The 144,179-nt window shown below is 37.1% G+C and overlaps 3 protein-coding genes and 2 long non-coding RNA genes across 8 annotated transcripts in view; 3 read left to right on the top strand and 2 right to left on the bottom strand.

Moving 5' to 3' along the window:
- Positions 1-6,095, bottom strand: part of LOC116449521 (protein-glutamine gamma-glutamyltransferase 5-like) — a 15,026-nt gene extending 8,931 nt beyond the window's left edge. Inside the window, exons 1-6 of the mRNA XM_032121142.1 lie at positions 5,928-6,095; positions 3,390-3,569; positions 2,826-3,068; positions 1,781-1,899; positions 1,149-1,277; positions 737-914 (exon numbers count right to left, since the gene is read on the bottom strand). Coding sequence (XP_031977033.1) covers positions 737-914; positions 1,149-1,277; positions 1,781-1,899; positions 2,826-3,068; positions 3,390-3,569; positions 5,928-5,934 — 856 coding nt within the window. The 5' untranslated portion in view covers positions 5,935-6,095. The remainder of the gene's footprint in view (positions 1-736; positions 915-1,148; positions 1,278-1,780; positions 1,900-2,825; positions 3,069-3,389; positions 3,570-5,927) is intronic.
- Positions 6,096-27,396: 21,301 nt separating this feature from the next.
- Positions 27,397-61,030, bottom strand: TMX3 (thioredoxin related transmembrane protein 3). 4 transcript variants are annotated; one of them, XM_032121156.1, is made up of 15 exons: positions 60,947-61,030; positions 60,662-60,716; positions 55,889-55,928; positions 54,790-54,913; positions 51,660-51,705; positions 50,618-50,698; positions 49,641-49,740; positions 49,312-49,389; positions 42,804-42,870; positions 40,710-40,808; positions 38,635-38,692; positions 37,861-37,914; positions 34,039-34,168; positions 31,811-31,879; positions 27,397-30,432 (listed from the first exon to the last, which is right to left on the bottom strand). In XM_032121156.1, the coding sequence occupies exons 1-15, from the start codon at positions 60,993-60,995 to the stop codon at positions 30,166-30,168; spliced, it is 1,317 nt and encodes a 438-aa protein (XP_031977047.1). In that variant the 5' UTR covers positions 60,996-61,030; the 3' UTR covers positions 27,397-30,165. The 4 variants fall into 4 exon arrangements, with proteins under 4 accessions (XP_031977047.1, XP_031977055.1, XP_031977063.1 ...); XM_032121164.1 differs by lacking the exons at positions 27,397-30,432; positions 31,811-31,879 and adding exons at positions 31,886-31,971; positions 37,488-37,544; XM_032121172.1 differs by lacking the exons at positions 27,397-30,432; positions 31,811-31,879; positions 34,039-34,168 and adding exons at positions 34,175-36,695; positions 37,488-37,544.
- A 3,388-nt stretch (positions 61,031-64,418) lies between these two features.
- LOC116449546 lies at positions 64,419-69,905 on the top strand. The gene is made up of 3 exons (XR_004242427.1): positions 64,419-64,722; positions 66,806-66,934; positions 67,246-69,905. It is a non-coding gene; the product is annotated as an uncharacterized LOC116449546 (long non-coding RNA).
- A 5,500-nt stretch (positions 69,906-75,405) lies between these two features.
- Positions 75,406-78,159, top strand: LOC116449516. The gene is made up of 2 exons (XR_004242409.1): positions 75,406-75,445; positions 76,739-78,159. It is a non-coding gene; the product is annotated as an uncharacterized LOC116449516 (long non-coding RNA).
- An 11,609-nt stretch (positions 78,160-89,768) lies between these two features.
- CCDC102B (coiled-coil domain containing 102B) lies at positions 89,769-138,596 on the top strand. The gene is given in 8 exon segments (XM_032121124.1): positions 89,769-90,831; positions 91,440-91,610; positions 92,909-93,104; positions 110,266-110,886; positions 112,681-112,889; positions 118,093-118,201; positions 138,461-138,568; positions 138,570-138,596. Coding segments are annotated over 5 exon segments (1,062 nt in total). The 5' UTR covers positions 89,769-90,831; positions 91,440-91,610; positions 92,909-93,104; positions 110,266-110,277.
- Positions 138,597-144,179: the final 5,583 nt, after the last annotated feature.

Genomic DNA, 144,179 nt, shown 5'->3' with positions numbered 1-144,179 from the left:
CTTCCAACTTAAAAACCCCACAAAACCAGATGTTTTAAGTTCAGAAATCATTAACCTGATTCTGCTTTAATAAAACTTCTTTTTTTTTTTTTAAGTAAATAGTGTGATACATATAGATTCATCTACAGGACTTCAATGTAACTTTTGTCAATGTAGAAGCAGGTTCAGTAAATAAATGGTATAAAGTTGGAACTCAAATCTTCTGTCTGTAGAGTTTAGTGCACTATTATCTCATCTTTTGCATTAAAAAGGAGAATATAGCCTGATGCTTCTGTGGTTTGGAGGAGACATTACTAGAGATCTTCCTGTTCATAACTTAGTGTTTTTTCTCATCCTTCAAACATCACCCAAAGCATAAATTTTTGCTCCACAATGGGGTTAGACGACTAGACTAGGTGACCTTTAAAGGTCCCTTCCAACCCCAACTATTCCATGATTCGGTGATGCTGCACTTGCTCTGTGTTTTAATAAAAGTTCCGGTATTGATAACTGCATAATATAAAGGTCACAGAGAAACCAGAACTGCTTTTCTTGCTCTTCAGCCTGTCCTGTATAGGAAAGCAAAAGGTTGATAATAAACGCTATATCAGGAGCATGAGAAAAATATTCAATTTCTTTTCTAGTAAAATGCTTATAAGTAAAATTCTTCAAGTAGTTTTTGGGGTCAGAGGTTTTTGATCCTTGTTTTCTCTTCTTTTTTCTATAAACTAGGTAAGGACAAACTGAAATATCATACCTGTGCACATTACTGAAGCAAGCGATCCACAGTACCCATATCTGACTGGCCTGCATCTGCCACTGTACCACTGCTGTAGAATAGGGACACTTCCGTTCCAGGAAAATGGCTTTGTTCCTTTCAGGTAATCATTGTTTTCTGGAATCTTCATGATACTGCTAGTGGTATGGCTACTTATCTAGAAAGAGAAAAGAAAAGCAACCTTTCCAAATAGCCAACCATGCCTTCACATTCTAAGCTTGTCTCAAAATCGTCAGAAATTAGTGTTCCAAGTTTATTTTTCCTGTGAATCTGAGCACAGAAAGGATCTTCCCTGCTTCCCTACTGTGTTTGATTACAATGCAGTTTGTCCTATAATATAATGAAGTGTGACCTGATCTATTCAGAGGTCTCACATCCCTACAGGTCTTACCATGTGATTCACCACCATGCTGACATGCACAGGATCATTGCGCCAACAGTGGTCACGATCAGAGCCCTGATGGTAACTCGCACCCATATCTAAGATCTTCAAGCAGATATCCAGAATCCCATCTTCAAACTGAGGAAAAAGAGGACAACACAGGCATCATGGTATGCTGACGTTGATTAAGTACCTTTCTTGTCAATAATCCAGTCTTTTTCACTTATATGAGCTGCCCTCTCTCCTCTCCTGCCCTTTTGTTTTCTTTTTTTAAATCAAGCACAGCTCCTAATGATCTGCATGGTGTTGCCTGTCTGCCTGAAGGAAAACCAAAGGCAAAAACATATCATTTTTACTTATGTTTGGCCAATGGAATAATTTTCCTTCAGAAGCACAATATTTGTTTCACTCGTTTCCAGAACATTCTGCAATTTCCCTGATTTTACTAGACAAAACTTTGTTCCAGTTATTTGAGCTACAGTGAAATTCTCAGACATTTTGGTTTGTGTATGCATAATCCAAGCTGCTCCTAAAAACCTTTGCACTTCAAATAGAGCATGCATTTCTGGAAAAATACAGATAACACTTCATTTGTCAGTGTATGGATGACATCTATTTCTGAACACGTCTTCAAAAAGTACCTGTCCAAAGTGCCATGGTCGAGAGGTAATGTGCTTGTGAACTCCTTCATACAGTATTCCATGCTCATTCAGAACATATTCTTCTCTATGGGCCTGATTGTCCATATATACAGGGTCATCTGGAAAAGATGAAGAGCTTTCATTCAGACAAAATATACTTTTCTACTTGCTTCGTTATCTTCTGCTTCACTGGATCCCTCTTTCCTTTCCTAAGAATTTTTGATTTATACTTTTAATCATGCTGAAGATTGTGGCCTCTTTAAGCGCTCATAGACAATTCATTCTTACTTACAGCTAGATAATATCTTTATTAAGTCTCTCCCTGCTGTAGAACACATGAATGGAAGAGCTTGCAATTTATCTTCACACTAAGCTGTTCTACGAGTCAAACGCTCAGCACATAGAGTTGTGTATCTGATTTAGATCAAATCAGCACAGACAATGTGAATATTTGTCATGTAATGATTTTGGCAATGTCCTACAGGCTCCAGAATTGCTTGCTACCAGAGCCAGATCTACAGAATTTAATTTGTATTTGTACTATATTATTTTATGGTGATAACACAGTATTCACAGAATTACAAAATAGTTGAGGTTGGAAGGGACCCCTGGAAGTGATCTGGTCCAACCTCCAGCCAGTTTCCCAGGCCATATCTAGAAGGCTTTTGAATATCCCCAAGGATGGAGACTCCACAACCTCACCTGACTGAGCCAGTGCTCAGTCACTCTCGCTGTAAAAATGTGTTTCCTGGTGAACAGAGCAAACTTCCCAATACTTTCTATCCTGTCAAGACACTGTAAAAGTTGTGGGAAAAAATTATACCTCACTCCTACTACCACTAATAAAACAAATCAAAACATTTGCTTGAGACAGTCTTGAACTTGGAGGAAAAAATAAAAAATAACAACGTTAAATCCCTCCTTGCTTTTCATTATTTCTGTGACTACATCCTTTACTTACCATCTAAATAATAAATATCTTCAACATTTTTACTCATCCCTAGCTATTTTTCTTAAAACCATCTGATAACACTAAAGTTCTTACCTGCACACCAAGGGTTAAAAAGGACATAAAAATCTCCAAGACACCGCTGATATGTGTGACCACAAGATGTGATCTGCATATTGAGAATATAACGGCCAATGCAGACACTGGAGGGAGGAAACACGCTGATACTGATGCATTTTGGCTGATGAACTTTGTAGGAAGCACTCCAGCAGGTTTGGTCCAGACATCTGCCCATTGGGAAGGTGCATTTTGTCTCATTTGATTCACAGGGTCTGAGGCCTTTTCAGGAGAATAAAAACCACTTCCATCAGACTAAACAAAGCACATGTAAAAGGCTAGTAATTTTCTTAGGCATCATTTGCAAGGCGAAGCTCCCAAGGGTGGATTTCTTTTTCGCTTGTCACTTCTCTAGCAGAGTGAGAAAACTTTACATATTAGAAGAACTGCCTGAGTTAGGGGAAGGTAGTCTCTTCACAAGGAACATGATTGAGTAGATTATGGGAATATGAAGACTATGAAAGAAGTCTTCTGAAGATTGTGGGAAATATTTCTATACAGCAAAGGACTAGGAAAGACTACAGAGTGTTTGGGAGTGACTACCTGTCTCCACGGTGAAAGCAGCCTGGTCCACGGAGTCATCCCATTCCCGATTTTGGAAACGAGCATAAAAGCTGAAGGCTTGCCCTCTCCTTATTATCTGTCTGTCAGTTCCGAAGAAATGGGTATTATGTATTTGACAGTTGGAAGGACAGTTCAAGTCGACTTCTCCCAGCTCAATGACTGCAGGACAGAGAAAGGAGCACAATGGAAAAAACCCATATAATTAAGTTCCCATCTTTGACTGTGGTTAAGATTAGGTGAAAGAGGAGACAGTAATGAAAGAGAGAAAATTCTTTCTAAATTCATTCAAAACTTTGTTCCAAATTCAGCAAGACTGAAATTGAGACATACATCCATAAAAATCCCTTTACAAGTTCACCACTTTCCTAGCTTGCAGATGGAAACTTGTCTGAGTCTTTGATTTTTAAAGCTGTGCTACAAGTTTCACTTCTTTTAAAAAGTGTCTGCTTTTTAATACCTGACGCTGAGGGACAATATTAGGATCTCTACTTGAAAAGTTGACTTTGCACTGTAATATTATCTCCACGCACTACAACATGCTGTCTACAGACTGTTACTTTTCAACCACAGCTAGACAGTAAATGTGCACATGCTATTGTTTGAGACATTTGGGTTTGTTTTGTAAAAGAAATAAAATAATAAAGTAAATAGAATAAATAAAATCTTGATAAAAATGTATGTATTTAAAAGCTTAAGTGGCACTCTAAGTGACTTACGAAAAGAAAATAGATGTATATAAATATGAAACTTTTAACTGCTGTTAAATACACATGCAAATGTCTCAGTCTGCATTCCCAAAGTCATAAAAAGTTTGCAGATATCTTTGAGGAACTTAGTGGAAAAGGAAGTATTCAGAAATTGTGACATTTCAAAATGCTGACAATCTATCCCAGGTGCTGTGATTAGCTTGACAAAAATCTTGGCTGATTCCCCCTTGGGCATCCTGCCTGCATATCAGTCATTTCATAGGAGTAATTATGACACTGGTGCCAGAAGGATGGGTGGCAACATTCATCTTTACTTATTTGCATGCAACTTTTTATTTTCAAAAGTTCTTCACCCTAATTGAAGATGATGGGAGCCACAGATTCTCAGCAGTTTTGGAAATTGGGTTTACTGATGTACAAAGTCTTGTATATTATTATAATTCTAAAGGGTTAAGGTTGGTCCTGCTAAGCCTACAAAAAAATCTAACAATGCAACTTCTCTAATTTCATGGGTACTGCATTGAATACAGAATTAAAATTTAAGGAAAAATAATTTTTCCCATCCAGAACCAAGGGTGTATCCACATAAGGTGAGACTCATAGCTAAGCCCTTGGGACCAGGAGATTTTTAACATAAGCAAGTGGAGTTTCCCAGGATCACATCCTGAATTAAATAATAATTTAAGTTAATGGGGGGGGGGAGGGGAGGAGGTGGTGGAATAGGTAGGGAAGGGGCAAAAAAAAAAAGGCATATTTTTCTGATTTGTTTTCCTTGAATAAAAATAATATTTTTTTTTATCTAACTATTTGAATTTGATGATGAATTGGTCATTCAGATCTTCAACAGAGATCAGCAAAACACGCAGAGCTGGGCGCTACCCATGATAAAAATATGCACACTATCACAACAACAACCAAAAAATACAGGAGTGCATTACATCATTATTGCTCATGAGTGCAACATACCTGCTGACAAGAAAGAGCAACAGAATTGAACTGAAAATCTCATATCTCAGTGACAGTTGTCAACCATAACACAAAGTATTCTGGTCAAACCGAAAGTGCTTATAGCACATGGCAAATTCCTGCGGCCAAGAGCACTGAAAGAACCTGATCCTTGCCTGGTCTCTGGAGGTGTTTATAAACCAAGACAGCTACTCTTCATCCACTCAGTAATCCAGCTGAACTGGAACATCAGGGAGCTGAGATACTGTGTTTCCCAGGGAAGTTCTCTACAGTCAGCCCACATGTTGCTTATCAGATTTAAGTATAGCAACTGGATCACAAAGGAGGATTGCTGTCTTAAGCAAAGGCAGCTCAGAAAAAATACTAAAGGCAATTCAGTTTCACATTTCTTACTGGTTTTCTGCTTCTGGTAGAAACCTGACCATCAGTACCAGTCACAGGTTTTTCTCTATCAATTCATATTTTGCCTTCATTCAAGGCAGACTACTTCAGGTATTCATTGGGAAATTGATCCTCACAGAAAAATGCTGAAACCTAGCACTTTGTACTTTATGCTTGAAATAAAATGTATTCTTTTCCATGCTATTTCCTCTTCTCAGAATTGGCTGTTGTTTCACCAAATCTTCCCCATACCTCTCTTTTTCCTTCATAATTGTTTTTTTCAAAAGTTGTTTTTTCCCCTTTCTCACTAGTTCCACAAAGAACACCCAAACATACAAGTCATCCCTGGACTTGATGCCATACACAAAAACATGTGCAATTTTTTAGGTCTGTACACATGATCATCTAATTATTACTGCTTTCAGTCCTGATTTAAGGGATATTAAAGTTTCAAGACACTTACCTTCCATTTTTCTTCCACATGTACTAGTATCTGAAGCACAGTACTGGTGGCGATTCCAGCTCCTCAGCAAGACACACTGCAAGGTCTGCCTGATCTCCTCTGCGAACCAACCTAATTTCCTCTCTGTAACACTTATATTCAGAACTAAGAGGCCGTCACATGTGTTGCATCAACAAAAATACCAGTTTTAAAAGAGGCCCCACCCATGTGTCTACTGATGCTCATAAATGATTCATTTTTACTTCCAGCATTATTAGGGAGAGTCCTGCGGCTGAAGGGAGGGAAGAGATCTTGGTACCTTACCTATAGCACAGTACTCTCAGTCTCCCACAGCTTGCCCTCTCTCAAAATGATTTTAAAGCCAGAATGAATCTAAACACATTTCAGGGTAAGCCATTATTTGTAGCCACCCACAGCTGCCTTAAATCCCAGCACCTACTGTTCCCTTCTGGCTAGACTTCTTCAGACAGCTATGGAAAACAATAAGGAACAGTAGACTAAAGTTGAATTTACACCCTCAGAATATGATAAGCAGTGGACATTTTTATCATAATATAAGCAGAAAGCCCATCTTTCAGAAAGTCTGCACAGCACTCCCTCCAAGGGGAGGTCAAAACAAAATTATCAGTTACAAACTTTTCCAACTAAATTGTAAAACATGCAGAGAGCATGCACTAAATTGAAGTTGACAATAAAATTTAGCCTAAAAAATTACATAAGTTGTTTATATAAGTTACATAAGTATTTATTTCCTAGCACACGGTTTTGCAGCTTCTTAGCTTACTCCCCCTCCCTTCCCCTGAAAGTATGAAAACCATTTCCAACAATATTTGTGAACAAAAGCCATGTTAATACTTTAACACAAATTTTGTGTTATTTTATCTAGGTTCCAGGCATATTTTATAAAATAAAACAAAACAACCACAACAGTGTTCTCTTTGCACTCTCAGTGATGAGACTTTAGCCTGCAAATAGGAGACATGGAGTTGAAATTTCTTCTGGCAAAACCAGAATGAACATGTGCTACAGTTTCTTCCTATCCTTCTTATGCCTCTATGCCAAGCTTTACTCCATAAGATATATTTTGAATCCCTCAAATTTATTCTGCTTTGGATTAAAAAAACCCCTAACTTTAAAAGAAAACAAAAAACAACCCCAGACAAACAAAAAAAACTAAACCCCAAAAATAATTAATTGATATGGAAAGATTCAGACACAGTGACTGATGTTCAGTGATTTGCATAACTGCCTGGATTCTAGATGGCGCTTTAAGAAACCATGAAATGAAAAAGCTTAACTAACAGTGAAATAACTTAGTAAGCATAACCTAACAGCTCAGGTATTGTGAAACAACTTCAGAGAAATTCAAGCAAAGAAAAAAATCAGCACATCAACAGTGGGTTTGGAGGAGAGCGGTTAAAAATTTTGTATGACTGATGCATATAGAAGTGAATGTAATATTCAAAGTGTTTGTATTTTGAAAATTATAGATGTTTGGCTAGTCAGTAGACAGACATGAAAAAGTCTGAATCCTAAGTATTTCATTCACCTCTCATATATCTGAAAGATTTCTTTTTCTTAGTATTTGCCATTTGATTATTAAAATTCATATCACTGAAAAATGAAAAATTCAAAACGACACTCTTTCATAAGAAATAATTTAGCAGCCATACACACATAATCACCTTTCAATCAGCCTGCAAAATGGGAATGGTAGTGGTCGAGTCAGCTGCCAGAGACCTGCCTACAAGCAAATGCACATACTAGCATGCAGAGAACAGAACAGAAAAGTACCAGAGTTGATCACAGTTTCCAAGAATATATTAAAATCCCCTCAAATACATCTAGTTCAATCTTCTGACTAAAATATCTTGGTAAATGAAAGCTTGTGACAAATAAAAGAAAACAAATAAGCATCAGTAAGTGACTGCACCTGTGGGTTCAAAGAGACTTAATTAAGCATTTAAAATAATAAAGAACTGAATCAGGAGCAGAACACTTTCTGTATGTATATGAGTCACTGGCTTTAGTAAGTATGCTTGCTTAGATCCTCGAAGCTGCTTTGGTGCCTATCTGTCTCTGCAGGATCATTATATAGATGCCCAGCCCCAAAGCAAAGCCTCCCAGATACCTGAGTTCCTGCCTATCAGTGTCTGCAGAGCCATCCAATTGCTGCTGCCAGCTCACAGCTATCAGACTGGTTGGTCCTCTCACTCAAGCCCAAGTCTCATGCACCTAAAATAAGAACCTTTAACAAGGCAGAAAATCATAGCATTCTGGCTCTCTTGGTGCACTCAGTCTATTCTTACTCCTTTTGCCTTCTAAGCCCTGCATTGTATCACTTGGATTTGGGTCATCCATGAAACAGGGCCACAACCCGAAAAAAAAAGAGCCATGGGAGACTGGGCACAAACAGGAGACACAGATATAGTTCAAAGAAAGGTTTTGCCTCTCAGTTTATGGCCTCTCTAAGTGACTGATGTGTCCCAGTTGCTGACTTCCAAGGCAGGTTGCTGACATCTGTGTGAAGTGTCTCCTCCTGGATAGAAACAGTTCCCCTCCCTGCCTGGCAGAGAGGTGTGCCAAGCTGAGGTTGACGATTCCTTGGTCCCAGCTGAGGGTGCTTTCCCCTCCACCTCCATCTTTTTCCCTCACACTTTACTCATCATTCAAGCTGTCCTCCACATTACTACGGTATCTTACACATCCAGCATTCTCTGACATGTACAAAGCAGATGATATGCAAGCCTGAAAATTCTGCAAGATAGCATAACTATGAAGATTTAGGCACTTTCAGAATTTAAGCCATTTAGGTTATTAAGTTTCTTTAATGACCTCAATGTTGGACTTACAACAGTAAGACTACATTTGCCTTTTACAGTAGGCTTGGTGTTCTTTTTAAATATTACTTATGTTGCAATAGACTGACATGTGACGAGAATTTACAAAGTCAGGTGGTGTGCCTGATAAGGGTCAAAAATCTCCCTAGCTTTCAATTGCCTACTAAGCCACCAGGAAAGGGTGAGGATTGAACAACAGGTCATCGCAATCACAGAAAGAACACCTGTGAATGGCACTAATGCAGTTCCACTGCATCACTAATAAATTTGGGAACAATGGAGAGGTTGCAGTAATCAAGAATCCAAGCAAAGAATCCTTTCAAGAAAAGGGTACACAAAATGACAGCTCAACAGGAGAAAAAAGAAGGAATCAGAAATTATATGAACTGAGGTTAAAGGGTTTTAGTGAAAGTGTCATCTGCTGGAAAGCTGGGTTAACTGCAGTTGTTAAGAAACATTTTTCAACTTACGTATGTGTCAACAAGCAGCCCTAAAGTTCATTTTTTGAACTTGGTCATATAACTTTATTCTTTTGATCACTGGAACTGGAGTTGATCTTATAGCAATGCCTGACACTGTAAAAAGATACCTGTCAAGATAGTATATTTGAAATCATTAAGTGGCATCACTCTCTGCTCCTGAGAGTTCAGGAATATTCATGTCTAGCAAGGAAAGGGGATAGAGAAGAAAAAAATCAGATGCCACAGGTTAACTCTAAAATAAGCACATTTGTTAGGGATCCACATCTGACATTTAGAAGCTTCATATTACAAGGGCTACAAGCTGGCATACTAACATGAACTCTGTCACACAACACACCCAGAGTTTCTTAAAATTCATAAATTAATTTGCAATGAAGTTACCTTTCATTAAAGAGCCTGAAAGCACTGGCAGGTACTCTCTTAAGTGTAAGCAAGCATTACACCACCATATTTACAGATGAATTAGGACAAAGAAATGCTTCTAATGAAATCTTAAACAAGAAGCCTATTTGTTTTAAGAAGTACATGGCAGCCTTGCCTTTCTAGAAGCTGAAGGAAATTAGTAGTATTAAATAATTATAGGTGGCTTCTGACACAACGAAACCACCAGTCTTCTTACAAAGAAACCCAAAACTCCTTCAAGGAAGCTCCTATCCCATCCTAGCTGGACCATCATTTTGAGTTCTGATGGAGCTACTTGCTCTCTTGTCTCAGCGTTTTTACTGGGTTTCCATTAACTGTGTAAGCCACTATTTTGCTCCATGTAGTAGGATGTTTGTTCAATATCTCCAGTGCAGATGAGGAACACACACACCTATAATGTTGCAGTATATGCAGAATGCAGAAAGGTCAATTACAGAACGTTCCTCATGACAGCAGGCAACATCATTTGTGCTTAAGGCATATTGTCAACATATTTAGAATAGAACCTAGGTAAAATGCTAACCCATGTGTGTTAATAACAGTAGCAACAGTGACCGGGTTAACTGAATAGAATAAAACCATAAACATTGCATAAGTATCAATTACTAGGTTTTAATAAAAATAAAAATTTCATTTGTTTAACAAAAAAAAAAAAAAAAAAAAAAACCAAAAAAAAAAACAACCAAAAAAACCACCAAAAAACCAAGGCCCCAACCCCTTTTCACAAACTGAAGCTAGAATTTATAGCTGAGTAATTTGGCAGGTAACCTACTCTAAGTACTGTAAGTTCACTTTCAAATGAGCTTGTTCCCAACTGTATTTAAAAACGGAACTGGACTAAGCTAGCACTACTGTAAATTCAAACCTCAGCTCACTGAGCAGTAACTTTCCCACACAGAGAAACCTATAAATCACCCAGCCTGTGATTATAACCCACCAGTCTAACTTCCCCAACAATCCAGTAGATACCATGGATCTGTTACTTGTAAAGGGAAGGCTAATTGGAAGAGACTCTGTCTGAGCAGTGGGAGTTGAAAGAATAAAACGAGGTGAGACAGTTACCAGGTTGGATCATAGGAGATTTGAGGCTCTCTGGAAGAATGAAAATTGGCTCCAATTCTGTTCTTTAATTTAAAGCTTCAACTTTTAATGAAGATTGTTTGTTGTTTAAAAATATCCATTTTCTCGTCTAATGCTTTTTTGGTAGATGTTCATTAAAAATTTTGTTATGTAGGAGTAAGTTCAACATCTTGGGGCACAGGTCTAAAATATAGATCTCCATCCCAGCAAAAAAGTCTCAAGTACTCTTACAATATAAAGAGCTCTTGATTTCACCTGGGAACTATTTAATGTTAAAAATAGAGATGAGGAACTACTTTTATTCTGAAAAACTGAGTTCAATTTCTGAATGATGTAACCTGCTCAAGTTTTCTAAAATTTCCCACACATTGCTTATTTTGAACTTAAAAAATACGTAGTTATCATCAGGTTTTATTTTAAGCAGTTGGGAGTAGAAGATACAAAAGTTAAAATTAACAGTGACAGACTCTTTAAATTCTTGTCCCTTTCAGGACTTTACAGTAGATATCTTACACATATACAAAATGTGGTTTATAAAGAAGACAGTAATGTGTATGAAGAGTAAAGAAGATGCCTTGTATCAGAAACACAAACCCCAATTTTTATTGTTTTTTTAAACGTATACAGGCACACTTTCTACAATGAGAAATAGCATATTAACTCACTTGTAGGCTCTGGTGGCAATTGGTGTTGTTTTCTCTGCTCGTTCAGGTATAATTAGACAACAGTTATGGGCAGACAAACTAACACGTTTGCTGGAATACCAATCAATGGCATTGCTCTAATGGTATTTGCCTCAGCTTTCAGTCTTCCCAATAGTAGGGGATTAGTGATTGATTTCAGTGAAACATAGAGCTCTGCTCTCAGCAGTATAAATACAGCACAAGACACAGAACAAAAAGTGTCAGAGGGGTAAGGAGCTGGAAGTGCTGGTTTAGGTGGAGACAGGCAGCAGCACAAGCCAAAGCAATAGCCATCGTTCCCTCTCGATGGAAGAATTTTTATGTATTGCTTTAGCTGTGTTATAGGCTGCACTCCACTTCTGATTGCTCATCCAACTCAAACTCTGCTCCTGCAACATATTTTTATTTCTAGTTCACTACTTTGTCATAAGGGACAGACAGGTCACCTCAACCACTAATGGCAATGTATGAAAGAAGGTCACAACATAAGTCAGGGCTGGCACGAACACAGCTGATGTCTCTCAGTATAAAGCAGCAAATACCTCCAGCTCCTGTACAAGCATGGCATACAAACATAATCTTAGAATGATGCAGCAAATACTTCCAACTCTTTTACAAATCCAGCTGTACAGACACAGGTATAAACACCAACACCTTTCTTTGAAGGCCCTTGTCTCCCTTTACTAGAAGTTCCTGAGTCAGTACGCTTTCTTTTACTGCAATAAACATTCTTGGCTTGCTTTGAGGTGTCTGCCTTTTGGCAAGTAGATCCTTGATGTCATATGTGGTGACATATGAGGTGTCATAAAGCACCGTAACATATTGTGGCTACAATCAAATTTTTAACATGACCATTTCATGGTATTTTATTTTTTCTACAATACAATAGTTTCAAACAATAGTTTCTGATACACACTTAATTTTATATTAAATAAGTTTTACTAAGCAAAACACCCATTAATATGTTCTATTAAACTATAAAGGTGCTAACATCTTCAAAATGGAAAGATATAAGAAATCTTATAAGATTATTTTAAGAAAGGTTTTAAGATATAAGAAACTACCTTATCTTAATTTAGATTCAATATATGGCTGTTATTCAGTAAGCTGTCATACATACAGTGCAAGTGTTTTGGCAAAACATTGTGTAGTTATTCTTGACTCAGCATTTATTTATACTATCAAAAGACATTCCAGAATTCACAGGAAGACAGCTGTTTTGGTTGTTCGGTTAGGGTTTTTTAGCAGGATGCAGTACATAATTTTATTACGCTCACTGGACTGAATTTTAAGTTAATGAACTAGGTTAAGACAAGTGTAAGGTGTTAGTTACATGTTGCCATGCTTTGTTTTGTCCTGAAAATTGGCATGGACAACTTCTTTTCGTAACTTTTAATGAAATTCCTTCACACGTTGAAAAACATAGCATAGGACTGAATATGCATTCTTTTATACCAAGATGACCAATAATTCAGAAATTATTGGCTACGTACTGCTCCCCTCTGTACACAGGCAACTTCTCCTAATGCATCTGAGGAAAATTTCTTGATGATGAAAGTAGTGGAACGACAACTTAATTGCATCATAAAATAAGTAAGGAGACACCTACACACCCAGATATCACATACTTCAAGCAGCACCTTCCAGTTTTTCTAGTCAGCTTTTAAATACGATGGCATTTTAAGGACGTACTAAAATGCTTTGGGCAAGTTTGCTACCTACAAGCATGGATTCTCTTCATGCTGAAGTTACGGTAGCCATAACCTTGGTTTGCTGCATTTTAAACTAATCCAGCTGCCTTCAGCAATCTGATCTAATCCTGAGCTCAATTGTGTTTGAAAGCTTTTCTTTAACATTGAGCTTTTCCGTTTCTGTGCAAGGAAACTGAATACCCACAAGTTCCGTGGCAAATAATTTTGCTACACTAAGGAATCAATAAGAATATCAAGTCTATTTTTTGCTGGTTTCAAACACCACGCATTAGAGAGTGCCATCCTAACATCCCATACAATAATCTGAAATGAGTTCTTTTTCATAAGCACAGATCCAGCTGAGCAGTAATTACAGTGAAATGTGCTGTCATCTCTCCAAAGAATAGTAATTAGGGATATGAGCCTGGATGTCTTGTATGCTTATGGAAACATTTTTTCTTCCCAGCTAATGATCAGGCAAATAGTAAATCATTAAAAGGAAAATGACAAAGGGTGTGGGTAGTGACTGTCATCAGCCTCGTTCACCAGCTCCAAACTTTGTCATCTTCCTTTAGAAGACAAACCCTGATGATGCCAAAGTTTAAATTTTTTGTGCTTCTTCGGAGAAGAAAACAAATGTAGTTAATTAACCTTGTTATTTTTTATTGGTAGCAAGTCTCTTCCTCTTTACTGATCTGGGAAAACATCTCTGTATTAGACAGACTACCCCTATTATGGGGGGCAAAGGGAGTCAAAACTGTCTCACAGAAAAAGTAGCAGTTTATCTATTACTAGTACAATAATTTAAAACACCACCTAAGAGCACAGGCATATGCCTCTCTGAAACTAACTTAGAGTAACCACCAGCTTCTGTTTTCTAGGCAGGCCAATTTTTACTGCTCACATACTGATTGCCGGGGGGAATGAAAAAGACCTCCCAGGCTGCCTCACTGCTCCAGTTTTTTGAGACCAAGAATAATTTCTGTTACATTTACGGGTAACAAGGTACCTAATGGACATGAATCTGGAGCTGGTTGTGGTTTAATGTCGCAGTGTCAAGTATTTAACAAAGTAATTATTACCAACTCCTGGTATTTGTTTGTTTTTTTTTTTTTAAAAAACTACCAATGGCAACTGGTACCTTCGTTGCAGTTTTTTGTGATACACACCACTGTGTTATTTGACCAATGCACCAGTAACCATAGTATTTTCTTGGGACTTAGGAGAACCAGCCTCCAGATATACAGGAAAAGCTGCTTCAAACTTAACAGTGTAGGTGTGACTTTAGCTCTTATCTTCCAAATCTTACGCGATGTAATCCTAAAGCCCTTACGGCAAAGTTTTATCCTCTCCACAATTTCAGTGAAAAATCATATTGTTAATTAAATAAGCACTTCTTTTTACTGTTTGTTTGGTTTTTTTTCTCCCTCTAATCTCAATTATGGCAAAATTAGGTGAATTTCCCCTCAGTAAGTAAACACATTCCAATGAAAATAAATTTTTTCATCTACTGCTAATTTTGAAGTTGTTCAGAAAAATAATTTTTAGAGCATAAGACACATCAGCACAGAAAAACTTAACAAAAATTGTGAAGATGATGACAGCAAAGCAGGATTGAGAGATTATTGTTTAATTAAAAAACGCTTCCCTCTTTTCCAAATACTCTGACCAATCTTTTTTTTTTTTCCAGAAAAGTAAATGTCATCAAATCTATTCAAAATTATTCCACTTCCAAGTATTTGGTTTTCTTCCTCCAAGCAATAATACATTTCAGGTTTTGCATTTCTTAAGCCAATATACTGCATACAAACCACAGGCATGTCAAGACACAAAGCAACACATTGCATTTCATCAACCTCACCGTGATGAAGCCGGTTTGTACATATTCCTTGTTATTGCCCACATTGAAGAAATTCCCAAAGTGCAATGGCTGCTATTCATACTCATGGTATAAAAAAAATTTAAAACTGATAAGCCTCCACAGCAATATAATTTAAACACAACCCCTGTAAAATATGATGAAAGATAGGACACAGGACAAGAGCAGTAATGGTTTAGGATATTATGCAAGATTTACAAACAATGTAGTTACAATCTGCAATAAGCACTACGAGCAAGCTAATAACACACAGCCCGTGGTTTAATCCCAACACATAACCAGAGACATATGTTTTTTCAGATGTTTGATGTTGGACACACAAAACTGTAATTATAGGGGTATTCCCATTTAGCTGTGTGTAAGTAATGGCAAACACATTATAAAAGCCTCGTGTGCAGAAGGAACAGGCCTGGCAGCACCTCAAGAGCATGTCTATCTAACATTTGTCATTTACCATGGTCAACAAATCACTCCTGCAGAACAGGTTACACATTCGTACTGAAATTCCACTGCTTTCATTATGACATCAAAGAGCTTCCAATCTAGGAAAACATCAGGGCTGATCTGGATCTCAGGGCTGGTTTGCCATCATGGCAGTATTTTTCCTTAACCTTTTTTTTTTAATGGACGTATATGTATTATGAATTGCATATTACATTGGGACACACATACACTGCCAGTCTTTCCTAATGCTTGCTGTTGCCCGATTTTCTGCCTTTTGTGTTAAAAATCCCAGCAAATTTTCCATACTGAGAAACAGATTTATGAGATCTTTTTAATAAGTAAATCCAATACATCCTTCAAAGTCTGCCTATACTCCTCACCAAAATATATTCTTCTCATGATTTTTCCCATACATATTCAATTACTATTTATGATTTGGTGGAAATCATGACAAAGTTATGAACCATACTCATTTGTTTATAAGTCATTTATATTTTATTTTTAAAGTCATCTAAAATCTGCTGAAAATTAGATAATCCTTTCCTGCACTTCAGTGTTTATTGATACAAATTTATCTTGTTTATATAACAATCCTTGTTTATAGCATGAAAAATCTGTATTTAAATCTGTATTCTGCTACTGTAGTGACCTTTCAAAAGTATCTTTTCTGACAATCCATCAGTATGATATAAAATTTACAAAAGTCTGGCTATATATGGCAAGTTAACTTTCTGAAACACTCAGCTGACAGTCTTTCAAGTTCATTTAAAAAATATATACAGAAATTCTTAGAGCAAAAAGAGGAGGTAAAAATGACAGAACATAACAGAAAAATAACATTATTTCTTACTAGACATATTATTAACGTGAATGACTTTTCCTTAAGAGAAATTTAAATAGATTAAGCAGTTCATATAAAAAAAAAAGCTCTTCCATTAAACAGAAAACAATGTGTTATTATTTAAAAAAAATGAGTGTTTACTATACTCTAAGTTAGAACCTAACTTCTCATTTTTATTAAGAATCACTATAAAACACAGCTTAAAAAGTAATCTAACCACAACTGGAGTAAAATGCCTTTTTTTTTTTTTTAATGTCATGATACAAAACAAACTATTTGTTATAATCAGAAGTGCAAATATGTAGCCAAGTAAGGCATATGGCACATTTTTGAATCTTTTGTTGACTTATTTGTCCACCATTAATTAATTAAATATTAATTTCAAAAGAAATAGGCAAAGTGTAATTATATCAGCAACTGCATTGATCAGTCCCCTGGGGTTCTTTTCCTTTTTTCCTATTAGTGAAACCGGCAGAGAAAACAAGCATTAAAATAGAAAATATTGGGGGACACACACAGAGTAAAAATTTTTATTGCCTTTCCAGGGGTTCCTACACAAAAATCATACAGAGGTTATGGTCAGATTGCCAAAGTAGCTAATATTTATGTATTATAAACATGATGCAGACCTAAGACATGTTTATGAAAGCATTCAAGCACTTAAGTGGATGAGGCTGTTGGCTTCCTTTAAACTGGCATTCCAGTTTTTGGTGAAGAGCTGCCTAAGTATCTTACATATTGAGCTATTGAGTACTCAGGAAAAGAACTCACACTCTACTGTTTTGAAGTATATTTGAAAAAAAGAAGTTGGTAGACAGCCCTAAAAGTTGCATTTTAGAAGAAAATATCATGTAAGGGTCCCAGAAGTTCAGTTCTGTGACAATTCCATAGTGCACCACAGGACTATCATCCTACTAGAAATGCCTACATTCACAAACTACAAAGCTGAGTAGATTTTGTGTGAGGAGAAAGATACTAAAATTAATAAACATTTAAATACAACCCACTTTATTTTGCTGCCTCTGTCCTAAAGAAAGCCCACTGAAGAGTATCCCAGCATGGAGAAAAACAGCATATTCATGGATGAGTCACAACAGTAAAACCAAATGCATGGAGTTACAGTAGTCATGCTTCAGCAAAAAAAAAAAAAAAGGTTGATTTCTTTTTTTTTTTCTTTGGTTTGGAAATAGCATCATCCTTGACATTTTGTAAGCCCACTTGGAACAGCACAACAAAGCAATTTTCAAGTATTTTAGCTGCATAACCTTTCTACAGAAAGGTATTATTTTGGATTACTCAAAAGAAAGCTCAAGTGGGTAATCAAAGCATTTCTGAAAACTTGTTTATAAAAACCATGCAAACGGTTTGCAGCAGATAATTTAGCTCTACAACTAATATTACAACTTTTACTCAATCCTAACTTAAACACATGGAACTATTTTAGACCTGAATCAAACCAGTGATTCATCGTAGCAATGCAGTCCCTCTTTTGAGCAGTAGGAATTTTCAACTGATAGTTATCTTACTCTCAAATATATATGTTAGAATTTTAAACTGTTGACCTGTTGACCAATTATATAAATTATTTAAACTGTTGACCAATTACTTTCAAACAGAAAGCATTAAAAGCCACTTCTGGGTTTTATTGGTTGACTTTAACTAAAGAGTCACAAAGCACATTCTGAGCGGGGGGCATCATGAATAAACATTAGAACATTGCAAAGAGAAAACATTAAAGGAAAATGCTTTAAAACATTATTATTTGAATTTTCTTTTTTTTTTTTTTTTAATTTTGCTATGCTTTTCTTTTTTTTCCAATTGAATTACTTGTAAATATTCAATTATATTTCAGTTGCCTTGAACTAGGAAGACTCGTTTTGGCGGTTGATTATTAAGATCCCACATTAACACATAGATTCAGAAACTTGGCATTTACTGATATTACCATATTAACAGAGAGGAATGGCTGGAAGATTAGGACTTGAAATCTCAATTAAATTCCATGGTCCGTTCTCACAAGCAATTCTTCAGAACTGTCTAAATTTTTGTTGAAAAACGCAAAGTGTTAACTAAAGAGATGTTCTTTTTATTTTCTGTGGAAGAGACCAATCATGGCATTCTAAATGTATTTTTCAGGGGGAAAAAACCCCTTATATTTTCTCTATTAATCTCCCTAGTAACGGAATCATGTGCTGTTAAAAAATTGAATTATACAAATGACTGACAGTTATAATATTTTTCTCTTGTTATTCATTATTGTGATTTTTTTCCTGAATCTCAGAAGACTTAAAGAATGGATAATTAAACAATCTTTTAATATTGCACTCATATGAATATATAAGCTGGAAAGACATAGATATTAATTTAAATTAGCATTTTATCATTGTTACCTGTGTGACAGTAACACCTGTGATCTAGGTATAAAATTTTATTAATGATTAATTTATTTTGAAGTTTTAAATTTTGTCTCTCATTGGGATTTTCAGTTTCAAAGGCAGTTCAATTGTTTCTATGCTTCCACTGTTCACATATAAAGACATTTCATAGCGACTGTGCAGCTATATGGAGTCTATAAAATCATAAATTTATTTACCATTATGCAGCAACTTAGTCTAGAACAGCATTAAGGTGCTGATTGTTAAATGGAATGCAAAAGCAATGAGGGTGAAGTAAAATAGTTTAGAATTCTGCTTCTACCAGTTGTGTTTTAAAAAGTTGAAAGGGAGAGCTTGTTTTGCTTTGAAGAATCTGTAGATCAACTTGTGTTTAAGTTACATATTACCTTCATCTTTTATCTCCCAGGATCATGGTTCAAATATTTCCAGGAACCACAGTTTACCAGACCTCAACTACAGTGCTGCAGAACCAAGTTAATACAATTTTTTTCTGAGAAACTTGAGGTGTGGCATAGCCTAAACAGCACCATAAAAAACTTGAACATTTCAGTTCATTGCAGCAGATACAGATACTAGAAATTACACTGACAAGCAGTCTTAATCCTAAGATTTAGTTAATACAGGCAAATTAACTTTTCTGATGTTTGGGGGTTGCATTGTACAAGAGAGCATTTGCTGAATCATCATTTTTCCTGTTTCATTTCTGCAGGCTGCACAGAAATTTAGGGCTTGCACAACTAGAAGTTTGCTAACAAAATATCACTGTCAAAAAATCAATTCACAAAAAAAAAATTACCTTGCAAAAAGGTAATAAACTACAGTGGTAGAAACATTTGAAAAATCCACAGAGATCTTATAGTTCTATTCAAGCATAAATTATTTGGACTAATTGGGAATTATTTTTGTAAATACTACATAAGCACTGGTCATGTCTCAAACAAGGAAAATGAGATATTTTCATTCTGAGAACTACCCTCGTGGCTTATCAGTTGCATGGGACACAGTAGTTTGTTTCTAAAGTAGTTTGTTTATGTTAACAAAGAAGGGGAAGGAGAAAGAGGCCTCCATGAATACACCTTGGCTAGATGAGAATCAGAGTACCATTACAACAGTCTGGAAAAACAAAGAACATTAATTCTGCTCATTTAAAATCGTTCTGCCAAGAGAACATCAACTCTTGGACAGTAACCATTGTGTTTTCCACAGACACTGTGCTATTGCATTAAAATTACTCCCTTCTAGATCACATCATCTTCTTTCTTTAGACTTCACTCAAAACTATAAAAGCAGGAGACAAGGAAGAAAGAAAAGGACTCTGAGAAAAAAAAAAAAACCCAAACCAAACCACATTGCTTTTTCAATCTGAAAAATATATTCTCTGCATCCATATTCTAATTAACTGGACATCAATTGCTGATCCAAAGATTAACTATATAAGCAAGAGTAGCAGATATGTTTGTTTCTACAGTAATTGTGGAATTTAATAAATGCCTAGGGAGAAAGTAGATTACAAAACCATGTTTATCATCTGAGGACAAGACGAAACTAATCAGCAAACGCTTATCTATATGTTCATCACTGAAGGGAAGCTTTAAATCCTTCACTAACTGTAGCAAAAATTCAAAAGGGGCAAATCTAAATTCTACAGTTTTCTAACTATAGGAGCGAAATGTGGCAACTCCTAAGGAAAAAGCTTAAAGACAAGATGTTGTCTATATTGCATACAAATCTGTTCAATCTCAAATCTGTAAGTTACCTGGAACAAGTTTTCATCTTATTTTAATAATAAAATAGCCCATTATTTTCAATTCAGCCAGTCAAAATTAATGAGCAAACCTATGTAAAATACTGAGCATTTTGGGCCACCAAGGAAAAAACATCCTTGTGAAACAACGTGAGAGGTCACCCAGTAGTCTGAATGAAGATTCCTAACTATTTATTGTTACAGTGTTATCTGGTTTTTATGTATAATTATCACTGCTATTATACAAGCAGGGAAAGAACAGGGGATTAAAAAAAATAAGGCTTGGGAAAGGGCAGAGATGGTAAAAGAACTACAGGGGAAAATACAAAAGGAGACTGAAAATTAGAGGAATGGGAAAAAGAAGTGAAAGAAACCAGAATAAATTGCTAGATATAACAGGCAAGTGATCACCTGGTTGAAGAAAGTGGTCTTTTCAGTCATAAGGAGGGGTCAGTGCTGTCGCTAGTGGTCAGCACACATCTCTGGCCACTGCTAGTTAATGGTGCCTTTTGCTTTTCTGTCAAGTTACTAGGGACATAAAATATATAACATTTGGTACTGTCTCCTCTGCTTCTCCAAGGTTACAACCACATTGTTCTCATCTAACTTGGGAAGAGTGTTTCCAAAATAAAGCATTTCAGACATTTGAGATTTTCATTTGACCTACTCTTGCAAGAGTCCTTGACCCTTCCACCTCATAGAGCTCTTACATTCTCATACAGAAAATTATACCAAAAAATTTTGCAATTGCTACCTGCCAGATGGATTGGTCTAAAAATCCTTTAGTTGTTTTCTCTCTCTCTATATATAACAAATTATTCTTTTAAAATGCAAGTCTGAAAATCCTGTTCCTTCCTGTAATGTAGCTCCCATGTCTCTTAGTTGCTTGCATAAGTTAGTCATGCACAAATGAAAAGGATTGCTAAGTCTGGACTCAGACTTCAGGTGTTCTAAGGTTTGAAATGCACATGCAGAACTGTAAAGCAGAATTCATCTACAAATGTGTAACCTAGTGAGTCATCTTAACCCTGTGACAGTGACTCCCCACAGTTATACTCTGTGCATCCTTCCCACTCCTACCCAGTTATATTCCGTGCAAGATGCATTTTGCCTAACATGACAAGGCTTCGGATTTTTCTTCTTCCATTCTAGCTCTCCTAGAAAGGAGGTGTTAAGAGAGATTACAAACAATACTACTTCACTACTTGATGCCTTGATGTGTGGCTACTTGAAAACAGAGGTTACACAAGATTAAGAGAATAAAAGCAGGTATTTATTTGAAGGGTCTTCAAAGGTACAGTCAAGAGGCTACTCTTTAGGCAGTCAAGAGGCTACACTCAAGATGAATCCTGGGCCATGGGTTTTTCACACTTTCATAAGTTTGGTCTATTTGCATATCAGGGTTAATTCCCCAACTAAAATCTCAGGCAATGAAGAAATTACCCCAAGTTTGCCGCCCCGTTCAAAGGCTTTAGTTTACATATTTTGGGGTCTGGGATGACAAGGTGTCCTTGAAGGGCAAACCTAGAGATGGTTTTTTATGTCTAACCAGTATGAGGGAACAGTAGCTAACAGGCTATATGAAGTTTCAGGGTTACATACTTAGCAGAACAGGATCTGAAAAATATAAAAGTTAAAACCTTAAGCATCAACTGAAAGAGGGATCTTGGGACAGCAACCCACAGTTTCTTCACTGTATGGACTCGGCCAAATCACCTTTGTTTTCTGGAGGGAGCAAGCAAAGGGCAAAATAAATATTTAAGTCAGCATAGGCAGCTGGTCATGAAATGCAATTAAAATGTTTTCCACTCTGCTACTTCCTCCAAACTCTTGCTCTCGTATGCTGGCACAATATTCTGTATACGAGGAGCTGCATTCACCCGGATCAGATCATTGCTCCAGTCACAGCACTGCTTTTCCAATAGTCTGCCTGGCCATAATTTGAAGGACAGCCTACAAAGGTATGAGGATAGAAACTCCTTAAGCCAGCACTGTCATTAAAGTTGCACTATAATGAAACTATGGCCTACGTAACTCACTTAAAACTGCACTTCACGTCAAAGGAAGATGGCCAGAAACTGAACTTAATGCTCCATGGCATGTCTACACTCTAATTTAAACATGACAGGGCAAGATCACTGCCCAAGGACCAGCAGGCACAGACCAGCCTCCTTCTATGATCATGAACTTGCTGTCCCCAAAAGAGTGGCCTTGTCCACTCTTCAAACAAGCTTGCATGGGCCTGAGCAGAGGAAATACCCCACAGGCTTTTCTGTCTGCTCACCTCTGCACCTCATGTATTCTTCCTTACCTTGTGATACATCATCACAGCAATGCAACAATGACTTTCTGAAGTGTGTAGAGCGTCCTTTCCCCTGTGCCTTCAGATGGTCATTAAAGCTGTTCACAGCAGCACACATCCTGGGTGTCAAAGCTGGGGCTCCTAAACTCTCTACTACCACCACTTTTCTAGCTCCTGTTCACTGCAGCCAACTTCTAACTCTTTCTGAAAACCACCACGGGGTGACCCACACGTGTGTGACACAGGCTACCACAGCTGCTGCTCGCCAGATGTGCTGCTCTGTGCATTCAAGCTCCTGCTCCTAGGAAATGGCATGGGAAAAGCAACTGGCTTGGAGCTCAGCAGCGCTAGTTCACACCAAGGGTCAGCACTGAGGCATTCCTTCTTCTAAAGGGAAGTGAGAAGAACTGCCAGTGCTGTGGAAACTTCCCTTTTTCTTACCAACAAGGTGCATCATATCCTGACACAACCACAGGTTTATTAACACTCTTTTAAGATGACTGGCATGGTAGAGTAGTATATCATTTGAACGTGGATATTACAAGCTTCATTATTTTATTATGCATTTACTTGACAACTCTTTCCTAGCCTCCATAGCAGTTTAACATGAGGAATAGTCTTACTTTAAGATCACCATACCTTTAGCCATCATTGCAAACTTCATTCCCTTACGAGCCTTGCTGCACATTTCTAGCCAAGATCACACCTTTTAGATGCAACAGTTAAGGATGTCAGTATGAAAAATTCCTCCTGCCTCATGGACACCATTTGCGAAACCAAAAGAAGGCTTGCAACTTCTCTTCTTGAGATTAAGTCACAGATAATCATTCTCCATTAGTTAACACACAATGCCTGAGTTGGATTAATTTTCCATACATGGCTTGAGCCTCTGCAAAGGTAAGTGAGCAACTCAAAGTGTTATTTTTAGTGTATCTTAGCATTTAGATTTCTGACACCTGAAGCTGACGCAGCTACAGCCCACAGAAAGAACCCCATGCTTCTGAATTATGCTTGAATTCCAGGTGGTCTCTGGAAACTAAAACTCAACACAGATTTACATGAATGCACTGACAGCTTTCTTCTCTAAGACAGACCACTTAAACTATAACAACACATGATGCAATGTATAAAAACAGTAATATACTATGTTCCAGATTCATATCTTCATTTAAATCCTGTTCTAGAAATCAAGTATTCCTTACCCTCCCTCCCTCTGCTAGAAATCCTATTTTAAGTCATGACAGTGTGATACAAGAGCTCCCAGCTGCTTAAAGATCCAAACAGAATTTCTCATATTCTTGTATTTCTGTCTCTTGATGGAACTCAACAGAGAACAGTATTTCTATTTACCTCTTAGAAAATACTACCTTTTCAACCCACTCCAAAACACTTGATACTTCTTACCTCACAGTAACATCACATAAATCTTAAGAAGTTAACACCACAATATATCGTGCCATCTCTTGCAACCTGCGGCATTTTTGGATGGAATTGAAGCATTTTGGGATTTCATAAATGAGCGATGAAGACTAACACTATGCAATCCTTCTGCATTTGCTTTAAAAAAAGGTATTTTTAAAAGATGGGAAAGCAAAGGTGGAAGATAATGCACCACAGTAATGCCATCTCAAGGTTTAGCTCAATTCTCAAGTGTTTATTTGCATAAAGCACAATTTTGCATAAAGGCACAGCATAATTTATAATTATTTTGTCCACTGGGAGCCAGACACAGCTTTTACATGTTAAATCTGCTGAAGGCAATGTAGCTCTTCTTCCATCTTAGAAGCAACAAATGCATTGTCAACGACTTGTCTGGGCCAACAAGTATTTCTCCTATCTTCTGCAGGAAATACCCTTACATTTAATTTTCATAGTGGATGAAAAGAAGGAAGCCTTAGCTCTCTCCCACTTTATATAAAGAAGATCTCTTTCCACAGTGGAATTATATTCCTAGAAACTTTGTATTTCTGTACAGACCATTTAGACCCTTTGAGATGCAGTCTACCATAGGACCACCCTTTTGCTGAAATACCTCCTGTTCTACCAAATGTTCTGTTCAGGGACAGGAAAGTTACTCTGATACTTAAAGATTTAACAGTTTGTTGACAAAATAATCTCCAAAAATGTCTTACAAAAACACACTGATATTTTGATAGTGCTATCTATTTGGGGATTTTATTTTTATTTTAGTCTGCTTTCAGAAAATGTTATCTAGTAGACTATAATATAGACCTGAGGACAACAGGATATGTTTACTGAATTGTCTGATCCTGCAAGAAGTGCTAAGGAGAAGCGGCTGAACTGGCCCAATATGTAAAGTTAAGATCAAAAAAAGATGTATTTTCCAAAAGGAAACAGGAAATAAACAAAATTACCCAGTGGCCATCCAAATCACCAGTCTGCATTTCAATTTTTCAAGACCAGTATGCTGTGACAATATTCAAACAAATGCTTTTATAAAAGCATGCTAAGAAAAAAAAAAAGAAGATTAACAGAAAGTTACAGTCAGTAACTTCACAGTCAGTTCCAAATCAAAATGACTCAATGATAAAAGAAAAAAATAATTACTTTGTGAGGAGATTAAAAACTTACATACTGAAGTTCCAAAGTCTTTTTGTTTTCTTTTAGTATTGAGACACTTAAAGCTTTAACAGTCTATGAACTAGCACATTGTCTATTTTGGATTAAGAATTAATGTTTACTCTTCAAGTAAAAAGAATAAAATTGCAGCCACTATTGCAATATATGTGTTTTTTTAAAATTTATAAAAACCCAAAGCACTTCTTTAAGATGAAAATAGATATCCTACATTATTGATTAGATCTTTAATTCCTGAAAGCATTAAGACTACAAGTTGCCACCTTAGCAAAAGTTTAAGTATGCTACAAAGTGTCATTCCTTTAAATTAGCAGTGTAGCAACCTAAGACAAACCAGAGCTGGGGTTTGGCTCTTGATTTGAACAAAGGATGACCATTGAAGTATCTTATTTTGAATGACTTGGGGTGTACATTGCTGTGGAGAAACAGCAAAAACTTTCACAAATAATCTTGATTTGGTAGTAATGCTACTTGCTGTATGGCAGGCAAATTTACCAGCCAAAGGCTCTCTGTACAGGAAGCAGAGAATAGAAAATTTCTTTTGGAAGGACTTCCATGCATACCAGTTGGAGTTTGTGTTAAACATAGCTCATCCACCCAAAGCACGAGACAGTGGTATGGTAATACATGGCCCTGCTCCATTCTTTTCTCCCATTCCCATTCCTTCTGTCTACTCATTTTCATCCCCTTCATGTGTCAGCTGTAGAGCTTAGCAAAGCTTCCATCTCTTAAATCAAGACAGCCTAAACCACCCACTGTTTTGGTCAGGACAGTCATCAACCCAGATGAAGACTACGCCAACCGTGCAACTGAGCTACAAAGCAATTCTATTCCTCTTATTAGTATCACCTTAGAGGTTTCCTTGCTTCTCTTCAAAGGCTTTATTGTTAAAAGCCACAATTCTCCATTCAAAAATGCTTTATGTAAAATACTTGCAATCTGTGTATCCTTGCTAGGCAACTGCATTTTTCAATTCCTTAGTGTATAAGCAGAAGGAAGTTTGCTAGCAACAGGAGAATTCACATCAGCTGCTAAATGGTGCTTTATGTCAGTAAACTGTATACAAGATAGTCACAGCAATCTTTTAAAATGGTTAAAATTTCAGAAATCAGAGAATTGTTTCAGGAACATGTACACTGCCTAGGCAGCTTAGGAAAACCTCCCAGGAGCCCAACAAAGCATTCAGCACAATACTGTCAAAATTGTCTATGTTGGTTCTAGCAATATGAGGTGCCACAGCTCTGTGTGATTCGATCTGTTAGAGATGTGCTCAGTGACAAGAACAAAACTGCAGAAAGCGGCTTTGCTCCCCGAGAAGATTTGAGAGCCAGTATCAGTCTGCCACAGGATAATACAGCCTGAAACATCCGTAGTCTCAGTAGATTTCAACAGCTTAAGGGAAATACATTCTGGTTTCGCAGCCTTTTCACTGACTTGAGCTTTTGGCTGTCAACAGAACAATTCTCTACCCTCGCACTCCTCCAAATACAATCGCTTCTCCAAACATGCTGACAGAGGAGGAACAGGGTAAGTTAGTTCTGGACCAAAATAGAGCAAGCTAAACCTTTTGCTTAAGTACTTCATGAGAATTAACCACTTTTGTGCCATCTTCATCACATCAGATGTCTGAGAGTGCCATCCTCCCATCCTTTAAGCAGCAAGCACCACAGTGTGGACAAGGGCTGTTAAAACAGCCCAGCTAAACAATGAAGCAGCATGAGACTGTGCACGTCCAAGTGCCAAGACTACTCAAGTGCTTCCAGAAGGAAATGTAAGCTAGGACAGGCTGACTCAGCTTCCCTTTACTACAGAAACTCCTGTAGGTCTGGTACTTTAAAATCTCTTTTTTGGAAATTCATTTGTGTTACACTGCCAGAGTGCTCACTAAATCACAGACAAGCAAATATTAACTCTTACCTCTAGAAACTATTTTCAAACTACTGCAAAGTACCAGCCGCATTTCTGCACTGCATGACTCGGGGCCTAAAGTATACTTACAACAAACATCCTCCTACACGACATGTAACATCTAAGCTTGACACTGTAAATTAAGCAAAGGAAACAAGCTCTTTTAAATCCTTTTTATTACAGAAAAACAAAAGGCTTACACGTGACTTAAAAAAAAGCAGCATTATTTTATGAATCCAAAGTTATTACAGTGAAGTTGCTTTAAGAAACCTCTAGAGACTGAAGAAAAGAAATAAAATGCCCCTCCTCAGACAGCATTCTAGATTACTTATGTGACTACAGCAAACACCTTAATTTCACATCACTTCTGACACCCAGTATATGACTTGTCCACCTTTCTTCTCCCCATAACTTGTTCAGTGTAGCTGGGGGAAGGATTTGATGAAAACGGCAGTACATTTCAAGTCTAATCTTCAACAGTTCAGTACACATCTGATGGACATTAGAGTTCAGAAGTGACCAGCATACAGGCTGCATACAGGCCTTCCTCTTACTAACTCCAGCTATTAAGTGCTACAGTTTGAACAGATCCCAGTGTGATCCGTTTCTTCTACAGTATTTATCCTTATTCAGGTCCACATCTCAGAAGATTTCCCAGCAAGTTAACTGGCTACTACTGATTATAAACACAAAAATAACCACAAAAAAAGAATGTTCCATGTTGAAACAGTTCTTAGGAGTGCAGCAGAACTCAGGTATTTTTTCCTTTTCATTGCATTCCAAAGAAGGAACAGCACCGTTCCAGTGACCACTTCAGGTTTTTTTATTAAGTCAAAAGCTGCAGGTTTCCAGCCTGAGCCAACATTAAATACACAACTGATCTGTACTGAAATCTTAAAAAAAGAGACAAAAAAAAATATTACTGCCTTAATAGTCCTAGATTTTGACTATCAGCACTGAGTTGTGCAGAAGTCCAAAGAAATTTACAGGTTTTTCGTTAAGTGATTTTTAAAATTTTTTTCAAAAAACAACTTGGCAGCTCAATACCATTTAAAAAAAGAAAACCCCTTTCTAAACACCTATTCCTCATGTATATGCTAAACCTACACCTCTCAAAGGTTCTACCAAAAAAATAAAACATCAACAAAAAGCAAGAAAACTCCAGCCACTATGTACAACTGGCTATAGTGAAAAAAATGAAAAAAAGGCAATCATAAGACAGAAAACAGAGGAAAAAAAAAAAAGGGAAAAAATATATCAGATACCTGCTACTCAGTGTTCTATGACCTCATTTTTTCTCTCTCCTCTCAAATGGAAAAAGTTTGGATTCATAATCAGACATGGAATCTTTCCCCAAAAACTTCCTGATCTCTCTACATGTTGTTTATACTGTTTGATAACCAAAATCTTTCAAGTCAGAGATCTATTTAAGGTACTGTCCGTGCCAACATGAAGCCAGTTGTTACCAAGCTACTTAAACAGAAGAAACAAGTTTCTTTCCCACACGGAAAAAGGATGCAATACATTTTCCCTGGCTACAATTCTACAGCATCACCAAATTTATGCAAACATAGAACTTGTCTATTTAAGCTTACTCATGGTTTTTATTTAAAATTCCTTAATTTAGTGGTATAGCATAGCAATTTCTTACGTGATCAAGCTGCCTCATAAGGAGGACATCATATTTTGTATTATACAGTAATACAGCCTTAAAAAAAAAAAAAAAAAAAAAAAGAGAGAAAAAAAAGGAAAAACACCAGCATGAATAGTTTGAGGAGGAGCAATAAAAGTTTTGTTTTTGTGGTACTTTCCATGATATCAATGCCAAAGGCTGCTTTATAGCTTATCCTTGAGGAGCTTTAGCCCTGGACACAAATTAGTCCTTTTTGCAGTCACGGGTTTGCAATAAAAGTGGCTTTTATGATGAAACAGGTAACAAAAATGCTTTACACTGATCAATCTCTGTCAATATTAATATTAAGCTCCATTAACTCCCTCCTTCAGAGTAGGTAACAGCCTCAAATGAAACTACCTACCTCAAAGATGTATAACAATCTCAAGTAAACACTGTAAAATAAATTTACACCATTCAAAAAGCTTGTCATTAGAGAGTTATACAAATAGTCATATTTATGTCTTCCTTTATCGAGCTGTGCTGCAGATTCAGAAAACTTACAGATCTTTTGCACTCTAAGTGTGCAAGCACTCACAGAAAATAATTAACAGGCAATCACATTCTAAAATGTTTTTAACATAATTTTCCAATATTTCTAGCTGCTAAAGCACTAATAAACACTTAACTTAGCATTTAATTCCCACATCCTGTATCTAGTAAACATTCTTGACTGCCAATAATTATATTATTACATGGTAGAACGGTCCTCCAATTCCCAACAATTTACATTTAATTTGAGGAAATAGGAAAGTTTGTTGGTTTTGGTTTTTCCCCCCATAATAATGTGCAACAGGTAGAACATGTGACTTCTTAGAAAACTTATAAGTTGTCTTTAGCTATCAGGCTCTGAAACACTTTACAGCTCTCTTAACCTCTTCTCGTTATCAGCTTTAACTTTATATGAATGAGTGCATAGCTGTGCTGTATTAGTAGCAGTTCATCACATATAGTAAGGTCAAGTAACATCATCTCACTGTTCTGAACTGGAAATGAACAATCCAAAACTCTTACAAAAATGGTGTAGAACTGTACCTGAAAATTTCTTCAGTTTAAATTGCTCTTTGTTAATCTACTAAGGACAATTAAGAGAACATCCATTTTTTTTTTCTGTCAATTTCTGAGAAAATTTGAATACATGCAAGTCAAAACTACCATAATGCAGATAAAACTGTCCTCTTTCATGAAGATAATCAATAAACTGCCAATAAATAAGTCTGTTTGGAAATTCTAGAGAATTCTCTTCCTAAACAAGTCAGTCTTTTTTCTTTTCCATTATGTCTTTCTGTTTAAGCTCTCCATCTGAAAGTTCTGTGTATTTTCCATTCTTTTCCTCCTCTTGTTCTTCCTCACTGCCTTCATCTGTGAGCTCCCGATCATCACTTTCCTTTTTAGCTCCCTCATGCTCAAATACCTCTCCCTCTGTATCAGCTGTGCAGATTCCATAACACATGATGCTGATGACCCCCAAGGGCAACCCAAAGAGAAAGCATCCCAGCAGTGGTGAACTCTTGAACACAGACTGTTGAAATAGAAAGTAAAAACCACTTTCAGTGAATATACACAGTTACTGCATTACTTCTCTTATCACTCTGTGTATTTATTCAAAAAACATCCAAAATAAGAATCAGTGTCTTTTAGAGGAATCATGGAATCAGCTAGGTTGGAAAAGACCTTTGAGATCATCAAGTCCAACCTATGGCATAAAACCACCAACAAGACCACAGCACTAAGTGCCACATCCAGTCTTTTATTAAACACCTCCAGGGATGGTGAACCCTACCACCTCCCTGAGCAGCCCATTCTGATACACAGTCACCCTTTCTGTCAAGAACTTCTTCCTAATGTCCAGCCTAAACCTTCCCTGACAGAGACTGTGTCCTCTTGTCCTAATGGATGGGTTATTTTGGTTTTTCTGCTTGTTTGGTTTGGGTTTTGGGTTTTATTATGGTTGTTGCTTTGTGGGGTTCTTTTTATTAGGTTTGTTTGGTTGGTTTCTTCCACAAAAATGGCAAGGAGCCCCCAACTTTAACAATTTCTATTATGAGTTCATAAAAAATGACACTGAAGTTCAAATATTACAATATTGCATTGGGATAGTTAATGTTTACACACCAACTGCATATCCTACGCATTCTTTGAAGCTTTAAAAACAGTTGTTCCAAGGGTGTTAAAAAACACTTTAAAAAAAAAAAGTCGTCTCTTACTTGTCTCATTCTCAAAAATTAGTCTGCAAAGGAAGTTGAGAGAACTTCCTGTTGAGGAGTAGCTTAATGGCACAGGAAGAAGGACGTATGGTTTCAGAAACTGGTGGCTAAACATTTCACTTTCACAGAAATTTGGAAGCCACTCATTTAGAAACAAGTGAGTTTCAATTTAAATTCACACTACAGGTTTATTTGCTGGTGCAGGACGAGTGCAGAAATGGATTTGTGTACATCTTCCCAACAAAATTTTGTTAAGCATAATTAACCTATGAGAAAGACGACAAAAATGTTTGCTTTAAAACTACATAAAGAGTAGTATTTAATCCCCTTATGCTCTAACTAATTAGACCAAAAATGTAACATTCCTCAGAACAGTGAAGTGGTACCAGTTTCAGGAAAGGATGTCAAAAGGGTCAAGGAAAATATCTTGAATTCTCTCTGTTCTGTCCCTTAAAATACATGTCAGGTATACAGAAAAGCAGTGAAAAATGAAGCAACTAAGTTATGTTGTATATTTATCACACATATTATTAAAAAATTTAATCAAGAAGTTCATTTGTCTTAAACCTATACATATACCTACAATATATACAATATAAAACAACTCATACAATATATTTTTAAAACCCTCTAAAAGTATTTGTATCCCGATTGGCAAGGGCACCATCTAATTCAATGAAAAATAAAACTTACCACTATAGTAGACTTGGCATCATAGATTATTCTCTTGATTCGTTGCAGAAGTCCATCACCACCCTGTGCCTGAAATTTCAAATGGAACCATGTCAAAACTGCTGACATTTTTCAGTTATGATTCCAAAAGTTCATTCTTCTGACCTTGCAATCTTAAGTCCCTTTAGAAGGAAATGAAAAGTAATTATTCTTACATCTCATGATGCCCAGACGCTCCAACTTGCCAAGCTTGGACAAAGATTATTCAGTAGTCTTATAAAAAAGTCTCTCACAATTGTTTTGAACAATCAGTGCCAACTTGGACAGTGGGCTGACACTTACTCTCTCACCATAAAGGAACACTAACAAAAACTAGCAACTGTCCTGATGTAGCAATGATAAAACTACATAGCAGCAAAACTACTGCAGCTGTTGAACATCCACTTATGGATTATGACAGCACAGCTAGAAAAATCTAAGAACTAAGCAAAGAGAAGATATGAAGGTGTAATAAATAAAACCTGTGTCAAGCAATGACAGACTATACCTACACTAACCCCTAATTGAGCAGTGTTCAAAATAACTACATGAATCAGAAGTCCTGTCTGATGAAAAGGGCCAGTTTTCACCTTTCTTGAGTAGCCAGAGAAACAAATACATATTTGGAAGTCAACTGATCAGCACCTGATCTGACCAAATCCCCTCAAACAGCAAAAGAAGTCCACAGAGACAGACTCACAAAAGGTTATCTGTAGGATCATACAGAATAACAATAAAGTCCAGGTGAATAATCCAACACTTCCCAAGGAAGAGAAAGGGGAATGCCAGATTTCTCAGAAATTTCTCTGTGGTTCAGAAAGTCTGCATCCTATTAGCTGTTTACCAGCATACTTTGAAGACTCTCATTCCTCAACAGCTGCACAATTTCTTGGGCAGAGAATGTAGCCAAAGTAGCCATTTTATGTCTACAGACACCTTAAATGCAGACAGCTTAAATGAAGCCACATCCTGTATTTTTGTATTGTACAGAGATGTGAATTTAGACCAACCTTTAATCACTCTAGCTGAGATACTGCAAACGAAAGATAGAAAGACCTAAGTGACACTACAGCAACAAACAAGAGGCATCACAAATGATTTTCCTCCAAGTAAAAAAAAAAGAGAAACCAATTACACTTCTTGTTTCAACCAGAAAGATACATACAAATAGAGTCTAACAGATAACATAATTCAGTGCACTCAAAAACCATTAAAAAAGTGAGAACTCAAAACCAAAGAACCACCAAGTAAGTTACAGCAATACTCCTCACACTGCAACTGGAAGCATAGCCAGTAAAGTCTGGAACAGCACATAAATCCGCCAATATCATGTTCTACATCAACCTGTCCGATTAAATAAACCAAAGTACCCCATATGACAAATATCTTCTGCATTATTTGCTATTACGATCCAATGACCTAAAACTGCTGGTGTAATATAAAGTGGGATTCAGCACTCAATATACAGTGAAATTGGGGCTAAAACCAGAAATAGGTTTCTCCCAGGAGGCAGCCAAATTATTTGCTAGCAGCTCGCCTTCGTGGCAAAGCATTCTCTCCCCAGAAGCACAAATGACAGTTCTGCTCCATGACCTCTTTCCTCATCCACACAACATAGCCTTCTGTCCAACTTACAGTACACTGAGGGAATAAATACTCAAAAATTATCCAAGTCATCAATTCCAATTGATTTATTAACTTTCTTGTTTTAACAAAAGACAGCTCTTTTTCAGTTTTAGAGCAGAGAAGAGTAAGCTTGTGTCCACTTCTAACATCCAAAGCAAATATAACACTGTTTTTTGGATCTGAACTTTTAATTCATCCAGCTACTGCATTTATTAGTTTACCACCCAAAAGAAAGGGCGCAGTAGAATTATGCACTATAATTCAAAATTTTAAACAAATGCATTTAATGCAAACCAGGAGATGAATAAAAATCTCTCCATTTACAACTGCACCAGTAAAAGGAATATCAAAAGAAGCCAGTTAACATTATGCTATAAACAAAAGATAGCTTACTTTGCACAACACGCAACAGCATGACTGCAGAATTTACAATCACATATTCAATGACAGCACCCAAGACAGTAAGACAGGACAGGGATATGAAACACATGCATAACTATCAGAGTAACCAATTTTTTTCCTTACTTTAGCATCTAAGGAAATAAACACCAACCAATATATTCCAAGCCACAATGAAGACTTACTTCAGCTGTACCATCCAGGATATTGTTAATAAACTGAACCATGTCTTCTGTGCTCTCAATGTGCCTATCTGGTAGAAAATACTGCTGATTGGAGGTATTCAATACAACAATAGTAGGGATTGTCAAGTCACTGCAAACATAAAACAGACAGTTTATATATTTAAAGAACTACCATACAAAATATTCCAATTCAAGTAATCCCTACATAATTTCAAAAGGGAATCCATTAATCTTCTCTTCATGTGTGTTCTTTATAATAATTCTTTAAAAGCAAGAGAGAAGGGGGAAGATAATCATCTGGATGGTATAGACATGTTTCTCATTAATATTTTTTTCCTTCACATCCGTGTCAATGACAGTATTGAAGCTTACAGCATTTTACGTACCAGAGCAACTGCAAATCAGGTACCTTATGACTTTCCAAATAGTAAGAGATCCCAGATAGTAGCCTTGTATACAAAATGCTTTAAGTGTTTTAGTTCACAAAGGCAGCAGTGTAACTCAAAGATGTAATCCCACACAACCATTGTCTAACTGATCACCTTTATCAATCAGTCTCTGCCAGTCAAGTCAAAAGTATGAGCCGTATCAAGCAAAGTTTTTCTACAGCTCTTTTAGAGATGGCATATGAGCAGCAGAGTTTTTGAAGAATTTTATTACTCAGCAGTTAACATTCATGTGCATGTGCAATATATCATAATTGGAAAGAAAAAAAATGCTAGAAATTATCTCTGGACACAAACCAGTTTAATCTTCCATTCATTGTAGCATTAAATTCAAAATTAGATCAGGTTTAGGAAATTTTAATGCTGCAAAAAACCACTGTTTGACAAGTAAGATTTAAATACATTAAACAAGGTTAAAAATCACTGGTAGTCTTTGTCAATTTTCTACAGATCTGTCAGTAATGAATTCAGATACTTCCTTCACATGAGAAGCAATGCACACCTTCTTTTTCTACATTTTTACCCTTGTCCAGTAGTGCCCCATCCATGTACATTTGTAATCCATGTAACATTGATGATGATTTCAGTCTTATCTGTGGCTACCAATTCATACTAAATTATTTAATGAAAATACTGGTTATTTACTCAAGATGCCCATTTTTCTTTGAAGTCACTGAAATCATCCTAAATTTTCTCCCACAGTTTAGGTGAGGTTTTCAGTTTTGATTTTAATTCAAATGCAAACCTAGAAGTGAAAAAGTTTAATACTTGTAGATGACGATTTTATGAACTTCTAGAAAGCTGAATACTTTAAGGTGCAGACTCTACTCCCAGTACTGAAGCTGAAAGCATGGTGCCACCTCAAAAAACATAAGGGTAATTACAGGGATAACAAAATAATGCCATCCTTTACATGGAACTCTAGATAAACAACCAAACAAAACTTTGTACACAGAGAGAATCTGCCACATAAGTGTCTCTAAATATAATGTTTTTCCATGAAACTTTTATTCTTTTCTTATTAGAAACAAACAAGAAACCTAAGTAGAAGGCATTCAAACCAAGTCAGGTGTTTCTGCAAGCACCTCGGAACAAGTTATCAATTTCTACCAAAATATGTCATCCCAGCCAAAACAGAACAAGTTTTATTAATCAGATGCAGTGTCTCTGTTGCATTTAACAGCCTGGCAACTGATGTTCTTAGAGTTGGTTGTAGAGCAGCTGAAAGATAACCTCTATACATGGATTCTGTATGCTATACAGACATTCATAAAAGCACATTTAATGTGTTAGTTCCAAGAGCAGAGAGCTCTACATAAACCTACAGCTGACATTCTCTGTGATACACCTTAGCTTACAAAAAGCTGTATCTTTGCTTTCACTAAAACACTGAAAAGCATTTTTAAGTACAGTTATGTATTTTAATTAAAATACATGATATTCTGATTTCTTCTTTTGTGCATGGTTTTAAACGTGCCATTTCTAGTCCAACAAAAGCATTTTAATACACTGCTGAAGAGACAGAAGAATTGCAATGTCTACTAATGGAGTTACAGCCAAGTTCATAAATGTCAGGGTCTACTAAGTTCTATCCCCAGAAATCATAGAATATTTTGTCCTTTGTGAAGAAAACAGAATTTATTCCTATATGCATCTGGTACAGTAAACAACCTGTTCTGTGATATGTTTCTCACTATTCAGATTTTTTATTTCCACTTGCTGCCATCTGGTGACAAACCAAAGCAGTTGCAATACATTTTTTTTTAAACCCAAATTACTCACGTAGCCACATGAAGAGCTTTGAACATAATTTGCTGCATTCTTTTGCAGCTTCCTACTTATGCTTGAAATGCATACAGTAGTTTAGAAAATAATTAAAAGCTGGTGAGTACTTAACAACCACTTTCCATATATTCAAAATTATAAAATCAGGCATTTTGCAGATTCAGTTAAACCCAGCTGAACAGATCTTGCCACTAGATCACTACCATCCCAAATGGCAGTTCTGTCTTCTTTCCCTTCATTTCCTTCCTCCCAGGCATCTCATCTCCCTTCCCTACTTCTTTGCACATCAGTGCTGGTGCTCAACAGAGTAGAAGGGAATTCATTGTTGAATCAGCAAAATAAATTTCCTACTCGCCCAGACAAAAAAACAAACTCTTCTCTGCCAGATAAACAGGATGAAACAGCTCAGCAGACAGACATAAGAGCCTGCACAGGAGAAGCAATCAAGGAAGTGAGGGAGGTCTTACTTTTGGCAATTATAAAGCACTAGCTCAATCAAATCACACAATTTTAATTGAGAGACAGTTGTTTTTAAATTAATTGCATTCAGGTGCTAATCTGCAGACATTCTACAAAAATACAGACCTTGTGCTTCTGGGTCCACATGAAGCTCCTAGGATCTTTAGGGGCATGAACACATGCTTAATTAATGGTTTGATCCCTGAGAAAGGGATTTGGAAAACTTACAGAATTAGCATACTGACTTCTGATTTTCCTTTCTTTCAGAACTCCAAAGGCCAGAGGAGAATACGTAGTTAACTACAAATGCCAAGCAACTCAACTCTCTAATTATGCATTTTTTAGAAAAGGATCAAAGTAAGGGCAACTGTCAAGCATCTTGTTAAACCACCTATAAATTTCAAAATGAACCATGTATATATCAAGTGTAGACAGCATCTTCCATGTATTCTATGCTTCTCTAGGTCTTAAAAATACATTAAGAATGAAAGCTCACAATTCTAACAGTTATTAATTTAACAAAGTAGACCTAAAAGATACGCTTTGTCCATCAGCATTATCAGTAAACCAAACGTCTACCATTAAATTATACATTTATACAGTTTAACAAAAAACTGATACTATGTTACAGGCTGAATTCTGACAACAGAGATTTTTTTTTAAGCTGTGAAAGCCAAGAACTTTTTGTAAGATTATCTTCAAGTAACTACACTTGGCAACAAATAGAAGAAAAGAATATTCAAAAAATAATTTACTTACTCCATTAGTAAACTATTAATGTAATCATTTCCGTCCATATGGCCAAACTGAAAATCCCTGTATGAGAAGCAGTTAAAAATGAAATAATGAAAAAGAAAACACAATAGTGGGTTTCAGCAAGAATTCTCCCTTAAATATTTTTCCTATAACTGAAAATGAGAGCACACACTCAGCAATGTAATTCAAAAAAAAGTGATGATCTAGAACACAGCATGATGAAACACAGCTCATGAAATGGTCCTATTAAGTATCAGTATACAAATATAAAAGCAGGCACTGTAACATTTTTCACATAGAGAAAAAAAGTGACTGGTATCTTAGAAAGATTCATGCAGAAGTTGAATTAAGACATCAGAGTACCATGTATGCCTACCTGTGAAAGTGATCCCGATAATCTCTGGCGACTTCCTGAATAATAGACTTTAGTCTAGAAGGAAAAAAATTGGCAATGATAATCCAGGATAAACTCTTTCTAAATACAAACAATAAACCTTGAGATTTCACCAGTAAGCAGCAATTTGTACCTCATCAGCAAAAAGGACTAACAAAAACCACCTTGCACATCTTGCTTAGTTCCTAAAGGTTGAAAATAGCATCCACAGTACTTGAACAGTATTTTTTTTAGTCTGTGTATGCAATCAGAAAGGGACAAGGGAAGGTCTTGTTCCTCTCAGTCTCATCAGCAAACTCCAACCCCAGCGAAAATATCCCTTCTTTAAAGTTCCACAGACAACTAATACATAAGCACTGCTAACCTAATTTTCAATGTGAGTGAACTGAAGTACAGTCATTTGTTTAAACTCACTGAGTTCATCTCGAAGTCATCTGAACTCCAGCACTTTTGTCTATGTTTAAAAGGTGACACAATAGGTTTTAAAAGCTATGAGATCACCATTTGCTCATGTAATCTCATTAGCAAGTGGCAGAAGAGTGATACAGGAACTCCCACCATCTCAGTGAAGTCATGTGTGCTTCAACCAAGCCATAAATTAAGTAAAGTTAGTACATTAAGTCAGAAATTAAAGAACCTTTGCAAGTTAAACCCACTGATTTAACCTATATTTCTTAATATTTAAGAAACTTCCAAACTTCCCTATGTCATATCAGCACATTTCTCCCATAGTGCCACCAATACTCAATTCTGTACCTGGTATGTTCCACTGAAGAGTTTTTATCATCAATGACTGCAATAGCCACAAGTTTTCCTAAAATAAGGAATAAAATTCTTGAAACCATTTAAAAAGAAACACACATTGTCCGATGGGAAATATGTCAACTTAGAAGATCAGGTACTCTCCAGCGAGAGGAATTAGTTCTTATGTATAAACCAGCCTCAGAGCCAAAGAGCCTCTTCGAGCTGACCATGCTGTGGTTTTCTCAAAGCTATTGAAAATAAATTAAGATGGGGCTTAATGCCACACCACTAGCATCCTATGAAAAGCCTATCTATAGAAAGACGTTAAAAGGGAGAAAATGCACATAAAAATTAATTTCCTACTCAAGCTGCATATTTGCATATACCTATATATAAGGCTATGGAGACCTTTATTATATAGCAGCAAATTACTGACTCTAAGTGATTAAATCACTATTGTACCGATTTAGTAACGACTATTTTTCACACAGTTGTGAGCATTATGGAAAAAAAAATTGGAAAATTTACTGGTAGAGCCCAGAATTCATGACATCAGAAACACAATTTAGTTCATAGCCCTCTGTCAGAGGAGCTTAAAGGTCAACACCATAATATACTGATCTTTTCAGGATTTACTTTGTGAAGTTTTTCTGATTAAAGGAAAAAAAAAAACAAAGAAAAACCAAACCCAAGGAGTCCTATGGTCAATCAGATAACAGTATGTTTAAAAAGCTGGCCAAAGTTTCTCCAGATCAAGCACCTGAAGTTAGGAAAGCAGATCTGTTAACAGTGCAGTCGTCAGACAGATTAACCCAAGGCTCCAGATGGCCGATTTGTCACTTCTCTCCAGGTGCCACAATTTACTCAAAACCCTCCCCACCAAGCCAACCAATTGCTCAGTTCCTACCTATCACCATGCTACAGGAATCTTTCCCTTCAAAAATAGGAAGTCACTCTTCTTCGAGTAATACTGAAGAGTTTTAAGGGCAAGAACTATGACTTGTTCCCAGGCTTCCTTGTGAAATAGCAGTGGTTTCTCCCCATCCCACTTCTTCCATACCTCGATTCCACTTTTCCCCCATTTCTTTCCAACCTAAGACACTATCTAATAAATACACCAGGAGACAACTAATTACCTTTTAGACTGCAAAAGATGATGTAAATAAATTCCAGGTACTATGTATTAATACATAAAGTTCTCTAAAGTAAATGATGGCTTCTCCAATGTATTAATAAAGTCAAAATATTTTTTTTTGTAATTTGAGGAATTGTTAAGTCAAAAATGTAACAGGAAGAAATATGCAACATTTGAACAACTTGCAATAGCATTTCTGTAAATAACCATTTAAAATGTAGGTGTAACAATAGTAGCTTTACAAACATGTAAGAACACAGATGTTTCATATTCTTTAAAACCTGAAAAAACACAATATTGACTGAATGTAAGTATTTTGAAATGGAATATAGATGATAAGATGCCCTGGCCTGGAAAAATCAACACTTACAGTATTTTTTCTGATACCTCCAAGTGTGTATACCTTAAGAGCAGTACAAGTCATTTGTCTTTTCCAGAGGTCGCCTGGCTGCAAAATTTTCATTTGGCCTGCAGAACTTTTGCTAAAGAAAAGCTGAAGTTTTCTGGGAAAAGTCCACTTCAGTACATGCTCCTCTCCCTTCCTTGTCACATCTATTTCAAAGATATCTAAATCCACTAGATGTAGGATATCTGAAAAATCTATATTTAATATTTCTAAATCTAGTTTTAAAATTCCCTGCATGTATTCCAAGAGCTAATATGCAACTTATGCAAAACCTAAGGTGCTCTTAAATTAAAAGTCCTACTATTCTTTGTGACTACTACAGGATTAGACACACAAACTTTTATGTTGTGAGAAAAGGACTAGTGTAGGCTGTGGATGAAACCTCTAGTCACAGGACTGTCCAACATCAGCAAAAGACTGCCACTATCAGCTCTAACCTAATAGTGATTAATTTCTAAAGTTTAAAAACATGGTCTTAGTACTCTTTTGATTTATCTTACTCTTTAGTACACAATGTCAAAGAGTTTAGTAGTAGCATCATCTCACCTGTATCTCCAAGTTCATACAGTGTAAAGCCATCTACATGAAGGTAACCTTGAAATCTTTCTCTATTTATCCAGGATGACAAATCACCATCTTCATATTCTGGGGTGGGGTGGGAGGAAAGAAAGATTAATTTTTTTTTAGAGGTGAGCCATCAGATTTACTATTTCAGTACTACTGAGGCAACCACTATTTTCCCTCCTTTTTTCCTTTTATTCTTTAGAAAAATTATCACACATTTCTGGGCATTTCTCTCAAGTTTTAAAACTTCTAAAGCTATTTTCAACTATTGAACAAAAAGTGTATGATAGAAAAGCATGAAAAGTTGATTTAATAATCTTTCTTTTCTCAAATCATGCTATATATACTATACTAGAAGCTAACTGTGACCCAGTGCAGAAAGGAACAGTTTCAAAGACTGTTTTAAAAGGTGTGTGTGCGCTTAAGTCGTCATGTTTCAAACAAAGTAGAGATATATTAATACAGAAAGCAATATTTGTGAGAGTCCTTAAGTGAAAAAGAAAGATCAAGAAAACGCAGATGGATTAAACAGGATTGTGAATGTAAAAGAACAAGTAACGATGCGTGACTGACAGTTATACTGAAGGCTAGTTTCAGATGCTAGATGTTTTAACCAATTAAGAATTAAATTCTAATACATACCATCAGTTAGATCTAAATCACAAGTAAAAAAGAAAAATGTATAGAGATATATGTTGCATTTTATGGAAATAAATGCAAAATAAATAATTTATCTTAAATCCTATTGTATAGACAGAAGTATCAATAATTTCAGGCTAACAATTATCTGCCACAAGATAGTAGCAAGCACTTCCAAGCGTAATGCATCCCCTTAGATCTGCATCCATTTCCCCTACTATGGAGAAGAAAAAAACCCAAACCAAAACGCCAGACAAGGTCAGACCACTGAAGTGCATTTTGCTAGAAGGTTTTCCTCAGAGTGAGCTCTTCAAATTTCTGCCCAGTCATAACAGTTGCACATAAAACCTTATGCAGACTCTTAAACTGCGTTTTCCTTTATTTGTTTGACTTACATTAATGGTTTTGGTACATTACGAAAAAGTAGAACTTTTACAAAGTAAATTAAAAGCCTGACTATGGCTTTTGCATTTGTTTTAAAAGGTGCTTGAAAAGCAAGCAGGCCACACAGCAAAGTAAGTGTTTCTCTGACAACCTTTCCTTCTCCAGAATTGCTAAAAGAGATCAAAAAAATTAAATGCAAATCAAGGAGGCTGTAGAGTGAAGTTTTATCTGGAGGCAACAAACTGAAGAGGAAGACAAGTACATCCATTCTACGAGGTCACAAAGAATATCCTTGGTGGCCATCCTGGAGTATTTTGCTGTGGTACTACTTATACTCAGAAATTAAACCTTCAGAATAATTTTCTGAGTGATATGTTTTCAACTTAAAGTGAAAACTTGCATTTAAAACGATCTAAATCAAGAGCAGTTGTTTTTGCAAGTAAGTGGTGTGCTTATAAAGCCCAGGCTGCACAATGTAACTGTGTGTGTCCGTAGCTGCTTCTAACATGCAGGAGCCTTATGGTACAGTCTGAGTACAATGTAATACTTATATCTGGATATGCACAAATGCAGAGATATACCTTTTACAGAAATGGCAGGTCTACTGGCATTATGTACTGCATATATACTCTGCAGAAACAGCAGTGATAAAAAACACTACTAGCTTCAGGCGGCCATTCTACAGCCTACACCCTGAACAAGCCAGATGAAGCAGTCTAGGTATATAATGCATTTGTACAGTGAGGGAAGAAGGAACTTTTCTAAGTACATTAATGGTAGCAAAACAGTAATATTGGAGGCTACATCTTACTGAAAACACAAAGTGAACATCATCATTTCTACTTCTGTACTGCTGAACCAAATTCCTTGCATTTTGTTGTGCAAGAACTAGTAATTTTTTTCTCTTTTCCCTCATGAAGAAGCCGCTATTTATTGTAAAACTGGGGAATTTCCCAGCTCCCCAACATACCCTTCAAAAAACCTCAACTCCTCCAGTTTTTCCATATATGCTTTAAATATCTTGCTCTTAAGATAACATCCACTTTTACTTACCATCATAAACAAAGTAAGTTCCATCTTTGAAGACCATAACAGCAGGCAATTCAGGCAATGTCACATACTGAAAGAGTCAGGTTTCAATTAATCCATGGAAGATTAAAATATTTTTAAACAAACAAAAACATCTGAAAACATGTAAATGTAGTTCATGGGGAAAATCTCTTAAGGACACCTAAATACTTTCTGCCTACATTTACTAAGATAAATTTACCAGCTTCTGTATATTAAAAGTAACACAACATAAATACAGTTTTGAGAGGTAAATCTTGCAAAATGTAAAAGAAACAGGATTTGTACCGCTATCTGCAGTAGCATGTTGGGGTCCCTCCCCTGCCGTGTAGCCCTGGGAGAGGGGCCCTGAGGGCACAGACACGGGCTTCCCTGTCCCTGCTCAGCCTCGTTCCCATTGGTTGGTTTGTGTTCCCTGCGCGGGCAGAAGGACCCTTGGTCCCGTGACTGGAACAGTTCCTGGGCAGAGCTCCGGCCATGCGGCTGGAGAAATAAACATCTCTGAAACATCTAGCAAGAATCTGTCTGTCCGTATATATTTCCTTTCCACGGGACTCCTGGTTTGATATATGCGTGTTGCAGGATCCCCACTGCAACAAATGGTGGAGAATTGAGAGCAGAACGATCCCCGATCCCTAAGCGACTGATTTGTGTGAGTAAACCCTGGAAACTTTGGATTCCTCTTCTTGGTTTTGCTTTGCTATTCCATATCTAAACTATGGAGGAACCGTGGGAAGACTCTTGGCTCTCAGAGCCGCATATGGACATTTATCTTAAACTTAAAATGATTCTTGAACAACGATTTGTAAATTTTAGCTTGATTCAAGCTCAAAAAGAACTGAAACACTTCCTGGCATGGTTGTTTAAGAACTTTTACTATGTTTCTTGGGATTTAATTCTTACCAAGGGCTTTTGGAAAACCGTTTGGACACAGTTAATACTGAAGTCAAAATATACGCCGATGGAAGAATATTTTCGTGAATATTATTTAGTTACCGAGACTGTTGAGCAATGTCAGCTGTGTCCTGGCGAAGGGAAGCCTGGCGCAGGGACCGTGCAGCCCAGGCCACGTGCACCGAGCGCTCTGCGAGCAGCAGCGAGGCAGTTCCCGCGTGCGGGCGGAGCCACGCGAGCCGCAGTGTCGGTGGCGGAGCGAGGAGCAGCGGGACCCGGCGGTGCCCGCCCGGCCCCGCGCAGCGCGTGGTGGGGCGAGCCCCGTGAACGCCCGGCCGAGAGAGGCGGCGCGCGGGCAGCGGCTGGCGGCAGCGGCGGTAGAACAGAGCCGCGCCCAGCCGAGACGCGCGCTGGAGCAGGGCGCGGGGGGGTCGTCGCTCGGGGGCCCAGCCGAGACGTGGGTGCAGCGCCTGGCAGCGGCAGCGAAGCTGCGACCAGAGGAGGCGACACGCGAAGAACTGAGCGGCGCGGCCCGGCCCGGCCCGCGCAGCCCCGAACGCGACCCCGGGAAGAGCGCGCAGGCACCAGCAGCCCCGACAATTCCAACACGGGAGCGACCAAAAAAGAGAGCAAAGACGCAGCGAGACAGAAAACAGCAGCCACTCGGAAAAAGGAAAAGATCATAGTAACTAAGACCTTAGGGATAGTAAAATGGTATAATGTTAAGCAAAATTATGGTTTTATAACAAGGTGTGACAAACAGCAAGACATATTCGTGCATAGAACTGCTATTAAAAAGAATAACCCTGAAAAATGGATCCCAAGCTTGGGAGATGGAGAGGTGGTGGAATTTAATATTGTACTAGGGAGAAAAGGGTTACAAGCATCGCAGGTCACTGGGCCTGATGGTGTTCCTGTAAAAGGCAGTATATATGCAAAAAATCGTAGTCATGTTAGACAATATCTCCATTGTAAGCCCCCCCTACAGTCTCCCTTTCCTAATCCCACCTTTCCCTTTTACCCTATGTCCTATTACCCCCAGTGTATTCCCAATCCGTTTTTTCATCCATGGTTTCCCTCACAAAACCATGCTTTTGCCAATTGTTTCCCCAGAAATCCCTTTCCAATGCCGAGTGGGGGATGAAAAGGGGGAGGGAAGAAGTTAAACCCTCTCCTGCCTCAGTTTCCCCACAAAGCACACTCAGAGAGTCCTGTCTCCCTTCTGTCAGCCCTAAGATGTTCCACAGAATCTGATTGGACATTTAAAGACTCAGGAGGGTGGCTTGTTTTGTCTTGAAACTGTTCTTGTAATGTTCATCCAGTTGTTTTCATTCTCCTTTTATTAAAATAAAACGGGTGAGGTGTTGGGGTCCCTCCCCGGCCGTGTAGCCCTGGGAGAGGGGCCCTGAGGGCACAGACACGGGGCTTCCCTGCCCCTGCTCAGCCTCGTTCCCATTGGTTGGTTTGTGTTCCCTGCGCGGGCAGAAGGACCCTTGGTCCCGTGACTGGAACAGTTCCTGGGCAGAGCTCCGGCCATGCGGCTGGAGAAATAAACATCTCTGAAACATCTAGCAAGAATCTGTCTGTCCGTATATATTTCCTTTCCACGGGACTCCTGGTTTGATATATGCGTGTTGCAGGATCCCCACTGCAACAAATGGTGGAGAATTGAGAGCAGAACGATCCCCGATCCCTAAGCGACTGATTTGTGTGAGTAAACCCTGGAAACTTTGGATTCCTCTTCTTGGTTTTGCTTTGCTATTCCATATCTAAACTATGGAGGAACCGTGGGAAGACTCTTGGCTCTCAGAGCCGCATATGGACATTTATCTTAAACTTAAAATGATTCTTGAACAACGATTTGTAAATTTTAGCTTGATTCAAGCTCAAAAAGAACTGAAACACTTCCTGGCATGGTTGTTTAAGAACTTTTTCTATGTTTCTTGGGATTTAATTCTTACCAAGGGCTTTTGGAAAACCGTTTGGACACAGTTAATACTGAAGTCAAAATATATGCTGATGGAAGAATATTTTCGTGAATATTATTTAGTTACCGAGACTGTTGAGCAATGTCAGCTGTGTCCTGGTGAAGGGAAGCCTGGCGCAGGGACCGTGCGGCCCAGGCCACATGCACCGAGCGCTCTGCAAGCAGCAGCGAGGCAGTTCCCGTGCGCGGGCGGAGCCACGCGAGCCGCAGTGTCGGTGGCGGAGCGAGGCGCGGCGGGACCCGGCGGTGCCCGCCCGGCCCCGCGCAGCGCGTGGTGGGGCGAGCCCCGTGAACGCCCGACCGAGAGGGGCGGCGCGCGGGCGGCGGCGGGCGGCGATGGCGGTGGAACGGAGCCGCGCCCAGCCGAGACGCGCGCTGGAGCAGGGCGCGGCGGGGTCGTCGCTCGGGGGCCCAACCGAGACGTGGGTGCAGCGCCCGGCAGCGGCAGCGAAGCTGCGACCAGAGGTGGCGACGCGCGGAGAACTGAGCGGCGCGGCCCGGCCCGGCCCGCGCAGCCCCGAACGCGACCCCGGGAAGAGCGCGCAGGCACCAGCAGCCCCGACAATTCCAACACGGGAGCGACCAAAAGAGAGAGCAAAGACGCAGCGAGACAGAAAACAGCAGCCACTCGGAAAAAGGAAAAGATCATAGTAACTAAGACCTTAGGGATAGTAAAATGGTATAATGTTAAGCAAAATTATGGTTTTATAACAAGGTGTGACAAACAGCAAGACATATTCGTGCATAGAACTGCTATTAAAAAGAATAACCCTGAAAAATGGATCCCAAGCTTGGGAGATGGAGAGGTGGTGGAATTTAATATTGTACTAGGGAGAAAAGGGTTACAAGCATCGCAGGTCACTGGGCCTGATGGTGTTCCTGTAAAAGGCAGTATATATGCAAAAAATCGTAGTCATGTTAGACAATATCTCCATTGTAAGCCCCCCCTACAGTCTCCCTTTCCTAATCCCACCTTTCCCTTTTACCCTATGTCCTATTACCCCCAGTGTATTCCCAATCCGTTTTTTCATCCATGGTTTCCCTCACAAAACCATGCTTTTGCCAATTGTTTCCCCAGAAATCCCTTTCCAATGCCGAGTGGGGGATGAAAAGGGGGAGGGAAGAAGTTAAACCCTCTCCTGCCTCAGTTTCCCCACAAAGCATGCTCAGAGAGTCCTGTCTCCCTTCTGTCAGCCCTAAGATGTTCCACAGAATCTGATTGGACATTTAAAGACTCAGGAGGGTGGCTTGTTTTGTCTTGAAACTGTTCTTGTAATGTTCATCCAGTTGTTTTCATTCTCCTTTTATTAAAATAAAACGGGTGAGGTGTTGGGGTCCCTCCCCTGCCGTGTAGCCCTGGGAGAGGGGCCCTGAGGGCACAGACACGGGGCTTCCCTGCCCCTGCTCAGCCTCGTTCCCATTGGTTGGTTTGTGTTCCCTGCGCGGGCAGAAGGACCCTTGGTCCCGTGACTGGAACAGTTCCTCGGCAGAGCTCCGGCCATGCGGCTGGAGAAATAAACATCTCTGAAACATCTAGCAAGAATCTGTCTGTCCATATATATTTCCTTTCCACGGGACTCCTGGTTTGATATATGCGTGTTGCAGGATCCCCACTGCAACAGTAGCATGAAGAATAGTTTATGGATTGGACATGAACGTTAGGTAGGAAATTTTAACCTGAGGGTTTTATCAATCATGCTCTCAGTTCCCAATTTGTGCTGTTGTCAGCATACCTGTCATACTGCTACTTCTACTAGATGGACAGTCAATTTTGCAGAGTAAAATAGTACCACTGGTACCATGTCCCACTAAATCTGGGTTATTTCTGTGCTTCAGACTGATGGGAATATAAAGAAACAGCTTCAGCCCACCAGGCTGAAAACAGACCTAATTTAGACAAACAACAAAAGCCTGTATTACAACGCTAAACATGATATTTGAGATGGTCAGCAACATACTAAAAAAAGAGCTGTAGAAACTTTCTCCTTGGAACTCAAAATAATTTTAGTCAGCTCATATTTTTAGTGAACTGCCATAGAAAAAATCCTGCATCTACTTCTTACTGCTTGCCAGCATTCCAAGTTAAAATTTTAACAGCATTTGTGATTAAGAAAGAACTGCATCTTAACCTTAGTTTTGATCACATCATCTGAATTGTCTGATTTACTGATATGTTTTGGAAAGGTAAGAACAGCATCATTTCCAAATGACATGCCTTCTGTCATCATTCTGCATTAACTCTCTTGGAAATTAATGTAAAAGCAGAAATTTATAGTATAATAGCTGATATGAATAAGCAAGAGGGTAGTCCCAGATGATGCTTTGTTCTCTTACTTGCCCAAAACATAATTTAACATCTTTGAAGGACAAATCAATCCGTGTACAGCTTAAAGTCTGCAACAGATCCCTAAAGCTCGGAACAACACCTAAGGCAATGAAACAAAGCCTAACCATGAACACTGCAATGCAAAACCTCATTACAACTAGTAACCAGAAATTTCTTAACATTTTTTCTTCTCTCCATAGAATACTGCATACCATCACTACTTCAGCTTAAACGACGCTAGTGGGAAATTACCTTCTGTGGGAAAAAAAAGCTCACTGCTTACATCAGTGTCATCACAGAACCTCAAAGACTTCCAGGTTTTTTTACACTCTTTCCACGGCACAACTGAACAGTACTTTTCTTGCTCAGCTGGAGCTGAAGTGCAAATAGCAATATTTAAATTAAGGTGGCTTTTGATACAAGGCTTCTGGAGAACTAACAATACACTATTTATAATGAGGCCAGTTCTACTTATGGTGGTGTAAAATGCAGCTGCCTAAAAAAAAAAAAAAACCAAAACCCAAAACAATAGACCAAATTATGGTAGTTCTCACCCCATTAATCACCAACTAGTTTTAAAGTCACATGTTAGTAGGCATGGGGCAGACTTAGGTCCCACTTGGAGATAACTATAAATGAAAGCCTCTTAATTTTGCTACGAGTAAGCAGCAATGGTTAGACTAACTAGAGTAGTATCAATTTTTTCCTACCCTTGTGACGAACTGTAAATAATTTCCTTGTTACAGAATCCTCCAAAGAGCCACATGAGAATTCTGCAGCCAGTGGACTGGGTTGGCTGATCCTCAGACAGACTAATGTTTTCACCAGCTGTATTGTACAAGATGAAAATAACTTACCTCTTCAGTTACTTCTGATTACTAGGGTAGTAATCCATGCTACAGACCCCCTAATTAGCTCTAAAAGTATTTGGTGAAAGGACTGCTGGGAGCAACAAGAGTTCTTCTGCATTGGCTAAAAATCCAAGTATCTACTTTCTTGAGCAGGTTGTGTGGCTCATGTTGAGTTCTGCACATCTTCTGATTAATTTTATTAATATGACTGAAGAAGTAATTTGGCCAAAACAAAGCAATGACAGACTGAATTTTGGGTTGTATTCTTTCCCCATATAGACTCAAAAATGACACGTTTCAATGTAATCACTTAGAAACCTATCAAAGCCAAACATACTGTAAGAAGACATCTCTGTGCCATCAAAACAGCAAAATCACATAGATGAGGAGAAAAATGCCATTTCTGGGGAAACAGTAGGAATGGTAACAGCTTACCTCAGGCAGCACATCTTCTGAGGCAGAAAAAAAGTATGTATAAACTATTAGTTCTGAAGCAACCTCAATGTATTTTTCCTGAAAAAATACAAACAATGTTTTTTTAATTTCCGAATTTTAGTAGGTGTCAAACAAAAGCTTTGTGACATACCTGATCTTCAAAGAGCAGTTAGAAAATATGGTTATGGAATAAAATTGTAAAAGCACTTTGATAAACATAAAAAACCCTAAGAACTTGTTACACGCATGCACTTCAGTCTTTGAAAAGATTTTTACAATTACTCCCTAAATAGCCAAAAGAAGTAACTTTATTTAATCAAGCTTCAAACCTTTAAAGGAGATTCACCACCAACATACACAAAAAGTACACGATGTCTCTTTTGCACGTGCTCAAACATTTGCTGGCTAGGAAGTGGCCTGATAAGAGGTCTGGAAAGGAAAAAAAAGACCAAGAAAAATCTCAGTTTGTGCAACCTGTAAAACCCAAACAAATAAAAATTCACAAGAAAATGTCATAAAGTTTTTTGTGTTTTTCAGAAAATTATATTTCAAAATGCAAATTATTTTAATGTTTCAAGTTATTATTCTATTTTACATGAAAAGGTAAAAGAAAAAAGAACGTTCTCCTCTCCCCCCCAATAACATGTAATGTTCCTCAAATAGCACACTTAAATTTGAAATTCAAATCTTACTACAAAATGCTGCTATGATTTAAACATGGATGCCTTCTACTGGACACAGAATCACAGACTGGGCTAGACTGGAAGGGACCTTAAAGATCATCTGGTCTAACCCTGCCACCGTGAGCAGGGATATCTTTCACCAGACCAGGCTCCTCAAAGCCCCACCCAAACTGGCCTTGAACACTTCCAGAAATGGAGCATCCATAATTTCTCTGAACAACCTGTTCCAGTGTCTTACCACCCTCACAGTAAAGAATTTATTCCTAATATTTATTCTAAATCCATGCTCTTTCTGTTTAAAACCATTGCCCCTTATCCTGTCAGCATAGACCTTGATAAAAAGTCTCTGTCTTTCTTACAAGATGTCTTTATATAGTGGAAGGCCACAGTAAGGTTGCAATCATCTGAGAGAGAAAATTCTGAATGTAAGCACAGCAGTTAGGAAATGTGGTCTTAGAAATAAACAATCTTAACTCAGCACCAGTCTCCAATGCAGCAACACACATAGTACATATAGTTTTTAACTTCGGCATCTTGCTCTTTTTAAATAACTCTTGGCCCACCTCAAAATCCTACCTAAGTTTTAAGTCACCAGAACAAGTCTCAGAAAAGAGTATACTTACCCTGCCACTCTATTAGCAAATTCAATTATATCATCTTTGGTTCTAGGTCCTCTGTAGTTGTATGCCAAGTCACCTTTCAAGCTAGATAAATAGGAAAGACAAAAAAAAGAACAGAATAGCAATCATCTAAACTACATTTGCACATGTAAAATTTCTCAACCTTCACATGTTTACTACAGTCACCTTTTAGCAAGTGATAAGCAAAAGAAATGGTCAGCAAAATATAAAACTCAATAATACAATACAATGCAATTATGGAATAGAAGCTTATTTACACAGTATCTGATTTACGGACTTGTTGAAATACATTTTTTTTGAAATTATTTTTTTCTAGTGCACAGCAGTCAATTACTTCATAAACACACAGATCATTTAGAACACTTGTTTATGACATATTAAAAAGCCCCCCAAAACAGTAAAACACCCCACACTCAAACCAAACCTGAGACACTCAACATTTAAACTACTCAGGGATTACTCCTGGTAAAAGGAAAGCATATAAACTTCTTTAATGCTTTTTTATAATTGAAATGTATCAAATAATCTGCAAAACCTTCCAAATTTATGTATGAAGCTTCAGTGAAGTGCTGGTCAGCTTATGGTACTCTGCTGACAAGAGGACGTAGCAGGCATTATCAAAATATTCAAGTAAGTTTCACTAATTCTAATAGCTTTCTTTGAATCCACATAGGTTTAAGAAATTCAGAGGAAAGAAAGTAAACCAAATTTTCAATGCCTCTATTTGCCAATAAAATTTTTCATCCTTAAATATTTCAAGCTGAACATCTCTGCTGCTTTGAGAAAACTAACTTGACGAGATTTATTATCATCTATTATGAATACTGTTTGCTTAAACAATAACCTGCTAAAAACCCCAGTATGTCCACAGTAAAAAGCACTCAAAATTATTGAGTCTTTATTTAACTTGACATTGTACTGGACTATACATTACAGAGGTTTGAGATTTTTAAATGGACAGGGCTACTTTTAATTTTTTGTCATGAAATCATTGATAGAAATTCCATAGGAAGAATTAACTTACAGCTTAATTGTTGGATAGCCTCGCACTCCAAATTCGGATGCAATACCTGAAAGAAATGCATTAATGCCAAAGTGAACTAAGACTCTTTTTCTCTCCTATCTTAATCTTTAAACATGGTTTACTATTCAAGCCACATAAACAAATGAAAAAAATACCACTTAGCTCAATATGAATTATTCTACTTGCTTTCAAGGAAAAGCTTGCTGTTATTAAGCTACACCACTAAATTTTGGACTTCTTTCAGAGGTGCTGCAGGGTCCCAGGATAGGCACCCAATTCATGTGCTACAACTCAAATGTCATGAGAATCCTCTGGACAGACACGCTTGGTCTGCTTCCACTAAAATGTAGCATGCATTGAATATGCACATACAATTGACTGAAAATATAAGATGCAAGAATTAAGCATCAAGGATGTAGAGCTGTAAATACTATGCTTGAAAGAAACATAGAAGACAATTATCTACTCGTGCTACAGTAATGGCTAACAAGAAGCGCAGTATCATACTGCAGTTGTTACAAAAAAGTTTTTAAATCATATTCCACACAAGTAAATGTCTACTGTCATGAACCTTACCAGAAGGAGGCACTTCTAAGTAAGTACTTGCCTGCTGCTTACTAAAGTGGTGAAAAGTAGGACAACTGCAGAACTTTTTCCCCCACCTCAGATTTGTTTAAAACCTTCTATCTTGCTCCCATCAATGGGAGGAGTACAACTTGCAACCACCCTTCCACTTGTGAACATAGTAACTGCCACCTGAAACTACAATTTCCAGCAAATTCAGTGTTTCCCCTAAGTTAAACTACATAGTCTCAAAAAAGGATTAAGTCTAAAATTCTGGCAATACTTGTGCAAATCCCTGTTGAATAACAATCCCTGCTCTCAAAAAGCACCTAGAGTCAACACTTTTTACAAAGCCATTCGGAAGCTACCGGCCACATGCCACAGCAAGCAGATGTTGCAGGTCTTGAGTGCAAAGCTCTCAGTAAGAGTTCAGAAATTGTGACCCTAAGGTTGTTCACCTGGATCAGTACCTTATTGCACAGCACTACAAATAAAACTAGCAGCTCACCTACAGGCATCTAATCAAAGACGACTGCTCTAAGAAACACATACGAGGATTAATTTGATTCTGATCCTTTTCTCTCACAGCTCTACTACATGGAACTACGATGCATTAAAATGTGTACTAGAACATTCAATCACAAGAGCTGTCAAACAGATGGTTAATCCCCTCAACTTCATGGAAGTGACGTATTTACATCACCACCTCCACGTCTTGATATGAAGAAAACAGCAGCAATTGTTCCAGCCCCAGGTGTGATGTATTTCTACTTTGCTCACACACAGTGGACTCCTGAGGCTAAACCCCCTGAAAATTCAACTAATACCACAGCAGGTGACTGCTCTGTTGATGTAAGTGCTGTATCCTCATTCCACAGAGCTACCACAGGCAACATCTTCTGGATGATTTGTACGTTCACCTGTGATCTCAGCTCTCTGACAACAAGCTTCCCCTAAGTTCAGATCTTTCACACTACTTCATATTCCTATTATATTTTAGTATATTACAAATAGTATTATATTGTAGTATATTACAAACTACGAGGAGCAAACCACTCATGTTCCTTCCTAGTGGCAAGTATATGCTACAGATGCATTTCCTTCTGATATTTTCAAGACTAAATTACTTTAGATTTCAGAGATCATTAGATTGCAAAGATATTAAGCACAGTTGACTTGAGCTTTTCATATCCAGATGTGAAATTTCCACTTTCAAAATGAAAGCATAAAACTATTTCAAAAGATTTATCAGCCACTATAAAGCTGGTTGCAAATCTGAGAAGAAAAACTTTTCCAAGACACAAAGGAACCCTTGCAGCTTTTAGTAATTTTTATGAAAGTAAAAATCAATTATATAACAAAACCTTAGCACCAATTCTGTTCTAGGTATAAAATACAAGATTTTAGTAACAGGATGACAGATGCAAATATTTCAGGGTAAAAGTTGATACAATTTATATGATTTAGAATTTTATATACATGACTGGAAAGTTAGAGAACCATGAAACCTATTCCCAGTTTTGAAGTTACCTGGTTGCATGACCTTGAGACTTCTAATTCTCCAGACTTATTTTTCTATAGAAAATAAGTATCTTTAAGATGAAACATGAAGTCAGACTGATTTGGTTTTATAGATAAAGATACATACAATAAATTGGTCTTTGAGACAAAATCACTTTAATCTCAAAAGACCAAACTCTCCTATATCTAAGCACAGGAAAAACTAGAATACCACTGAAAAAAATATTCTGCATAACATTTTAGGCAAATACAACAAACTTGAATAATCAGATTTAATGGATATTAGCTAAAAACACTACATGTATTTACAAAATTTTATTCCATATAGATCTCACTTGGGCCCACTCCTCCCTATACCTTCCCTTTTAAATATCCTCTTAGTTCAACACAGATTTAAGTGAATTGACAATAAACAAGCACACAAACACAAAGAAAGTAGTTAAGCATTCAACAATCCTCTCACATCTACCCAAACTACTTCTCTAAACACCAAGGCTTTAGGGTTTTCTCCGAAAAGGTTGATATATGAAAGGCCCCAGCAAAAACCAAAAAGCATTGAAAGAGCTGAATTTGGTTCTTTGAGAAGACATTTACAGAGAAACATGGGAAGAAATCGGCTGAACAGTGATTACTGATGTAATGAATTCAGTGATTTCAGCAGGCTTTGTGTAACAGCTTCAGGACCAATTACCTGAAATGAGTAAGAGCCAAGAACACAGGCACTCCTGCAGCAGTAATACAAGGAACCTAAAACTGGATGCTCTCAAGAGACACACCACATAAAAATACTTATATAACAGTACTCTAAGAGGCATATCAAAAGCACATCTTTGAAAAGCTTTTACCTTCCCTACTCAAGCAGAAACAAATGTGATAAAAAAACACATACTACATCATGTTGTCACCTTTAGAAAGAAAAATAGTCAGGAAATTTTTCTACAATGACTACATATTTGTGCTATGACACAGAAGAACAATTTCAAGGAAAAAAAAAGTTTCAAAACAGAGGTTGTGATGAAATTACCCCAAAATAAACCATACTTACTAGAAAAGGAAGTTGCATCCATCTTCCCAACTTTTACTGGAGAACCCATGTTTCTCATTTCTATGCCCACTTCATTCCACACAGGCTCTAGTTTCTTGCAGTGGCCACACCAAGGTGCATAAAACTGAGAAGCAATTACATTTCATTAAAAAAAAAATTAGTAGAAATTGATTCTACAATTAACCCTCAAATCATTAGCAAGACTTATTTTCTAGTCACGGTACCCCTTATGTCTTAAATAAATTTCAAGTTAGTTACAAGGTTGGCATGACAAGCAATTTACGATTTAGTCCTACTTTTAATATGAAAGCACAAGTTTGAAAATAATACATTAAATTGCTATTATATAATTTCTTACTTAGGAATAGACTGTGTGGGTTTTTTTTGAAAGTTAAAGGATCATATAAGCAATCTATCCAGGAATATGAATTTGCCAACAGGCCGAAAATATCAATGTTTTGGTATAACAAGGTTACAATTTGATAAAGCTGAATTTTGTTTTGCTATACACTGCTGATAACGCCGAATTAGCACATATACTTGCTCCCACTCAAAAATCACAAATCTGGGTAATACAATTTTAGAATTACAGTAAATATTTGGGTGAGGAAAGGAATGTTACCTCATCCACAAACAAGCTCAATCTTTTTAGTAACTCTTTGTCCCTGAAATAACAGGCACTGAATCTTTCTAAACAATTTAGAAAAGTAAAAGAGGGCTCTCATATATTTGATCTTTCAGTGCTAATAGAAGTCGAGAACACAAATCACCTGTTATAATTAGTGAAAGGAATAATAAAAATTCTGAACAGACTTTATCACCTCCTAAGTGTGTTTGGTAATCTGCTTTCCTCTTTTAAGGTCTGCAAAATATAGATTGAAGCCTATTCAGCAGTCTATTCAGCCTATTCCTCATTTACCCTGAACAGATGGATTGCTTTTCTATCACGGCAGTCAGAATTACTGCCATGAAGTTTTTCTCCATCCTGTACAAACAACTTTCCAAACAATGAAGCACAGCCTGACTACAGGGTTTAGCACTGTGCATTCTGTCTTTTGATTTCCACCAGCAGATCTTCCCTTTTTTCTTATATACTCACATCTACAAGCCAAATATCATCTTTATGGTTTTCTTTAAACCTAGAAAGGAGAAAAAATGAAATCAACAAATTATATATCTGAAAATAAAACAGTGAAGTGCATGTGTGAAACAGGCAAAGTCTACAAGAAGGTTAACATAAAACTACAGATACAAGATTTCTGTTTTCTTTCTTTCTTTGAGGGTGGGGAAATGGAGGAGATGGTTATTTTTGAGTACTAAGATTGCCCCCGTACATGATACTACACACACAGCTGTGCCAATTATGCTTCAATAACTACTTCCTGAGACAAAAAAACCCCAACAAAACAGAAAAACAACAAGAAATAAGAATACACACCAAAACACACAGAAGATATTTGATTAGCATGTGGAACCCAAGGGGAAGAAGTATTTTGCAGTTGTCTTAGTTATATTAAATAAATTTGTTGTTGTATTTTTATATACCAACTAATACAAACTCTTAGAGCATTGGTTTAAACTGTTAATCTTAGTTTTACTAAATGCAAACTAAATAAACTATCTTTAATATTAACATGTGAAGCAATCTTAGTTCAATATCCTTTAACATTCTACTATAGGTGCATCAGTTTATAGTTTAATTGAAGTTGCACACAACCAAGAAACCAACTTCATGGAATAAAAATGATCAAGTTATTGATAAAAGCCAGAGATACACAGGTACTACTGAATTTTCTTAATGCTAGACAAATGGCATTTAAATTAACTGACTGGTTTTGTTAACTGTAAATCTGTCACTAAATTCTAAAACCTCTAACACAAAACTAAGCTTGATAAATCAAAGTTCTTTGCTACCTCCCAAAATGCTGCTTACACTTTTCACTGTTGTCACTACAAGATCATATGAATTACTGCATTAGTTAACTAGTCCTATGTAGAGAATGAAATTAGCTAGAATTTTAACCTAAAGTTTATTTTTGCAAAAGACAGGCTTCATAAAAGTGACTAGGACTGGCACTAAAGTCACACACAATAACATACATGATAAAACACTCTTTATTCCACCATTCTTATTGCAAAAGGAGATGAATATTTACATATAATTATGCAGTAAGTGTAGATCTACACTCTAAGATCCAATTAATAGAAGTTATAGCCCAACTCATCATTATGGCTGCATAAATGGCTCATAAGCAGTAGGCAGAATTTATTATATTTCACTTAAAGTTGAATCTGTAATAGTCCATAATGGTCTTGAAGAAATACTATTGCTGACACTGGCTTACTGTTTGAAAGAAATAATTCAGAAACCATGAATACAATCTAATTACAGTGTTGAGTATTTGAAACTTAGAATTGCAGCATTTCACTGGTAAATTCCAGCCTACTTTATTGATGGCATACCAAGGCTGCAATGCCTGTACAGCAGCAGGAAAGGTATTTGCAGAGACTAATATGGAACTGCTAAAGGAAAGCATCATTTTTAAGTCACAAAATTTCTTAGTTGACAACCTCACTAAAAACTTACTTTACCACCCTAAGCACTGCAGAGCTAATGAAAGAACCAGTGAGAGTCCAGCATCTCTTGAGAATTCTAACAGAGCTATAGCTAACTTCCAATTACAATGCCAAATAATTGGTTATGATGCAAGAGGTAGAAAGCAGTTACTGAATCATAAGCTCCTGGGCTGTGCTTCAATTTAGAATATCACTTTTCCTTTGTATAAGAAGAATCTACAATTAAATGTTATCCTTCCTCTGCCACAGCAAAATTGTTACAGCAAATTGCAAAGAGCATTAAAGTACTGAGAAAGGTAGACTGCAACCTTGCCAACAGACAGAAAGAAAAAAGGGAAAGAATAAAACACCTGGAGGCTGAGCTTTCCAACAGAGTTTAATAACTTTGACCTAAGATTGTATAAAAAAATACCATAGTTTTTATAATATAAATTTCACCGTACTTCTCATTTACAAGCACCTATTTAATGAACTTCCACAGAAAGTAAAATCTGAACTGAAACAAAACCCCAACTATCGAAACTCACTCTAGTTTTGCTAACGTCAGTGATTAAATTACTAGACAATATATATTAAGAAAGTTCAACACACTGCTGAAGAAAAAGAGAAATCTCTCTACAAATGAGCAGTCAAGCATTTTCTGAAGGTTCTGTTTTTAGGCCCTATAAATATGTTTTCCAAGCACTAAATTTCAGTGTCTCTTTTTAAATTGTCCTGTGCAATCCTCTGTCAGCTGTCAGAGACACAATCACACTCGTGGAAAGATGATGTAAGTGTTGCACATCCTTGAATCAAAATTATTTGTCTCAAACCCATACATCTTCCCAACTATATGATCAAATGTTCTCTCAGCCTCCACTTAAACCAAGCACCCCACTTAATCATGAACAGTTAAAAGAAACCACCATAAAGCAAAACTGAACACCAAGGCCACAATTCCAAGGGCCTTAAAACAACCCAGCTGCTGCATCTATTCCTTGCTGTTTCCCTTCTCCCTCCCCTTGCACCGACGCTTCTAATCATGGTTTGAGCCACCAGTGCATGCCCACAGATAGAAAAATACTTCCTTTTTCAGTCAGGTTACTTATCTGCTTCATTATCACACTAGAACAAGTCCACACCCATCACAAGTTGAGTGCTGACCTGAGGCAGCAGATCTGCTATCAGAGCAGCACAAGCCAAGAGGAACCACAGCTCATTTTGTGCATCCCTCCCACAGCCCAGCTGGGCACCTCTGTTAGCTCTGCTTGTTTTCCCATATCCTGTAAGCTTTGGAAACGGACCTGAGCCTTGCACTAGTCCGCACGGTTTACAACTACTAAAATTCAAATAGAACACAAAGCTTACAGCAACAGCAGAACACCCATAATGTTTAGGCATCTATAAAATGGAAAGCTTGAAACTTCAGCAGTCACTGCTCCCCAGTTTGGAGCAAAATTAAATTAAAATTTAAGTTGTTTAAATTAAATTTTAATTTCAATTAAATTTAAATTGTTTTTGTGTCTTTTCTCACCATTTGCCAATTAGCAAAAAAAAAAAAAAAAACCAAAAACAAAAAAAAAAAAAAAACAAAAAAAAAAAAAAAAAAAAAAAAAAAAAAACACAAAACCTGCCCTGAACAATTAATCAATTCTTACTCTTCACTGGAAATACAAGCATCTGGACAGTTTTGTAATTGAAAAATTCAAATGTTCTAAAATGAGATTTTCTTTTATCAGTTATTTCAAAAAGTTATGTCACAACAGAACCACGACTCTTCACTCCAAAGCAGCAAATACATTTACACACACGTGTGGAAACATTATATGAGAACGTGATGCAGGAGCACAGATAGGCTAAGTGAATGCATCTTCAGTCCTTGAAAATATGAGCATGTTTTAAAAACAAGCTTTGAAAATCAAGTCCAAACAGTTCCCATGCTTCAGTTGTTTTTTCACAACACCAGAGGCGCTGCTGTGTCTCTCCTGAGAACTCCTTCCGTATGTTCCCATCCCCTCACCCATAAATCCACTACACCTCATCTGATCTTATGATTAACAAGCAATATTCTAAAAATGTGAGTGGTTTCCTGAGAGTTTAGCTCTTTGATGTAATTTATCATGGATTGAACCCTCATGAAAACATCACCTTTAACTGGCTGAAATTTATCCTAAAGCAGTCATCTAATGCTACCTTCTCCTTCCCTACCAGCTAATATGCTCCATATCTTCTCTTTCAATTCCAATAATCATGCTGCTTTGTAGCACTTGGTATCTCTGACAAAAAAAAAAACAAATACCCAACCATTTGGGGTCATTTTCTTGGGAAACTATAGCAACTACGTAGCTATCAAACTGCTACAGCAAAGCAGTACTCCAACAGGGACACTACACAACCAAGTTCATGGCAGGACTACCCATTTCAATTTCTGCACAGTCTCAGGACTAATTCTGTTGTAAATGCCCTTTTTTACACTGGAGTATTACTGGCACTTCAGGCAACCATGAACTAGTCCTGCAGCCCTCTTCCTCTCTTCTGTTTCTGGCCATGCCTGAACGCACTTAGACTCGTACTCCCGACCCCTCATGCAGCCATGCCACAAACTCTAATGAAGAAAGAACTTGGATAAACGCAAGCAGCTTTTATTTGGGGCAGGCACCAATACACCAATATATTTACCCCACCAAAAAGAAAGACAAGCAAGGAAGCTCAAGAACATTTCTGGCAACACCACCACAGTAACAGCTTTAAAAAAAGCTGAAAAATAAATTGTTCCTTCATTAACTGAACCTCCTCAATAGGTGAGACTGAGGACAGACCTCATGGGAGTCTACAGCTTCCTCAAGAGAGGAAGCAGAGGGGCAGACACTGATCTCTCCTCTCTAGTGGCCAGTGACGTGACCCAAGGGAACAGCATGAAGCCGTGTTGGTGATGTTTACGTTGGATATCAGGAAAATGTTTTTCACCCAGAGGGTGGTTGGGTGCTGGAAGAGGCTCCTCAGGGAAGTGGTCACAGCACCAAGCCTGACAGAGCTCAAGAAGTGTTTGGACAACACTCTCAGGGACATGGCGTGACTCCTGGGGAGTCCTGTGCAGGGACAGGAGTTGGACTTCAACGATCCTTGTGGGTTCCTTCCAACAGAGGATACCCTGTGATAATTCAGGACACAATCTTTCTGTCCTTCCTGATATAAAAAAGCCACAATCTTTTCCAGTGTAGCTTTCTTGACAAGCACACTACGCACAAAGTCTGGGGTCACGTTCCCCACAAGAAGACAATATCTTGGCAATTAGGCAAGACACGCCGGTACTTACGACTCATCTAGATCTTCCACAAAACCCGCACCTGACGCCACCACATGCGCAACCACTGCGAGGCAAAGGAAAAGCGTTCCGTGAGTGATGCCCGAACCAACCCGGGGTGCTCACCCACACCAGCTGACAGACTCCCTTCCCTCCTGGCCCCTCACGTCGCCAGCGCTTCCCCACAGCCCTACCCGCTCCAGCGCTGCCCGCGTCCCAATCCCTCCGCTTTCCCCCACGCTGCCCTGCAGCCCGGCCCGGCCCGGCCCGGCGGAGCCGGCGCCGCCCGCCCGTCACCTGCCGCCCAGAGGAGGCAGCGCGGCCGCCCGCCCGGCGCCGCTGCCATGTTGACAGAGCCGCGGCACGGCCGGAAGGGGAAGCGCCGACCTCTCGGCACGGCGCAGGCGCGGAGCCGCGCGCGGGGGGCCGGCCGGGCGCGGGGGTGTTGGCGCCGCCGAAGGGCGCGCGGGGCGGCGGGCGGGGGCCGGTGTGGCAGCGCGGCGCGGTGGATAGATAGACTCTGTCATCTCCCCTGCCGGGAGACTCTCGTTCAGTCGAATCAATGTTCTGCTTCTTTGGAAGAGTAAGCCTCGTCCTCCCTCCGGCAGGAACACGTGTGCCTCCTGTCGTGTTGCCAGCTGCCTGCCGTGGGTAGAGCTCATCTTCTGCCTTGCTGCTGTGTCAGCACCCCTCCTTCAGCATGGGCGCGAAACTTGTTCACTTTAATGTCCGTGTCATTCTCTTTAGAGCCCCTCATTCGCTCAAACCTGTCATATTCTTTCCTATCTTCAGCTACGGTGTTTTTTCTGTTAGTGCAGATCTGCAGATCCTAGTCGGGCAAGTAAATCCTGCTTGTTTAAAAACTTGAGTTAAAGCAGGTCTGGGATGGTTCAGCCTGGAAAAGACGAGGCTCAGGGGAACCTTACTAATGTGTGTAAATACCTGAAAGGGGTTGCAGATAGACGAAAGCTGGACTCTTGCCGGTGGTGCCCAGTGACAGGACAAAAGGAAACAGGCATAAGTGAAACACAGGAGGTTCTATTGGAACGTGAGGAAACACTTCTTCACTGCAAGGGTGACGGAGCACTGCCCACCAGTGCTCCCACCTCAGAGATACTCGTAAGCCACCTCGACATGGTTCTGAACAGCCATCTCTAAATGGTCCTGCCTGAGCAGAGGGTTTGGACCAAATGATCTCCAGAGGTCCCTCCCAACCTCAACCACTGTGATTCTGTGATCTATTCGTTTTCAATTTTGACTCCCATAGTGCAGTTTCTTACCCTTTCTCTTTATACCAGAATTACTTTTCGCAGCTGTACATGCAAATGTTTGAGATCTTTGTCAGAAAAGGATAGATTCTTTCCAGGGATCATGCAGCTCCTCTGAATTAAGTGTTGAAGCCTTTTCTTCTAATGATAGGGTCTATTATCTTTTCTAATAGTGTCTACAAGCAGCAAACATTGAGGTTGCCTCATTTTGGGGCTGCTCTGTGTGTGTGTGTGTGTGTGCACACATGTGCTTGTATTTTCATGGATGTAGATACATGTTCTCTTGGTTACTCCTTAGCTTCCGCACTAGGCCATACCTGGTCTGGTGAAGATGTACTGTTCACTTAATGCTTTGTGGGTATAGCCTGTTTGATTCATCAAATAATCCCCAGAGCTGTCCAGCCCTTTGGAAAAGCTTGCTTCCATATCACAGGTTCACTGGCTGAGAAGTGTGTCAAGGCCTGAGAGTATATGCGATAACTCACCTTAGAATTCTAAAATATCTGACCCTGGCCTATGGTAGATGTATTTTTTCTTCCTCACATTTTACTGAAGGATTATGCAATATTAAGACAATTTCACTTTTTTTTCCCCCCCTCACCCCTCAACCTCCAGTGATGGGAGAACTAACAAGTTCCTGACATCTGTATTGGATGAATGGTGACATTTATTCACTGATGCAGAGAATTTCTGTTCCACAGCATTTCACCTTCTGTACACCACAGTTAGCTAAGTGGTGTCTGCATGCCTGACCAAATGAGAGATGGCATCTTTTTGATCCTAATCTAACTGCTGTCTAGACTGAGACAATGGAAACAATTTAGTCCATCAATCCGTTAGTAGAAAATCCATATGGGAGAAAATGGGCATAGCCAAGTAACTGTTAAATTAGTATAATCCTGTTCTCTTACTCTGACAGTTCATGACTGGCTTTAAATAACTTTTAAAGGGAAATAAACATTTTATATAGCTGTGTATAGATTTGAATGAAGCTCTTTTTATACCTTCTAGGTCCTATTTGGCAGCTTAGAATTTTATTCTCTTTGCAGCTAATGGAATATGATTGTTCTAACTTTTGCGCTTAGTGAGCCAAAGCTGTCTCCTCCAAAAACATCCTGTATACTATTCTTGATCTATTTTATCTTGGAATTGAAGGAGTTGCTGTATATTTACTTCTTTGTAACTAAGTTTATGTACACTCACACAGACAATTCTATGCTATATTTATTTATACAGTTTTTGCTGAAGCTTTACTGCATAAAATCCATATAAAAGATAGTTCTTGCACTGCAGCCTGGTAAAAGTATAATGGGAAAAACATGTAACATGCAAACCAAATAAGCTGGATAATGATAGATGACATCCAGAGAAATGTCAAGGGGTTTTTGTGTTTTTATTATTCCTACTATGGGCATTTTGTTTGAAAAAAATACAGGATTAATGTATTATTATTAATAGTAATTCAGTGGAGAATTTAGTCTAGAAAAGGGATGATTTGGTATATGAACTGAACAGAAGATATGAAAAGAAAAAAAACACAGTAAAGGGTAAGAAGCAAAAAGCACAGCAAATACTATTGAAATCCTGGGGGGTACTGCAGGAAAAAGTGTGAATTATAAGGAAATTAGCAATCAATGAAACATTGGAAATTGAACATACAAGGGTTCCAAGACTCCTTCCAATCCGTATTGTGTAGGATGATTTAATGGTCCTGCTGTCCCATTTTTTTTGAACCTGATAGATGGGGAAGTTCAACAAAGACAAGAGCCAGGCTTTGCCTTGTAGGGGGATTTGCAGAGCAGTGTTGCTGTTGCAGGATTTTCAGTCTGTTTGTGCAGGTTGTGCACTCTTCTTGCCCTGTATGAAGGGCAGGGAAAAGGATTTATATGTAACTCTGTCTAAATTATACAACGTGGACTTAGTTTTATTGGAATGTGTGAACTTTTGCTTTAAGAGAAATAATCTCTTTCAAATAATTTCCTAAGTTTCATTAGCATTGTAACTGCAATATCAAGGTTTATTTCAATACACATTTCCATAAATAAAATACTTAGGAAACTAAAATTCTTTGTACACATTTTTGTTTTTATACAGTGGATAACATGTCCATGACGCCATGTTAAGGTGACTTTCCTGGGGCAAGGGCCCAGGAAAACCAAAGAGAATGCAATAAAAAGGATGCTTAAAATAAGACATGAGGGAAGTATATTTTGACACTACCTCTGTCCCTGTACTGACAGTGCTAAACTTGTGGCTTGTGAGCCTGGTATGACTCACCAGAATAATTACAGAATCACAGAATGGTTTGGGTTGGAAGGGATGTTCAACATCATCGAATTTCAACTCCCCTGCTCTGGGCAGGGACAGCTTTCACTAGACTGGGTTGCTCACAGGCCCCATCCAACCTGGCCTTGAACACTGCCGGGGATGGGGCATCTACAGATTTCTCTGGACAACCTGTTCCAGTGTTTCACTGCCACAGTAAAAAATTTCTTCCCTACATCTAATCTAAACCTGCCCTCTTTCAGTTTAGAGCCACTCCACCTTGTGCTGTCACTACACGCCTTTGTAAAAAGTCTCTCTCTAGCTCTCTTGTAGGTCCCCTTCAGCTACTGGAAGGTGCTACAAAGTCCCACTGGAGCCTGTTCCAGGCTGAACAATCCCAACTCTCTGTCTGTCTCCACAGTAGAAGTGCTCCAGCTCTTTAACCATCTTTGTGGTCCCAAGGTTATTTTGGCTTATAACCTGCTCCTGATGCCTTCCTTCATTCCTGAGAACCATGAAAGCAGCCAGTGTCTAAGTCTGGTAAGTTATTTGTTAGTGTCAGTACGCTCCCAGCCACCATTTTCCTAGGGCAAGTCAGGAGCACTTCAGGACGTGTACTTTTTGCAGTGAATTAAGCCTGTTAGTCCTGAGACACTGATCCAAGCATGTCTGCACACACCCATTTTTCGGTCATCTTGGACTCGTTAATCTCTTCCTTTGCCCTGGAAAAAACATTCAGAAAATTTTTGCATCCCTTTTCTATGCTGTCCCTCAAAATTAAAAGATCAAAAGCTGAGGTGCTTGACTGTAGAGAACCTAAAATAACACAACTCTAACAATCCCACACATTACTGAGGACTAGTGAAAGTATTGCATAAATTAATAATGTCTTCAGTCCTAACTCTGTCATGCACAACAACCAGTAGACTGAGCTTTTTTACTAGCACTGAAAGAACCAAAGAGTCTCAATTCTAGCATTTTTTGATGGTAACTAGCAGCAAGTCACACTGATGATAAAGAGATGAAGACAGCAAAGAATGTTAAGAGAACTCACAAAAATTACTAAAATTCATATTTGAAGTTTCCTTATTTTTGATCTTTCAGTAACTAAACTAGTTTTTTTGATCAGTTCAGTGAAAGAGTGAACTCAATGATCCTTCCACATCCCTTCCAACTGAGATGATTGTGTGACCTGTACCATGGCACCAATCCTCATGTCCCTCTATGTCTCTGTCCCTTTGGCCTCTGCATGGCTGCCGTGTATGGGATCCTAGCGGCCAGGGATGGAAGCTCTCCCTGTGGCTCACCGGTCTCACACCCTGCCTTTCCCATGGGAGCCCTGGAGGCTCTGACCGAGCCCTCCCCACTGCACAGCCACAGTTCCCCCAAGGCCAGGTCACCTCACTGCCCCTTCCGACATCCTCATCCTCTAGCCAGGGCCTCAGCGTTCCTGGAAGGGAAGGCATTAGCAGGCCCAAGCCTCCCTCCTGGCCCAGTGCTGTTTCCCTTGTGTTGCCAGGCAGTGTTCAGGAGGTTTTACAGTGTTCAGGAGTGAGGGCAAAAACAGGCCCTGTGGCAGAGGTGAGTAATGAAGCCTCTACCCTGGGCACACCTGTGCTGGCCCTGCCCATCCCATTGCTCCTTGTGGCTGGCCTATCCCAGGTCTCCAGGAGCCTGGGATGGAACAGCCACAGCTCATCCTCTCCAATCTGCTGGCAAAGCAAGGCAAGGCAAGGCAAGGCCTGGCATTTTTTCCCCTGTTCCTGCTGACTGACAGGGTTTTGCTGAAATGATATCCTGTTGTGACACAGGCAGAGGGGAGGGAGGAGCGTAAGGCACATATGGGCTATAGCACATATAACTGCTGTATTGTTGGCAACCCCAGGAGTGACCCTGACCATCAGCCTTGTCTCTGAGTGTGACAGGACATTCACCATTAACCACTCAAGAGCCTATCAACAGATGGGAGCGAGAAACAAAAGATGGGAAGGAAGGCATGGGCAGAAAGATAAGGTGAAGAACAAAGTGAATTGCTGACAATTTTGCTCTTCCCTCTCATTCTTCTTTGCCATCAGATTTTTTGTGCAAGCTGAGAGATTGTGAAAGTAAAGGAAGAGAAATACTCTGGCTGTGATCTCCCAGCCTACAGTATTTTAGGGAGGATGAGAGCTGTATTGAAGCCCAATGCAGGAGAGAAGGATGCACAGATGTTAACCCTAGCTAGTGACATCTAACTGGGGACCAAAAGGGCTGTGGGTGTTCAGATTATGTACAAGTGTGTGTGTATGTGGGAGGGAGGAATGTAATGTGGGGCAAAATTATCTGTACATAATTCCTTCTCAAAGAAACTGTAGCTTGTCCCTTCACTGTATCAGAACTTCTGTTATTTCTCAGCTCCTTCATATCCTTTAATTTAAGTAGGAGCCTAATACCCTTCTTCTAGCATTGCCACTTCTTACATCCTGAAACATTGAATTTTGTCTTTTGGTGCAACTCAAAGCTCAGTCCAATCTGTCACATATCAGACAAGGAGACACATCAGGCTTGTATGAGGATTTTTAAAAGTCATTTTGTTACAAGCATTGGAAACTTAATGCAGTGGACCCTCTCTCCTCGCTCACAGTGCTTGGTTCCTGTGCCGTTGTAATCACTCATGACCCTACTCCTTTGCCAAAACACTACTTTAAGAAGAAGGGAGAAGAAAGAAATATCAGGGTTTTCTCTAGTGAATTCCTGTGACTCCGTCCTTCAGGTAAGGCGACTGCAAACGAGAAGGTTGTTTTCTTTACCTGCTTACAGCTTGGAGAGGGGAGAGAAGGTTTCAATATCTGTCTTTTTCACATTGATTTGGGAAGTTGCTAATCAGTTAGGAAGTAGTTCAGTGACACAGCATGTCGCAGACACTGAGTAGTTGTTAGATTTCATCTTATTTGGGTTTTTTTTTGCCTGCAAAACTATTTTCTTTAAATGCCTGGAGAAAAATTGCAATTTCAGTAGGTTCTGGACCACGTCCTATCATATCAAGAACTTGCTAATAATACAGTTTTTATTTATCTGTTTCAGATGCTGATATATGAATACAATATACTGCGCAGATTTTGAAAAGAGATGGCCTTCAGCTTGTGATAAATCTGTTTGGAAACAATGCATAGATAGCTTCAAAGGGAAAATGAAGAATGGGAAAAGGCAAGCACTTCTCCATAACCTGTACAGCCCAAGAGAGGAAGTTATGACCACCTGCAGCACCAGAACAAAAATACCATGCAGACATGATTGTAGGCCTGCAAGGGATCAGCCAAAGTATGCACAGGCCTCAGAAAAATACGGTTTTGTAGTGTTTCATATGAGCAACTACGCCCTGGCAGCATGCTGCAGAGCACAGCACAGAGACTGGAATGCATCAGCTGCATCAGATACGAGCTCTGTGGATGCAAGGTGCCCTGCACAGCTCATCAATGTGTCAGCACATGCTCCTGTGCCTCTGCTGTCACGATTTTTCCATCACCCTGAGCACCTGAGCCTCACATTTCAGCTACAAGCTGACAGTGTCCCTGTTCTTGCAATTTATGTCTCTTGCCAGCACGTGGCACAAGAGGCTGAGTGGACTGCCTGCACTGCCCAAACTGGAATGGACTGGCTTCCTAAAATGTCTGTACAGCTGCCACCAAGTCTGTACTTCAACACCATGAGGGTTGTATTCCATAAGGAGGGAAGGTTCTCCAGATTTCTTACGGCACAGTAGTGGTGTTTCTTTTACATACACACACAAATTATTGCATGTGGATCAGACTGTGTCTGGGTAATAGACGGTGCAAGGAAAAGGATACTGAAATGCCACTTCTCCAAGCAACAGAGTGATAGAGTAACTTGTGCTCGTGTCAAAACGAGTAATTATCAAAAATCAAAATCTCATGCACAGAAATGGCACCTTTCCTGCAATTAAACAGGAACAGTTGGTGAAGTATTGAATAAGGACTCCGAAATGTATAAATGCATTAATACAGCTGGGCATGCAACTGTGAGAGACTGGAGGAGATTGCTGACTTGAAACATTTTGTTTGCGTGTGTGTGAGGGGAAGGGGCAGGTCGGGCCTTGTTTTGGTGAGGCAATGCCCTGCCCCACACACCCCACATCCCTGGGCCTGTATCCCAGCCTGGCAGTGGCCATCAATCCCTAGCACACCGGAGGCAATGCTCCACATCTGACTCTGGGGCCCCATCTAGGTCCACAGGGGCCAAGATAAGGGAAAAAGAGGAAAGAAAGCAAAATGAGAGCTTGAACAAGAGACATAAAGGAAGATGCAAAAGTGTTCTGATATGGACAAAGTTTTCGAGCTAGATTTGGTGGTTAGTGATAACACAGCTCACATCAAGAACTTACAATAGAGAGGGAGGAAGAGAAGTCATGAAAAGCCAAGAAGCTGAGATTCTGTCTAATGAAGAAGGCAAATCAAGGAAGTTACACACCTTCTAATACTGCCTCCAGTAGTATCCCTCAATGATGCTAGTATTTTTGGTTATTTTTTGTATATACATTTTATTGTATATTTTTACTTCCTTGTGTATCATTTACTAAATATATTAACTTCTATATGTAATGGGTAAGCATCAAAATTAAGTTTACAAAATGCTATTTCTGAACATTTACACAAAGATTTCAAATGAAAAGTTTTCCAGCTATGCATGGGTTTTTTGCTGTTATGTGAAATCTGAGAAAGTACAGAAAAATATATATTTCAATTTTATTAATAATCCAAGAATTAATTTACTAATTTCTAAATTAAAAGATATTTTGAAAATATAGAAAAACATATTTTTTCTCTTTAATTTCATACAGGTGTTCTGTACTTTGAGGATATTCACCTCCTTTGTATTTACCTTTTATCAAACAGTTAAGATTATAATGCTCACAATTAAGAACTGCTATCAAAGATGTGTTAAGCAGAACAATAATCTAAATAAATATTGCTCAAGTAGCTTTTCACATGTATCAGACTGCAGCAACGAAGGGGAAGGATATATATTTTAATTTGTAAGTGGTAAGTGAGCATTTGTGAACAAATAGTTCTTGTTCTGTTATATTTTTATGCACTTGTATAACTACATGCCAGCTACAGAAATATTAATGTGTAATACCAGTACTATCACAAACAAGGTTATCAGTAATTGCATCAATTGGTATTGAATATTTTAATAGGTAATGTGCACTTTTATGCTACTGGAAGTGTTTACATCAGGGCTGTTTATTTCTCTTTCACTACAAGAATAAGCTGTATTGATATGTATTATCTTCTCATAGTGACTTTATCTATGATGGTGGGTTTGTACCCCTTTAACTGTGTCAGTACCTAAGTCTGTGCCATAAAACAAACTAACCAGTAACATGTTTGTCATGAATCATAATTAAATTCAAAGTACTGATAAACTTGTAGTGAGATAAATTCATGTCTAATTAGAAGAACAGATAATTGCACATGATCTGGTGCACTTTGGGGATTTTCTCTGTGCTTTGTGTAAGATTCCTTTCAGTTCAGGCACAACATAAAGTGCAATCTGAATTAAAAGCATAATTTTGAAGACATTATTACTGCTGACACTGGCAGGAGGATTTGCCTGGTCTTGCATTAACACTTTACCTTTCCATATAACCCTAGTTTTTAAAACTCTTTGAACTGATCAGTAGAGGTTTTTTTAGTTTGGGGGTTTTTTTGTGGTTTGTTTTTTTTTTTTACTTGGTTTTGTGTGTATGTAGATGTTGAAGATTGATTTTTTTTTTTTAACTTTTTTTTAAAAAACTTTTTTTTCCATGTATGCTTGTATACATTTCTTTTATTACAGAGACACCTGGTGGTCTTCGGGTGTATTTACAAAAGTACTGTTTTCCTTTTTTATGGCTGGATTTGTTTTAAAGTTAGTTTTATCATTTATAATGTATCACTTATTTAGAATCGCTTATATTATGGGACTATATAATTTGAAAATCAGTCTGAGAACACTTACACGTTATCCAGTAAGCACTAGGTACTGATTCTCATGGCTGATAATGGGTTATTTTTCTTGGCTCTTTCCTGTTGGAGCTGTATGGAAGAGAGATTTGAGCATATTATAGACTAAGTGGTGTAAAAATATATTTCTTCCAAAATTTAATTTCCAAAATAATAGGTATTTGGGTTTCATGTTTTCAGCATTGTTTATGTGGTTTGTTTCTGATTTGTCTGTTAAAAAAGATTGAAAAAAAAAAGGTTTTGTCAGAACGAGTTTAATGTCCAGATCAGCATGTTAGTACATAAAGGAAATGCTTTCTACACTAGAAACGCTGGCAAGAACAGGACTATGCTACTATAGAAAAGCTTTAATAATATTTCATGCATACAGCATTTTTTAAACAATAGGCAATTACAGGTAATTACACAGTATAATAGGTAATTACACGGGATGCTGATGTTAGATCTCTTCTCACACCACTCCCAGACTGTCAGGCAGACAGCATTGATAGGTCCCGGAGCAATGCCTCTGGTGTTGCAGCAGCTTCTCCCGGTTTCCATGGCTGTAGCTGCCCTGCCACGGCAGCCCTGACACCCACCCACAGCAGGGCCTTGCGTGCACAGCTCCAGCAGATTCATGACCTCCTTGAAATGCAGCGGGGCACGGCCACAAGCAGCTTCACTTAGGTGGACATGTGCTGTTGTCCAGCCGTGGCATTCTTAACCAGCAGCTAGGTTTGGATTTTAGGTTCAAAAACCCCCTCCCATCCACTCTTTCCTCATAGGGATGTTCTGCAAAGTAAGTTTCAAATGCTTGGTTGTCTATATTTTAGTCATGATGGTGGTGGTGGGAGTCAAACTGATTTTTCACTGCTAAAACAAACACTATTCACTTCAAGAAATACAAGTAACATAGGAACATTCTCATCCAAATTTAGAATGTGCTTTTACAGCTTTTACTTTAATGAAACAAAATTGCTGTTGTATTTTTGTTGGTAGTTATCCTTGTGGTTTTCTTTTCCCATTCAACAGTTTTCAGACCTGTGCCCATGATGTCATGTTTTTCTGTTTAAGAAACGTTTTACAGACACTTTGAAGTCATTTTTTGCAATGCTTACATTTACACATTGGTTGAGCAGTGGTTCTCATGTCTGAAGTTCTGTTACGCTTAGTGCAGTGATTTTCTGTATGTTGCCACATTGATTTGTTATAATTTGAAACTCCGAGAGAATAATTAATGCAAAAGCAATGTATGAAACTCTAGGGAGCTCTACTCTGCAAGATTTGTATTTAGCTTTATTATACTTTAATTTTTGCTCTTCTGCTGGCTGCCAGAGTGCTTACCCATCACTAAAAGAACCAGAACACATTCATAGCATTTTTGGGAGATATAGAGGAAATGTAAGGATTTATTCAACAGTATTTTCTTCCTAATTTAGCCACATTTTTTAATAGCAAAAATATTCAGCATATAGGAGGCAAGAACAAGAAAAAAAAGAAAATATGTTTTAAATTAATGTTAGTTAATGTAGCTGCTGGTGTAATTTAAGTCAAAGCACATTAGTAATAGTGTGGTCAGATAAATTTAGAAGTATTCTTGGTGTTCAGCAAATGTTACCTGGCAAATAAAAACCTTGCAGCTTGAGTCAGTACACAGACAAAAAGTTTAAATTACACATGGACAAAATAATTAGTGAATTCTTGAGGAGCTGATTCAGAGTGATTTAAACAAAGATTATTTGTACATCTTGATGATTTTTAGACCTGGCCTAGAAAAATGAATGCATGTATTTGCAGGTATTATTTTTCATTGACAGATAAAGATGATTGCAGACAAGGAAATTATGCTTTTGGAATTTACGTCAAATTGTTTGGCAAATTCTTCTTTAACTGATGGAACTGTGCAGAATCCAGGATCTGAGCAAGCTTCCATTATTGTCACTCACTTAATAAGGGAATATCTCCCCATGGTAAGAAGTGAATGATTTACGTGTCTCATGTAAGTCATTACTCTGAACCCACACTGAATGTAAAGTTAAATTAGAATACTATTTCTCATTAGGTTTTTTCAGTTAAAAAAAAAGTTTCATTGTTTCTTAGCAGTAGTAATCTTTCCCCTTTCAGGCTTTTCAGTTATGTCTGTATTTGACATGATAGTGTTACTAGAGCAAAGGTTCCCTGCTGATAACAATGCTACACAGCTTTTCTGTGTCATCCTGATGACTGTCTGGTTGGGTGGTGTCATGTAAATGATGACAGTTTATTAAAAAAAATGCCCTAAGGTATATCACCGTGTCCCGCAGCTGTAGGGAGGAGGAGAGAAAATCCAGCAGGCAGGAATTGTGCAGCAAGATTCATTTATTTAATTATTTTACAAACTCTTTTATAGACTTTTTTCTTCATAGTCTAATTGGACAAAGGATCAGCCACCCCTTGGGGTGATAGGCTAAAATCCTAAAACATCCATTGTCAAAATATTTTTCTACTGTACTATAAACAAGACTTTTCAAGGCTGCAGGTGTTTGGTTGTTTACATAACTCTGCTACCTCTTCTGTGAGAGCGAAAAGTCTCTCACGGGCTTAGAAAATAGTGAGAAAATCCTTGCTAGCAGCATTTTTGTATCCACAACACTTGCATGTCAGAAAGGAAATCTAAAAGTGGAGCAGGAGCCATCCTCTGAGTGCCAGAAGTAGCCAGCTTCCAGCCTTCACCTTCATGGGAGGCTCCATTTTCACACCTGATAAGCACAGAGTTTACATGCACCCCTTTCATTACTGTTAGGTTCTTGAAGCTGCAGGTCTTGGAGATGATCCAGGTGTTATGGAATGTTATAGGTGACCATCACGTCCATCAGCTCCCAGCACAGGGGTTCCTCCTGCCTGGCTACTGAGGAAGATCCCAGTGTGCCAAGACAGACAAGGTTCTCTGTCCCAGTCTGGTCCTTGGCACGGTCTCTATTGACCCTTTTTGTGACCAGGTTTGTGTCTCTGTGAGCTCTTGTTTATGGTTTCCCCTTTTACTCATTGAGTAAAGAATAGTCAATGTATTGAAAATGTTTTTGATCAGATGATGATCTTAGTGAAGAAGACGCTCTCCCCTTCCATGTGACCTTACGCCAAACTGTTTCTCATTATCTCTGATGCTGCACAGTCTGGTGACTTCCTCCTGCAGACACTTTGCTTGGTCACAAGAGCAGGCAGGCAAGGAGCCCAGCTCCTTTTGTCCCAGCCTCAGCCAGAAGCCTCAGGCATCCCTGAAGCCAAATTTGTGCAGAACTGGAGCTCCTTTGGCAGCTCACTCTGGGTCAAGGCCTCTGCTCTGCAGGATCAGTTCTTCCAGTGGAGTTTGGGGACTATGCCACGTGGGATGTCACCATCACTGCTGAGCACAGAAGGCTCTTCTCAGCAGAGCCTCTGTCCCCTCATTTCAGTGCACCCTTCTATGCCAACTGGTGCCTCTCTGGGCAGTGCCCAGTGTCTGATGGCGCTGCTCACCTGTCACACCAGAGCAGATCTGTACCAGCTGTTCATGAGGCCAAGAAGCAAATACACTGGTTATGGTGCACTGCAGGTTACATAAAGATTCCAGTCATGGCCTAGGGATAAATGAGGCTGGTGGAGAAGGGCTAGTGCCATTAAAGGGACTAAGATAGACATCAAAGGACTTCTGGGATAAATCATGTTTTAGTCAGCTGACATATGGTAATGCAGTCAGAAGCAGGTTCTCTTGAGGTACGGCCTTTACAGAAGAGGAATTCTCTCTGCATGAGTGGTCTGGGCATGCTTAAGACCATCTTTCTTTGTTTTAGGTCTTTCATATAACATTTTCATTAATTAAAACAGAGCTGCTCTCTGATGATAAAGTTTACGTGTTTACCCAATTCTTTAGTTGCGGGGAATATTTCAGATTTTCAAGTCTCTTGCTTTCCTCCTTGTTCCCATAGAGATAACAATATGTAGATTCCACAAAGAAAAATTCTTAGAAAATCTTAAAACCTTTTTCTGATTTAGAGGTGGGAAGTCTGAGGCACGTAAGAAAAACAAAGTGAGGTGTCTATGCACTGCAGCTTTAAGAGATGACCCAGAGCTCTGTAACAAAACCATGTTAAAAGCCAGAACTAGAACCTGGGGTGAAAATCACTCATTGTGAGAAGTAGCCATTTGGCTAAATGTTTGGGAAATTCACTGCATTGGTAGTAGGAGCCCAGGGTGTCTTACAGGAAAGACATAAATCTACAAAAATTATACCAAAGGCTTTTTGTTCTGTGATGACTGCACTGCCTTGAAAATGGTTACAGCGTATGTTTAGAGTATCTCAAAATTAGTGACAAACTCATTTGAAGTATGAAAACTGTATTTTCTAGTTTGAAGTACTGCTTTTTGCTATATGTGACTTCATTCTTATTGCACCTGTGCTGGAACACGGACATTTTACTTGTGTAGAGTCCGGCTAATAATAATAATGTTATTTTATGTAATTGTCATTTGAAAAGATTACTTATGCCTGTTCAATCAAGCAGACAGCTTTAGTACCTAAGGCACTTGTAGATTCTGATTATTTATTTCTTGAATATTGCATTCAGTTTAAGGTGAATAATGAGATATCCTAATAGTTTTCAGTTTTAATCATTTTACTTAAAATATATTTTTAACAATTTTGAAGTATTTTATGTGCTCAATTTAATTTTCATAATTAGTCTTCAGTAAGCAAATCTACATAAATGTCTGAGCTATTGACATAAAATGTAATGAGCAAGCACTTGTATTAGAACCTGGGTTTTAATTTTATTAGATCCTACGAGCCGTAGCAGTCAGTTACTATTCACAATTGTCTTGGGGTGACCTTATGATGTGTATCCCATATCGCTGCCTATACCCAGAAATTCATTCCTGTGCCTTTCTATGCCTCTAAACTGAGCCTGAGAGGGGGAAGGAAAAAACCTGAGCAAAACTTTCTCAAAGCAGTTTGCGGCTTGTTCAAGGTCACATAAAGATAGCAGGGGTTTTTTTTCCCCAGCTGGGGCAGGGGAGCGAGGAAGCACCCGGCTTGCTGCTTTCCAGTCAGCTTTTGGCCAGTTTTTCCAGTTTCTTGTTCTCCGGAGAGAGGCTGAGAGTTGAACTTTTCCTTCTCTGGAATTCCAGATTTTCTCCCTTTCCTACTGGACTGCTTTCAACCTCAGAGCACATCGAGAGGACTTTCCACCGGGCACAGAGGGCCTGGCCCTGGGCCAAGCCCCAGCTCCGAGGAGACCAAAGGGAGGACTCGAACGCTTTCCCAGGTTTTTCCTCTACAGCAAAAGATTTTACCATTTAACATTATTTTCCTTTCCCGTGTGTTTGTTAAATAAATAGTTTTATCTTCTTCACTTTCCTTCGAGGAAAATTTATTTTTTCCCAAACCTGGTGGGGGAGGGGTGGTTGTGCCTTCTCTCAGAAGATATATTTCTAAATTTGGCCAAACCGGAACAACAATTAACTGTATGTTCAGAATGCAAACTAAAAAATGCATAGATATAATTTTTTCATTTATGTAAAGGATAAATAGACTGAATATTTTTAAGGAAAAAACTGTAAATAAAAGCAATGAAAATAGGTCAAATTTCTTTTATTTAAATAATTTGCTATTTTTTGTTATCCTGATACTGTGAAAAATCTGATTTTGCCTTTCACATATGCAGAAAACATTGTCAACAAGACACTATGCAACATCTGCAGGAAGAATTGGGGCAAAATGTAATTACAGTCGTTCAGTAGCTTCCTTAGTCTTTTTCTGGCAACTCAGAAATTCTGGCAATTTTCTACAGTTAAAATGGAAAATGATTTTGCAGTTTCAGGGTAGGGTGTCATATCAGATTAAATGTGAGTAAAAATAACTTTGTAATACTGACCACTGTTATTTTAGTACCTATAGATCTCATCATACAAGAATAAACCCACTTAGTTCATGCAAGTTTATGTGTCTCTAAGCATATGATGACCACCACCCTTCTTGAATTGAATAAGTTAATTTGTTACTCTTGGTCTGCACCAAATACCTATGTGCTTGCTTTCTCCTTCAGATGGAGAGGGTTTATATAAATACTGTAGCATGGGTTGTAATATGCTTGCATGGTAAAAAAAAACCTGAAAGAAAAATAAATTTTTGTTTTAATAAAAACAATATTGTATTGTTTTAGATGGACATCCAAACACATTTTTTGTTTCTTTGCAATGGTTCTGACATTTTTGCTTCTTCAAGGGCCCTTTGACAAAGAGGGTGATTAATTCCCAGGGTTCTTTTTGTCTTTGGTGAAATAGTTTCTAAATTGTGGATAATAGCAAACATCTGCAGAGCTCTATTTGTGGAGCCAACAGGATGCAAGTAGATTGTGGGGTGCTAATGTAATTGCTGTGATAAAAAACAGACACTGTATTAAAGAAAACCAACCTCTTGGGCTGGTAACTATTATGATTTTCTGTATTATGTCTCTCTGTATACTTTCCACTTGAGAAGCGTTGTCCTCTTTTAGAAGAGTCGCTGCATTATGTTATGCAGAGTTTAATCCATGTCCCATTCACCATCTCACCTGCAGGACGTTTTCCCTGGTTGCAGACAGGCCAGAGAGCTGAAGAATGTTCTGCCAGGGTATCCAGCGACAGCCTGAGCCTCTGAGACTGTGAAACACCAAGGGAGAGACCCTCAGGCCACTGCGAGGGCTGGTGGCCCCGGGGAGCTGGCAGGGCAGGGGGGGCTCTCTGTGGGGGTCTGTCAGGGCAGGGCACGTCAGCCAATGCCCGTCCCACTGCCCCAACACTGGGCACCTTCTTGGACCCACGGGTGGGCTGAGCAGGGCTGTGGGATGGGAGGTGGAGAGCAGCCCTGCTACGGCAAGTGGGATTGTTCTGTGTGAATAGAAGGATACAGCAGAACTCACAGAGATTATTCTATTTGAAACACCCAAGCAAACATAACAGTACCATGGATTTTCTGTCATTAAACATCCAGTGCTGCACTGTGATGGCCTTTGCTTTGTCCTAGCTTTGTGATTTTCTGCTGTCCTGAGGTTGGAGGCTTAGAATTAGGGTTAATGTTTTCCCATGGTTCAAAAAGTAAGATTTGTTTTTCTTGAGTGTAATCTGAGGGTATGAACATATTATCTACCCCTTTTGGGGTTTGAGACACAATTAAACACGCAAAAATTCAGCATTTTCTAGACAAGAGTTTCAACAGCAATCTAGAGAGATTTTTTAGGTTTCCAACCTCATGTAGTTGACAAAAAACCAATAACAGAAGAATTTTCTAAATGCTGTCTCAAACTAGCAACGTTTCAAAAGTACAGACTCATCAGCAAAACACCTGCACAAGGTACAGAATTAGATAGACCATGGACATGAATAAAATATTACTGTTTTACATAACTAGTAGTGCACAAAAATGGCACACAGCTGGACACCAGGCTGTGGCCCCTAAGAAAAGCTTTCTCAGCCTATTTTTTTACAGCCTGTGTAGAACACAGCCCTGTTGCCAGATGTTTTGTTGAGGTTAGATCTGTGATATCCCCTCCGGAATGATGGCCAGCATCTTTGTAACGAACAGCGTAGCTTATGCCTTAGCTTTCCAGCATCCCACTGATTTTCACAGAACTCTATGTCCTCCTTCCAGGCTTTGAAGCTGCAAAAGAAAGTAATGTTTTGTTGGCTGGTGAGCCAGTCTGTCAACATCTTGGGACTGTAAATTACAGTATGCTTTCTATGGTTTGCTTGGATTGGCAGAAACTAGTTGTACACATGTCGGCATCCTGTGATTATTAGCAGCAGCAGAAACTGGAAGAGCTCACATAATATGGGAGTAAATGAGATAGCTGGTAAAAATATTTTTGAGGGTTGCTGTTATCCTGTTCTGATTCTTCCGTTCATGTGAGAAATTATTCTGCTTTTATTGACCTGAAAACATTATGTTCTGGCAGGCAATCAGTCTTGATTGAATTTCAAGAATAAAAAGACCCTCCCAGCATTTTTACTTACAGTCTTTCAAATTTATTTGCTTGTTTTGGCACTCTCTTTTTCTTCTATATCTGAGATTTGGGTTTCTACACATTTTTTAAAGATTCTAATCTGACAGCGTCTATGAGTCTGAATTCCATATCATCTGTCATTTACTTCCTGTGTGACATAGATTATATGCATTTACTTCATCTGCAAAGGCACAGAAAATATTATTATCATAAGGTTGTTGTGGAATATAATATTTATAAAGGCTGCTCTAATCCCTTCCAGTGAGAAATCTCATGAGAGAAAATTTATGCTGTTCAGAACATTAGCTCTGAAGAATATGAACATATAAACCAAACATCTAATTAAAAATCACACTAGGAGAAGATTTACATTGGCTTTGAGTTAAATAAGTCAGTATTTTATATGATCTGTAGATACTCCATGCATTAGATCAATATCAATATAAAAAAAAGTACTAAGGAGTTTAAGTACTTACATAGTTAAAGGGGAATGTAGAAAAATTTGACACATTATATGAAAAAAAATTTTTGTAATTTCTGTCGTTCTTTTATCCCACATATTACATTTTCCCTGATACCATTGTTTATACAGTTTAATTTTTTTTTTTTTGCATTTGTAGTAACATCTGTCTTTATAAGTACAGTTTTATCATTAAACCTCATAATTCGTTATGGATGAATTTGAAATATTCATGAACATCAAGGAAAATATGAGAGTAGGTGCCCCACATAAAATCTGGAGTAGGATTTAAACGACAGACTTTAATAACCTGCTATGCCAGAGACTTTCCTTGTGAGAAGTCACAGTCACTGTGTTTTATGGTCTTAGTTTTAAGAAAGGGAAACAGTGTGCTAACATTAATTTGCAACAATTTAGATACTCTGAGAATCTTATTTTTCCACCTGCCTGCTGGAATTTCTTAACAGGATTTAAGAATTCATACCATCAGAATGGTTTGAATTACTTCATGCTGATTTAGATGTACTTTTATTAGCTGCTTACATTGAGAACATAGGTGCCAGTAAATGAAAATTAGTTTTTATGTGGATTCTTCCATAGTGTTGTTAGGTGGCTTTTAAAAACTTCAGTGTTCTATGGATAGCATGCCTTAGTCTTCTTTATTTTAATGGAACACCCACACCAAAGCCAAGTAGATAGAAATGTGTTTCAGAAAAATGTTTTTTCACTGAAAATGCATGTCAGCAACAAAACGTTTTTTTCACTAAGAATGCACGTCAGCAAAAAAACTGTGGATGCAAAAGTTTTGTATTCAATTAGTGTGTCATGGATGCAGAGAAAAGTGGGCTTAAATTCTAAAAATTATATTACCTTGAATATTAATAAAATATCTTTACTTTTTCAGTCACCAACTCAGAATTTTGAGACAGATACATAAGGACATTGAGTGCTTTCATTTTATCCTTTCTAAATTTCTGCTCTATATTTTTACATTTGATTATTAGAAATTTCCAGATAATAATTGCTTTTTAATTAAATTTCTCATAGGACAGGAAAAAGTTTTGCTAACTGTACAATAGCCACAGCATCCTTTCTTAGAAACTGTAAAACCCTCTTTCATCATTTGCGCAGCTTTCACCATGAGACTCCAGCAAGATACAGCTGAGGAGTATGAAGGGATTTTTTGTTGGAGAGTACATGTGATGGCAGGCTAGAAGTAGTAAGCTCCTAGGTTAGGTGTTTGCAACCCCTTTGCAAACAGCTGAGTCCTCTTGGACCAGACAAACTGTTTATTGGGGAAGGGCCAGGCTTCTCCAAATGGGCTGACCTGTCCTGCTGCTGCTTCTGTTGTTGCTGCTGGGTTATTTTCTTCCAGTTCCCTGGAGCTGGCAGGAGGGGAAGGTCTTACAGTTTTACTCAGTACTTTTGAGTCCTGGAGCTGTTAGCTATTGCTGCTCCAACAGTTGCACTTCCATCTGTTTTTACTTTCCATATCTTGCTTATTTTAGCTCGCCTGCTTTCTCACACCTCAACAAGAATTTTCTCAGTGAACCAGAGCCAAGGTCAGGCAGAGGGGCTCTACAAACCAGGGACAGCTGAATCCTGCAGCAGAGAGTCACACAGCTACTAATGAGAAAAGTTACTGTGAGAAAAGTACTGGTATAGAAGCCAAGAAGGCAGTGAAACAAAAAATCAGAGTCAGAGAGGGGGAAAATAGAGGGCAAAAGAACATAGTATAAATTTTTAAGACACTGGATTCATCATACGAGTATAATCTATTCAAAGTCTAGCTGGGAATTTCATGTCCCTGAATGGAGGTATGAAGTCATGACCAAATATCAAGGTACGATAACGAAAGGGAACTCTCAAAGGTAACAAAGGCCAAGAATATATTTTTAAATACCTGCATGCAAGTAAGTTGATTTCTGTAATATAGTTTGGTTCATATTAATTTGATTTAAAATATCCAATATAGACTGAATTGGAAAAAAAAATACAGTATTGTCCCAGTTTCATGGCAGGTTCAGGCTGGGTGTAATTCCATGAGCAATTTTGTTCATCTTCACACTTTGTCTGTGTCTGCTCACAGTATTTGTTTCTGGAAATGAACTAGGCAACCTTTCTGGCTTATTCATTATATGATATCTGATTTTTAAGCCTATTTTGACAGCACAAATGTTTCATGTGATCATACAGTAATGGTGAGTTTGGATACCATAGTCTGACTCACAGTGCATAAAGTGCACTGTGTTCCACAGAACAGAAAAACATTGTTTGTTACTAATTTTTAAGTCTGGTAAACATAATTATGGATAAGTAATTTATCAAATTACTTAACTGTTTATCAAAATTTCCTTGGTATCCTTCATTTTAAAAAGGTTCTTAAGCCCAAGTGCTGGTACCACTATCTCAGCTTCACTGGTCAGCTCCAATCAGGACTCTCTTAACTAAACCATAAAAATTGTTAATATAACTGATACAGGAGCTGATTTAATCTTTTCCCATGCAGGACCCACATAGAGTCAATTTGAAACACAATTTATTTCTAACTACCTGGAAATACCCAGGAACATCCCTCCCAGAATCTAGCCATGTAACTGAGCAACAAACATCTGAAAACACGAATATGTTCAAGTCCAGCCTTCAAAAGGTGACAGAACAGATGTTTTTCACATGGCTAGAAAGAAATGATAGCACATGTCCTGATTTGTCCCAGAACATTTTTCTGCTGAGTCAGTTTTATTGAGAAGTAAAATATTTTCCATTTACAACATTTTCTCTTTGTATTTTGCCATTGTGACAAAAACCATAATTTTAGTGTAACTACAGCTGAGACTTCTTTGTCAGAATCCGAAACTTTAGTTTCATACCTGACTGGATTTGTAAAAAGTTATTTCAGCAGCACAATTATTGTTCCAGAAGCAAGTATTTCCTCAAGAATGTTTGGTCACATCAGAACAAACAAATAAAGATAAATGGATAGGAAAATAGTTATTTAAATATTTAACAAACAACAATATAAATACGAAATTATTCTCAAAAACTGTAGTGTTTCCATAACTCAATGCAGTTCAGTCTCTCAAGCTTGCAAATTATTTCTATCAGAGTATATATGGAACATTTTATTGAAACAAAGACTGTCTTGAGTTCAGCAAAATTTTACATAGATAATGTAAATACCTGTTAAACTGCTTTATTAGCTATGTCTATTAAAGTTCTCCATTACTCCTATTTTAGAATATTAATATTATTAGGAGAAAAAAAAATTTATTATGTGCTCACAGAAAACAAAAAAGAGATAATAGAATAGCTTTTAACTTTAGTTGTAGTATACTTCAGGAAACATAGAGAAAGCTTGATTGTAATCTTACCCTGTTTGATATTAAGATAACCTATTCTCTTTCTTTATTGTATTCTCTTGACTTTTATGAACCTTAATTTGTTTACTATGTTAGTATGGCAACTGACACATCATATATATATGTTGAGAGATTTATAAAATACATAAATGCCTAACTTGTGAGTAAGAAAGTATTTGCACAGGTAGTTAATATTTTGTATAGACATTTTTATATTCTTGGGAAGTAGAAATCTTTTTGGGCAAGGTTTTTGAAGATATGTTGCTTCTCCCAAAGATCTTGCTTCTCTCGTATTTAGATGATAATTCATTTAACAAGGCTTTGATGAGCACTTGAACAGGACATCTAATCAGAATATCTATTCAAACTACAAAATTGTTCAGGGACTTCAAACATTAAAAATGCTAGACACAGGTAAAGTAGGAACAAGCTATCCACTTCTTTCTAGTTCAAGTTGTTGGCACGGGTTGATAGTAATTCCTTTGTAGCATAAAACATTAGCTTAATCATAATACTTCCTGCTTTTTAGCCTCAGTTAGGAGTTAAAAGGTTTCTGTCTATATTCTTTGTGATTCATTTAAATCTAGTCTTCCTCTGGCCCAGAAAATATTTTATTTTAGTCAAATATAACTCTGATGAAATGTTACATTCTAGTAAACTACACTAGCACAAATTAACTGTGTGCTCAGCCCTTTATAAAAAAAGCATGGATCGAACCTTAGGAGAGGAAATTTTGTGATGTCCTTGGTTTCATCTAAACATTGCACAAGTCAGAGAGAACAAAGGGAACGTATTAAGTGACTGAGAGAGGATTGGAAGGAAGTGATTTTCCATCCTTGTAGAGAAATCTAGAGCTCTAGTGCAAGGCACTCAAGCCAGGGACCTTTGGCATTTTTACCCTGACAGAAATGATCTTCAATTGGCTGAGTGTCCTCACAGCTGCCCAGAAAGACCCACAGCAGGAAATGCAGTAAAAGCATTTAATACGAATGCAGGTGTCCTCACTCAACATGAGAATCAGACCTCCACAGCATTACAATCTGCTGAAAGCAGTTTTTCCAGTTTCTCTATCCTGCTTCCTAATTAAACCTGTATTTTCATGTATTGCTCAAAATTTCAAACTGTGGAAGATAATAATCTTTCAGATCAGATAAAATTAGAATTTATCAAGTTGGAAAAGACCTCTAAGATCATCAGGTCCAACCAATTACCTGGCACCACTGTGTTCACCACTAAACCATATCCCCAAGTGCAACATAGAATGACAGCATATCCTGAGTTGGAAGGAATCCACAAGGATTATTGATACATTGACACATCCATACACCTTTTGAACACATCCAGGGATGGTGATTACACCACTTTCCTGGGAGCCTTTTCCAATGCCTGACCACCCTTTCAGTGAGGAAATTTTTCTTAATACCTAATCTAAACCTCCCCTGGTGCAACTTGAGGCCATTTCCTCTGGTCTTGTCTCTGGATTATTGGGAGATAAGATCAACCCCCACCTGGATACACCCTCCTTTCAGGCAGTTGTAGAGAGTGATAAGGTCTCCCCTGAGCTTCCTTTTCTCCAACAACCTCAGCTCCCTTAGCCACACCTCATAGGACTTACTTACCCTTCACCATCTTCATTGCCCTTCCTTGTTCTAATTATATGTGATATTGAAAAAGGAAAAAACAGTAATTAAAGACAATAATAATTAATAACAAATTAATTTCAATTTATAAAGAAGATTTCATTATTTATTATCCAGATCTCAGTTTACATAAAGAAGAGTTTAAAGCCAAAAACATTTAAGGGATTTTAAATAACCTGATGTCACGTGGCTCCTCGTGGAATCTAGCACTTGCTAAAGCCAATAAGGAAGAAAAAAATCATGTCAAAGATGAGGTGATTTTGTTATTTCCTGAGTGTTTTCTTGACTATGAAATCCTATTAGTTTCAGATATATGAATCTTTTTTATTTATTTGTGTTATCTCTGCTTTGTAGTCTCGTATATTCTCCTTTTATTTATACACACAACTTTCAGGAATGGTAATCAGCAGGCAGTAGGTGCCATCTCCTTTTTCAGTGAATATCACCTTGCAATCTAATTTATATTTTCATATAAATTAAAATACTTTGTAGCTGGATGATAACATTAATTTTAACTAACATATGCCCACAGTCATATACGTGAGTGTGGGGTTTTTTTCCTACAGTGAAGAGATAATTTTGTCTCAAAATATATAGCATAACACTGCACTTAATTGTGAATAAAGACCAAGTCAAAACCACACGTAAGTTAAACTAGCAAGTTTAACTTCTTCAGGCTGACCTCAGTTGTTCAAATCAGCCACAGATACAAAAAAACCCCATAATCATAGAAAACATGTGCATATGGGAAAAAAAATGGAAAAAGAAATGGTCTATCTCTTAAATCTGTTCTTTTAGTCATGGGACTGTTGACAACTAGATCACTCACGTTCAGGGATGCCAATAGATACACTTAGCCGAAGGCAAACTTTTACCACTTACATTCATCAGCAGTAACTGCCAGATGAATAAAAGCAAATACTGACAAACTTAACAGAAAGCAGCATTGGTTTTTTTCTTAAGAAAAATGTTATTGTATCCAGTGCTCCAAAAGCAGAATTATAATTGCTTTTCTAAACACCACATACACTAGATAAAATTATCACTTACTTGGAAAGTTTCTTGTTTTGCTTATTTGAAAAGTCAAAAGACAATTTCCATCTCACTTGGTCCTGTCATTCCTTCACAATTCTGTCTACATCTCAATTTGTCTGCTTTAGCATAAAAAGATAAATAAGATAAATTGTCACTAGATCATTTCATTGTAGTAAAATAAATTGTTACAATACAATAATATATCAAAATACTGGAAAAGTATAATGTTGGGGTTTTTTGGTTTAAAAACTGCTTGTGTTTTCCTTTCTTATCACCTTTCTGTCTTTATTAGCTCTCTCGGAAGGTGAGCAGAGAGAAGAAAAACAATTGAACAGGAAAGTGCAATATAGAAGCTGTATATTGAATACTTCATAGTCTTCAGAGACATATCACAAGCAACCATTTTATACAGATCCTTTGATCTTTCTAGATAAAATCTCTAGTTGTACAGATATGATTACAAATCTCCTTAAGCATTTCTGTGAGACTTTTTGTAATTAATTTTAATTACTAACATTTTTCAAGACTGTATTACCTGGAAAACTTCACCTATAACTTAAACTTCTAACACAAGACCAAGGGATATTTGGTTAAGACAATCTCTCACGATGATGTTGGCCTTAGCCCAACTCTGACAGGTGAAAAGCTGATCCCTGTTCCGGTATAAGCAGGCCTTTGCTTTCAGTCCCTGTTTGTAGAACAGTAGAACTCAAGGCACTAAGAGATTCAAGTCTTATCACTGTGATAGGCTGATGGTAGGCAGTATGCTTGAGTTAGTATATTAGTTTATAGATAGTTTCTGTTTCTAATTTGATATCTAAATCTGCCTGCATATTTCTTCTCTTTGCAAATTCATATTTTTAAAGCGTGTTTTTCATTAACAACAACACAGTTTTTAGCGATTATTAAAGCTGAGTCCTCATAGCTAAATTCAGAGGGGTGGAGAACAGAACTTCTTTTGTGTTAGAAAATTATGTCTTTCAAATCTAGGCAAGGAAGGGAGTGGAGGTTTAACAGAACAAGGAATGGAAAAATCTCACCAAAGAACAATTTCTGACTGGATGCTTGCACTGTAAGACAAAACTATTTTTCTCAAATTACATGTAAGATGCTGCAGTAAGGGTGAAGAGATCCTTACTTACAGATATTTTCATACATAAATGTGGTTGTCTTGCTTTAGTTTCCCCTCCTGCACACAAAATTTTCATATATTATTCCCATCTTCATTTAATTGTCACAAATATTAGGGTGAGGGATTAAGTTACTAATATTTTATGTTCTTTAAATGAATCTTGTAGCTGCTCACATTATCTGTCTGAATTGCTTTAATGATTGAATTTTCCACAGAATTTTTTTTATTCTGTGGTTTTTTTGACCATTTTTTCTTGTTCAAAAGAAATTCTAGCTATCAACTTAGGTCAAGTTAAACAGTACAGAATGTATTTCTTTGGCTGATCTGTGACAGGATCTTGGACATTGGGAAAGTTCATCCTTTCATTTCTGCTGGGCATTCCTGTGCTTAAGCATGATGGAAAGTCACTAAGAATAGAAAGAGAGAATTAGATTAAGCAGAATATATTATAGAGAGGATAATCTGAAGCAGTACAAAATTGTGCTGAGCAGTTTGCTAAATTGTTGAAGGATGTGGAGAAGTTAAACTTTAAAAGAAGGTGTTAAGAGAGAGAGTAAATATTTTTTAATGTATAGACATTAGCCTTAGTATTTCTTTAGAAATGGTGAAGATACTTAAGTCCCTGACAAAACCAGAGCACAGGTAATAAGCAGTGTCCTATTCCATTTCAGTAAAAAAGTTGTACAACAACATGTCCAAAGCTTTAGTCACAGTATGGGAAACAAAGTTTAAACTGGACTCAGGTTTCTCATTGATATGTTCCCACTGAACATAACCATTCAAAATTAAATTCAGTCAATTCAGTTGTAATCTTTCCTGTGAAATGGATATACTTTTCAGGCTAACCCATAGGAGTCCCTTACATATGTGTTAACTTTAGAGCTCTCAAGGGCACAGTTAGAATGGCTTCATTTACCAAGGGGCTCCTCATTACTGAGGGATTATGGGGAAGAATTTTTTTAGAATAGATGTACTGCAAGAAGGGTGGGTTATTTTAGGGGCATGACATTTGTGACAATCTTGACCCTCAGATGTGTCCTGTTGTCTTCATGGGCCTTCACCTGTTGCTCAGACCATTGCTGACAGGTAAACTTTGAAATGTTAATAAGTATGGCTGTGAGACTGTACGGAAAGAACCAGAAAAATTGTGTTGTACTTTTAATGAGGGTATTTTAAATCATAAAAAGAATAAACTGGGGTCTTTAGATGAATGTCAGCTCTCTTTTACAACCTCTTTGAGTTCATGCAGCCTATTTGTGACATATGAGTACATCCACAAATACTGTTCCTGCTGTCATAACTGAAAGTGATTTGCACCACAACTTTAATTCAAGACATCTGCCTGACACTCTGCCCAGACCAATGCTTTTTTTTTTTTTTCCCCTCAATGCTCTTCTGCTCCTCAGTAATACTGTCGGAAGTAGATGTGTATCTCTTTTTGGTACTCCCTTATGTTGTATATAATAGTCTTAGGTGATTAATAGTGTTTGTTTTGAATCTGTGATTAATTTTTCTTACAATAAAACATAGGATAACAAAAAATAGAGTAAAAGTTTGCAAGAAGAGATTCTTGCAAACCAAACCAACCAAAATTACACTGATCCTATCCAAAACAAAAAAACAGGCACATGCTTGCCTTTCTACATATAAATGTGTTCTGGATTCCAATTTCCATTTAATCCTAGGTAAGGACAACTGTCCTAATCAAAATAGTCACAGGAGTGTAGAGAAAGATCTTAAATACATTCTTGCTTTTTATGGCCTCTTTAACTGCTGTTGACCTATAAGTAGTACTAAGACACTAATTTTCAACATCTGTATGCTGCTGATGTTCTTCTTCGTTTTGGACTACAGGAAAAAAATCAGGAGCACATCTTTCTTCGGATGTTATTTATAATCTGATGATTCAAAGACCTAATTATTATAGCTTCTTTTCTGAAATAGATACAGATGAAGTCCAGATATTTAAACTTAAATAAAAACATTCTTTTTATTAATAACATAGAAGCTTCCATCTTGCTAAATTTTGCCACTCAAAGTGCTGAGGATACATAATATTTTTGTTATTGAGAATGGCAGCCTTAAAGACAGAGAGATAGTGTTTTCTGTAGAAGTGAGTAAACCATTGCATTTCAGCTCTGTAACTGTTTGTAGACTGATTAAGGTCTATGTGGCAGTCACTGTTGCTGTTTGCATACTGAGTACCAGCAGAAATGCTATCCTAGTAAGAAAAATAACTACTTTTAGATCAGAAAGGAAAATTATGGATGTTCATTTGCTGTGAAAAATTGCAAATAATTGTTTTTTTCAGAATGGGATAGGCAGTGTTTGTAGTACTAATTTAGACTTTCATGCTTAAGGTATGGCCAGATGACACACTAGTTACATCACACTGCTGTTACAATCCCTTCTGTAGAGCACGGGTATCCTTGTGGAAGGCACTGTTATTCTTAGGATATAGAAGAGGGGGGGGAAAGAAAAGGTTGTTTCTAATGCTGTACTTTTTAATAGCACTCACATTCTAAGGATATAAAGTAGCATCTCATCCTGCAGCCTTCCCAACATGATGCTGGAAGATACACATGCTTCTTGTACACTTCATTGCAGTATTTGTCAACTTTTTCCAAAAAAAAACCCCTCCATTTGTTTTATAATTGATATCTGAGGAGGAAAAACTGCAAAACCTAAGCATATGAAAGACTCATCAAGAAATATATTTTCCCTAAAATTCTGAGGCTTCATAATTTTTATTTTAGTATGGGACCTTTTGCATTTTTCATTAGAAATATATGTAGAAATTACTTAATTTCTTTTATAAGAATGTGTTGATTAGTATGATTTATTCAAAGCCATATTTTGGGGTTTGAAGGTGATGAACTGGGAAATCATACTACGTCTGTGCCTTCCTTGCACCCACCTATGCAACTCTTTATAATCAGTGCATTTGCGAACAAATCTGACACCACAGCAGCATCACACCTGTGTGCAGTTAATAAAAGATTTGGCAGGGTGACCTTTCCTTATGCTCAGGTTACAGTGAAGGGCAAGAATAACCATATCTTTTTGATTTAATTCCTTTTAGTTTTTCATATTGAAATATCAGACTAGAAGCAATTTTTTTTCTTTCACTAAAAAAAGGAAAAATGCTTAATTTATTCTTAATTTCTTTTTAAATTCTTCAAAATTATGTTGTTGCTATTTTAACATTACATTACTTCAACATTAAACTGTAGCCATAAATATAAATTGTGAACTTTTTCCATCAGATATACCAGAAATTTGTAATGATATTTTTATTGAGACTTTACTTAGAAACTCTTTTGCTAGTTATTTATAAAGCATAGAAAGGGAAAACATTTATGTAGGCATTCAGTATAAAATAATATGTATATCACAAAAGGAGATCTATTGTTCTTGCCTTTTTTCTTCTATTTCTCATCCTGAAACTGCTGGAGTGTCATACTCTTGCAAGTTCCATAACTTCTTTTAAAAGTCATAGAATAGTTTGGGTTGGAAGATGCATCAATTGGTCAGGAGGCACCTGGAATAAAATCAGGAACAGCCAAAATAACTGAAGTGGCTAGTCTTGAATTTTTTTTTTTTTTTCCTAACTAGAAAACATTGAAATTCTGGTACCATGTGGAAATAACTTCCAGTGCAGAGGAATCTTCAAATTTAGGGCTTATTTTTATAACCTGCTCTACTAATATTTCTTGTTGTTGAGAATCAGTAATAGTTCTGCCAGGCTGAGGCTTATTGTATACTTATCTATAATAAGCAATCCGTTTTCAGGTGTTACATGTTAATTTTCACTAAAGAGTGTAATGACCAACAGAAACTGAAGCTTATATTTACAGAGAATCTTTAAGCATGTAAGTAATTCTACCACAACTTTGCTTACCACATATTTGCTACCACAAAATGTGCTGAAAAGTATTAATAGCCCAACACGTCTAATGTAATACATAGTTATTTCCTGTTTCACTTGTAAGAAGCAAAGAAGTTTAATCAGCAGCATAGATCTGTACAAGATAAATTGTCTACATTTATCTGCTATCACTGTTTGCACTTGTGAGTCAAAATTAACTTGCACAGGCAAAGTCAGAACTGAAAACTAACAGGCTGAGCAAAGTATTAGCCCAAGATAAACTTATTCCTGTTGTGCTTTATCACTATTCTAGAATAAAACCAAGATTTTTTTTTTTAAGTCATTGCTGTTTGATGCTGCTTTTAAGTTTTATGATCTGTTTTAAAGTTACTTAGCTAGGAGTGAGGAGTTACATGCAAAAATAGTTCTATTCATGAAATCCTGCATGCATGTAGTGTATTTAGGTGGATTGACCCTGGCAGGACACTAGGTGCCAACCAAGTCCATGTATCACTTTCCTTTTCAGCTGGACAGGGGACAGAAGATACAAAGAAAGGCTCATGATTTAAGGACAGGGAGAATCACTCAGCAATTGCCATCAGGGTAAAAGAGTTCTTACCAACCAAATCAGAACAGGGTAATAAGAAGTGAAACTAAATTTTAAAAACACTTTCCTCCCACCCCTCCCTTCTTCTCAGGAGACTTTATTTTTGAATTCTTCCCCAAGCAGCTCAGGGCAATCTGAAATGGGGGCTGTGGTCAGTTCATCATGTGTTATCTCTGCTGCTCCTTCCTTCTCAGGAGGAGGACTCTGCACACTCTTCTCAAGCCCCAATATGGGGTCACTCCCATGGGAGACTGACCTCCATGAAGTTCTCCAAGATGAGTCCTTCCCATAGGCTGCAGTTCTTGACAAATTGCTCCAGTGTCAGTCCTTTCTACAGTGTGCAGTTCTTCAGATCAGGCTGCTCCAGAGTGGACCCCCTTGTGGGTCACAAGCCCTGCCAGCAAACCTGCTCCAGCATGGGCTTCTCTCTCCACAGGGCCACAGGTCGTGCCAGAAGCCTGCTTCAGTCTAGGCTTTCCACAGTGTCACAGCCTCCCCCAGGCATCCACCTACTCCAGTGCTGGGTCCTCCACAGTCTAGAGATGGATCTGTGGTCCACCATGGACCTTGGTGAGCTGCTGAGGCACAGCTTGCTCACCATGGTCTGCACCACGGGCTGCAGGGCAGACTCTGATTTAGTGATTGGAGCACCTCCTGTCCCTCTGTCTACTGACCTTGTTGTCTTCAGGGCTGTTTCTCCCACATATTTTCACTGCTCTCTTCGGGTGCAATTGCTCTTGTGCAGGGTGGGGTTTTTTCCTCTTAACCACATTATCCCAGAAGCACTACCACCATCACAGATGGGCTCAGCCTTAGCCAGCATTGGATCCACCTTGGCTCTGAAGTTTCTGGCAGAAGCCATCCCTATAGCCATCCCCTCCATATATACGCTATTTAAATCTTGTGAAAGCAAAGCTTTGCTAAGATCACTTGTTTAGTATGTGCTAGAACTTAAAAGAAAATGGGAGTAGAATGTTATCCCTTTCTTGCATTTCTAATCTTAGAGAGAGATTCTAGAAAATAATTGCCCTGTGCCTTTTTCCTACACTGTCTATCAAACTGAACTGCACTACGCTTTCCCACACTGAGCAGTCTGTGCATGAGGTTTGGTGTAGTCTCAGTTTTGGTCATTTTGCTTAATTGATTTATGTCTTCTGTAACTATTTATATCTTCACAGGTTTGCTTTTTTTGTTATATGTTTGAGCTTCGCTAATGCTGCTGTAGAGATGGGATTCAAAATCGCATGACTTTTTTGCTATTTTCTCCTTCTTCATGCCTTGAAGGTACCTTCTACATCAAATTGTCTTCTATGTGTCTTCATCACCTAAAGGAGCATATCTGGGTTGAGGTACAGTAAAGGATGACCTCCTATTCTTATATATTCTAATGAAATGTGATGTCTGTTGTTTCACTTGTATGAAATTGTGTGGAATAGTATGAAATAGTAAGATTAAAAATTATTTCCATCAACAAATAAGAACTGGCATATGTATGTGTTTTTTTAGAATACTTGAGGAAGCCCAAATTCAAAAGGCTACAATTTTAGTGCTTCATACCCTTCTCTATTTTCCAATTTCAATAGGAGGAATGTTCTGTTTTATTGCCATTTGTATTTGAAGTGCTTTATTGTTTTTGGCTTGAATGATAATTTCTTATATCTGCTAAGGAAATTGCATCAACACAGTAAATATTGTAAACTTCCATGTTTTGAGAAAGACTTGCTCTAACTTTCCTCTGAGACAAATTATTTAATCTTCTTCACTGGCTCAGTGATCCTGAAAGGATCAGGTCTCTTCCTTTGAGACCCCAAAGGGATGAGTTTTGACATATAAAAATTCAAAATTTGGCTTTCATGTTCTCTTAATGTTTCTCTGTGGATCTTGGAAAAAGCGGGTCAGGCATGCTGCCAAAATTCAAATGTACTCAAAGTGAAGGGAGTCTATCCCACCCTAATGAGGAGTGCAACAGCACAATTGACAACTAAAGCCATACAAGAAAACATATGTTCTAGGTTATTGATGCTGTCTGTAGTCTTTATCATATTTTCTCAGTACAATTTTCTTACAAAAATAATGACCAGAGTTGCTTATCATTCTCTTGGTGAGCATATATGAATGTTCTTTGCGTGAACTAAGAATTGTTTGCATACATGGAGACTTCTAGGAAGACAATTCAGCTCCGTATGTGAAGGTCATGCGTTAGCAAACTTGCATGTTGACAACATCTGTTCTGCAGTTGTTGCAGTGACACAACATCAAGGTAAATCTTCAAATGAGACTAAAAACCAAGAATATATTTGCAAATAAAGATACAATAACAGCATGATAACTTCCCAAATTTACAGTAATTTTTTTAGTTAAATTTGGATGTGTTTTTAACAATGGTATAACATCCAGATTACTCCAAGAATTGCTGATTACAACAGAATGCGACAGAATAGAAGCTGAGTTTTGTTTATAGCTTTACTATTTACTTTTTGTCTATTATACATAATTCTTTTTTGTGCCTTTTTTCTTGAAGAGTACAGTTTTCCTTCCCAAAAGGTACTTAAATGAAACTTCCAGGAGTACTAGTTCCTTCACATGCTGTACTGACACTTTTTTCTTTGTGTTTATTTATTTTTGAAAGATAAATTCTCTATTACAGATCTTCACTTGGGAAGACATTTTCAATTGTGATCAAAGTTACTTCCCTTCCTTTCACAAAAAAGAAATGTGCATCAATTTCTTTAGAAACTGTGAATTAGTTCGAATGTGGGCAATGGAACAGCCTTCTTAGATGCATTCAGGGATTGTAGCAAGTGAAGAATGGTGGAAAATGAATCTCATGAATGGGTTGAAATGTGAGTAGCTAGAAGTCTAAGTTATGATGTGTATATAACTTGATTTTTAAAATGTGAAGAGATTTTCCTTCAGTATGGGTAATGGAATGTAGCCAGAGAGTATCCTAGTGGGAGATGGGATATATGTAGTTGCTAAAGAAGCCATGCAAGATTCATAAAGTAGCTGTTTCCTTATTTTATTATTTGGATTTGGGTTTTGTTGGGCTGGGGGTTTGTGTGTGTGTGTGTTTCTTTTTAATTTGATACAGACTTGTGGTTTCATTTTGTGTGGTGTTAGGTTTGGTTTGGGTTTTTTTGCTTCAGTTTGAGGTTGTTTTGTGTGGAGTTATTTTTTTTGCTTTGGGTTTTGGAGTTTTTTTGCTCTGGTTTAGAGCTTTTGTTTGGTTGGTTTGGTTTTTTAACAGAAATATACAGAGGGGTTTTTCGACCTATTTTACTTTTGTCTTTTTGAAGACAATATCTTTTGTCTCTTGGCAGTGAAATAGATTTTTTGAGTCAAGAAAGAGTGAGTGGATTTACTTGTTCATTTCCCTAAAATATTTTTTTTTAAAAAATTTAAGACTCCTAGTGTCAGACAAGAGAAGAATCATGCAGCTATAGCTACTATTCATGATTAAAAGACTACCTGCTGTAGTGCTGCTAAAAGTTTTGGGATGTTAAGTAGGGAAGTAGAGATATTACCCTTAAAGCTAAAGGAAATCTGGCTTCTCAGTCTGAGATTGTGGCACAGGCATTTTCAGTATTCTGTACATTATGAGGCATTTTTTAAAATGAGAAATATTTAGCTTTTCACAGCTATGGCACATTGTTCCATCTGTGTCTAACTGTATCAGTTTTATGTCTTGAGGACCTGCCAGTTAGGTAGCCTGTGTTATCAGGCTTGGGAAAGTGGTGTCATGCTTTGTCATGTTGGTAACAAAAATGTTGGGGCTTTTATTCCAGAAAGAAATATTTCTTATTTTCTATTTTAGTAGGTAACTGTAAATTATAATGTAAAATGAACTTTTCAAAGGTTTGGTTTTTTTTGTTTTTTTTTGTTTTTAACTGTTCTTGCCATGGTCTTTTCATATCTCTGATTATCTAGAATACTACAGTTTTTCATAATAACTTCCAAGAGCCCCTGGCTAATTACTGAGTTAATTATGAAAAGACGTGTTTGCAAGGCGATATCATCTAGCTGAATGAAAAAATAGTCTTATTATAGGCTATTTAAAACTCTGGAGGTATACTAGGAGCAAGTAGTTGTGTAAGGATCCACCCAATTTGGTTGAGTACTAGGACCTGTACTTAAGTACTGTGATTCAGTTAACTAATTTCATCCTGTTCATAATATTTGGGGGACTGGGGCCACAGTCTTAAGTTTAGGAAGGGAGGGAGAAATAAATACTGAACAAATAATGCTTAGTGAAGAACAGTATGAAAAAAGTTTTATTTTGTATAAATGACTTGTACTTAAGAGAAAAATGTGGTTTTAGTTTTGATAATGCCTGACCAATGAGAATCATTTTCAAGTTACTGTGGAGTGGCCTTAATGCTGTAAATAATCCAATTGGCCAAGTCCCAGTACAATGTAGATGAGAAAAGGATGCAGGAAATTCTGTTGTTTACACATGTGTCTGTTACACTGAGAAGCAAGAGGAGCCCAGCAAACTGACAGGGTAAGGGGTCTTAAGATTGTGGGTTTAATGTTTAATTTCTATAAATCTCTTCAAGGATAAAGTATGAGTTACTATCATGCTGGTGGTAAGGAGGAAAACAGTCTGAAATGCCCAGAAAAAGTACTGAAGATCAGAAAACAGTATCTGAAGTATGTAGCTAAGTTATATCTAGCTAGATTTTTTTCTTCTATGTTTTTTGCTACTATCATGTAGTATTACTTCTAACATCCCATTAAACATGTTTTTCAAGTGTAGTAGAATCCTTACTTGCCATAACCAGGTAAGTTTTTAAAATCTTCTAAGTAACAGTTTGTTAAAAAGTTATTTATTAGTTTTGATTAGAAATTAGTATAAATGCAGAAATTTCACAGGTTATACTGGTTTTCTACTGTTTTAAATTTTTTTAAAATTACTTTTTGAAATGCATATTTAATGACATAAATTGGTAAAACTGGTACATTTTAATGGGTGTGGTATTATGGACATAAGTGTCATGAAAATATTGTTAAGAGTTTGCAGAAGTTCATACTGCATTTTTTTGTTGGAAAGCAGTGTTTTCACAGTGGTTCTATTTTCATAAGTTATGCAATTCAGTAATGAGTTGTATAATCCTAACTTCCTTCAGAAAAAATGTCTGAAGCCGGGATAAGAAAAATGTGTTCTTAGCTGTGTGGTATTATTCTAATGCAATGAAATACACTTTTTGATACTATGATTTGTTGATGCTGGACAAAAATATTCAGTCTGTCATTATTTTAAGGTCAAGTGACAGAGATGGTGTGAGACACTGTGGATGATCCTTCAGCAATGAGAACCAAGGGTCAAATTTCAAAAGCAGTGTTCATGACTTTAATAAGCATATATAGCAATTAGTACTAATGAGCTTCCAACTGACTATCCAGATAGCTGCATTTTGTTTGTATTAGTTGTCACTGATTCTTACAAACATTTTATGAAGCAGACTCTGCTATAAATAATTGTATAGCTAGACTGCTAGTTTTTGGTTCAAATTTCCTGTGCTGTTAGGAAAATTGTGTTTCTGAAAGCAGTTCTTTTAATAATAAAATGAAGATAAATGAATTTCCAAAATATATTAGGCATCATTAATAGAACTAGTCATATCACTTCCAGAGACATCTACAAAAAATTAGTCAAAAATGTGAAATTAGATGTCTGGGGGTGGGGTTTTTTGTGTGTTTTCATGTAGCCAGCTTTGAATTTTGGCCACTCTTTCACCTTAAGTATAAAATACTAATGTAACCTTGATTAAATCTGAAAAATAAATCACTTGAAAATGAATATGCTAAAGGAGCTGTTAATGAACAGGCTTAAGTCACTGTCATTTCCTTCACCACAAGAGGGGTAGATATTGAAACCATTTTGATATTCATGGAATCATAGATTCATAGAATGGTTTGGATTGGAAGGGACCTTAAAGATCATCTAGTCCCAATCCAACCACCACGGACAGGGAAGTACAGAAGGTTGCTTAAGGCCCCATTCAACCTGCCCTTGAACACTTCTGGGGATGGGACATCCACAGCTTCTTGGGGCAGCCTGCTCCAATGTCTCACCTAATCTATTCACTCCCTTTTCTAGTCCATACAATGATCTTTAATTGACTGGTTTGTTATGAAAATGATCCTTCCTGAACACCTTGATTCTTTGTTCATGCTGATTAAGTAATCTAGGTCTGATTTACACTGGGTTAAATGAGACTGGGATTTTTACCAAGCCCATTTGTATTTAATGTCAATCACATCACTGGAGGAATACCAGGAGGAATTGTCATGAAAACTCATATTGTTTTAATTAATTTATTTTAATGTCTTTTCAGTTGACTGGAATGTTTCTCCATAACTTTTGTAGGTATGCATTTTTGCAAAAGGATGCCAACTTCGCTTCTGCCACGCTGAATAGTCACCACTTATACAAATAATTTCTTCTCTTTTAGTGGGACTACATATTGGCCCACAGTGAGCGGGCACTGAGAGAATAAACAGAGATGCTTTATGCATTTACATGACATCTGGTATACAACATATGATATTTTGTGATTTATATTATGTGACCACTCTAGTAACTGTGGATTTCTGGTTAAAGTCACAATATGGATTATTCCTTCGTTCATTTCCCTCAAGGATGATTTAGTGGAGTTGGAGTCATCACAGGATAATATCTTACATCACTAAATCTCACAAAGCAGTCCTTGAGCCATTGAAGGACATGAGATGGTGTTAAAACACTAGACTGGTTAGAGAAAAATAAGAATAATTACATAAAAATGTCCAAGTAGCAATCTTTTTGTAAGGAATATTCTTAAAAGAATTAATTATAGAAGATATGGCTTCTAAAACTGTTCTGATAAAACTCAAAACATCTCCACACAACAGAATTGTTAATTCTGATACAACTATGTCAGAGTAGTTGAACAAGCTATAGGGATATGCTCTGACCCGGAGAAAACAAAATATTCATGAGTGTTCTTATTTGTCTACTTATGTGGGTGGGAAAATCACTTGTTTCTAGACTCTGAGTAGTGTTTTGAAGAAAAATTGGTTTGTGTCCTAATAAGCATTGGAGTGTTTTATGTCTTGGTCTGAAACAAATCATCAGATATTTATGATTAATTTTCTCTACTCCCAAAGTTATGAAATTTCTTTTAAAAGTAGGTCACGTTTTGAATAGGAAAAGATCATAAATGATTTCAACTCTAACAAGACAATTCTTGATCTCTCATATCATAAAGCATGTGGTTTTAAGATACTGTCAAGAACTTTAAAAATCTGAAGAATTTCTCAGAGTATAAGCAGTGATTAGAAACTTAACTTTTTCAGAGATATGCCGTTACATCTTCACGCTTCATTGAAAATAAAATAAAATAAAATAAAATAAAACCCACACCAAAAAAAACCCAAAACAAAATGCAACCACCTCGAACTCAGTGGGAGTTTCTTTAGTAAGAAAAAAAAGCCTGTAAATGAAAGTGAAGCTATCCAGTTCACTTTCCAAATGAGTAACATAGAAGAAGTTAGAAATGAAGTACAAACTCTAGAAAATAGACTTGGCATGATTTTGTCTAAATAATGAAGCTTCTCTATACATTTAAGTGACCTTTACTGTTTGGATGAACATGTTTTAGCATTGCATCTGACCTAATTCTATTTCAGTAAAGTGCTCTTCAGAATGGTTAGTCTGTCTTCAGTTTCCTTTTTTTAACTTCCTTTTGAAGCTGAAAAATACCCAGCTGAATTGACCCGTAGCCCAATCTGAAAAATGTGGTAAAAATCCCACAGATCCGTGAAGTCCTCTGTTGTGTTTGGGAATAGTTGAGCCTCCTCAACTATATTCAATAAGAAGTTGCAGTGGCTCTCACAAAGAGGTCAGTTTGACTTTTGAACCTAAGTAAATGAAACATTAAATAGTAGAACCCTAATACTATCAACAGCTGGGAAAGGAATTTAACCACTGAGAACTCAACATGATACAATGATCTTTAGTCTGAATAGTGTGCTATAAGCTTATTTGTAGCTTATTTGCAAATATTTATGTTTCATCTATCTTAAATTGTTTAACTAATACCCTGGATGAAAATCACCAGCTGAATGAGATGGTTTTTTTCTTGTCTTCTTTGACTTTTAACTTACAGCCAGCTTTAATGCTTGTAAATATTAAAGACTTCTAAAACCAATTACGAATTACATACTCAAAGGCAGATCTAGCCTTGTGGATGATATATATCTTGAGTATTATTTCCCTACATTTCTGTAATCTTCCCTCTTTCTGAAAAGTTCAGAGGAAATCCATGCAAGATACTCTTCTGTGTCCTGTTAAAGGGCTGCCTGGCAGTACGAGCAAGGCAGTGCATGTGTGCACTGGCTGAGCTCGTATCCTGTAATAACACACTGACAGCTCGGATCGAGCTGAGTCTTGTGAGGTTCTCTGTTGTGACTGACAATTCATTCTCCTGTAACTGAGCTGAGTGGTGTAAGAAGCTACCTGCTTATCCTCTTTATTCTCAGTAAAGGGGGTTATGACCCTGTTAGTGCTCCAGCTCATTTCAGTGTGGGTTAAAAAATGTTCGTCACACTAAACACTCACTGAAACTAACTTAGTCTGCTTTCTGTGGAAACAGAGGAGGAAGAGTCATGCACTTTGGTGTTCTTAGTCTTTGCTGTAGAACTGCTGAAAAACAAACCAAACAAAAAAAACAGATACCATTTTAATGTGATTAAGAGCAAATTTCCTTGTGCCTGAAGAACAAGATGCCTATAGGTGTTTCTGTAAATCAGGGGAAGAGTTCACTGCTATCTTAAGCCATAAACATTAAGAAAAGGTAGTGTTTCAGTATACCAAACTAGTATTAACTAATGTGAACCCTCTTCTTCTGAAGCAATTACCTTTTTCAAGTTTGAACAACAGATTACTATTGTTTTAAAGAAATCTCTCTATGCTATTCAGAAGATACCTATTAGACCAGACGTTTAACTGATATGAATTAGTCTGAATTAACCATTGCCTTATTTTAAATACACTCTGAATCTGTTCTCAGTTGAAGTTATTATTAATATTCTGATTCATAACCTATCTTTCCTAATAATAATTCAGACAATATATTCCATGGAGATTACCAATCTTCGCATAGAATCAATGAGATTAGATTAGAATTTAGGGGAGTTGGCAATGTAATTAACTCAGATGTTTACAGTAGGTTTTGTAAACCTGTTTGTAAGTCATTTATTATGAAAGGATCTAAAACTTTGACAGTTCATACTTATCCTAACTACCTAGGAAGCTTATTTTGCCTCTTTTTTTCATTGATCATATCCTAATAAAAAGTCATAATCAAATCTCAAAGGGGAGCTAGCCAAGCGAACTGTCTCAAAAGCTACTGAATTTAGTTGGATTATGCTTGGTTTAGCTTCTTCTTAATACTTCTTTTTGAGCCTGTCTGAGAAAGTTGTTGGTTTCACACACACTCCCCTCACTGCATAATCTGATTATACAATATATTATATCAAGTGTAGTGGCTGAGGAATGAGTATCAATATACAGAATTGAATGTATAAAAATTATGGGTGAAATATTATAAAGGTTTGTAATCAAACAAAACATTCTTGGGGAAATGAAGTTACTGTAAATTATATTTAAAGCAGTACTTCAGAACTTCTTTTGGCCTTATGGGTAGTAAATGACAACATCTCTATGTACAAATATTTATGTTACCCATATTTAACCCTAAGGATTTGAACACGAAGATATGAAGAAACATCATCTTGTTGCTGTAAAAGACTTTGAAAGATATTGCAATGATATATAATCAGTTGTATTAACCAGTAGACTTAAATCAAAGTAAGTATATAATTCTGGTTCTCATTTGAAGAAATAGTATCCAAACTGTTTCGAGTTTATTAAAATTGGCGGCCAAAAAAAAAAAAGGGAAAGAAAGAGTAACATTTGTTTAGTCTTTATATTTGTTGTAATCTGTGACTACCTTCCAAGTTGGTTTTTTTATGAATGTATATGTTTACAGTATGTATATATAGTACGTACAGTATGTATATAGTCTGTATAATATTAAAAAAGATATATTACATGCACGTGTTTTAAAAAACAATTGAAACACTGAAGAGGATTTTACTTTAAAATGGGTATTTAGACATGGAGAGAAAATGGTAAAAGGAAAAGAGGGAAAACAGTTCCTAGGACCACAGCAAAGTGGACCGGGTCCTTTTTTTTTGGTGCATCCTTTTTCAGAGAAAATTACAGCATTCCATTCTGAGCAAGAAGCTTTAAGACCACTCCCCCACACCCCTCTGCCATCAAAAATAATGTAAAATATGGTGTGAAAGAATTCTTGTCCTATATTACTGCTTTTAATTATTGGCACTTTTTTTCTTAGTGTAACTTAATAGAACAAATTCACTTTACCAAGGGGTGTTTTTATTCCGTGGAAAGAAATAGCCACTCAGCTCTTAAAAGCTGTTTGCTCTGTCAGCTTTACCAGTCTTGTGGTCAAATTCTCCTATTGGCATAGAAAGTTTCACCATATTTTACAGAAGCAATTCACACATTGAGAGAAATATATAATACCTCATTGTTAGATGAATCATGGTATAAGTAATCATTTAAAAAAAAACATGAGTCCAAATATTAAATGTTGTGAAACTTCATTAAGAAATAAATGTTTCCTGCAAGACACTAATTATTGCTGTCATAGGCATATTTTTTCTGGATTGTTTCCACCTGTGCTTAGAACTGCCCTTCAGCCTGGGAAGTATCTGGGAATGCTTGATTATCTTGTTCACTCCTTTCCTTTGTACACAGTGTTCTCATATTTGCAGTTCATGTTGGCAGAATAGATTTGGGGGATAGAAAGCCTTCTTTCTTCTTTTTACATGTTCCTTACAGCTGGTTCCTGACAACAGTGCAGGACTGCTGCTTTTAAAGCAGTTCAGTGTTGTCAGAAAATGGGCTTATTTCTTGTGACTCTTCCCTACTTACATGGTGTTTTGTGACCCATTTGGCTAAAAGTTGCATATTCTGAGATTCACAATTTGTGATCTTAATTTTGTCTCATTTCCTGGATGTCATGGCAACATTGTTAAAACTGGGAGAAACAGGCTTGTAGAGCTCCTCAGAAATCACACTACTCAGAGAATCATGTTCGCGGGGACGAGGTCATCTAATCCATCCCCCTTGTTCAGAGCATCGTATTTAGGACTTCTACATAGCATGCCTTTGTTTCACAAGAATTCCTGTCACACTAGAGGTTTTATTTTCTCTACAATGAGTGGGATGACTTACACGTGGAGTTGTAAATCTTATTTCAAAGGATTGAAATACGTTGTGGAAAAGGATACCGAATGAGGACAAACTGGCAATGTGACTGGCATGGCCAGCCTGAGGGCCACTTAGGGCTACTTCATGTTTCTTTTTTGAAGATATAAATTATACATATCTGCAATTTTACCCTACATGTCTTCATGTGAATTATTAAAACTTTCAGAAGAAGCAAACTACTATTACTATTAGAAAGGATTCCTCCTCTGGAGTCACAGAATTTTGGTTTTTACAATGAATACGGGAATATCAAGAATCCTGTTGCAGTTTAAAATGCTTATTTCAGCATTATTGTGATGCTTTATTTTCTTTTGGTTTCTGGATAGTCTGACTAATCTAGAAAAAAGATCCAGCCATTTCTGAGTTCTCCTTTCATGTACTTCTCTCCCTGTGGTTTATTGCCTTTCAGTCACTATCTTTACTGTGCTCATCCTTTATCTCTTCTGGGAATTTAGCTATAAATGGACAACTAATATAATAATGCACTTTCTGGGTGTACTTCAGAAATGCTTTGTCTGTCACAATACTTTGTATGGTGGTAAAATGCATTTTTCTCAGCAGAACTACCATTTTCCTTAAGTTATTTTCTAGTTTTTAACTTTTTAAGGCCTGATAGGTAGGTAGCAAACTTTGTTTATGGATTTTTTAATAGAAGGCCAAGTTGAAACTTGGGTCTCTACTTTTGCCTTCCCTCTCTGTCATATTATTCCATCTCATCATCTAGAGTTGATCAACTCAGAAGCGGGATCTGACTCCAGTTTTGCATAGATTCTACTATCAAGGGCTTAATTTCATTTGGTCCTACTTATTTTCTGCCTCTGGAGTTTTTTAGTGTCTTCTGAGATTAAATTTATTAATTTGTTTTCAAGGCAAAGGTGTTTATACCATAAAGAAATAATGAGGAAAATAGTAATATTCTGTGTTCCCAAGATTATAAATTTGGTTAGATCTATAAGAAATGTAGAAGACTACTCAGTACTTCTCTCTTTACTCTTTCCTCTTAAACAGGCTAAGCATTTTGGGTTTATTTTCCTTCAGTTCTATCCTTTTTTTGGTAAAGCATTTGAGTTTTTATCGTGTCCTTTAGGAACTTTAAAAATTATAGAACTTGGAAATTAAGATTTAGGCCTGACATTGTCTCTTGCACTTAAAAATTTCAGGCAGATGATATGTTAGAGAAGGAAGATGAGGTTGCATAATTTTAGTCTTATGTATCAGGACATTAATGAATTGCCACCGTGATTTCATTTTATCTCAAAGAGACACTTAGGACATCATACTGTCCAAATTGATGTGTTGAGGAAACCATTCTTTTTCAGGCACTTCTAAGATTTCCTAATTGGGCAAAAAAGCTCAAAACAACACAACACCACCACCTCACTAAAACAAAACCTGACAAACATGTATACACTTCTCTTTGTGAAGTTTAAAACATAACTTTATATTTTATAGTTTTCACAGCATAACTGTTTTTAGTTACTGGACATGAGAAGGAAATAAAACAGGTTGTGGAAATAAATTAGATCTGTATTGATATTTTTATGTTAAAAGGAAACTAGACAAGTATAAATAGGAGGGAAAAAAATATCACATAACTCCTAATAGGAAGTAAACAATCTGCAGTATTTGTCTCCTCAGGCCATTTTTTGGCTGATTTTTAGTTATGACACATGTAAGGAATACAATGTTTGAAAACAACATGGCTTAAAAATATACCATATGGTTTAATATTGTTAATATTGTTTTATAGCTGTGGAGAAAAAATAAACAGAATCATCTTTGGCTGTGCATTAAAAAGTCTTGAAAGCACTATCTTTTAATTTTCATGAGGTATGATAATCTGCATATGATGTCATGGTCTGTTTGGATCTCTCAAATTTACAGCACAGTGGACTTTGTAAATTAAACTTTATTTTATGAACTTATGACCTCATAAAAAAAAAACCAACATAAAAAAATATAAATCCTCTGCCTCAAAAAACACTGCCAAAACATAAAGACATCAAACAATAGTGGAATTGTCTTTGAACAGACTAGTCCAACACATGAACTCACTAATAATTTTTTCCCTAATTCACAAGCTCTCTAATTTACAATTTCTCTAAATCATATCTTCTCTATGAACAAACTAGTTACCAAGCTGTTGATGCCAGTGCTCATTCTTTCTCCTCTATCAAGGAGTGAATGTCCCCCATACCACACTGACAAGCAAAATCCTCATCAGTCACCCTGCTGTTGAATCTACTACAAAAACATTGGAGTTAAGCTTAGGCATTTACACTTTCCAGCCCAGAACTTTGGTCTGTAGCACTTCCATGAGTTAGCATCACCTGAAGAAACTGCCGGGTAGTTGCTTCTTGAAGATGCAGGAGTTGTTGGCTGCAGGTAATATCCGCTCTTATCTCCTCCTACCTGCTGAGTTCTATGTACAGGCTGCTTTCACACTAAACACTCAAGTTGGGGCTGCTCTGAGCATATGTCAGACTCTAGGATCAGCTGTGTGTTCATTACTATCATATTTTTACTTTTTTTTCCTCTAAGAATGTTCGAAGTCATTTTGGTTATCCTAGCTTCAGTGTCTGGTAATATCGAGAAATTTATTTGCTAGGATTTTAGTATGGAATTAGTTCATATACCAATTTCACCCAATAGATTTTGAATAATATCTCTTTAACCTCTATGTCCTATTGGCAAATTACTTTGTAGCCACTATCGTAGAGATGGTTGCTATACTCAGTACTGGTTTCATTCCATGCAGGAGTGTATATGTTGATTATGTTCAATGTATATTCATTGTCATTAATTTTGGAGCCATAATCATAGGCTCTAGTACGTAAAGCAATTGCATTAAGTGAAGGGCACTTTTAGTAAGAAGTAGGCAGGATTGGTTTTTACGATACACAGCCATGAGCAAATGGTAGCTTTATTTTGTCCATTGATTTGCACAGTGATTATTAGGAGTGTTTATGAAAAAATTGCCATGTGTTTTCTCATTGTGTGCATATGCTGTAATTATTCTGGGACACTAGCATATGATTAGTTTCCTTACATGCCTGTAGTACCCCTTGCACTCTGTTTTTATCACAACCACGTACAGCTTCATGTCCAGTGTTACTACATACAGGTAAATTCAGGTTAACTTTAGATCTTAGTGCTAATGTAACATTATCACCCACTGTCAATGCTTGTCCTTGTGATGTTGCAGATGGTAATCCTTCTGTAACTAGTTTTAAAGGTGCATTATGGTGGATCTGCAATACCTGAGTTGTTCCATGGGCAATGTTAAAAATGCAGGATCTGTTATGGACAAGTTCTGGGTATATGTTCCAAGTATCATTTATTGCTGTGGTGATGCAGTAGGGTCACATTTTCTGCAAGAGAAGACACTCAGGTCTTGGACATAATCCAAACTTCAGTTGTTGTTAACTTGTTCCCTTTTTCATTGTAAAAGGGGAGGCACACAGATAACTCCTGAGTTGGATGTTTAACTGCAATCTCATTTTATGGACTTCAGAAGGATTTTACTTCTGTTTGAACAGGATTTGGGGCAGCTATTGATATGAATTCCTTATCTGTGTTCCTTCTTGTGGGTGTTTGTCACTTGTGTAGCCAACTTAAAAGTTCTCACAGATAGAATCCACGCATAGAGTATTAATAGATGCATTCTTGTGTAGTTGCTGGTTTAGTAGTTCATTCCATTGATCTACTGTCCCACTATTTTGAGGTTAATGCAGTAGCTGGAAAATCCATTGTACAATATTTGAACCAAACCAAGCTTGTCCTACCTTTTTCTTAAAATGTTATCGATGCTAAGATTGTATTTGTCTGGGTAAGGGAGATGTAGGAAGCCACTGGCTTAAAGCAGTTGTGAGACCAGTGATAGCTTAGGCAGGGAATATATTCTGAATACCACTATTTCTGCTCCTGTAAGGATTCCTTTCCCCCCTCCAGGTGTTTGTCATAGTACACACGAGAAGTTTCGCAGATTAACTTACCTTCCATGAAGTTGGTAGAATGTTGGTGATGTGCTGTACCTTTGTTTAACAAAAATGGCACAAATATACAATTTGTTTCACCAGAATCTTTGCCACTCCTCTTTTTTATCCTCTCTCATTGCCTGTTGAAATAAATCCTACATCCCTGTGTGTCTAAGCCACTCCTGTAACCAGGTACTTGTTCTGCCTCAGAGTTTTGTCCTATATTTTTTCTAACCAAGTGATCAGCCACCTGGCTCTCTGTTGCTAGGATTTTTAGGATTTTGGTAATTAGGTAAAATTTTTATGGATATGTTTTTAGACTGAGCTATGTCATGAATCACTTTCCAGTGTGATGTTTTTCACCATACATTTCAATTATTTACTGAGCAAAATTTTTTTCATCTAGCCACTGGGTGGAACCCCTAAGGGTGACTAATGAAAACCAGCTTTACAATAGGAACAGACACACAAAATTTGATCTCCTCTTCTTGAGTTGATAGCTTTGTAGTTAGCAGCCCTTAGTAAACAGCCCAGTTTTCAGATAGTGAGTTAAATCACTTCCTATATTCTTCCCATAATGACCACATCATCCCCGCCCATTTTCTTTAAGCCTTCTCTCTGTGTCAGGGTTTGTTCATTGGAGAACTGCAGCAATACCATGGAAAGTTCTGACTTTCCAGTAGCACTTACAAAAGAACATGTACAGTTCTATGATTCATTTTATCCTATTCAATTTATAGATTAGACAAAAGAAAATAAACTGGCTTAATCTGAAGCAGACATTCTCTGTAAAGACAGAATGCCTTAAAAATTTTTGGCTGAGGTCTTAATAATTAAGAGACATGTAACTGAGGATTAAATCATTCAGTTAATAAAATGATGTTGAAATTGTATCCTCAAGCACTGCCCTAGCTACTGAACTGACTGCAAAAGCTGAGTTCAGTGAGCAGGTATTAACATGAGGACAGTGCAATAATTCTTTTCTCTCCTGGTGATTTTGTTAGCTGTGCCACCAAGGGTGAATAAACTGCTGTTTACTTAAAACAATAGCTGGTAATAATAAATCAAAATCTCTTTCTTGCTGGTGTTTAGGATCATGAGGTAAATAGAAAAGGTTGCAATATAATGAAATATGGTTGAGATCTATGTTCCTTGTCATGTTCACCAAATGTCTGTGTCTTTTTTTTCCCCTGAGGAATATTATCTCTCTTTTCTCACTCTATCATCACACATATTGTTCCCACTCTGCTCACCTGACACAATGAATGCTGCTTCCTAAATTTTGTTCATACTTATTTTAAATTATTCCATTAAAAAAACAACTCTAAAAGGGATTTTTGTGTTCCTTCTTATCCCTCAGTTGTTAAAACTGGAACTATCAGAAGGCTTCACTGATCAGAAAACCCACACTTTCATCCATTTCTCTAATTTATTTTATCTTTCCATCGAATTATCTTTTATTAAGTCATTATTCTCACTGAGCTCCATATGCTGTGCTGGCTACTCTGTTGCTGCCAACTCAAGCTAGCAACTTTTAAACTAGCTGCACACAGTATTTTTTTGTCAGTTTTAGACTTGTGAAATTTCTGATGTTCAGAGACCTGTGTCCAAGAACATTAAAATGGAGCTTTCTTCCTTTAATTGTCTTTAACATACAAGTCAGAAATTATTCCCCCTGGAACATATATAAATATATAGATATTTTATAGATGAGAGTTTTCAGAGTTCAATGTAGATTTATGATGTTTTCTATGAGGTGGTCATCTACCAGAGAACAGAAATTTTTTTTTAAGTATCACTTTAACTAGAGGGATGATTAAAGATTCAGTATCAGCAGATTCAGTACTACAAGTCTTCAGTTGGACTGTTAGACTTGTTTTTATTATTATTTCATCAGTGCAGTATTTTTGAGAACATGAAAGAGTAGATTGATATGACCTATAAATAAGATAAAAGAAGTCCATCCTAATCATCCCTTTGGTATGGTGAGATTTTTCAAAGTTTCCGAGCTTTTACAATAATCAACACATTTTTCTAATTTTTTTAATCTTTGCTTCCTTTCCAACTAATATTTTAGTCTACTTCTCTAAAAATAGATACAAACACAAATTTTCATAATTCATAGTTATAATAGAATTCCTTACCTGTTTCACATATCCAACAAATATTTCTATTATTTTTTTGTTTTTATCCTGAGTCAGCCAGCCGCTGAAATGTATTGTGTTGAGATCTGTCTCTTTTAATGAAAAAATGATATTATTCTACGTCTTGCAATCTTAAAGGAGATATCTAAACAACATATTTTAATTAGATTTTCTGAAAAGCACATAGGGAAATCAATACAAATAGAAACACCTCGTTTTTCTTATCACTTTGGAGTGAGCCAGCTCTTCTATTTTCTGGAGGAAGCTCGACTTATTTGAATTCTTAATTTTTTTGAATTTTAGGTACAGAGTTGGGATCATCTATCCATGCTGAAAAGTGCAGGCAAAGTTCAGCCTATCATAAAATTATTAGAAGGCTAAGAGACCACTAGCTTACTGATCAAGCCTACTTCAATTATTACAGCAGTAAGTTTGATCTGACTCTCAGTGTCCCAGCCTCACTTCAACACTTGAGCCATCACAGTGGAGGGGAGCAAGAATTCATGACCAATGACTCTTTTTTCAGTGTCTTGTTATCTGTGAGCTTAACATTTCTCCATTTTTGGGAATATTACTGAATTTCAAATGACAAAGTCACCTCAAACCTGTAATGAAATGTCAGCAGCAGGCTATTCTGATTCATGAATATCTTTCAGGTCTTTCAAATTTTCAGTCAAAGAAGAATATTGCCATTCTTATTTCTCCATCTTTTAAGATTTGTAAACTGTGCATTCCCCATGTTCTCCCTTCTTTTAATGAATATGCAAAGATGCTAGCAAAAACCTACTGATTATGAAAAGTGTAATAATCTTTTCAGTAGATATCTACTAGTTTGGGACAGACACAAAAAAAATGTAAGAAAAAGTTATTGTACTATTTAAAAATCCAAAAGTTTCAACTATTTCATTATATATTTATTACATAATGTAGTATGTTTTATTTACATTATTATGCATTTAAAATTTACTGTGGTTTTGTTTGGTTCATTTTTTAATTAAAGCTTTAGGAAACAAGGCATTACCACAAGCCAGATGTTAAATTAACAACTGACTGAAGAAGTTTAATATTTAGTTACTTTGGCTCTACTGGGCCTCATGCAAGTTTGTGGGTGGCAACATCTTTGTATTTTGGATAAGGCTTATTCAAATTAATTTGCTGGAAGTAGGTCAAGGAACAAGACTCAACCTTGATGAAGTTTTGGCAGCAGCTCTGCTACATCTGTGTGGTGTTGTTGTGGGGCTTGATGGTACTACACCAGACAGTGATCATGAAGGGAACTGGGACTCCTTCATTGTCCTTTTCCTCCTCTCATATCCATACTCCACAACAACAGTTCTCCATAAGCTTCTAACAAATGGCAAATAAATGTCCTGAAAATCATGGAAAATTTGAAAATAGCTGGAAAACTGGAACAAAGCCTGCAAAAACTTCTATTCAGTTGAAATGAGACAAAACTGAATCATAATGCCAAAACTATCAATTCTTCAGTCTTTTGTTTGCAGCATTGGCCTTCTGCATTTCAAATGCAGGTGTTAGCACTAATTGCTGTAACATATAAACATGTTTTTTTACAAATGGATATTGCAATATAAAAGCAATTTCTTTTTTATTTCAAACCACTTAATCTCCTATTGAAATAGCAAGATTTTTAAGTTGGTTTGTTTGTAGTTTGGTTGGTTGGCTGGTCTGGTTTGTTTTTAGCATAACCAAGAGGAAAAAAACAAGGAGGAATAAGTGGCTAGTCTCTACAGACTGTCCACATCAGCATTTTCTCAGCACTGGGATAGGAAAGCAATTTCTGAGAAACCGTTTTTCTTCTGGGCCAAATAAGTAATAAATTATGAAAAGATAAATAATGAAAAAGAATGCAACAAGATTTATTAGCTGAGTCATATCACTGTGAGGTAGGCTGTACAATACAGTAGGATAGCGCTACACTTTCAAAAATAATATAAGAATATATTACCTGGAAATCTTCTGGAATGCAGACAGCAAAATAAAGACCCTTATAAAAATGCTTGATTTTTCTCATGAAACAAAGAAAATCCAAAGGTCACAAGGGTTTTGATAATTTTTTTCTTAGCTATGCAAATTATAAGGTGAGTTTTGTCTAGTGTGAAATTCCACAGTTTAGGAAAGGAGGCAAGTGATTTGTGATTGTAGTTCTAAACAAATAACTTCCTCTTACTAGATATTTAAAATATATATTGATTCAATTTAATCTTGTCTTGAAGGAAGAAAGCTTTTGTCTGTTTTCTTTAGACTCAAACATTTTTGAGAGCACTATGATTATTTAATGACTCTTCCTTTGCAAGCAAATCCTAGCCAAGTAATAGGTTTGTCTGTTTATGCTGTAGTAAAAACATATTAAATAAAAGATATTTGAATAACTATTTCTTGTTGATAAAGCACAATTCTAAAACATGAACAGCATCATTAACTCACAGCAGTAAAAAACCTGACTGTTGGAGCTTATTCATATAATATTATTAATTAAATCTAAATTATTTTATGTCTTTTTTTTTTTTTTTTTTTTTAGGAGTGAAATTAGATGATGAATCAAAACATGAATTTAGACTCCATTCAGAAACAAATGGAAGAGATAGAGGTTTTTGGGACCCAACCAACACAACCTGATAAATTAGATAGATGTTGGCAGCCAGGTGACCATCTGCATCATTCAAATCTTCCATCTCAAAGTTTCTACCCATACTCCCCTCATTATGCACGTATGCATACAAATTGCAGCAGTGATTGGGAAATTTTTGAAGCAGTAAAAATTCAGGAACTGGAAGAAGTCAAAGCCAGAGCTGCCCAAATGGAGAAGACCATGCGCTGGTGGTCAGACTGCACCGCTAATTGGAGGGAGAAATGGAGCAAAGTTAGAGCAGAAAGAAATAAAGCACGAGAAGAAGCAAGACAATTGAGAATCAAATTAGACAGTGTCATAAAAGAGCTAAGTGTGCTTAAAAAAATAAATCAGGATTTAGTAAGTGAGAAGGAAAACTTAGAAAATGGAACTGCTTGGAAAACAGAATACAGTTGCGCAGAAATATCTTATATTAAAAAAGACCAAAACATGTTAACTTTTCTGGAACCAGAACCTCTGAAAGACCTTAACAAAATCACCAAAATTTCTGGGGCAGAAGACACAAAGAAGGTAAAGAATGGGTTATCTTTTTTCTGGATCATGAAGAAGTGGCAAAGTATGGATGTGTATGTAGAAATAGGATTTTTCAAGCATTTTGACCAAAATGCTGCCTGATCCATTCTGCTAGAAAACCCTTTTATATCCCCCACCCATCTAAATATTCCTAATACAGAAAAATACAGAAAACAATTCATACCCCCTTGCTCTATGACTAGACATTTAAGTAACAGAGGCAGACTTTTCTATCCAAAAATTTACAGTGTTGTTTTGATTCTCTCATGTTTTATGGTAACAGATTACCTATCTTATCTGAATTAACCATGTTTTGTATACTTACATTTTTTTTCCCCTCCAAAAAAGCAGATTAGGTTCTTGGCTTCTAAAATAAACTCATTTAATTCTCCCTGAACTTCAAAAACATGGGAAGAGGTGGGGCAAATTCTTTTGCAAATTTGCAAGACATTTTGTTTGACAAGGAGAGCAATTAAGTCATGACATAGAATTAAACAATTGAGTAGCAGCATTGTTTAAACAGCTCCTAGTTCTATATAAAAGATCCAGTTACATTGATCAAAAATGGAAGTATTTGTTCACCTTTAATTCTGTGCCTCGGAATGCACTGTATAGTCTTCATAGACAGCACCATGTGAAAACTGTATTTGTTGTCTGATAGATGGCAGTCATTGTAGATATAGGTAATTTTTTCATACATTGCAGGAAAATGTTTTTCCCTGCATTGTAAAAGTAGGAAATTTTTTACTTCAATTCAAGGGAAATTGCCAAGATCTTAAATCTGAATGTATTCTGTTTGGAAATTTTACTCTGTAATGCATATTAATGATATTGCATTCCTGTGAAATCTGGAAAAAAAAAATGTAGTGTTAGTAGTGGGAATAAATTTTGCCAAGAGAACCATACCTTCCATATTTAAAGGCAGACAAATGTGCCATTGGAAGGAAATACCACAAAACATACTTTAACTGTTTCTCCTTAGTATAAAATATTTTCTACTTGAAAACTGAAACTTTATATGTGGATGGGAAACGTTCTTATCTTTTCAGTGGTTTCTCATATTTTCCGATGTAAATTTTGGGCATTCCTCTAAAAACTCAAAAGAACAGAGTGATGTGAAAGAGGACTGTTGGTAAACTGCTAAAATAAAATTAGCTTTTAAACAAAATTCCTCAGATGTGGTAAAGCAAATACATTTCTAAAGGAAACTTGTTTATAAGAGACATTCAGTCTTCCTCAAAAATATGTATTTTAGTTTTAACTATTTTTTCATAATTGATATTATTTTTGTTTATGTTTTGTACTCAAAACATGTATCTTCAAAATAGATATCTTTGTTCTTTATGAAAAACTTGTATAAGCCCATCACATGCTTCAACACACTTTGCATAAAAAGTTCAGGACTTCATAATGTAGAGTTTCTCAACACATTATTTGTATGGATAAATTGCATTCCTGGTTTTATTTGTTCCAGGATTCTGTCTTCACCACAGTTATAGCCAACAAAAGATAAATGGAATATATTTCCTTAGTGAAGACACATTAGAAATATTTTGGATACGAAGCTTGTCATATGTCAGGTGTGACATATCACAAAATTACATTGATTCAAATAGTGACTTTTTTGCACCTTCCACCCATATACAGTCCAACTGTATACGATGTTACCTATTTCCTTTTTTTCTCCTATGTTCCTTAAATGTCTAGAAGAGCCTTGGCCCTGCAGGAACTCTGTTAGAGTTTTTCCTTCATTTATGTTTTTCTCAGGTGTCATATTTTTTTTTTCCTCAGGATATAAACAAAGACCAAAGCAACGACAATAAAAAATTCACCCAAAAGTTTCCTGATTTCTTCTCCAATGGACTTCTCAGCACCTATTTGGAGGAACCTAAAACAAGTTTGGGTACTACAGCTAAGACAACAGATAATGATTTAATACATGTATCAGTCCTGAATTTGCATTTGGCTGAGATGAAGAAAATCTTACAGAAGGAAAGAGAGTAAGTGCAAAATATATCCTACTCATGGAATTCTCAGCAAGGAGTTTAAAACAGCTTCTAAAATAGATATGGTGATGTTTGCATGTATAGATCATATGTTCTAAGCTTTATTCATTGCTATTTTGCTTTAATAAGAATTTATAGAGAGAATTGCAAGGCTTTAATAAGAATTTATAGAGAGAATTCAGCATAATGTGTTTATAGTTTTCTTCACCTTGTCTGTCATTTAAATAAGAGGTGTTCCATACAAATATATACTTATTTGCAATTCGGTATCAATGCAGTGATACCTCAGGTGTGTTATACCCAGTTATTGGAGTGCTTTGTGCATAACAACAAATTTGCATGTACTCTACCAGCAGACTTTGAAAGAGTCCAACTGCAGAATGACAAAGGCTGTTTTTGACTTCGAAATATATGAATCAGCTGAAAAATGCTGTTAATCTTAACCTCTTCACTTCTAGAAAAGTCTGGGTTAACAGAGATAGATAACAGAGAGAGTAACACATTTATTGTGCACTTATGTAGCATATCAAATTTGTCTCACATAAATACTAAATGTACATTTTGGTGGCCTAAAAGAGTCTTATATTGTATAAATGGTCAATATTGAGAAAGATTGAATCTCACCAGAAAGGTTTTTCAAGGAAACATGCAGCATGTGATGTATGATGATGTAGTAGCAGACTTTAGGTATTATGCGCCTGTAACTTCAAAATCAGTTGAAGTTAATTAGAAAAATAAAAGGAAGAAAATTCCCTGTCTATTGACAATATATTCAACAATTTCGGTTCAGAGAGTCTGTAATGGTAAACTGTGTTGAAGTATTTACTTCAGTCAGTTTATTTCACACTTCCTGCCTGTCAGTTTAGTTCATAATTGTCCTGTAGATAGTACAAGTCTGAGGCAAAAAATCCTTTCAATTCCTAACTAATATTTAATGTGTTTTGTTGTCTGGATTAGATAGCTGTAAAAGACATGCAGTAATTCTCTAGTTGAATCACACAGCAGAAGATGACCATGCTCTCTCTCCTTAAAAAGTATTTAGTTTTTCTGTGGAAGAAAACATATATGTGAGTTAGGAGACTGATGCCTCACATATCCATTTTCCTGGGGTTGAAATGTTTAGGGGCCTAGGTACTTCATCTTTCAACAGCAATCACAGTATACATGCATATATAATAATTTTATTTTAGAAAATGGGTAGTTTTTCAACTCATTTTTAGTCACTTCTCAGGCAAAAACTTTAATAGGTTTTGGTTGTTCACATGCCTCTCTAACCAATTTGTAGCTGTATTTCAGAGAGACAGATTTTGCCATTTATGCCTAGACATATACTGACTGTGGTATAAGGCAATAAACTTACTGGCACACGGTAAGAATTGGGGCACATCTATAACATGCAATGTGTGACAATGCCAACCTCAGGCAGCAAATGCTCACAGAGCAGTGATTTCCACATAACAGCAGGGATTGGTGTAACAACTCCCTCTCCAGGAGGGCAATATTTCCTGCATGCAAAGATGTTACATAAGCAGAATATATGCAACTTCTAAGCATGAAGCAACTATATTTGGCAATAGACACAGCAAATAGCTAGGAATAATATTACTAGGATAGGTATCATCATAGTCACCAGTTTCTTGAGATATCTGATGAATCTTTGTCGGGCAGGCTGTCACCTGCTAGCTCAGAAAGGGTTGGCCTCCACGCCTCAGTGGAACTGGCTGATTTTGCCAAATTTCCATCTTCAGATTTATAGTTTTCCCTCTTAGGCTTTATTCTTGCTCATGTCAGTATTTTTGCTCCTGGATTCTGGAGCTGCTTGTAATAACTATCTCAACAATCTCACCCCTGTTTGCATTTTTACTTCCCTTATCTCGTGTGGCTCTAGCTTAAGTACTTTCTCACAGCTTCTTTCTCACAACTTAGCAATTTTCTCAGTGAACTTGAGCCAAGGACACACAGCTGTGCTGCATCAAAAGCAAACACATCATAGACAGCTTGAACCCAAAGGCCAAAGGTTACTCTGGAAGTCAGTATGATCTTATTCATACAGCAGAGGACTTCTCAGCAGTTTTCTGGTTTGCATGCAGCACTCTGAACTCTGACTGCGTTTTTACTGGAGTCAAGTAAGCTTATGCAAATCCAGTGTTTGGACTTGCCCCTGACTAAGCTACCAAACAGTAACCTACTTAGTTTCCTTACTAATGTCTCCATAAGATGTTTTGCTTCTTCACCCTGAGAGGATTTCTGCTTATTGCATGCTGCTTAGAGCTATCTTCAGTAATGTTGACATAGCCTCATGCACACAGATCAGGCTTTGCAAAGAGCGAAAAGAAAGAAGGTCTAAAAAAAAATAGAAAAAGAGATGAAAATTTTTGTTTTGACTTTCAAAAAATATCAGGTTTGGGTTTGCAATGTAAAATCACACACCAACATCCTCTACTAGGTACTAATGGCTCATATCAATTACACATTTGAGGTCCCATTGACATGAATAGAAATGACAAACCTTATGAGTTGCTCAGCATTTTACATAATCATTTGCTTAAAATAGCTGTCTTTTGTCATCTTTTGGCTCAGTGTTCTCATCTAAATGTCTTCTAGTTTTAAGGTTGTAATTTGTTCTGTTTTGAACTTTAAAGTGTTTATTTCATCTAAAACCAAAAGCCCACAAACTAGCCCACTGCTAGTTGATAATATCAGAGGAGCTGCTTAAGGCTGGCTGGGCAGACATAGACAACAGATACAGAAGGCTCTGCTGAACAACAAGAAATCCTTTTTTTTTTTTTCTGTGAGGATCACTGAACACTGGCACCAGTTTCCCAGAAAGGTTGCTGGGTCTGTATCCTTGGAGACAATCAAAAGCCATCTGGAGATGGTCCTGAGCAACCAGTTCTAGGCAACCCTATTTCAGCAGGCGGTTTGCACCAGATGACCTCTAGAGGCCCCTGTCAACTTCAACCATTCTGTGTAATTATGCCATTTAATTAGATAATGAGTTAAAATGTCTCATTACAAGATCCACTAAAAATACTCTGAACTTGATTCTTTTACCTAGTGATAAGCTGCTACATTCTTTCTCCCACTCTTTGTTTTCTTTAAATAGTAAACTTTATGTAATCAGGATCATCTCATTTAATAGTATCAGAGGGACCTTGTCTGTAGGAACCCAGAGTGCCAAGAATATTTCTCTGCCTGTTTTTAAGGGTTCTTACCCCCCTGAACATCACTGTTTTAACCTCAAACCTTGGAAAAAATTACCAACAGTCAGACAACAACTAGAAAATACAGTGTTATGGATTAGGTGCTAGACTACTATGTAAGATTGTCACAGGGTGAAAAATTTAGAGGTTTTGGGCTTCTCTTTGTAGTAAATAGATAAGAATAAAAAATATCAAAATGGAGGATTGTTGTTGTTCTCTAGACATTCTTCTCCTTCTTCTACTACTCCATATTCTGCAGTAAAAGTAGTTTGGAATGATTGGATAGAAAATTCCGCAGTTCCTAGTCATGTTACTGAATAATTGGTAAGAAAGTGAAGATAATGTACATTTTTAGTAACTATTGGTTAAAATATCTTTAAAAGGCTGTGTAAATCTTGATAGAGAGGCCTCACTCCTGCTTTTCTGTGCTCTATGCTGTACCTGGGTCACGCTAGTGGCTCTGTTCCTCTGATAAGACTTAATAAACAACTATCTGGAAGCATTGAAACTCAAGGAAAAGTCCCGGTTTATCTTTGAAACTCCTTGCAAGGACTTACAGCAAATTCTCTCCCATCCGGAGGGACTTGATTTACGGCACGGTTCAGTGTCACTTGTCTCATTTAAGAAGTACTGTAACATAAAACAAAACTACTGTCTTCTAAATAAGCACTACATACTGACCATTCCTCTTTTACTTTTCAGATTAGACCATTTCTGAGGACTTTCATTGCATTCAGTACAGTCAATAGGCTATTTTTCAAAGTATTAGAATGTCATCTTTCAGACTTTCACTTTCTACTGTATTAAATGTCCCACTTAACAATTCTCTTAGTTATCCAATGAAGTCATGATATCATTCCAATGAGATATCCCATTACTTTAGAAGAAAAACTGTTGAGTTGAAATGCATGAAATAAATCTTTCTCCACTTTGCTTTGTAAGTAATGATGTTTATTCTATTACTGTAATGTTATGGGAGCTCTAGGTGTTTGCTAAGATAAGCTGTGCTATATGCTAAATCTAGGCAGAAAAAGGAGATCCCTGATTCAAAAGCACTAGGTTTAGTTATAAGAGAAGGGAGAAGAAGATATTTCACTAAAGTGGATTGCTTCCAATGTAGCTGACATTGCTTCCCGGACCTGAGCCAGTCCAGTCAGTGGGAACTCTTGCTATCTCTGTGCAAGCCCGAAGTCTGCTGCATAGAAATGCCCCAGACAAATTCCATCAATACACTTTGATTAGTGTATTTAGATGAATTTTTAAATCAAATACCCTCAAAATATAGTTCTAGTAAGCCTGGCAATAACATCTGTAATAAAAAGATTGAAAAATTCCATTGGCCTCCATTAGAATAGAAGATAACTACAGTGGCACAAAATAGTTTCTTTAATTGACAGTATTAGAATTTTCTTGTCAACTGTTTCATATTTTTCTTATTTTACAGGCATAGTACTTCTGAACTAAATAATACATTTTCCTAAAATTCTTCTCACATTTTCTTCCAGGAGCAATTATTTTTTGAAACATGAAATATACATATTTTAATAATGTTTTTAACATTTAACACCAGTCATCTTTGGTTTCTGTACTGTCTTTATAGTGTATATTTTCCCCTGCCTATGTTTGTTTAATCTTCTGTTTATACCAAATACAAATGATGTAATACCTTTTCTTCGAGGATCTTCACTAACTTGTGATAAATTAGGTGACCTGAACCACTAACTGAAGTCAACTTTTCTTCAGTTTATCCCCAAATTTTATTTCATTTAAAGTTTTAATTCTGTACTACTGGATTTTTGTTTTCTCTTTAGCTATTATTTTTGGTAAATCTTTTGGAATAATTATGCAATGATATTAGAGGTTTTTAATAAAGTCAAGATATACCTTTGACAAAGGCAGCAAAATATAACTCAAGCTATGAGAAGGAAATTCAAAGTAATTTGTCATCTGTCAGCTTCAAAATTGTGCAATGATAAATTTTCATACTTTTTCAGAATGAATGTATTTCTGGAGAAAGAAATGGAAAAGATGGAAAATGAGTTATTTCTTTGGAAATGGAAATATGAAGAACTGAGACAAACCAAGCTGGAAAGCCTGAAACAGGTAAGTTAGCAGTACATAGTTATCATACAGAGTAAGAACGAAAATTTAGACCTCTGATTTCCTGTCTTGTAACTAAGAGTAAAATTGTGGCCAGGGTTTATGAATGTGATAAACCCACCAGTTATCAGCTATTATTCTGTGTAGCCTGATGGGAGGGACCTGATGAGGGTGTGTGGAGAAGCCAAGCCCTGGATGTTGCCATGGCAGCACTGGCACTGGGGAGCTGTGGGAGTGGCACTGGGGTGGCTCCACAGGCTTCCAGAAAAGGACTGGCCAGAGGGGAGGCAGGTTCTGGTGTCCCATCCCCATGTGTGGTGAGGCTGGTTGCTCTGATGTACAGCAATCTGTGATCAGGGTCCAGTGGGGCTTGTGTTCAGGGAGAAGGGGCCCATGTGGGACAAGGGGTTGTTCGGGCAAGCCCTGCCCCACTAAAGATCCTGGGGTGTTACCAAGTGGGCATGGTGGGGGTATCAACCTAGCAAGATCCCAGAGGTGGCAAGGACCCCCTGATATCTAGGCTGTGGCCAAGAAAGGCAACTCCTGGTTTAAGGAGAGCCACTGGTTCAGGTGCACCTGGCAGGCCCAGCACATGTCCTGTGTCTGTGGGGAATTATGGCTTGTCCAGCAGTTTGCCTGTGGGAGGGGGCTGGGAAGATGCTGATGGAAGCACAAGACAGAGCAGCAGCTGTAGCAGCACAGCCTGGAACATGGCCCTCGCCACCAGCTGGGAGTGCTGCTGCTGGCACAGCAGAGACCTCAGCTTTGAGCTGCTGAGGGAGGGTGCAGGTGCCCAGACCTTGGGCTGCAGGCAGTGCCTGATACCTTCCTGTGAGGCTGGAGCAATAGGACAGAGTGTCTCTGCCTGCAAGACGAGCAGAGATTGGCTGAAAAAATGTGTTGTCCCCATTGACCTGGATGAGGAAGTAAGGCTGGGCAGGATCAGAGAAGGCAAAGAGGAGATTAACAGGATCTGCACAGGGATCCAGAGGTAAGAAAGTCTGAACCACATGGGAGGGGCAGCCAGAGACTCTGAGTTCATAGTGAATAGAGTCCCACAGTAGGAAGGCTGGAAAGATATGTTCTCCAGCAACTGGAGGATGGCTCTTTTTCCAGATCTGCAGTTCAAAAGGTTCAAAGACCTGGTAGTGAAGTAAGAGAAGAAAGCCATGACTTGAGAGGCATCAGAGCCAGCTTTAACCCAAACCATGCATTAACATCAGGAGGAAGCAGTGAGTGGCAGTAGTAGGAGGCTTGTCCTGTGGGGATAGAAATCCCTGTGTTCCTCACTTGCTTTTTTGAGGGTAGCTTGCTGTGGGCCAGGATCTAGAACATTGCAGAGAGATTGCCAAGGCCTACTACACTACTACTCATCCCCATGGACACCAGCTAGGGACATGTTTGGAATGATCACATAGCTCTGGGGTTGAGACCACGGGGACCTGGGTCTTGTCCCCTTGATCCTACCAGCTGGGTAATGTAATGAGGAGAGCTTTGAACTAAGAAAGGAGGCAATGAGAGATTACAGACCACAGTGAAATAAAGTGGTGGTCAGCTGGAAAGCTCAGGGCACAGGTTGATAGGAGCAAGAAAGAGTTCAGGAATGATTAAAAAATGTAAAGGGACACCATCTCGAGTGTTGGTAAAGAAATGCACACATCCTGGGAAACAAGCAGGGAGAATTAGAGCTCTATGTGGTTACAGAACTACAGTATTGGAAAAATTCAAATACCATGCCAAGTTCATGCAACTGGTTCACTGTGAATGACTTCCAGAAACATGAGCAAGGAAGGGCTGAGGGGATGGAAGTTGCCTCAGATCTTTTGAGGTCTCCAGCAGGATGGGGGGTAATCAAACTTGTAACTCAGGATCAGAGGAGAGGCCAATAAGCCTGTCATTGTGGTAGGAATTTGTTACAGACGACATGATAAGGAAACAAAGTGTTTAAAGAACGCAGATCTCTGAGTTGTAAACCCCTGTTCTCGTGGGTGACTGTATAGCTGCTAGAAAGGTATAACGGCTGATGCAATCAAAGAGATTTCAGTGGGGTTTCAGGAATAAATTCTTGCTGAAGATATTCAAAGGGCCAACAAGTGGTAATGCATAGCTGGATCTGCTTTTGACTAATATGAAGGAAACTAGTTGGGGATGTGATGATGAATAATTTTCTCATCTGTGGTAACTTTGATATAGCAGTGTTGTTAGTCCTGAAAGAAGAAGGACAAACAGCAGAGTACAGACCCTGAACCTAAGGAGAGCAGGATATTGGCTCAGTCAAGGTACTGCTGGGAAGGATCCCATGGGAGGCAACTCTGACAGGTAAACAAAGGAGTCAAACAAAGCTGTCAGGCCTTGGAGTACAACCAAGGTTTGTCCTAATACTCAGAAGAACAGGTAGATGTGTCAGAAGACCGATTTAGCACAGCAGGGCACTCTTGGTGGCGTTCTGATGCCAGAAAGCAATGTGCTTTTACACAGAAGATCAGCCTTCAAAGAGTAATTTAAGAACATGGCCCAATTATGTAGGATTTGTGCTAGGAAATAAATGTTCATTTCAATCTGAGTTCATGAGTAGACGAGTAACAAATATTTCTGTTGCAGTTTACAGGTTTTAGCTTTCAGGACAATGGATTGAGGATCTCCTTGATCCAACAAAACTCAAAATGTGTGTCTATACAACTAAACAGAGATAGAGAATTAAAAATGTCCTATGAATTTAACATCTCAGATTTGGAATAATGGAGGGAATTTAATTAATTTTCTTTCATGTTCTGGAAAAGATCGCAAGCAGTCTATTAAATCTCAAGTTCTAGTTGATAGGTGATGCATATGTAAATGGAATTTCCTTCGTAGATGAACATACACAGCAACAAATTAACATCTATCTCTCATATTTGAGTTCCTTCAGATTTTAGTTCTTTATTTTCTGCTTGCTCGTTAAGTAGGATTTTATCTTGTTGTACTTGTGCTAAACAGAGGAAGTCTAGATCTAGTTAATAGTTTTGCTTCAGAAATGCAATCTTTATGAAATGCTTTATGGCCCTGTCATCAGGAATAGAACAACAGGAAGTAAAAATTTGCTGAGAATTCATTGGAAATTGGTAGATAACAATATTTATGCATGTGCATGCCTACATATATGTGTTGCTGCTTTTTTCTTGGGAAGGTGCTCAATTGCTTTAATTGCTAACAGGAGGTGATATTTTGAGCATTCTGTTCATCTTCTGAGATTTATGGCATAAATCTCATTTTTAAATTACAGAAAAACACCGATCTGGATGAATCTGACTAATGCGAATGAAATTATTTGTATTAGTGGGGGTTTTTTTATAAGTGGAAACTCTCCCTCTACTGAAATAAACCCAACCTTGTATGTTGACAACACGTATGTGAATATCACTCACTATATATTACTGTTGAGAAGTGGATGATGGAACACCATACAAGATTTTTGACGGTGAAAAATTTGAAAGTGAAATAAAGGAAAGCACAGACATGTACTAGGCTAAGCATGGAATCTGATTCTTATAGACACTTGCAATATTAAATCACAAAGGAATTTCTAGATTAACAGCAGATCAATCATTACATCTAGATTATTTTCATGTCCTTGACTAAATTAATCTGATATTTCCTTTGGTAGATTACCTAGCAGTCTAGCACTATGAATATGAAAAAATTGCTGGGTTTGCAAGAGACAGAGCCACTGCAAATTAAACCATTTTTAGGAATGGGTAGCTCTTCTAGCCTTTTGGAAGTTGGAGAGATTTTGTGGAATGTTAGAAACTTCACAGCTGCCAAGACTTGATTATTAGTGCTCCCAGTAACTAACTACTTCACTTACTTTCATTAAAAGACGAGTATTTACTCACCTTGGAACAAACTAAATATGGAGAGCCTTGCTGATCATAATTTTTAAAAACTATCCATTCTGGATCAATTTGGAAGTTGTGAATAAGTTTTCAATGTATTGATTTAATTATAAAAAGTAGTAAAGTGACAATTTATGATCATAGTAAGCATGAGCATTATAGGCAGCTTTGTGTGACACTAGCATTGATCTCATCCTGTTTGGGGTCATAAATTAGACCATTTTAACAGATACAACAGAAAGTTGAATTTGGTGTTGTAATTGACAATTTACTCTTATAAGGATTCTTCTCCCATTAAAAATTACTTTGTTATTTTAAAATATGTAAAATACTTTGTTATTTTAAAAACAGAAAAGCAATTACTCAGTATAAAATTACACTTATTATTGTGTTTGCATGAGAATCCACAGAAAGGCAAAGATTGTCTGTAAGACTATAGAGTAAATGAAGGGTGTTGACATTAGATATAATTGGGTTTAAAGTAAACTTTGTTGGAAAAACTAGGAATCTTTCAGTTCCCTGAAGAACACTAAAATTTCACATCCATAACATTGCTTGTTGAGTGCCCCCAGAAATGGGGTATCCAATTTTGTCAGATACAGTTTAGTTTACAGATCAATTAACCAACAGTCTGAGAAACACAAAAAGTTTCTGAGTTTGATTAGCTAGGTCTTTGGACTCTGGAAGACTGAGCAAGTCCTTGGTGTGTTGTCCTGATGTTTGTAAAGACAGAATTGGAGTAAGCAAGACTGTTGAAGTTTTAGGTTTTAGAATGATCATTTTATCTTATGTGCAATAAAACATTCTTGTTTATACTCATTGCAAATCTTCCTCAAAATTTTATACCCATCTTTATAATTCCTGAAGGATGTGCTTTTCTGATCATTTAAGAGTTAAATAAGATGGAATATTTACAAAACAATTTTACATTATACCGAAAAGAGTGGAAAAATGCATGTACTACCGTATTCCACTGGTGTGCACTGTAGACTTACAAATGCCACTATAGGCAGTGACTTCTGTGTTGTTTAAAAAATTTTCAGCTAGCTGAAGTACAGAATGTGCTCCTACTCAAAATTATCTAGTGTTTTGGTAGTTAATGAGGGAAATTCCTATCCAATTTTGTGGGATATGAGGCAAAAATTACACTAATTGGTACTTAAATCTTTTTTGGAATATCAGTGATAAAAAAATGTATACCTAGATAAAAAGGAAAACAGGCTAAATGAGCATTTTTTGTTTTTGGCAGAGACATTTCTGTTCTTCCTTTTTTTTTTTTTTTTTAGAATTGAAGGTAAGTCATCAGCTATTGATTTTGCACTAGAGCCAAAAAAAAAATCTTTAAACATCTTTTAAAACAAGCGTTTTCTGTTCTCTCTCTCAGTATATAGTTGTTTTACACTATATTACAGCAGTCTATTTATTGTTACTTAGGAACATTACTTTCTTTAAGAGATTGTGAATGGTTCCCTACCCTGTTGTTTCCCAGGTGAAGGAAGCTCCACTGATGTGAGTGAGGCTTCTGGATAAATCGTCTTCTATCACTGTAAATGTTTAAATGCTCTTTAAAATGGAATGGCCTATTTGGAGGCTCAGGTTGTTAACAGGTCTTGTTAAAGACTCTGCTTGATTTCTACCTTCTCCAGAAATCTGTATTCTGAAATTACCTTATAGTGTGAAGGTGCTACAGAGCTGTTTACCTGAAATTGCTTTTTTCATTCACTTAGTACATATATGAAATGGAAAAAGTGATACTCTTATAATCTTACGGAAATTTAGATACAGATAGTAAAATCATTTATTCTGTCCCACACTTTTCACCTGACTCAAAAAATGCCTTCTGATTGTCCCCTGAATCCTGCAGAAAGAATAATAATTATCAGATTGAAACCAGTAGCCTGAATGACTATACTGGCTACTGTGAATTTCTCTGTTTAGTTTCTCACCTAAGATGACCAGAAATGTTGAGTACTTTGCATGGCTATCATAGGAACAAAATTATGTACATAAAATTAATTTTATGGTGCTTTTATACACTAGAGAATAGCCAGTAGTCTGTTTTAGCATGCTAAAAGAGTTTTTATAAAGTTTGATATCAGAAGCCTCAAGGCTGAGATTTAAACTATCATTAGGCAATTTTCAGTAAACAACATCTGAATTATTTGAGAATGCAAATGACTTTATAGAATAGAATCTTGGTGCAGGTAATTTTCTTGTAATAAAATCTCATTATTTTTAGACTAGATCTAGAATTTGGAGTGTTCCTTATTGGTCTCAATGCTTCATTTGTTTGAGAGGCTGGTGCCATTTTCAGACTGAGTCAAATGAGATGAAAATGATGCTACACATCTAACTCATGGTTTGATTAAAGTTCTCTAAAAATTACTTTCGATATACACTTTTTTTCCTGTGTAAATTACAATAACAGGTGGTTAGAGAGTAAGGAAAGAATTCTTTATTGTTGCTTAAGCAGCAATTCTTGCAAAGAGTTAACTATTCTTTCCACTATTTTCATAAATCAGATCCCCGTTCATATCTAGTTTTATCTCTGGAAGTAACGTACTTAATGTTCTTAGTGTCCAACTTAAAGTATAATTTGTCACGCTGCATAATATTAAGGTTCCACTTGATGTTTATTTTCCCACAAATCTAATTTGGAAAGTGCAGGAAAAGTCTACAGTTTCATTGACTTTTTTGCCCATAATGGTTTCTGACAAGATATTTAAACTCTATTGAGCCATACTTGCCAATATTTTCTCTGTCTTCTTTACATATTTTGTAATGAAAACACCAAGCAAGACCAGGATTATTTTTTGGGCTTTTTTTAATTTAAGGACAACTGAAAGATGAAAAGTTTTTTTCTGTGAGAAGTATGTTTAGAAGAAACATATGTTTCTGAATATATCTCTGCACACAGATTCTTTGTGAAAGGAATATGAAGCCAAAATGGCAATATTTGAGGAGGTTTGTTTAGCCTGTTGTTCTGCCACTGAACAGAAAGTATAACTTGGTGATGGAATGAAGAAGATGAGGAAGGAATGTGCAGATGCACACACTTATAGATATGTGTGTATGTATGTGTGTGTTTGTGTACATGAAGGGATCTTGGTCCTAGGGATGAGTCAAGGTGTTCCCGCCCAGGGCAGGGGGTTGGATCTAGATGGTCTCCAAGGTTCTTTCCAATTCAGGCCATTCTATGATTCTATAATTGCATCTTTAATGAAAAGAAATTTACATAGTTCAGATTGAAAAGCCCAAAAATATGACAAAGTTGCTTCTTAATAATGTATTAGTGTGGTCCGTTGACCATATGGTTTTCCATCAGAAATTAATTCTTTGCAGTGTATAGTTTTAAAAAAAAAAGGCTTTTTAATATCTAATTTTTAATATATGTTTAAATGTCCTGAATTTACCTCTCAGTATTATATTTTAGCACTCATTTAGTTGTTAAAGTAAATATTCTCCTTGTATGCTTACTTGTTATTCATCCACATGAAATCAACTTGGGCTGAAATTACCTGAAAAAAGTAACAAACCACTGAAGAATTAAATGTAACAACAGGTAGAATGTAAAAAATTGAATTTAATGTCTGACATTAAAGATATTGAATTAAAGATACAAGCATTTTCCTCTTAATGATGTAGTTCTTTTTTTCTATCCTTACCTGGATAAGGACAGCAATGTGTCACTTAAAAATTAACAATCTAATCTGGGGGGAGGTTTGATTGGAAAATAGCCTTAGTTCATTTTCTTCCATTGTTTTTGAAACAAAACTTTCCCTGCTTACATCAGTGAAGTACTGCATATTTCTTCAAGTGACAGAATGAATGATACCTTGAAGTCAATGAGAAATCTGCTGATGTCAATGAACTTTGGATCAGTTCCTACACTGTGTAGTAACAGGTGATTAAGAATTGTAACAGAAGATTCTTCAGGGACATTTGTAATTTCAGAATACTGGTGTGATGTGCTGTTGTGGGTATGGCTCAGATAAAACAGAAGATGTGCCATGTAAACTGTACTGAAAACAGTAGAACCATTGCTACAGGCACTTGCCACCAGACCACTGCTCTGTAGAAATTATCTTATGTAATTGCTTATCTAGAACAAGTGACTAAAGCTGTATATTTCAGGTTCTTACTCTGAAAGGAGAGCTGTATGGAGAAATGTTCTATACTATATTTACGTGAAGTCTAAGCAAGACAACACTTAAATGTCTTTGAATAAAGTCATCTCCTCTATTTCTTGAATCCTGTTGAACTTACAGTCTGAAGAGAAAACAAGCTGAAATACTGGTTTAATCTGTCCCCTTTAGCATAGGCTTTTAATGTTTCACTTTAAAGCTCACTGCATCAGAACATGGCAACTTTTGGAATCTGGCGTATTATACTGCAATTTATCTGCACTTTAAGTAACATTGGTATAATAGTCTGGTATAATATTATTGGTATAATAGTCTGGTACTCAGCAAAGAACCTTGATGCCATCTTGATTTTCCTGAATATTTCATCTTATGTCAAATCAGACTTGCAAATTTTAATTAAAACTGATGGTATGGATTGCTTTTCCTACACGAAAGTTATGATTACAAATTCTAGTGTGATTTCAGACTATTTAGTATTCTAGTAATCTGACGTATTTATTTGTAGAGACCTACAGTTACAGGAAACATCCTATTCCCAGCATCCCTTGACTATTAATCTGAAAAGTCAACAGTCCTTATGTGTAAGATAAGTGAACTTGTGTAGTCCCCAAGTTAAATGTAGAGGCTTTGACTGTTGCTGTCATTTTGATGTATTTTTGTTATGATTCATCAGCAGTTATATTAAAAAGTGTACTGTAAACTAAGCTTAGTTACGATTTTATTTTCCAATCTATCAACTAGGATTCTTGTTATATCTTTAATATTATTGATTTAATAATTTATCAATTGGGTTGAACAGTTTTCTGATCTGAATACCCATACAGTCTAGGAAATTCTTGAGACTGAGGACAATTTGAACTTGTTTTGAGTGTTTCCCAATCATGCTGGCCACTATTGATTTTTCTGTTTCCTTACAGTTCCTTATCTAGCTATACATTTGTCTCAAGTCAACAATAAAAAGTGAGGATGGAAAGTTGACCTAGAAATTGGCTGTAAATAAAAGAGTTACTGACCTTCTGTACAGCAAATCAAACTTCAAAAATAAATAAATAAATGTCTATATTACCCACTGCACTATTTACTTTTTTTTTTCCAGATGATTTTCTGCATGTCTTAATTCATCTTCTTATGGCAAATCTCCGTATTTTTTGAGGAAGGGTTATCATCTTCTTTTTACAGTACTTATTAGAATGGCTTATGGCATATTCTAGTTCCTAAATTAATTACTAATAATAGCTACCTAAACATACAGCAGTAGATAACTATTTGAAATAAAGGGAGGCAAGCTGTTATAGTCTGGATTGCAATTGAATTTGTATGCTGTTTACCTGTAAAAATACCAAATATAAAAATCATCTTCTGTAAATGATATATAAGTTGTTATTGCTCTGAAAATTAAGAATAAAAATTTAGTCAGTCTGGTCATTTCTTTCCATAGAATAGAAGCTCATTTTTGCTTCCAGTAAAGTCTGTACATGAATTTCCACTCATAGTCATACAAACTGACAAATCTGTTTTTTATCTTGCTATTAAAAAAAGGTTTTGCATTAGTCAGTCTCAGCTCTCTCAGGGCTTAGTCTGTGTTCTTTATTTTGGGAAGAAGCTTGTTGTATTAGTTTTGAGTAGGAAAAACAACCACAAAGCCACATAACACATGGTCCCCTCCCCCTGATACGAACACTAGTAACAGAAGTAAGCTAAATGCAGATCATAAAAACTTAAGCTGGGCAACTTCAGTCTTGCAACAATACTTGGATGAAAAGGGAATGAAGCAGAGTTTAATAAGAAGTTTCAGGTGTCATCAAAAAAAAAAAAAAAAAAAAGATTCTCAGCAGGGGCCTATTTTACCTTCTTTTGAAACATAAACCAAACTGTCTGGAATTGAACTTTTCAACACACAGTGAGCAGTCTTTTGTCTTCCCACCCCCCACCCACTAAAACTAAGATGTCAGTGAGGAAAATTAAGGGATGAAAGCTCATGCTTTGCTTCAGATTTTTTTGCTTAAGGATGCCCAAAATCAGCTGCCCTTTGATATTTCAAATTACATTGGGAAAAAGATCTACTGTAATCCCTATGCCTAAAACAATCTTTGCCATTTACTTTGGATTTTTAACACAGTTTGTTTATTCTATTACCACTGTCACCCCTGCTGTGTTCTGTCATAATCCAATCAACTGCAAGAAAAGCATGCTACTATTTGTAAAGCAAACAAATAAAACCCTTCAGTGTATATGTCAAGAGCTCAAGTTTTTCCTTGCTTGTTAGTGAAACATAAATACTAAAGTGTGATTTTTTTTTATTTTTTATTTTTTTAAATTGACCTGGGCTACAGTTATTAGATCAGTTAATTGTTAGTTAGTATGGGAATTTTTATTTGTTTATTCCCTGGATTAAAAATTTGACCTCTCCATGCTTAGTAGCAACAGGAAATAATAATTTTTTAGTACATTGGAATTCTCACTGTCCACATGAGTGATGGCTTGTCAAGCTTTGAGACTTTTGGTTGACACGTGTCCCTTATAAATTTCAAGCGGTATTCTCCAAGGGATTAGCTGAAATGTGAATTATTTCCTTGACCAAGATTAGAGAGCATTTTAAGTTCACCTAAACCACTGTATAATGTTCATTTAGACTAATCTTGGTTAGAACTCTAATTACTATGTTCATCTCTAGTCAAAAAAAGAAAAGTAGTTTGATAATTTAGTCATGTTAATCCCATCTTAAATATCACTTCCATTTAGGAATATAGCAAATGTGCATCTTGTACATGCCATTTTTATATAAGGTCATGATTATCTAAGCACCAATATTTTGCTAAACACAAAAACAGCAACAACAACAAGAAGATAATTTGAAGAGCCTGCAGTAAAAGGGATGCTGCAAAAAGATGCCCAGTGCATTCGAATGAGTTTAGATTCAGTCTCTGTTTTTAATTATGGGAAGTACAGAAACTACTTGAACCTGACTGGTTTTGTCATTATTAAAAAAATAGCCTTCAAGTCAAAGGCTACTTAAAGGTTGCCTAATATTAAAGTTATGAGTAAATAGTACTTGAATTATGTTGAAACAAATGCTTCAACTTTTGTTTCTGCAGTCAGGAATTACACTGAAAGCCACTTTGTTCAGATTTGTACAGGAAAGAATTAAAAGTATTTGACTTATGGGCAATTTCCAGGAACTGGAAAAACTTTTGGAAGTGGTTAGTATGAAGAAGTCTAGAATGGAACCCAGATAGAAAGGTGTTATTGGATAGTCTGAAAGACCATAGCAAAAGGGGACATTTAGTAAATTTGTAGAGTCAAGTTACTGCAGTGAGCTAGTGAAGTATCTTTTTTGGTGCAGCTGAGTAAGTGGTGTAGTTGTTCGTACATTTTATACCATGAGCATTACTTTTGAAATATGGCAAGCCATGAAAGTGGGAGGGTAATATAGCTGAACAATTGCTAGAATGAGAAATACAGAGCAGGAGAAGTTGTGAGTGATGCTGACAGAAATTCTGGAGGTGAGGTACTTTGCCCCAGACAGAGACAAAAGTTTGTGTTAGAGTTGAGCAAAAGAGAATGCTTAGAGGTGCTGCTGGAGTGGAACTAGAATTGAGGCGGTCCAGGGAAGGTTAGGACAGCCAAGTGGTCTGTACTCTGAGGGTCTTTGTAGTGTGAGCCAGAGGTGAGAGTCTTAGTCCCAGCCAGAGATGGAAAAGAAAGTCCTTCTACTGTTGCCCACATTATAATATAGGTATAAGGTCTGCATGAAATCATCTATGAGTTGGGTATATACAAAATGCGAGAATACGTGTATTTGTTTCTAAACAACAGTAAAGGTTTTAAAGGAAGAATGACTTGATGGACCATTTAGTATTGGTAATTTAATTGTAATTAAGTTTGGTTTTTTTCAGTTAATAAACAGCTCTCACTTATCCTGTTCATCTTATGGGGGAAGAGAGGAAAATTTCAGAGATATTCTGGAAAATTCCCAGTGTCTTGATGGATAGGTTATTTGTAACTGAGAGATCTTCTTAAATCAGCTATAGGAAAAAAAAAGAGCTAATTATTATGGTAAATTTGTCAAAATGTAGGAGGAGCAGATTAAAGATTTCATATCTTTTTTTCCTAATTTAGAAACCTAGTTTTTCATTTTTCCTATGGGAGCATTTATTCTGTCTAAGATGCAACAAACAAGATTCTGGTGGTGAAGAGGCAGTTAGTTACTTCAATGGTTCCTGACGTGGCAGCAGCAGATACCCACAGGTACCTCGCAGGGTTCCCATGAGTCCCTCAATGATCTCTGAGAGAATGCCTGGTGTTATGATCCAGTTTAAACCCAGAAAAGCAAAGCAAGCTAAGTCTCTGTGCATAAACCAGAAAGAATTTAGAAGGTTCAAAATATTCCCAGAAATGAGATTAAAACCAAATGAGGTTAGATGTTGATGCCAAAAAATGGATGTATTTTATTTAATAGTAAAAGAGGCAAAGAGAAGGGAAGAGAAAAGAAAGAGAGAAAGAAATAGAAGTGTGCGTAGGGGGTGGGGGAACAGGGAGAGGTGACAGGGGTCAGGTGGAAGCACATCACCCCTCCAAGGGTCCCAACGATGTCTCGTTGCTCCCCTCCATCTGCTCTGCTGGTGGTGAGGGTCCCCCGTCGCTGCCGTGGCCGCACCGCCACACGCCACCACACCACACACCAAAGAGTGCAGAATCCCGTGGATTAATACACGCTTTGGGCCAGGTGGGAATGCCCACGTACCTCTCTTTGCAGGGGCCGGCTTGACACTGTCCCTTGCAACACTGAGGGTCTGTTGCATCATCTCTGGTGCTCAGGGTCTGGGGACCCCTTTGAGGGGGGCCCCTGTGATGGGCCATGTCACCCCCTCCTGCTGTGGATAAGCTTCTCCCCACCCTGGTGAGGACCCCTCAGCTGGGCTCCTCTGCACAGTGGAGGATGGGCAGTCACTGCGCCTCTGACCAGAGGCTTTTCCCAGATACCCAAAGCCTCTCCTCCCCCCACCCTTTGGTGCAGGGGGTCTGTTTGAGCCTGGCAGCTGATAGCCCTGGGGCTGTGGTCACCATCTTGGAGGTGTTAAGCTTGTGCTCTGTGAATGTCCCCAGCCCTGAGTTGTTACTTTATCTTCATCAGTGAGCGGTGTAAGGCCTCACTCAGGGCCCCATTCAGGGTGCCGTAGTCTTCTCTGCAGCTTTTTTATACAGTTTTAAAAGTCCTTCAAGAAAATGTTTAAGTCATAAACTGTAATATTTCAGTCTCTGACACCCGGATAGTCAGGAAGAGACTTAAACCAGAGTACCTTCAACTTCAACCTGGCGAATGTACTCTCATGGATTTAATCTAGGCTACTTAGAAATTCAGTCAATATCAATATTAATGACTAAACTGAGGAATGGTTCTTACCCAAATGATGTATTTTGAGTTATGCAAATATATGGCGTGCTACCTTTTAGACAATATGAGGGCACCCCAATCAGAAATGGTGGTAAAATATTGACATATTTATATTAGCAAATATGAGACATAGATGCATTAAGAATAAACACTGAGATGAGGCTGATACTCTGTTTTCATTTGAAAGGTAGGTGAAGATGTTGATGTTTAGTTGTTATTATTTTTACTGTTTTCACTAATTAAATTTGCATGTAGAAGATGCAGTAGTGCTCATAATTATCAAATGTACATTTCCCTGTGGAAAATGAAGGAATCATTTTTTTCTGTGCTTCTCTCAGCTGAAACACACTTCACTCATAACAAAAATTACATGTATTTGTATGGACTGGTATGCAGGAGGTTTGCATTTTGAACTACAGGTTGTTGAATTTGGTTCTGGAAGATAATAAAGTACATGGTTCATCTTTCATGTGCATTAGTGACTTGACTGATCAGGACATGGATATGTTTGATATATCACCTGGCTATAAAAAGGATATAGCATTTCTATATTTGTTTGCTTTAAACCATGGGTGAAAGTCCCTTAGTTTCCAAGATAGCCTAGAAATGGTTTAACATTTGGCTTATATCTCAGTAGAACAGCACAAAATGTATCAGAAAAAATAATCATGCTCTTATTTGTTTTCAAATATTCATTCAAACATTCATGCTTTTCTGGCAAACCTACAAGAATGTCTACTTGACAAAATTGTCCTTACATCTTATGGCTATCAGATATTTTATTTGTAGCATGTGTTTTTATATCTTCATTATAGCCATCCTTTCTAGTTCAAACTTCTTTCCCCTGTAATTTTTGAAATTGTTTTTGATGCATGAAAATGTTGACTAAATAAGCAGCACTGTACAATCTGGGAGACACTGACAGTTTGGACATTCCTCTAGTCTCAATCTTGTTATGAATTGTGATTACAATGAAGAAGGCTAACATACCCTGCTGGAGCAGGGATGTTGGCCCAGATGGCCCACTGTGGTCCCTTCCAACCTTATCCATTCTGTGATACTACAAGAAACTTCCAGTATTTGTTTAGTCATCGTGCTTAATTTTTACACTTGAAAAATGTAAATATCTCTTTTTTAAAATGAGATCAAATACAAAAGCCCTTCATAATTTTAAAGTAGAAATGAGTCTATGATGTATTGGTCTCCTCTTTACTGATCGCAAATGTTTAGATAGGTAAAGGTAGTTCCTCTGAACTATTTAATTATTTACAAATAATTGGTGGAAGTAGAATTTTGGACAGGAAAGTAGAATTGTGGATAATTTTCTATGGTAGTCATTGATAGAAAATGTGTTTCCCTTGAATGAAGACTAGATTCTCCTGAACAGGAGGTGTTAATTTTAACGTAATACATAGTCCATATGAAATTGAAATTACAAGAAACTGATAAAAGCGGTGCCAGATTCAACATGGCAGGAAAGATCTGTAAGATCAAAGATCATTTTCTCCATCTCACTATGTTCCTATTTTTGAACTTATTTATGCCTCTCTGCATATATTATTTCTGATTGTTGTAAAGTTTCATGCTTAAAGCTTTTTATGTATCTATGGACAATTTATATTCCTGCATAAATCACTTCTGTTAAATTAGTCATAAGCACAAAAGAGTTTTCTCTGTGTGCAGACAAGGGGAGAGGAAAAAACCTACTGGTAAATCAGCAACTTTCCATTTAATGTCAGCATAGTGCAATGATATCTGCTTGCAGCAGGCTCAAGCATTTGAGTAGAATCAGAAGGAAGAAATATTTGATTACAAAATATGCTGGTCCTAGGCATTGTTATGAATATAAGCATTCATTAAAAAGTTCAATTTGTTGCAAGGCTTGGTGTCTCAAGATATTGCCAGGCACAATAACATTTATCATGCTTTCAGTATAGTTGCAGATGGACTAAATGGTGTTCTTGGCAGACTTGCTCACAATAAGAAAAAAAAAGAGTAAATTTTTTTCCTGTATTGAAGCACTTGTCAAATAAAAAGGTAGCCAACATTTGTCTTCCCTTTCCTTTGGAAGGAGTGCTATGGATGCTGGTAGTCTTTGATTGCACCTTTTAGATGAAAAAAGAAAAGAATTATAGAAAATGTCAGACGTACTGTAAATAATCATTGCAAAACTGCCTAGTGTCACACATGCTAAGTAATAATTTTGCTTGCCAGCAAACATCACACCTGTGTACATCAGTCCTGGTCTTGGAAGTGGGGAAGCTGATGAGTTTTCTTTCAGCCCTTAGGAGCTTTGACAGTTTTCATCAAGTTCTTACAGACTTCTAGCAGTAGAAATTTCAAAACAAATAAAAAAATAGAAAATAATTTTTAAAAAACAAAAAAAAACCCAGACTCCTTCCCCTATACCCAAACAAAATAGGCCCAGTTTTGCTGATAGACTGTCTTTAAGCATTTGATACCATTGCTTTCAGACCGTTGATAAAATATCTTCAGACCTGGTAAAACTATGTTATGAATTGTAAAGATGTTTCACAATGAATTCAATGAAGAAAACTGATGCTTTTGCTTGATGTTTTCTTGCTCCTCAGGCAGAGCTTGGTTTTCAATTCACTTGATCCAATATACCTAGGTGTCATATTTAAGCAAAGTGAATGTTTGCCATTCCTTCTAGCAGCTGAAGCACATTCCATATTTTAGAGGCTGATAACATCTCATAAATAAAATTCCCACTGTGAAAGGGAAGATTCTGTCCTTGCATTTCTCATCAACGTGCAATAATTTGGAAGATGGTTGGTAACACTGCACAGCTGTTGAGTTCTTGGCTCTGGCTTTGAAAAGGCTGTTGGATATGACATTTTTTAAGAGATAGTATTCCTGTCTGAGTTACAGAAAAGGAAAATTTGCTTCTCATGCTGAGTTTTCTGAGTAACTGTGGGAAAAAAATCTGTAAGAATCAAATTCACTTGTGACTCTATGAAGATTTATGGTTACTTCAATCGGCTTTCTTTATTAGGAGGGTGCCATGGTCCTTAATTCATAACCAACCTGTAGCTTATCAACTATTCAGTTTAATATACCTCTTGCTTAAATTTTGTAGAACAATTTGTAGCATAGATGAATGGAAATTACCTCCATGCACAATAAAGTGAGGATATCAAGAATCTTGAAAATACGTGTTCATTTATCTTGCTTTGGAACATGAAAAAAGCCCTGCATAGTCATTTTAAGGACAAAAAAACCATATTGATTTTAAATTTTCATTTTTGTTCAGCACAAACTGAAGCAGATGTTTTACATTTGTACTTGAGTGAGGCTGCCAGAGGTCACTAGTTCAAACAGGAATTCTTGTCTCTCTGGGTCACAAGTCTGTAGGCCTTATTCAGCTTGCCTCTAGATACCTAGTATAAAGACAGATAGCATTAGAAGCTAATGATTTGCTGTGTTTATGTAAGGTTCAGATTGGAAATTTAAATAAATAAATAAAACAAACTCTTCTATTTTCAGTCAAATCAGCTTTTATTTGAGATGCGTAGATAATCTTTCTCAGATTTGAGAATGTGTAGGTAATCATGCTTTTGGTAAAGAAAATGCCAGTTTTGTAGAAGAAAAATTTTACAGGGAGAATTTCTGGTTGGATTGGTATTTTTTTATTTCTGATATCATTGTCAAGTCAGATCTGATCAAAACTACAGGTTTTTTTAACATAATGCTTGTCTTCTGTCCAGCTCTGTTTAAATGTTTCTTTTAAAAAGCTGAAGATCATAATTCTCTAAGTACACTTTCCAACCTTTTCCAAGCTTTGTAGGAAGCTAACAAATCTTTGCACTAAAAATAAACCTGAAGGGTGTGTAGAATTTCTTCTGTTTTCTGTCTGAAATCCTGTTGACTGCTATGTTATTTTCTCATCATCTTTCTTTTTGCATTCATTACACCTTAATTGTTGTCCTCCATCCTACTCTATCTTTTCTTGACTAAGGGGACAGAGAAAAATCTTGTTTCAATAAAACTTTTGGAGCCTCAACCACTGTTATATTGCCTTAAACTGAAGAGGAGCATTAAGATTTTCCTGTTAATGAACTGTACAAGGTGGAGTCCTTTTTCTGTGTCTGTTTTTTTCAGGGTTTTGCCTTTCATGTTGGTTATAAAATGGTGTAGGTTAGCTCTAAGATGTAATTATCCAGTTTCAAAAGGTCAGTACACTGTACTTCATTTCCACCATTCACCTTTGCAATTATCCACTTCATTGACACTACCTTGACCTCATTCTATGCTTCCACCATTATTGTGGTCTTCCTATTAAAAAGTAAAATTCAGTGCAAGTCTGCTCTGACATTTTACGGAGAGAAAATATTCACATTTTAAGGGAAAATTAAAGATCTCAATATTTTTTCATGTGTTCCAAATTGTTTCTTAAGCTTTCACTTGCCTTTATAAATCAGAATCTGGAGTTCCACACAAGAGCATCATATAGAATGGAATATTCCTGTGGCTGCTTTGGGTCATCTGTCCACTCCCAGCTTCTTGTGCAGCCCAAGCCTCCTTGGTGGCAGGGCAGTACAAGGAGCTGAAAAAGCCTTGACTTAGAGTAAGCAACAACGAAAACTTCCCTGTTATCAACATTATTCTCATACTAAATCCAAAACATAGCACTGTACCATATCTTAGGAAGAAAATGAACTCTTATCCCAGCTGAAATCAGGACAGTTAAATATGTAAATTTATCCCAATTGGAGCTTGTAGACATCTTGGGTGCAATGAATTGAAATTTTACAGACAGAGGCAAATAAATTTATCTTTGACATCAGATCTTTGTGTGATAGTCATCTTCTGCCTAATTTCTTGACTTGAATTCAACCTTGTATGGTTTTGTGATTTCTCTCTATTTGATGGCTGACAAAAATGAATTTGTATTGATTAGTGTCAACACTGTGAAAAAGTAAACTTTCAGGCTTAGAATTTCACCTGTGTATTTTGGCAGATGCTTTGCAAGAAGACAGGTTTGCTCACGTTCCAGAACTTTCATGGATACTTGCAATACTAAATATGCCTGCATATTTATTTAGGAAAAGGTATGGGGTAACCATATTTTATGTGATTGTAGTCCAGTAGACAGTAATCAAACATTTTGCATAATTTTGGTGGGGAAGAAACAATATTTGCTGCTAAATAGGGGTATGTGATTCCTTAATTTCCAACTATTGTACAGAAATTCAGTGAGTAGACTTTTAAGACCTCATTAGGAACGTGTGAGCATCAAGCATTTACTTGTGTGTTGGAGTTAGCAACTTGTAGTCTATCACTCTGGACCCACTCTAATGGTTTGATGACCTGTGCCCAAAACTGTAGACAGTGCTTGAGGTGAGGCCACACCAGTACAGAGTGCAGTGGAACAATCACTTTTACTGCCCACTGGAAATCTGAATGAGCCTCTTTATTTGGTTTCTAATTGTTTTTATTTACTCAGAAATAAGGTTGGAACAGATGAGTTTGCAATTTGATTTAGCTAGATAACCACATTGTTACTATTCACAGGGTCAGAATTATGTTTCTCTTATGCTGTAAAAACTCATTCTTTTCGCCCCACATTCAATACCTTTTCGTTATTTTCCAGAAATTGATTTTAGAATAAAAGTAACCAATAAAACTGAAAAAGTACACCTCTATGTCTCTTTCTAAAGCTTGTTGGCACAGATATCCTGTTTCTTCAATGAAGAAGTGTCTCACAGTGTTGTCAGTCTCTATTTTTATCAACCCATCGATTTTAGTTCTCACAGAACTGAAAATTGTAAAAAGTTCTTAAATTTTGACCTTTTTAAAATATATTAGCAATTCCTTTTTTCATTGCAATTAAAAGAACTGGAACCTTTTATTTTCACAGTCTTTAATCTATGTAAATCTCTTTTAATCTGTTAAGAACCAGTTAATAATAACTTGTTAATAGTAAGTATTGTCAATAACAATTTTCTGATAAATATCCATTAGTACCTGTTAAGTACCTGATTTGTGCTATAAACATAAATTCACTTTGCTATTTTTTCTTTTGAAGTCTGAGAAGTATTTAATACAGCCTTAACAAAAACCTCTATGTAGTTGTCTCTGAAGAATAAATCAGTTCTCAGATAATTACTTTATATGACTTAGAAATGTGTCTTTTTGTTGATGTATTTAATTCTCCCTATATGTGGATTTGATGAATGAATTCATAAAGTTGTCCTAAAGTAAGGTTACAGCAGTGGCCATAAAAGATAATATTTCCCTTAAGACTATTAATTGTGACCACAAGAAAAAGATTAGCATGAAAACTTAAAAATCTTTCCTCTGGTTATGAGGATAGCAGTATGTAGTACTGAAGGCATACTTTAGAACTTCTTGAGTTTAACGAATATTCATTACAATACTTCTAAATTGTAAACAGAGTAAAAACATGCCACTTTTCATCTTTTGGAGAATAAAAAGTGAACATTGACATTGTCAATCCAAAATCAGTCTCAATCTTATTTAAAACATTTTATTATTTTTTAATATTATTTTTCCATGAATAGCAGGAAAATAATAAGAATTTATCACCAGTTACTGTATAAAAAAATTACCTATGCTTTACTTTTTTAAAGGTACATTTGATGAAAAATTTACTGTCTTGGTTATTTTCTTTTCGAATTCAAATATTTAACTTTATGAAACATGGAAAACATACACCTTGGACTGATTTCTAAGGTGCCCACCTTACTCTGAGGTGAAGCCATTAGCCTCACTCAGTGGAAAACAGGGGGTTTTAATCAGAGTATTCTAGTCCTCTTTGTTTTTTTTCCTTTTTTGGTTATTCTTCCTCCTACCCTGAACCTCCCAGCTGGAAAGAATGCAGTGCAAGAATTCCACTGAATGGGGAAAGAGAGAGCGACTAGAAGCAGAAAAACAAAGTTTGGAAGAAGAAACAAGAAAACTGAAAATGCAGGTAAAAGAAATTCAGGAATTTCTGGAGATGAAAAAAAATAAAGGATCAGTAACTAAATTGAGTTTTAATCATTAAAATGCACAGAGTAAGCCAATGATTAGAAATAAGCTTTGTGTATTACTTAGTTGGATTATTTGGGGAGCATTCACACCCCAAATTACTATTTCCTAATGTCAAAATGTGTCACTAAAACAAAGAATTATACAAGACAGAGCAGCCCTTGCTGCATCCTAGACCTGAACAATTGGACCCCAGTGACTTAGAATTTCTGTAGGGTACAGAAACATAAAAATAAATCTGTTCGTTTTTAAAAGGAGCAGGGAGAAATGACAAGCATAACAAGACTAGGAAGCAAAAGTGATGACTGGGAGGGACAGAAGAGCTTTGCTAGCTACAGAGTCCTGATGAAGGTCGAAGCAAAAAAACCTGTGAGACAAATCATTTCTCTGTTTTGTTGAACATTGACTCTCTTCTCAGGAGGGAGAATGGAAGGAAGAGCCTGTTTCTTATTTTTTGTTTCTCTAAAGATCTGTTCACTTTTAAACCTTATTGTGCTGCTAAAAAATTATGTAATAATTTATTCAGAGATTCTTAACTGAGCATATTTCCTTTATTTTATGGTTTTCTATGCCAATAACTAAGTAGTAATCCAGAAGGCTCCCACTTTCATTTGAGCTTGAGAAAGCTCAAAAAAGAGAAAGCAAAAAAACCCCCAAACCCACCAACCAATCACTAAATGTACATATCTGATGCTGTGAGTTAGGTAGTGAGAAACAGCAACTTTTTTTTCTATTTGCCTAAATTACAAATAATTTAATCTAATCTATGTACATTTGCTGTTGAATAACGGCATTCTGTGTAACTACATTTAGAGTTTAGGTACAATAGGTAATTTCTCTTGGGAAAGACTGAGAGAGAGGTTTTGTATTTGATGTCTGCTTTTAAATGTAATCAAAAGATTTCCTGTGTTTCCATCATGGCTAGTAGCAAATGAAAGCTCATGCATATAAGCCTACCTTTCTAACATATCTTACATAACAAACACTGGGTTTTAACTTTACTAGTATTTATTTTATGATAACATATCCATATCACATCATACCATGTCACATCAGTATTTTCTTTATTTATTTGTAATGCAAGTAATTTGAGGTTGGAGATATGGCCAGAAAGATGTTCATCTGCTTAGGCATGTTGCTATATTTCAAATCTCTTTGCTTATATGTCTATGCTGGTTTGTTTATTTGTTTGGTTTTCTTTTAAAAAGCAGTTAGTTGCATAGATTATTAGATATCTGTGATCAATTCTGTTAGTATCAGCTTTCTCCATTAGCAACACACCCCTATATTTGGCTTACAATAACTGCAAAACATGGAATCACAGGACAAGTCAGACTGGAATGGTCCTCATGAGACCTTCAGTCCTATTTCCTGCTCAAAGTAAGATCAGCTCCGAAGTTAGACAGAGTTGTTCAAGGTTTTGTTCAGTGAGGTCTCAAAAACATCCAGGACTGCATGACCTACTCTGGTCAGTGTGTTTGTGATGACTTGATCCCAGCTGATAGTTAAGCTCCCACTCAGCCTCATTCACTCCCCAGCAGTGGGTTGGGGGACAGAATTGGAGGCGCAAAATTGAGAAACAAACTTGTGGATTGAGATAAAGACAGATTAATAACTGGGAAGGGGGAGAAAGGAAAAGAAGGGGAAAAAAAAGAAGTGATGCAAAAGCAATCAACACAACCAGCAGACTGATTGCCTAGCAGCCAGGCTCTAAGCAACAGCTGCTTTGGAAAAACCATCACCCCTCTGTCACTGAATGGGAGTCTTCCTTCCCAGGTGGAGGACTTCATCACTGCATAATTTCACAAGGTTCTTGTTGGCCCCTTCTTTCAGCTTTAAGACAGAACTTCTCGATCCCATCTACAGGCAAGGATATTGCCTCTGCCTGCCCCAGCCTCAGAGGGAGACAGCAAGACCTCAATGGGAGCAATTTCCCTACAAAGCTGTGAATTGAGGCGCCTGCTGTGTTTCTCCATTTTAGGCTGGGAACCATGCCGTGTGCTGCATCATCCCCAAGGCTGAGCTGTCTTGCAGTCTTCAGCAGCGTTTCCAGCCAGGTCTCCTTGCCAGGGCCTGCCACAGTATCCTAAGCATACTTCTCACTATGTCCAGGGCTCCTGCCTCTGGCTGCAGAGAGCAAGTGTACCACCATAAATGTTCTTCTGTGACACCAAAAACCCATGGACAACATGAGTAAAATTAAAGATCAACAGGATTAAAGCACTGTGGCAAACCCTTAATGAGAAAATGAACTCTTCACAGCTGGAAAAACTAATATGGAAACAGCCTTATAAGGATAATTACTCTTTCAGCAAGTTCATCTCCAAGTCAGTCATGGCAATGGAGACCTGATGTGGAGAAGGCAGTAGTTTCTACAGTTAGTTGGCATATTTTCTAACCTTGCTGCTGCCATTAAATGCAAAATGGGTTAAGAAAGGAGAGTTTCTTTTTCAAGGATTCCAGCCTAACTCAATCTAGATGGAACCTGTCTATTTCTTTGTGGACACATCTTAATGTCACTGTTGAACCTAAATTCTGAGACTGTTTCTGATTTTCTCTAATACTATAAATAATCTGAAAACAATTGCTTTGACTTCTGGTTCAGGACCCTTTTATTTCTGGGATGGTAGCTTCAAGTTCAAATAAAATAGCATTATAAACAGGGTTAGAGATGTAAAAAAGAATGACTCCTTTAATTTGGGTGATGGTTAGATGTCTAGGTTAGCAAAAATTGAAACTACAGCTATCCAAAGGTCTTTGTGCATCTTAATCGGGTTGATTATGGCTTTGTTTAGCAAGTAGACACAAGAGATATAGGTAATGTTTTGTAGAATGAATCCCAGAGCACAACACAGTTACCTAGTTGCCTATTTTTTTCCAAAACTTGTGTTTGTGAGATTATTTGGAACATCTATTGTAGTTGCTTAGAACAATATAGTGTTATTAATTGATATATGGCTGATTCATACTTGTAGAGGTTATAAGCAAACAATGGCAACATTTTTTGTTTAATAACAGTTTCAGTAATATTAAAAACATGGTATCAATACACAGAAATTAAATCCTTACATCCTTGTCTAAATGATTCATGTTGACAGTTATCTCACTCTTTAGTATTTATACATACCTCCATAGGATATAGAATTTCTGCAACCTCTTGCCACTCATAGTAGTAAACCATGTAGATTGAAGTTCTGAATATAAAATTTAATATTAATTATATCTTGCAAAAAATGTGAGTCCTTAGCTTAGTATGTTGGTGTAAAATGTTTCCACATGCAGTTTTTGAAAGGTTAAGTTCTGTTGCACAAGATGAGCAGAATTGATGAAACAATTGAGATCAGACATTGTTACTATGCAGTTTTATTGATTGCACTTCTTGAAATGGAAAATACCATTTAAATTAATAGATGTATTATTTGACAAATAGCATGACAACAAATATTAAATGGATCTAACTGTTTCATCTAGGAAGGGATAACATGAAGAAAAAACCACTTGTTGATGGTATAAATCAATACCCAAAACATGATGTTTATGGAAAATATTTTTTTTTCTTCCATCCATGAATATGATCTTGAAACAAACTTATAAATTAATTTTGAGGAATAATAACTATTCTTTTGTATTATTTCTAATGATTATGGTAAATAGCTGGCTATGAAATATTGAATCAACTGAATATGTTTTGTCGTGGACTTGTGCAGAATATTGAACTGTGGAGCTTGTGGATGCATAGACTAATTTTTTCCTTTTTTAAATTTCTATCTCTAATATGATAAGGTTATCATGTTGTTAGGAAAAAAATCCATAGATCCACGGGCTTTGTGAGAGGAGCCTAGGAGCTTCCGCATACCAGGCACAACCAGCTCCTGCTGGTTCCAAAAGAAACCCACTGGCCAAAGTTGAGCCAATGTGAGAGAAACAGCCCTGCAGACACCAAGGTAGTGAAGGAGAAAGGGAGGAGGTGCTCTGGGAGCAAGAGCAGAGATTCCTCTGCAGTCCATGGTGCAGACCAAGGTGAGGCAGCTGGGTCCCTGCAGCCCATGGAAGTCCATGGTGGAGCAAATGGCCATCTTACTGCCCAAGGATGACCCTATGCTGGAGCAAGTGAACTTGCTCTGAAGGAAAGTATAGCCTGTAAGAGCACATGCAGGAGCAGGCTCGTGGCAGGAATCACAGACTGTGGGGAACCCACTCTAGAAACTCTGTTCCTAAAAGGATTACTTCATGGAAAAGTCCCATCCTCAACCAGTTCTTGAAGAACTGTGGCCTGCAGGAAGAAGCCATGCTGGGGCAGTTCATGAAGGATTGTATCCCAGGGGAGTGACACCCCTCACTCTGATACAGGGGAACAGCATGAGGAGGAAGAAGAAGCAGAGAAAAGCTGTTGTGGATTGACTCATATCCTGACGTCCCCTTCTGTGCATAGAGGGAGGAGGTAGTGGAGAAAATGGGTAAAGAAGTTATGTTGAGCCTGAGAGGAAGAGTGAGAATGAAGAAAGATGATTTTAGTTTCATCTTTGTTTTTAACCATCCTACTCTATTTTTAACTGGCAATATATTTAATTTTCCCCTAGTCAAGTCTATTTTTTCTTGTGAGGTTAATTTATAGAGGAGAGGTGTGAGAGAGCAGCTGGGTGGGCATCTGAAATTCAGCCATGGTCATCCCATCATAGTGTCAGAGGTGTGACATTTCACAGGCAAAAGTTAGTTTTTATGATACAATTTCAATGAGATTGGTTTTCTTTGTATTTTTAAAATACAGGAGCATTATCCACTGTCTCCTTTTCCTTAGACCCTTTCCTCCCTTAGAAGTGAAAGGGATATTTATTCTTCCTAATTATATGAGGTATTTAATGATGGTTTTCTTATATGCAGAAAATAATTAGCCTGCTGTAGCCATGAAGTCTTTCTAACAGTATCACTGTGTAAACTCTAATTTTTATGGATATAAAATTTTGGTGTGGGAATAGGTACAATGTGAATGACATTCTTCCTTACTTTAACGAAAAAAACCAAAACAAAACTAGTAAAGGCTATAAGACTAAATTGCTGCTCCCTAAGTCTTTTTAGTTGAATAAGAAATCAAAGTTCAAACATTCCTTTCTTTTTAAGGTCTAGAAAAATCAAGTTAGCAAAAATTTCAAAATACAAAATCTTCTGTCTCTGCACGTCTCTAAAGAAATTGTCATAACACAACAGTACTTGCTTCTAGATATATCTTTTAATAAAGGGTAGACCACTGCAGTAACACACTTTTGATGAGAGAGAGCCTTATTACTCTGAGCTCCACAGAAATGTATCACAAGTTATTAATTAAAACAGGTTTTGCAAGTACAGTTGAGAAATCAAATTTAAGAAGGGGTTGAGAAAAATAAATGGAGCAAGATAAGATGAAAAATGCTGCAGCTGCACAAACATACCTTTACATTTTGGTTAAAAGACACAATGTGGCTTTAAGGCAGATTCTTTCATCATCCCCACTTGAATTGGCATTGCTTTAATTCAGAGTGATTTTGTGCACATTAATTCTTTCTGAAACCATGTGGGAA

Source organism: Corvus moneduloides, chromosome 1 (genome assembly GCF_009650955.1).
Source record: "Corvus moneduloides isolate bCorMon1 chromosome 1, bCorMon1.pri, whole genome shotgun sequence".
Taxonomy (NCBI): domain Eukaryota; kingdom Metazoa; phylum Chordata; class Aves; order Passeriformes; family Corvidae; genus Corvus; species Corvus moneduloides.
The sequence above is the reverse complement of the archived record's forward strand: the minus strand, read 5'-3'. Positions and strand labels throughout refer to the sequence as shown.

Excerpts from the sequence above, each read along its gene's own strand:
- TMX3 (XM_032121156.1), bottom strand. The coding sequence starts at position 60,995 with ATGGCAGCGGCGCCGGGCGGGCGGCCGCGCTGCCTCCTCTGGGCGGCA. Across the intron at positions 60,717-60,946 it reads CTGCCTCCTCTGGGCGGCAG|TGGTTGCGCATGTGGTGGCG; the intron begins GTGACGGGCGGG and ends TTTGCCTCGCAG. Across the intron at positions 55,929-60,661 it reads GTGGAAGATCTAGATGAGTC|GTTTAAAGAAAACCATAAAG; the intron begins GTAAGTACCGGC and ends TCTCCTTTCTAG.